This window comes from Crotalus tigris, unplaced genomic scaffold, assembly GCF_016545835.1.
Source record: "Crotalus tigris isolate CLP2741 ecotype Arizona unplaced genomic scaffold, ASM1654583v1 scf7180000023829.5930981, whole genome shotgun sequence".
NCBI lineage: Eukaryota > Metazoa > Chordata > Lepidosauria > Squamata > Viperidae > Crotalus > Crotalus tigris.
The window spans coordinates 3,017,359-3,161,537 of record NW_024100213.1 but is presented as its reverse complement, the minus strand read 5'-3'; the positions used below and the strand labels follow the sequence as shown (position 1 = coordinate 3,161,537).

Genomic DNA, 144,179 nt, shown 5'->3' with positions numbered 1-144,179 from the left:
AATCATCTTAAGAAACACCACTAGCATTATAGAAGACTGGAAATAAATGTGCAACTTCTAAAATACCTCCTGGAAAATACTCTTTTAAAAAAGAATTCTAAAGTTCAAAACTAAGCCATAATAATTCCTGCTCCCAAACCAAACACACACATGGCTTTGAAAATACTTTAAGCTGTAATTAATGCCTCAAGCAATTAAGAGAACTTGCTTAAGCTCTGTTAGAGAAATATCAGATGATGATATTAAAAAGAATATTGAATCCTAAGGCTATGCAGCACTTTGGATTCAAAAACTAAAAGGGCTTTTGAACTCCAGAAATGCAAACACTGCATCTAATAGGGCCTAATTCTTTTAAATACACTTACCAGGAAAAAAAAAAAACACCTGCTGGAAGCCTGATTTTATTGTTCCATTTCACTGGTGTTAATTATAGCCTAGAGAAATCTTTTAATAATCCAATCCTATGTAAGCTCACCCAGAATAACGTTCCATTGAGTTTACTCCCACTCCCAGGTAAGTGGGTATAGAATTGAAGCCTAAATTAGTAATGCACTTGTCAGAATATAGCCCTGATTTAAACACGACATGGCAGATAAGCAAATTCTGTAAGTGGGATAATTATAGGTCTCCTCAACTCTTCTCAAAAGGGGGCAGGAGTGGCACTTTCCTGAGTTTGCTATTTCAGTTCCTGGTAGTACTTCCATGGATTATACTCTGATTATACTTCAGAGCACTATTTCAAATGCTAGCCTAGATTAGATAGATAAATAAATAGATAGATAGATAGATAGATAGATAGATAGATAGATAGATAGATAGATAGATAGACAGACAATACATATATACCTCTTGGATATATATATATATAGAATTAAATTGGGAGACTAAGATGACCATTTCGAGCTCATTTGCTCTCTTCAGTTAGCCACACCCTTTATGGGATTCAAACCTGGGCAGTTTACATGCTAGGCAGTTACTTAACCACCAAGCCATAGGCTTTCCTCCGCTCTTTGCCAGCCAAGTCAAGAGAGTATATACAGGAAGTTTTTCAGACAGACCTGTCTGATTGACTACACCTTGGCATTTTGACTGCTATACTGCAGTTCTACTTTTTACAATTTCTTTTGCCTTGTAGCCCCCAACTAGGGGCGATAAGCAGGCTCAAGTCGCAACTGCGAAACATTTACAAATCCAGATTTCCTTTACTGACAAAGAGTTAAAGAATTAAATTGGGAGCCATTTTGAGCTCATTTGCTCTCTTCAGTTAGCCACACCCTTTATGGGATTTGAACCTGGGCAGTTTACAAGGCAAAAGAAATTGTAAAAGAAATTTAGATTTGTAAATGTTTCGCAGTTGTGATTTGAGCCTGCTTATCGCCCCTAGTTGGGGGCTACAAGGCAAAAGAAATTGTAAACAGTAGAACTGCAGTATAGCAGTCAAAATGCCAAGGTGTAATCAATCAGGTCTGTCTGAAAAACTTCCTGTATACACACACACACACACACACACACACACACACACACACACACACACCTCTTGGATGTAGAGATATATAGATGATATAGATATATACACACTCTTGGATACATCTCTCTCTCCCTCTTTCCCCCCTCTCTCTAAATAGGGTTTAATTTTAACTACTCCTTTTTATAATACATGCAATTAATATGACCAAACAATCACAGAACCTTGCAGATCTGTTCCTTTTTATTTCCTAATTTTTTAGGGTTTTCCTTACTGCAATTGGTCTACATATTGAATGATCTCTTCGCAAGGAAACAAAGCATATTTTTAATGAAGGAAATTAAAGCATTTTTCCTTGTTCCAAGTGATAAATGAAGTTGAAGTTAAAATATTAGATAAATTGAAGTAGGCAGATTGATAGATGGATATTCTGATGGATTTCTTTTATTTATTTATTACTGGCACAACAAACTCCACAGAATACAATAATGCTTCTTGGCAAGACCCTTTAGAATTAAGTTCTAAGGCAGGGGTGTCAAACTCGCAATGTTACGTGACATGTTGTGACGTATCCAGTGGTGGGATTCAAATATGTGAACAACCGGTTCACTGTGTGGATGCCACTTCTGGAGGTCCATTCTAGGCCTGGGCAACAAAAAATTAGCTACCAGTTCTGCCAAAGTGGTGCGAACCGGCTGAATCCCACTACTGGACGTATCATGACTTTTTTTTGCCATTGCCGGCAATGGGGTGGGTGCGGTTTCGTTATGATGCATCCGGCCCGTGGGCTGGTAGTTTGACACCCCTGTTCTAAGGTGTCTCAGAGTACATGTTCATCCCAAAAATGTGTTGTTAGAACCAGAACCGTGTTCTTAGTTATTTTAATGCAGGTAGATATACCAGGTTTTTCTTCAAATTTTCTTAGGGCCATTAAATCAGAGGAGGGGGTGATATAGTAATTACTTATCCTGAGATTTACTGGTAATTTCTAATTTAGCTTCACCTACCCCTGAAGCATTCTAAATACATTTTTTCCCTTCTGAATGCTGCAAAAAATTAGAAAACTACAACTAATGTTTGCTTTGACTTCACATGATGAGGATTTGAGAGTAAGCCAGGACAGGTTCCCTGAAAGAGAAGTCCAAGTGTTGATGGGCTGGTGAAGAATTCTGAAGCCCCCTTTTCATAACTGGAAACAAAAGTTACTTTTCAAGTGTTGGTGTGTTAGGATAGGCATAGCTCAGAGGCATTGAGAGGGATCTGAAAGAGGCTGTTCTCCTTAAATCAATGGGGTGTGGCAGTTCTTTTCCTGTCATTCACGTGAATCTGCTCTCATGTCACGGAATGTTTAATCAGCTTTTGGCTGGGCAAATTAATGAAATGGAATAAAGCACAGGAACAAAATACAAAATTAATGTCAGCAAGCAACTTCTGCTAATTAAATTGTCTAAGTCTGGGCAACTGACTATTTTACTGATTAAGTAGTTACAGAGCCTTTGATATAAACATATTAATAATGTGCAAAATGTTTTGAATTCATAGCAAATTGGAGACGTGCTTTTTTTTAAAAAAGACAACAGAATCTGAAAAATAATAAAGCAGGGGTGTCAAACTGCCAGCCCACGGGCCAGTTTCATCATATCGAAACCACGCCCACCCTATTGCCGGCAATGCAAAAAGAGTCACGATACGTTGTGACACGTCATGTGAGGTAGCGAGTTTGACACCTGTGTAATAAAGTGAAGAATGGCAGGACCTGAAATCATACCTTTATCACTGACCGTTACTAGATGATTCACCAGAAGCAGGGGTCATATATAATGCCCACATATCACAAGCACTCTTATTAATGGACAGTTTAATTCTGTCATTAACCAATCAGGTAAGGAACTCATTCAGGAATTTATCTGCATAGCATTTACTAAGCTATCTTGTGATCCACACTTGCCTGATGAAGGCTGCTCTCTGAGCATACCTATGCATCTGAAATAACTTCCACTGACTTATTTCACATAATATATATGATTGAGTTAAGTCTTGCAGTGGCTGCTGAAACAAAGTATTGTTTTCTGTGATAAATAATATTTGTTTGTTCATTTGTTTCAGTCAAGGCATAGATTGAAGTTTGCAATAATAAAACTTGCAATTTTGGATAGCACTACAGTAGTGATTACCAATTGCAGGTATGAAATTGAGTGAAATTCTAATAGCAAGAAGCTTTCCTACGCACTTTCAGTGAAGGTAAAAGACGTAACACTGCACCTTCTGCAAAGTTCTTATAGATCGACAACACAGTATCCTCTAAACGATTATGTTCTTGGGATTAGTAAAGGCATTAAAATATAATAAACTGACTTTGCAAAGCTAAGAAATACTATACTTTTAATAAACGTCAAAGACATTTAGGGAAGATGTATTGTATGCGTGTGTCTTGATGATCATCATGATCATTATCATCATGGTAATACTATCTTTTCAATTGTGTCCTCAGTGATTTTATGGACCATTTCTGTCCATATTTTGCAGTCTTGTACAGCTTCTTTCCATTGTTGTATGCTCTGGATGGAGTCAGCTTTGATGGTGTCTGGCCACTGTATTTTTTGGTGGCCTCATATTTTTTTGCTGCTGCTGACCATTCTGAGCATAAATGCCTTTTCAAATATGTTTGAACATATGACATAGTCAAAATAAGTAAGGCAGAATTTTGTGATTTTGCCTTCCGGTAATCACCCCAGTACTTGCTTGTTTCTCACCTTTGCTGCTCAAGGAATGAACAGGAATCTTCTTCAACACCATAGTTCGAACAAATCTATTTTCCTCCTGTCTAGTTTTTCTCATGGTCCAACTTTTACAATCATAGGTAGCTATGGGAAACATAATAGTGTGGATGAATCTTCATTTACTTGCTAGGCTGATTTTCTTGCTTTTCTATGTTTGATTCATGGTGATCATTGTTGTGACACTTTATTTCTTTTGGACTGCACTCACTGTTTTGATCAATCCATGATCCTAGGAAAGTGAGTCCTTACATGCATTTGATCTCTTCATCATCAACTGCTATTTTGTATTTCCATTTTTCTCAGTGGTCCTGAGCTTAGTCTTGCTAATGTTCAGGAAGAGGCCAAATTTCTTGCTTTCTTCTTTAATCATTTTGATCAGATGTTTCAGGTCTTCCTGAGAGTTATGTCATCAACGTATCAAAGATTCTGGATGTTCCCTTCCAATCTTTACTCTAATTTTTTTATTCTTTAGGTTTCAGCTTCCTCATGATCACTTCAGCATACAGGTTGAATAAGAAAGGTGAAACAATGCAACCCTGATACAATCCTTTCTCTATCTTGAATCAATCAGTGTCTCCATATGGTGTTCCCACAATGGCATCCTGATTTGTGTATAGCGACTGCACCAACTTCAATAGATGTGTTGGCACCCTTAGATCTTTGAGGGCTCTTTACAGCTTGTTACAACTGATACAATCAAACACTTTCTTGTAGTCAATAGAGCAGAGGTAGATGTTCTTTTATATTCTTTAGATTTTTCTATGATCTAGCATAGATCTGCAATATGGTCACAAATGCAATGACCTCTTCTGAAGCCAGTTTGAACATCTGGCAAATCCTTTCAATGGTTGGTAACAGACCTTGTAGGCATCTTGCTATTGTGAGGGATGAGAGCAATTGTGCAGTAATCCTTTTTGCCAATGGAATTAACACTGAGCCAGCAGTGCGCTGCAGCTGCCAAAAAGGCCAACACAGTGCTAGGCTGCATTAACAGAGGGATAGAATCAAGATCACGTGAAGTATTAATACCACTCTTCAATGCCTTGGTAAGGCCACACTTGGAATACTGCATCCAGTTTTGGTCACCATGATGTAAAAAAGATGTTGAGACTCTAGAAAGAGTACAGAGAAGAGCAACAAAGATGATTAAGGGACTGGAGGCTAAAACATATAAGGAACGGTTGCTAGAATTGGGTATGTCTAGTTTAATGAAGAGAAGGACAAGGGGGGACATGATAGCAGTATTCCTATATCTCAGGGGCTGCCATAAAGAAGAGGGAATTAAGCTATTTTCCAAAGCACCTGAAGGCAGGACAAGAAGCAATGGGTGGAAACTAATTAAGGAGAGAAGCAACCTAGAACTAAGGAGAAACTTCCTGACAGTGAGAACAATTAATCAGTGGAACAGCCTGCCTCCAGAAGCAGTAAATGCTCTTGGGCAAGTCATTCTCTTTTACTCTTAGAAAGCAGGCAAGAGCAAACTACTTCCAAAATCTTGTCAAGAAATCTACAGGAACTTTGTAGCCAGTTATCAAGAGTCAAAAACTGACTCAAAGGGGGGGGGGGGAAATCCACTTTCTGTGGATGAGTAAAAAGAACAGTTTTTGATCATATACTTCTTTAACTCTTACCTCTGACTGATGTTACTTTTTATCTATCTATTTGTTCCTGGCTGAAACAACAATAAAGTGGTCCAAGTAGAAGATTCAGCAGACATTTTTGTGGTAATCAAAAGAAAATGAGTATTTTTCTAAATATATATTGGAGGGGGGATAAAAGGGGGGAAATGCAGCTGTTTGGAGGTGTTCCCCTTCCCCCAGTTAGGGTGTGTATAGCATAGGCTCATAGGAATAGATTAGAGAATATCTTTACTGACCAATTTAGGGTATATAACAAACAAGGCTCTGTTCCTAAGTGTTTACTCTCCATTTAAGTTGAGCCATTTGTTGCCAGGGGTTTATTTTACCATAGAAATCCTAGCATTGCAAAACAGATGTAGGCTTGTTCCTAGAGGGGAAAAAGTTTTTTTTTTTTAAAGTCATTATGATTGCACCTCCCTAAGGCATCAGATCCTGCAGCCCTCTGCAGAAAGGAGTCCTTTCAAGGCAGCATTTTCCCACAGACATCCATCCTTGATTATTTTATAGCTTTCAACTTTGTCAATGAAGGATGAAGCAAAAACAAATGGGCACATCAAAAAGCAAGAAACAAAGAACAGAGATCTTTGTCTTATTGTTGTTCAACAAGAAAATAAAATAAACAACAAATCTTGAGCAATGGAACAGGAACTGATTAATCTCTGACATTATTCTCTTCCCCACCTATATCTTAGAACCAGAATAGATATTGTTCCCTGCTTTCCAAATTCCGCACCTTCTTTAAGTAATGTTTACAGTTGACCTAATTAAATGTATTTCTCTATTATGTAGCATCAGCATAGGATTAGATTTCTATCCCTCCTTTTCTCTTGAGGTTCAAGATTGCATCTGTAGCACTATTGCCTCTTACTTTCTCCCATCATACTGGCAGGCCTAAACTCATCCAATAAGCTTCTCTGGTTGAAGACCTAGATCTGCACGTAGTCTCATAGTCTGATGTCAATAAGGTATGTTATGGCAGCAAAGTTGAGCAAAGGATTTTGAAACACACACACACACACACACACACACACACACACACACACAATCTTCTGACCATTAAGTAGACCATGTGTCTCAAAAACTTGGTGCTCTCACTATTTTTTAGCTGGAATTCTTGTAGAATTGTCTACCTTGGCATGAACACGCATGCTTAGAAGAATGGGAAAAAAGCAGCCATGTCAAGCTTTTCAGAAATATGGCTCACTTGGGATTCTGTGTAGAGAGCTTTAAGGGGCACTTCAGTTGCCCTGCTGATTGAGCCTTAATGTAATCCAATTACATCTTCCCTTCCCTTCCTGTATAAATACACATACAAAGTCTTGTATATAGTATCATAAAATTGTGGCAGTTCTCTTCTGCTGATTATTCTGGGCTTCTTCTTGTTCTGGAGAGAAGAAGACATCCTTCTGTTGCTCAGCCAAAGGATGGAGGAGGCACTTTTACTCTGAAGACTTGCCTGAATCAAGAGCTATTGTCTGTTCCTGCAAAGCTGATTATTTCATTGTGAATTTGCCTGTCTGCAATGGGGAAAATCACCCAAGACTACATAGTTATTCTCTCACCTTTTAGTCTTGTGTAGTGTTGTTGGATAGGAACTTTCTGAGGATGGAGAGGCAATGTATAAATACCCTATGGCTCAGCCCCATACTTTGTTTCTGGTGTATGGTGCTTATCCTGTTCCTATTATCCTTATGGTACAAATCGTGATATGTCTCTGTTTGAATATTTATAAATTTTTTTTGTAACTATAAAGGCTAGCTTGCACACTCTTACAATCTGATCATGCAGGTTCATCAGAAATGGCATGTGTGAACCACCCATAATTATGGTACTTTGCATAACTATTTTTAAGCAACCATAAATAATAGAAATACGATTTAAATCAAGATTTGCTTTGACGATGCTTTCAAATGTAAAGCTGTAATTGTAAGTGAGTTGTTTATATACAGAGCTAAAGCTGTAACTGTAAATTAGTTATTTGTATTTCCACTTATTTGGAAAAAAGCAGTATTCCAAAGCAAGGCCCCTTTGGCATTGCAGCCTTGTTCCGTGGACTTAGGCTGATATTTAAGTTGACTTTTGAGATCTTCTCTGTTCTCTTATTAAAACAGAGGCTTTCTTTTAGCCTGTCTTAGTTGGCTTGATCAAATGAAGGTTTCCTATTAAATAGTGCTTCCATCATCTAATTTCAAGGGACATATTGTAGGGAGGGGTGAGGGGAGAAGGTCAGTGGTTCCCAGCAGTGGTTGGACACAGGAGCTAACAAGGCTCTCTGTTGATATAACAAAAGCAGACTACATAAATCTTCCTTCCTCCTTTTTACCCATTAGGTTTAAGTCACAGTCTTAGGAAAATACCGCCTTTTCTAATGGAGCTATTCAATCAGAAACAATGCTACTAATGTGTCTCTGGAGAAGGCAAGACAGACACATTCCACATAAGAAGCAATTAGTTAAGAGACTCTATCATCCTTCTGTCTCATTTGAACATAAAATCAATGATAGAGCCTGATATCATAGTTGGGTATAATGGGAAAAATTGGCAGATGATTTCAAAGATGTCCTACATCCCTGTGAGCAACCAGTTAAGATTTGCCACTATAGATAAACCAATCAGCAATCAAATCATAAACAGCAATAACAATAGCACTTAGACTTATATACCACTTCATTGTGCTTTACAGCCCTCTCTAAGTAGTTTACAGAGTCAGTATATTGCCCTCAGCAATCTGGGTCCTCACTTTACCAACCTGGGAAAGATGGAAGGCTGACTCATCCATAAGCCGGTGAGAATCAAACTGCTGGCAGTGAACAGAATTAGCCAACAATACTGCATTCTAACTACTGCGCCACCATGGCTTAAATAAAAATGTAGACTGAAGGATGAGGCACTAAGATACAATGAGTTGCATTTAGCTGAGTCTCAAAATGTTCATATGGACTGACTTTTCCCATCCCCCTATGCTGAAGATGACTTGAGAATTGTGGGCAATGAAATTTACCACATCTGAAGGGAAGGCTGGCATGGGACATAACCTCACTAATTCAAAAAGAACTCAAGAGACATATGGTTTAAAAATGCCATAAAAACACACAGCCAGATACAGAAATACTAATGCATCAGGGAAATGTAAAATAAGAATATTTTAATCATCCATCATCAGTCAATAGATCACAAATTGCTCCAGCCTTTGACCTGTTTAAAAAGCCAATATTTCTAAAGGTTTCTAAAGAATAGGAAGGTCAAGACCAATTGACCTGCAATGTTTTCATTCAATACTTCTCTTCATTTGGATATCAATAAAGTAACTCTCACAATAGGCCCTATTACTTTACAAGTGCAAAGAAGTTTATTAAGAATATAATGGAAACTGGAATGAAATATTCTGTATTTTGCCTGTTTAAGGAAATGATAGAATTAAGATTCTTTGGTGTATTTATATCCATCCATGTGTGACTTCCCCATGGATACATTTTTTGCCTCAGAAACATTATGCAGAACAAGGTAAATAGTCAATGAATTTGCACCAGCTACTCACATTGCAATCTCAAATCATAGTTTTGTCAGCCAATATCATCTATCTATCTATCTATCTATCTATCTATCTATCTATCTATCTATCTATCTATCTATCTATCTATCTATCATCTGTCTGTCTGTCTATCTATCTATCATCATTATCTATATCGTCATCGTCATCATTGTCATCATCATCATCATCATCAATCATCTTTATATGCCACCCATCTCACAGAAACAAGATTCTAAGTATAAAATAACAAAGTACAAAATAACCATAAAAACAATAATTGCAAAAATTCTAATTGCTCTAAATAAATACTCTAAAATTAAAACATACATATTATTATAGTAAAAAGCTAAAAGGGTAGAGAAAGCATAGATACCATACATAATGTAGCCACCTCATTAAATCCACATTTTTGTAAGACCTCCAAGTCTGTTGACATAACTACATTTTAAGGGACTTCAAAGAGGGTTCCAGTCTCACTCAAAACAGGCAATGTGGCAAAAAACCCTCCCATCTCCCAGACAGGACCCAAAGCATACCTCTTCTACCTGATGAATGGATGGAAGTAATTGGGAAGAGGTGGGCCAAGGTTTTATAGGCCAAAACAAGATCCTTGAATTGAATCCAGAAGTAAACTGGCAGTCAATGTAACTTGCAAAGTAAAGTAAAGGCACATATTCTAGGGATACACAAAATTGCCCCCATCTCCGCATTTTGCATCAATTAATGCAAAAGCTTCCAGATAGTCTTCAAGGATAGCCCCATGTACAGCACATTGCAGTAGGAGGTGACCAGAGCACGAATGACCATAAATAGTACCTCCTGATCCAAGAGCAGGTGCAACCGACACACAACTCAAAGGCCTTTGTAGCCACAATTGCCACCTGCTTTTTGAGCAGGAGTTGTGAGTCCAGGAGGACCCTCAAATTGCAAACTAGGTCTGAATGGGGCTATGTAGCCTCAGTGTACCAAGGATGATATAGTCCCAGAAGGCCTCAAAATCCAGAGCCACTTACCAAGGCAGAGTGTTCTCCACCGAGATCCCCACAGCCTTCAGGAACTGGCACAGGACATCAACAACATTGCTTAATTTGCAAGGAACAGAGATATAATTGGATATTACCTTATGGCAATGGATGAGCTTTTCTCTGTGGTTTGTTCTCCAAGCTTGTTTTAATATAATTTCTGAACATTTCATTACCAAACTAGGTAACATCATCGCAGGATTTTCTTGTCCTATTCTCCTTAGCTCATAGATGTCTTGTGTGCCAGTGTGGTCAGTTGGTCGTGTGACTGGTTGTTTGTTAGGAGCTACATTTGAATTCTGAGCAGCTGATTGGTTCTCTTGTTGACTGGCACATCAAATGGTCTGGTTTCTTACATATTGATATGTTGGATCTAGATCAATATGCTGGTTAATTGGTCCTTTGGTGGCATACCAGGCCTCAATAAATTCACATATATGGCGGGTGTTGGCATGCCCAATAATTTTTAATTATTTAAGTAACAAGCATATTGATCTAGATCCAACATATCAGTATGTAAGAAACCAGACCATTCGAAGTGCCAGTCAACAAGAGAACCAGTCAGCTGCTCAGAATTCAAATATAGCTCTTAACAAATAACCAGTTGCACGACCAACTGACCACACTGGCACACAAAACAGCTAAGGAGAATAGGTCAAGAAAGTCCTACTGCTGATGTTACCTAGTTTGGTAATGAAACATTCAGAAATTATATTAAAACAAGCTAGAATAGTGGTTCTCAACCTTTTTAATGCCGCGACCCCCAACCGGTTGTAAGTCGAGGACTACTCAACCAGTTGTAAGTCGAGGACTACTCAACTGGTGCAGCACCATTTGCAGAATGGGACTTTTGGCGGGCTCAGCAGGGCAGAGACAACCTGGACAATTCCTATCGGCTTTTGAAAGCCAATAGAATTAAACTCTATTCAAGAGAGTCTATTCTATTGGCTTTCAAAAGCCAATAAAATAAAAGGGAGTAGCACAGCTAAGAAAAAGGGGGAAAAAATGGCGGACTGCATTGTTTGGCGATCCCCATGAAATGGTCGTTCGACCCCAAATGGGGTCCCGACCCACAGGTTGAGAACCACTGAGCTAGAAGAACAAACCATAGCCAAAAATCTAAAACTCCGAGTTACAAATATTTTCTATTATTACAGATGGATGAGCTCATCCAGTGGCTTCATATATATGTTGAATAGGAGTACTATAGTGAATTCTGAACCCTGGGGCACTTTATAAAATTGAGGCCAAAGGTGGGACCTCTCACCTACCCATGAATGGTATTGACTCCAGAGAAAGGAGGAGAATGAGCACAGTAATGTGTTGCCCATCCCTAATCCTCAGAGAGGATATCATGGTTGATAGTATTGAAGGCTGCTAAGAAGTCAAGCAGAGCAAGGATGCACAGCCCCCCAGAAGGGTGATCAATGCTGTTTTTGTCCTATATCTGGGCCTGAATCCTGACTGAAAGGGATCCTGATTGATATTCAACTAAATTTATCTGATAAATATTTGGGAGGAATCTTAGATCGGTGGTAAAATACTGAAAGGCAAAGATGTACATCAATAGTCTTCCTGAGCTTTACCTCAATCTCCCTAAATATCTTTGGAGATTCTCAGTCATCCAGGTCATGGTTGTTCCAAAGGTGCTTTTTCAAAAGGCAACTGGACCTTGTTTTTCCTTGAAGATGATTCGCTTCTCATCCAAGAAGCTTCTTCAGTTCTGCAATGCTTAGAAATTAATCTTTCAGTGCGACAGAAGGAACCTTCAATTTTCTCAAAATTGAAGTTTAATAACTGCACAGGCAGTGATCACTGGCTTAGATGAGGCCAGTAAGAGACAGCTGTTCAGTTATGGTCCAGCCCAGTCCTGGAAGGCAGTATTTCCCTGGATGCAATGGGAGAGTGGGAGAGGGTAATTGCCCATTCCTGCCAAAAGGAAGATGACGGTATTTCATTGCCTTTTACATTCTGCACATATTTTTTCAGATAAGTAAACCCGAATATCTTGGGTATAAATAAATTAACCACACAGAAATAATGAAATAAAAAATAATGAAAGAAAGAAACTGAGATAGTAAAAATGAAAGCATAATCTTCTTTTGAATATGATTTCCACAATAAAGAAGCATATGGAACGTGCATCAGTATTTTGCTCTTACTTTCTAAATCAGGGGTTCTTAATTTTTTTTTTTTACCATCACTCCTTTAGTGTAATCTTAATGTATATATCTCTCCTAATAATCCAAATACCTAAATGATCACAACGAACAATGAAAACAATATTGTATAATGAAACATCAGGAAAGGTGGGTTTATTGTGGCAAGGTTGTTACACTATTGTAACAATGTACTGATGTATGCAGCTCCCCATTCTAGAGGCTGGGGCAAATATATGTTGGTTTATAAAATAGTCTCTAGCTTTGAGATTCCAGCTTGCATAGCCTAGCATGAGCATGCTTTTAGGAAAGCTAAGTTAAAATATATCAGAACTGATAGCAAGAAATCTACCTGGAGAACAGGTGCAATAAGTCAAATAGGCTACTTTTTGAATCCTTCCTAAAAAGGATTAATATCCAAGGATGTTGACCTGATGTCAACAACCCCAGCATATGGAAGGTTGTGACTGTAAGAATAAGTAGCAGAGAATATGAATTAATAAATAACAGAAATGAATGAAGTTATAATGCCTGCAAAATAGGAGAAAGAGTAAGGATGTCCTAGATATGGGTGCAGATCTAATATTTTGTCCTACTATATCTTGCTTATTTTCTGTGCTGTGCATGATGCTGTCTGCTCCGAACAGGAAGAACATGTTATGTATGTGCAATAAAGAAGACTCACAAAGTGCAATTTTAGAAAAGAGTGTTGTTGCCGTTGGACAGACTAATACTGCCACCTTCTGGGTTTTCACAATGAAATGATCCAATTAGACTTTTATATTAGTAATAAGTTTATACAATTGTGTATAATGTATAAGTTGCTTCATACTTGCAGTGAAAAGTAATAATTACTTTTGTACTGATTGTTTTCATACTGGGATTTTATTTTGCTCTTGTAATAATTAGTTCTATTTAATCTTAATTTCCCATTCTCTTAGGAGATGAGATAAAATTCAATACTGAAACATGTTTCTTAAAAAAAAAAAAAATCCCCATCTGAATTTTCCTGAATGAGTGTTCATCACAATGGAAAAGAGTTATTACTTATCCAAATCACCCTAATATGTAACTACCAGTAGTTCTAAAGAAAGCATTTCTTTTCATCCTCCAAAATCAATCTGGTGGAATGGTTGGGTCTACCAGATTGCTTTTTTTCTACTCCATTGCCACAGTACAGAGGTCATCTGGATGTCTACAGCCCAGATCTAGTGAAATACATTCTGGTAGATTTGAATCTTCTCCCTCTCTCTTACTTTAATATCTCTCAAATGGGAGTCTTCTTTCAAAACTTGTTTCATTGTTTCGGTATTTGCTTTGCATGGAGAAGATCCAGTTTCAACTGATTTCTTCATTTGAAAGCATCATGATGATGTGTGGATAGGGAAGACTTCTGAAACCAGAAATAGGAAATAATTAACTGGTTGGTAAACAGGTTGATTTGACTTAATATAATTTATGAGTAGTTGCTTTCCCCACCCAATTCCAAGCCAGAAAGTGAGTTCAGGAGATCAGACCATTTTACCAGTTTTGACTCTTGCTTGTGTTTCAAAGAAAGAACTTAGTGGAAACCATATCTTGATTCTGTCATGATCTGAGTGGGAGCTGGGGGCAAGATGGCCAAAGACAAAGTATTCATTTAGCTCTATGATTTCACTTTCACTTGTGATGCCATGAACTCAGGAAGGCCAATGAATGAGATCTAAATCTCTTTGCATGGGGCAAAAGCTGGGTAATGGAATGTCTGAAAGCAAAACCACCAAGCTCAGAGAGTTCCAAGGACTCAGCAGTACAATCTAGGGCCTCAGATGCTCTCTTGTAATGGGAAGGCAGGCTGCTTATATGAAAAGAAGAGAGGTTGTTTTGCCCATGGGAATGTCCAAAGTATTTCTTCCAAATCACCTGGTAAGCATTTGCAACTCTCATCTATAGCACAGATCATACGTTATTTTTAAAGTGGGCTTGTTTTTCATCTACTGCAATTTTCTGACTGGCTATTACCATATACCCAAAGGACAATGGGTCATCTCTAGGAATGATTGTGGCTTGTCTGTGGGCAAGTACACCTTGTTTGTAGGTGTTACTCTTTTGCCAAATGAAGGAAAAATATCTCCTAGGTTTTTTTTATTGGTTGGTTTTATCTTTTTGAAAAAAAAAACCCATGATTTTTCTATTACAGCATGTTTTTCTTTGAGGGCGTTTAGTTGTGGAAAGGGCCTGGGTTTTTTGTCTTCAAAGTTTAAAAATATTTGGGTTGGTAGTGTTTGTTTGTTTTAGATACTTGGTAAAATTCACTTAATACATTCTTTAAATTCCACATAAAATGTGTTTTAAGCCTTCTTTTCAAGAGTTTTTCCATCTGCTGTTAAAACTCTATTTCATCATTTCTATGTGTTTAGTCTAAACTGTTGTGAGTCATATTTTCCCAGAGAACAAATGTTCCTTTTAAAGATCTCTTATGAAATACAAGCGACTGCATTTATAGCTTTTGGGACCTCAAGGCAGCATAATGGGGTGGGGTGAGATGGTGGAGATGTTTCCGCTTATTATTCTATAAAAGATCTAAGAGGTAGCTTGGAGTAAGAGTTAGTAATTCCAAGGTCACCCAGAGATTTATTAATGGCAATGAGTAGCCCATTCCTTTGTACAAAATCTCTCATCCCATTTCTCTGAAATTTTGAAAGGGCCCCAACAAAAGAAGTTATTACCGTTGCAAATTTCATCACAATGTTTCCACAGATGGAATTTATACTGTTCAGAAGCTTTTAAGTGTATCTTGAAAAATTCCTGCGATAAATTTTATGAAATTTGAGGTATTTTCCCTTTATAAATCTAAAGCCAGTTTGTGAATTATATCAGATTTTGCTAAAGAAACAAAAAACATGGATATCCGCTTGCGTTTTTCCTCTTCTAGGAGTGCAGAGTAGGGAGACCTATTTTCTGATTCCTTCTTGGGATCCTAGAGTCAAGTTAAATCAGATCACTTTTCAAGTCAACCTAATCTGGATAAGATTGTTTCTAGAGCTTCAGGTGCTATTCAGAATCAAAAAGGATATATTCCTTGATACATTTATCGATGGAATGAAACTCATTCCCAGTGTAATCTGGAAACCACGTGTGAAACGTACATAATAAAAAAGTGTTGTTGGTTTGGGACAACTGTATCGAATATGTTACGGATGGCTATCCTGCTAGAATTTATTTTAGATCTCTGTAATGCTTGCTTTAGAAAGAATATGGTAACAATAAGAAAGATAAAAACCTCTATTTGACCTCCTCAAATTAAGTTCAGTTTGTGGATGATGATACAGACATACCAATGTTTTCTTCCAAGCAACACAATGGAGGTGGTTTGGCATTAATTTCTCCTTGAATGAGGAAAAACTAGATTTTCCTCAGAATCCATCCAAGTATTATCAAGGCTGATCTACTTGGCTTTTCTACAAAATTAACCCAGGTCAATAGGTGATGCCACCAGCCTGACAATGATATCTCCCCAATCCCGTCCATGACTTTCCACTGCCAAGAAAGCAGCTATTATTGCTCTTTGCAAGTCTCTACTCCTGGATTAGTCTTGCTGGTCTATGTTTCCACATATTGTTCCTTTCATGAGATAAAACTGATCCATCGTTTACTTGGGAAGCTGTTTTGAAACTCTGTTTTTAAGCATATTTTGTTAACATTCTCCTCCAACCATGAAAATGTTGGGAGAATGAAATGTAGGTCTACTGGTACCCAATAAAGTCCAACTCATTCCAGCATTTTTAAATCCCCAGAGCTGCTGGGGGTGACAGAGACTTCCAAATCAAGCTGATTGTCCAGGTTTTCTGGACTTTGGGTAGCCTAAGTCCGACTACCTGCTTCCATTCAAAAGTCTCTTAAATTTGGGATGCTGAGATATACCAACATTTGACAGCTTGTAATAACTTTTATTCAAAATAGAAATGATGAACCACCTCCCCCCCTTTTTTATGCAGCAAAGCTAGTTTTTCATGTGAAATGTTGCAAAGTCATTTATTTGTCTTTCAGGCTAAGTGGGTCTCCTTCAGCCAAATTCTTTCGCCTTTGTGTCTCTCTGCCCTTTTTTTTTTTCCCCCAATATGCAGGAAGGCTAGAACATTGTGCTTAGAGCCTGGAATTCACTAGCCACCCTTTTATGGTCTCTCAGTTAAGTATTTATGAACAATAGTTTGATTTTTGTTAATTAATCCAAGCTGTACAAAGGGTTTAAAATGTTATTTTCCCTGCATAATGTTATTATTGTGATCACTGACTGGTCTCTTCACCATTTGATCTTAAAACAATTGGGATGGGGGCAATTCTCCAAATATACACCTAAAGGGATATTGTGTTGCTTTAATGATCTTGCCTTTGGGTTAATGGTCCCTTGATATTTCTAAAATCCCTATTGTTAGTCAACTTGGTCTCCCCTGTCAGTCAGCATGGGGCCAAGAGGCAAACAGTACTTGGCAATCTTTTGAATATTTTCCTTCTGCATTTTTTTTTTTTTTTGCTTTTTATCAAAGCCTAAAGTAACTGGATGGGAATGGAGAAACAAGCACTTAGCTCTTTCCTTGTGAGCTATTTTCCTTAACAGACTTTCTGGCCTCTAAGGGGCTTTTCATCCCTTTGAATACTAAAGTAAATGTTGGGTCATTTGTGCAAACAGAAAGAGACAGAGAAAAACAGAAGAGTTTTCACTTGCAAAATAGATATTCCCAGAGGAAATTTTTTCTCAGTTTTTGCTATTTCTCTGGGAAACTCCCAATGAAAGAGGAAAATGAATAATGCTTTACTGAGTTCCTTGAATGAGGTACATGACTGCTACCATTGCTTCCCACCAGCGTGGAGCCCAGGAGCGATGAGGCTTGTAACCTGACCACCTGGGAAAGGTATCAGGTTGAAGAAGGGTAGAAGAGGATCTGCCCAGGGATCTTATCTTTGGAAAGGTAGGGGGAAGCATGAAAAACAAAAAAGGATGAGCAAATGTCACATTGATGCCCTTGTGTTCAAGCTGGCACCAGGAATGGATATTCTTTAAATCTAGTGAGTTCTGTTGTCTTAAAATCCTGAACTGCTGTTATCCTTGAATCAGCAGAAAACTGTACCTGTGCAAAATCTGTTGTCCTGTTCCCCATCTCTGTGTCCTTTGATCCTAGTCTATTTAGGCTACCTGGTTTTCCTCCAAGGTAATCGGCATCAACATTCACTGCTGGAAGGAGGGGAAAAGAACAACTTCAACACTGATGCAGCTAAGGGTGGCTTATGCCTGCCTTATCATAGGTAGTATATGGAGACATGGCAGAAAAAAAATGCTACCAAGGAATACTTGTGCCATGATTAAGTAATGGGAAAGACCCTGGGAAATCTAGAAATATTTAGGCAGAGAAGCACCCCATGACGTGCTCTGATTAGTGAGTTAGTTAAACATAGGCTAGATGGCATGACAATGTAACTGATTGAAAACTGATCATCAAGGGTTCTTCATGAAACAGGAGGAATCCAGTTGAGCCCTTGAGTCTCTACTTTTCACTTTTTTTTTATTAATGGATGAAGAATAAAATATTGATGTGATAGTCTGGGCTTAAAATATGAGTGTGGTTCGAACTCTGGAACCCAGCAGTCATAAAAAATAAATAACTGGATTAAGTCTTAATTCATTGGGGAAAGTATTAATCATGTTGACCTGAAAACCATTAATTGTTAAATTAATAGCATATTGATGTAAGATATTATTCGGATCATCACTTTCAGCTTTCTAGTGCATAACATATGAAAATATTAGGGTCTGTGCCAGACCCCATTTTTTCCCCGTTTCTCAATAATTTTTCTCTTTAAATCTTGGTAACAACTAATCTATTTAGTAATACAAGAAGAGACTGGGTAAGACTCAAATAGGAAGAAAGTAGAATTCTTGAAAAGTACTTGCCAAAATTCTGGTTATAAAACATTGATTTAGATGGTTGGAAATAGTTGATAAGCCAGAAATGACTGAAGAATTCTAACTTTCAGACTGGGTCCTCAGGAACATGATGTTTTAACATTTTGAATGATTACCATGTTCTGGGAGAGTGATTTTTGAGTGTTTTCTGGATGCCTAAGGTTCTCTTTGATTACTTGTCAGAAAACATTTAAACTGTTAACATGGCCCTGCCCTCCACTTTGTTCTATTTAATGCTAGTCAAAACTAGATAGTTTAATTAATGCTTAATTAATTAGTGTTTAAACATTTTGCCCTTTCTCAATCTGGATTTACATATTGCATTAAGATACCAATGTGGTTTGAAAACCATAGCTTGTGGCATGGTCCAGACCATTATGGCTTGTTTATTAAACTGTAATGAAAGTAAAGCATGGTTTGGTATTATGTATTATCTAAGCCATTTTTGTTTGCAACAATGTTTATTTCTTACAATGATGTAAAATGTCTTACAAACTACTACAACATGTTAAAAAAACATCGTTAAATCAAAATATGGCCTAGTATGACATCTGAACCCAAAGGAGTATTTTTTTGAATGAATATTCTTATGGTTATCTTGTTTTCTTGCATAGCTTTTTATGCAACTATTAGAATATGTGGCTTGAAAATGGAGAGCAAACCCCCAATTAGATGCAAAATCTTGGTCACAAACAGTTGAATACTTAAGAACTGTTCACCACAGATAGAAATGTAGTATTTAGATCAACAGGAGAAATCTTATCTAAAGATTTATGTTAAATTAACGGGAAGGAAGATAAACCCATTTTTGTTACTGGCAATTGCCAGTCAGTACAAATCTGCAACATGGTTTTGTTCACTTGGAGTTGTAATAGATCAGGACCTATGCCCTAGAAATTAAAACCTTTGTTGGGTATAATTATTGCTGTTTTCATCCTCTCTTTTCTTCTTTCACTTATACTTTTCAGCAATTTTGCTGAGTTACTACTTTACACAAATGAATAATTAGTTCCTACCTGGTGTTTTCCTAACAAATGCAGAGTCAGGTCAGGAGGTTCTCTATTACAAAAACTAAGAATGTAAGTATGAGGATGGAGAAGAAAATAAGTTAACTCTTATTTCTTATAATAGCTTGAGTAACTGAACAGTTGCACAGAGTGAAAAAAAAAAACCCTAACAGGACTTCTCTCCATTAATTTAATTTCATTTTCCTAAAGTCATCAGGTATTTGATTGGATCATGAGATGTAGGTAAATGAAATCTTAGGTTTACCAGGGCAAAATTTGTATATGGAAACAAAGGACATCTGTTTTATTTGCTGGAAAAGACATAGAACAACACCATTTTGTAAATGCTAAACAAACCTGTGTAATTCAGCAGTAACTCTGAGGAACATTTTTCTACAGATGTTTTTAGTGACTGGCAATCTCAGTCAGTGACTCTATGAAGACCAGACCACTGCATGCCAATCAAAGGCCTTGTAACCTTTCAGAACCAGGGTGCTATGAGGTTCTCCTAGAGTCTAGACTCATAGCTCCTGGTGGAGGAGCAAGTGGCAACCGTGGTCAGAATGGTTTTTGCATAGCTCCATTTTGGGAACCAATTTCACCCATTTCTGGATTGGGAGATTATCACTCAAATAGAAATTGCCTCTTGTTGGATTTCTGTGATCAAGTTCAAATGGGGGTGTCCTTAAAGACCTTTCAGAAGCTGCAATTTGTCCAGAGTATAGCAGTGGGAGTAGTAATGGTTGCATTACGATACGCCCATTTAACTACATTGCAAGCTACAATGGCTTCCAGCAGACTTTCAGATGAATTCAAGGTGCTAGTTATCAACTATATAAAATGCTAAAATGACACAGCAAGATTATTTGCAGTACTGCCTATCACCCACAGATAGGTCTCTCTGAAGTTGTCACTGCCCCCTCCCCCCAGCCATATAAGCCTTTTGTAAAGCCATGGAGCCATGATGGTAGATCTATATTGCCATTCTTCAAAATTTTATGGTGGGAAATGATTTGATTCATGGGAATTATTTATAATATAATCCCATGGTGATTAGAATTTAGCCTACTCCATCCCCTTAGGTCACTTTCTGACTGGGATGAAGATATATGCTAACTGATATGCTAACTCTGCCTGTTTCCAAACAGTCCCTCCTGCAGATTATATGACACTATGGAAGAAGGCTTGCAAAAGTGACGAATTCCAATCCATGCTTTCCAGTCATTGGAAAATAGGAATTACGCTGCAGTGAATACTATTGTCTGAATGGCTGGATTTAGCTTTTCTAAGTTTTGATCAGATGATCTACCTCTTGCTTTTTTGAAGAGTGGAAAGATGTCTGGCCACATATCTGGCTTATACTGATTGGTTGGCAAACCTTTGCTGTCTGCTGTTAGTCCAACGGAAGCAATACTGGAGGTTTCTTGCATATAGACATGCCAATCCTCATAGTGTCTCAAGTTTCCCCCAAAAATAAAAAATGAAAAATAAAAAAAAAAAATCCAGAAATGTCAGAATAGTCTGAAGCAATCATAATTGGATAAATTGGAATCAGAAGTGATTGGAGAATGAAAGGCTGGTTGTTTGAAAGCCCTTTTTGCATCAATTGATTGCAAATATTTGGACTTCACCTTCCTGATTACCTGCCTTCTGAGACAGTTCTATACTTATACTGGTATTAATCTCCTGCTATCTTCAAACTGAGTAATGAAAAAAAAAGAATAAATCTACAATCCCAAGTTTTTCTGTTCGTGATCTTTCCCGTGTCCTGCCCAAGACTGTGGAAAATTTGCTAAGCCCACTCCAAGTAACTCTTTTCTTGAATCCCAGGATTCCAGAGTTATGGAAAACATTTTCCCCACTTCAAGACTTGGCAGACGTAGAAAAATGGAATTTATCAACTGAAAATGTTTTTCAAGGGAATTTCCGCTCATCTTATTTTGAGTATGTAGGGCCTAGCTTACCAAGAAATATTTCATCTTCCATTGCTTCTTGAATCTTGAAGTAGCATTTGCATTTAGGGGGGGGGGGAAACCACCCAAAGAACTGGCAATTTCAAGGCAATCCATTTCCACCTAAGTAGAAGATGTACTTTTTTTTAAAGGTCACTGTGTTCCTTTCTCTGCCCCGAAGTGATGTGCGCCTAACCCAGCCCAGGCTATTTCGTTACTGAAAATGTCTATGTCCCACACCCACAATGCCTTCCCCAAATCAGAAAAATGTGGAAGCTGTCCAATGGCCTGCATTGCTTATATGATGGAAGCACCAAGAAAGATACAGGGGGAAAAAAGTACTGAGGACTTTGGGGGATCTTTGGATTTATTGAAGCATTAAGCAGCAACTTGAATGAGCAGCCATCATGACCAGAGCTTTCATATTCTCTCTCTGCAACCCAGATATTTGAGCATTCAACAACTTTGAGTGCTGAGTAATAAAATGCTACAGCATAAGATGCCTCTTACAAATGTTACATTAGTTCCTGGTAAATAGACTGAAACGTCAAAAGCACAGTTAATGGACGTCTATGGAGATTCTCAATCATCAAGGTCGTGGTTGTCCCAAAGGTGCTTTTCAAAAGGCAACTTGATTTTCTTCTTCTTTCCTTGAAAATGTTTCACTTCTCATCCAAGAAGCTTCCTCAGTTTCTCCAGAACTGAAGAAGTTTCTTGAATAAGAAGCAAAGCATTTTCAAAGAAAAAAAAAACTAAGAAAGTCCAGTTGCCTTCTGAAAAATACCTTTGGGTCACAGTGGGTGAGTTATATGCATCATGAGTGCATCTGCATAATGCAAATAGAATTTTTGATTCCCTTTAAATTTGGGGAAGAATTGCTTCCTTTTGTCCAAATCATGTTCAGCCTGTCTGGAGGTTTGCAAAAGTTTTCTCCTTCAGAAATAGAAAGGGCTTCAGAGGCCACATGTACTCTTGGGACTGAGTTTGCTTAGCTCTGTAGTCAAGGCTTGGTGCCCTATCTCCCAACAGGGTGGAAATTAAGTTGCAATTCTTTCTGCAAAATGCAGTACAATGCGGTTTCTAAGATCAGCAGAAAGGAGGCAACATATGTAGGCTATACTTAGTTCATTCCACTGCTCATTCTGCTGGAGCCAACATAGGAACTGTGATTTGTAATGATTAACAAACACACTTTATGAAGAAAAAAGCATCTAGCTTAGAAAAACAAAGCAGGAATGAGCTTAGCATTTCAATTTGAGATCAGCAGAAAATCCTTGCTTATAGGCTATACCAGGGGTGGGCAACCTTGGCTCTTTTATGACTTGTGGACTTCAACTTCCAGAATTCCTGAACCAGCATGGCTCAGCTTGGAAACCTCTCCCTTCCCCTCAGCATGGCTGGCTTAGGAATTCTGGGAGTTGGAGTCCACAAATCATAAAAGAGCCAAGGTTGCCTACCCCTGGGCTATACCAAGGGTGTCAAACTGCCGGCCTGCGGGCCGGATGCGTCATACCGAAACCGTGCCCACTCCAGCTCCGGCAATGGGGAAAAAGTCGCGATAATGTCCTGACACGTCACACGACATGGTGAGTTTGACACCTCTGGGCTATACTGATAAGTGGGGGAAAAAATTCCAGAAGGGAACAATGGCAAACAACTAGATTGCATACCCATAAAACTCTATATGGATGTGTCCAGGAAAACTACACTCAAAAAGAGTGTCTTATTAAATTTTCTTTAGTAAGTCAATCAGCACAGTTGACAAAAGGCAGAATGACATAATTGGCCAGCAGTCATTTTCAGAACATTTCTCCATCCATGTATGTATAGCTACCGGTAATTTCTAAATTTTTTAAGGAACAGACAGGGTAACTTAGCTCTTTTGTAGCCTCCTAAAATACTTCTTTCATTGATCCAGTGCTGAAAGACCTGAATAGATGGGATTACTTTAAAAAGTCTCTCTTATATAATCCCATCTATATCCTGTCCAGGATTTAATATTTCTCTTTATTTTCTCTTCCCCAACTCCATTTCCGTCAATAAATCAATCTAGATTCCTGATCACTCTTCCTCCTTAGTTATTCCCTTTTACAAATCAAGATTAATGAAATCAGAAGCTCTCAGATGTCCTCCTGTAGCCTCTGAATAGCTTTGGGGAACAAGTTTCCCTGTTAGTATTATGTTCCATGTTCAGGGGACTGAGAGGGTGCTGAGAAAGGGATCCTGCCAATGAGAAGTTGCAGGTTGGATCATCTGAAAAACTCTAATGCAAGTTGATTTCTGTCTGACTATAAGAAGAAAATGTTCTTCTCTTGGTATTAGAATTTAACCAAAGGAACAGAGTGGGATAATGGGGCACATTCTTGACATCAAAAGCAGGCATTATAAATAGATATGCCTTGGCTAGCAACAAGGCTCCTTTGGAACAAGGACCAATGAAAACATTTCAATCTGCTGGATGCTTGAACAAGTATCACACCATATTATTAATGTGAAACAAGTTTTGCCCTGATCCTATCTCAACGTTTGGGATAAGTAACCACATCTGCCCATGTGTCCATTCACAGATGCAAATCCAAGGCAGGAAGAAAAAAGTTATAGGAACTGAAAGCGATTTTTGTGGGCAAAGATCCCACCAACATTGATTATCATTTTTTAATTTTATCTCAAGGGTGGGTTCTACTTGGCTAAGCTGCATCAATAATAGCTTCTTCTGAGACCTTTAATTGCTGTTTGTTTTAATGATCAGAAGTAAATTAAGCTTAGGAGATGCTGGAATAGGATGTGCTACCAAACCATCTCTAGGTGGCTATACTCCCTGCTCCTTAAGAAAATTATAAAAAAATGGCAAAATGAATCTTGGCATAGACTAAAAACTCCAGAGAAAAAGATGTACAAATGTTGGTCAAAGGGTTTTGTCTGTTGGGTTCTTAGCAAATTAAGACACATTGATAGGTATATATCCCCCCCCCCCGTAATCCTTTTAATATTTATTCAGTAATTCAAATCAGCCAGGGATAGATAGATGTACCAGATAGGTAGGCATTTTAAAAATAATTCCTTGCTAATGATTCTTGCAAATTCTTGAAATGCTTATGTGAACATCTGTAGATTTTTATTTTTTTTTATCCCAGTGATGTGAAAAGACCTGCAATGATAGACAGGACTGGAATTTGTGCACATTGTGTACATTTCCATGTCATATTTGTCCATTTCTCTGATAGGTGTACTCTGTGGTTATTATACTTCATGATGGAAATATAATATAGCATTTTTATGATACCTTGTGCAGTTTATATAACACTCTGTAACTCATCCCTTTTTTCACTTGTAACTTTCTATTTAAGACAACCTCTAATCTGTGCTTCCCTCTTGTGGATAGAAGTGATGTAGCAGTCATTGTGCCCCCCCCCATTTTTTTAAAAAAATATCAGTCTTATGGTACCATAGAGCAGTGTTTCTCAACCTTGACAATTTTAAGGCATGTGGACTTCAACTCCCAGAATTCCACAGTCAGCAATGCTGGCTGTGAAATTCTGGGAGTTGAAGTCCACATGTTTTAAAATTGTCAAGGTTGAGAAACACTGCCGTAGAGTTTATGCCTTCCAGATTACTTAAATTTTAAGGTTCCTCAAGTCTCTTTGTTATTATGACAGACTGCTTCACTGATTTTTTTAAAAAAATATTTATCATAAAAGAGACTGTTGAGTGTAGTGATTAAGGCATAGGTGTCAAACTTGCCACGTCATGTGACGTGTCGCAACGTATCACAATGTTTTTTTGCATTGCCGGAGCTGGGGTGGACTTGGTCTCTATATGATGCAATCAGCCCATGGGCCTGCAGTTTGACACCCCTGGATTAAGGTGTCAGGTTAGGAACTAGGAGATGTGCATTCTTTCAAAATATTCTCAAAAATATTGAGAATATTCTCTTTCAGCCCAACCCACCTCACAGGATTATTGTTGTGAAGAAAATAGGAGACTGGGACATTATGTATGCCATTTTGAGTGGTACAAAATAAATATGAGAAGTAAACTAATCATAATAGTGGAATACTGAGATGTATTCAGAATCAATTCAATCATTGGCATCCTTCGGTCTTGAGAGACTATGGTATCATGCTCTGGAAAAAGGTCCTAAGGCAGCATCTGGTGTGGCTAAAAAGGCCAATTCGAGAATGGCAGTCCTTTCCACACTGAGGGTAGATACAATCCCCTGTCCAGCCCCCAGATTTCGATGGTTCTGGGACTGCCTCTCTGCCTCAGCCTGCCGCACAAGTGTCTCTTCAAATTGGAGAAGGCCATGCTGTGTCTTTAGCTTCCAGGCTGAACGATCAGAGGTCAAGGATTCCCAGCTGTTTATGTCCAGCTGTTTATATCCCGAGGCCTTTAGGTCCCTCTTGCAGATATCCTTATATCGCAGCTCAGGGGCTCTTTCCCTGCACTAGTTCTCCATACAGGAGATCTTTCGGAATCAATTGTATTCATGAGAAGAAGAGGAGGAAAGGATCAAACTACAACTCTTAGCTGAGTAATACATTGTGCATCTTTATCTTCCCCACCAGGAACATCCAAAATAATCCAAGAATTACACTTGAGCTACATTGACAAGAGTGGCAGCTTGACGGATAACCTTGAATCTCCTTTATTCCAATACTAATAGGACAATGTACTGTAATTTGTTAAGAATCAACAGTCAAATACCCAAGTAGGAAAAACAAGGCCAATTTTTGGAAAGGGTTCAGAAATGGTTTGCCCTTGCCTCCTTCCTAGGGCTAAGAGAAACGGACCGGCCCAAGGTCACCTAGCTGGTTTTGTGCCTAAGGTAACACTAGAACTCCTGGTCTCCTGGTTTCTAGCCTGGTGCCTTAATCACTACATCAGGCTGGCTCTGAAGTGGTATATTTACATTCTAGCGAATTAATCAATATTCCATCTTGCAAAATGTGACTCCACCAAAGAGGACAATAGAATAGGACAAATGTTTTCGTGATCTGGTTCGGAATAATTTTGATTCATAATGTTCTGGTGCCATCATGGTGTAGATTTGACTTTGACCTAATAATACTCCCAACTCTATCTTCTCTCCTGTGAAAAAGTGGATGTTATTGACTCTTAGTGGGAAAGTGAAGTAAAACAGTGGGGAACCCTGATGAATTAAGGATAAAGCTGATGCTCAGCTATGCCATGAGGTGCCCTATATTCTCCACAACTTGTGTAATAATAGGTCTTTGATCCATCTCCATCTCTGTATAAGTCTTATGTCCATTTTGGTAGTTCCAAAGAAAGATTCTCCATTGGTTTGCTTAATAGCAGGCTGGCCAATTTTAATCCAGCTTATATTGAACACACAGACTTGTTTTAGGCCATGCACACAGACTTAACTGAATGCATAACTTTATTAAATAAATGCTTTGTCATAAGAAAAGACAAAGATCAAAGAGTAACATAAATTATAAGTTGAATAAATAGTATACAGCAATCTTCACCTTTTAATAAAATGTGAGATTCTTTTTTTTTAAGTACAAAATGCTAAACAGAGCATTACACTCCTCATCCATTGTCAGATTTTTTTTTTTCACAAACTGCATTTTCCCCCCAACTGGTAAGAGTATGAATATTCTTGTTTACTGCAAAGGAAAACAAAAACAAATAGCCACAGAACTACTGTATGTATGTAAAGCTATTAAAAGCTACTGTAAAATGTGTAGTGACTAAATGATGTAATGAAAAACAAAAACCACAAAACCAGGCAAGAATCTCGGAATCTTGTGTTTTCACTGTGCTACCATGGGGTGTAATCATTGCATTGGAAGGGCTTAAAGGGGGCAAGGTTGGAAGTGGATGGACTCAAGCTTTTGTTTATCGGCCGAGAGGCTCCTAACAAGAAGGGGAATTGGGGTGATCGGCTAACTGCATAAATTATCTAGCCTCTATTAAAAGTGAAAGAAGGAAGGAAGGAAGGAGAGAGGGATGAAGTGAAGAAATAGTGCAGTCTTCCTCTTTGAACTAGTGGTTTCAAAACACAACTGTCCACCACAGCACTGACAAAGGATCTCTGGCTGCAAATAAGTTTGGGCTATTCTAGAAGCTGCCTGCCTTTGAATATTATCAGCTGCAGTGTGACTCTCTAGAGAAGTCTTCTCTGACTTGGTGATTTCCAGATGCATTGGGACCCTAACGCCTGACCATAGTGGCTTAGGGTTTGTTGAGTGTTTGACACATCTGGAGATTCTTCAGGTTGGAGAAGGCTGTTAGAGTCCAGGTCTGCTCCTAATTCCAATTGGCTGATGATGCTCTTGGACTTCAGAATTTACTACCTTTGGTGCCTCCAAAGCCTCCTTCACACTTCAATTCTTTGTACTTCTGAAGGGAGCTTTCCCCACTGCTTTGTCTTTTATCATTTTTCTTACCTCCTCTGATTTGCTCCTCTGATGGGAGGAGGGTCATTTATTGGGGGGGAAAATCAGGGGAGCCTTCTCCCTTTGGTCAAGGATGAAGATGAGATTCAAAGCAGCTGGGTTGTTGGCCAAAGTGACTTGCTTCCCTTTTCCTCCACCCTAGGTCATGGTTGATCAAATTATTTTGGAGCTTGGGCAAGAAACCTAGAAAGACCTCTCCTTTGCAGGAAAAAAAGAAAGAAAGAAAGAAAGAAAGAAAGAAAGAAAGAAAGAAAGAAAGATGTTCTTTACCCAGAACCAACTACCTGAAGCAATTTCATCTTCTTCCAAATGGCTGGATTTGAAAGTAAAGAAGACTAGTAGGTGGAGAAAGAATAAAAATTAATTCTAAAGATAGCTGCCCTCATAAGAAGGAACCCACCTCCCACTTTGCTTTATTCACCTTTCCTAGAAACAATCAAAGCTTGCAGGGATGGCTTACAAAAGGAGCTTCCTTGCATTTCTAATGAGATTTTAAGTACTGGGGCAAGAAATTCAGTGAAATGGCTTTCTGCAGGTTGAAGTCTGCAACGGTGACCCTATCCTCCAGGCTATTTAAGTCAAAATTAAATAATACAGATATAAGAGAGGTTCTACTATAGCTAATGTACATAGGTTTCTCTTTCTTGTCTCAACCAGCAAAATAATGAGATGATGGGACTATGAGTTTCTGAGACAGTGGTGGCAGCACCATTGCGTCAGGACTGGCAAGGGAACAACTATAAGGGGAAATTATTCTGTTGCGTCACCTCCCTTGATTGTAGAATTTGTCTTATGTATCTCAAGGATAGGAAGGCCAGCAACCTTCCTCAAGCTTATTTACTAAGGAAGAAAGGCTGGAAAGGAAGAAAGACATTCTGTGCAGGATAGTATTTTCAAGGGTCAGGAAACAACAGATACATATCAAGGAAGGATGGTGGGGGAGGAGGAAAAGGAAATAACGTGGCTTGAATTGAAACTAATCCAAGGAGGGAAGGAAGAAGGGTTTGAGTTACATTCTTTCGTCTTATGTAATTTAGGATGAATTTGTGTCTCAGACTGACACGTACTTAACAATAATCTTTCTTTCTAACTTAATGATTATTTCTCTTTCTAGGAACCTTAGGAAATTCAGTCGTATAGTAGGACTCTGAACACACTTAGAAAGCTATAGTTGTCAGAATACTTTGGGAAGAGCTAAGCAAAAAAAAAAAAAAAAATAGTAACAGAAATCCAGCATGACCTGTAAAATTGCCTCACTTTTTTTATGTGCCTGGTACATCTTCTTCTACTTTATGGACCAGCAAATGGCACCTATGTACCTCACCTTCTCTTCTTTAGCTTTATGGGAGGAGGCATTGATTTTAGAATCCTCAGGCTTCCTCTGTCTCTTAAAACCATCCTGTGGGCCCAGAGACACATGCTTTTGTTAAGATTCCCTACCCTATAGACAATAAAGAGGCTCCAACCCATCCTTAGGCAGGGTCAGATTCATTCAAAAGGGGACCAAACTCAACCTCCACCATCAAACATCACAAGCTAGCAGATATGACATACATGAGCAGGACCATTCTGTTCTCTAGTCCAGTCTAGTTATAACGGAAGGAAGGCAAAGAGGTTTTTCTCCACGAGTTTCCCCTGGAAATGGCAGGTCCAGAGTAAAGACAGGAATAACCATGGCAGCAATTGGTCATTTGAAGGAATTCTAAGACAAATTACTCATTCACAATATTAGGTCATCCCAGCTTGAAACACTGACCATTTTTCCAAAGAGACCCCTGACTGCCATTTGGCTATCGTTGGAGAAGAAATTCTCTCACCAGGGTTTGAGAAGGCTGTGGTTTAGCAATGATTGATGGGGATTGGATTTAACTCTTCCCAACTCCTCATAGAAGATCTGACAGAAAATCTAAAATTATGTGCCAATCTTTTTGCTTGGGCTTAAGTTATCACAGGTGCTGGCGAAAAAGTGCCTCAAGTTGCCAACAGCCCTGATTCGCTTCCTTTCACCATCACATTGATATGCACTCTTTTCATGCATCATGTACTTGGGACAGAGAAGTCCATTCATTCAATTTCTGGATTTATTATGTAGATCAACCTTCTCCTACTTGATGCCACTGATGCCATCCTAACAGTAGAGCTTTTCCCTGGGGATATTAAATATCACTGTCCCAAAACTGTCATTAATTAGCATTAGTGGTCTCTAGCATCTTATCTATCATAGAATTTGAAAGGAAGGTTTAGGCTTTTGACTAATTATAGAGCCAGCAGAATATTTCAGGGCTTTCTTAGAAGGGAAGAGGACATAAACAATTCAACCAGTTACCAGCCTAGTGAGATAGTAAACTTAGGAATATTATCCTCTTCCTAAAGCAAGATGGGAAAGTACTTGGATCCAGCTGTCACAGTAACAAATATTTCAGCCAAAAGTACAGTTCAACCATTTGTTTGTATGAAAACTCATGGTACTCTGATACTCAACTCTTAGAAAAATAACTATGAAATCACTGCTGCCAAAGCCCAGGGAAGGCGACAGATGGAGCACTTAGAAGTGATAATTTCTGGAAATCTGAATAATAACAAATAATTGGATCAGATATCAAAACGTGGGGCAAATGGATAGAGCTGAATTTTTCTTTCATGGTTGATAGTAGCCAACAACTAATCAGACTTCAAACATGTATACCTACTGAAGAAATAAATGTTGTATCCATCCTTATAAGGAGAGGATTTTACTCATCTACCTTCTGCTTTCATAGTGAGGCCAAATATCCCAATTTGCTTACCAATTCCCATATCCATGCTAATGCAAGATATTCATTAGCTTTCCAACATAGTTTTGGAACCTAGTTGAATATTAGTGGTGAAGGGAGGGGAGCCGAGAGCAAAACCCACCAAAGTCATTTGGATGCAATAGCCAATCCTGTCAGGAAGATTTCTTATTTCTTTTCATCTGCGTTAGTTGTGAGTATTGTGCATCATGGGTATCCTTCTGGTCCTGTCAGACTGTCCTTTCCAGATGCTGGACAGTCGTAAGCTTGCTGTGCCTGCTCTCAGGAAGCCAGCTCCTTTCTCCAGGTTTCTGATCAGTACTTGGCTTGGAAGTGCTTGCAGCCAGTCCCAGTGAAGTCCTCAAGTCCTTTGGAGTTCTCTCTCAGAAGGGAAACATATTAAGGACTGTCTTATATTGGGCTAGATCATGATGGCCCAATATTTCTTGCTGGCTGCTGAGTCAAGGATTCATCCCCCAGTCAGAGTGGGAGCTGTTCCTTCTTGTAGTTGCCTTGCCTTTCATCCATTGTTATGGGCATTGGAAAACAACCACCACCACCACCTTGTTATGGCAGCGTCCATGGAGACGTAACAAAGAATTAAAGCAACAATTATCATTACAAAGAAATTAAACAGCTTTAGTGGTCTGCCCAAGCCTGCATGCAAAAGCTGTTGAATCAATGGTCTCTGCGAGTAGTTGTATGGGTTTGGTTTCTCTTCCTTTCCTGACAGGGTCCCTAGGTCTTTAACAGTGGGGCAGTGTCAAAAATTAAATAGATACAGCTTCTCCCCAGGACAAATAATGCATTAGTGTAGATCAAATCTTCACTGTTGAATTTCTGCTTACTAAGCAGCTGTTAGAGATGCCAAAGCTCTGTCAGGGGAGAGGGGCAGCCAGTCACTCAAGTATGCTTTGAAATAGTAGAGGCCTCTGCCTACAGAGACTTCTCTAAATGTTGTAGATATGGGGAAATGGTAAAACATTTCCCTTATTACAGATCATGTTTATATTTCTAGTATGTGTAACTTTATAAATCATCAACCAGCTTTTTGGAATTTTCATTGTAAAGGACATTCGGGATATCATAGTGAAGAATCAGGTGTCCTTCCAGAGTTAAAAAACAAAAAAAGGCAAAGGGATCTTACTGTTTTAGCCTGTCAGAATGTGGAAATCCACAGGTGCGTTTATAGAAGCAACAAACATTTCAGGCTTTAAGTGCCTGCAAGATGTCTGGCAAACCATGTTTCAACTTGGGCACTTTTCCTGCAAATATACAACGCTGAACACCTTTGACTTATGCAAGTAGCCCTGAACAAGTTGCTAGGCCTTCATGCACAATGAAAATCAAAGGGCTTTGCTTGTAAGGAAATGGGATTGTTCAATCGAGAACAAAGAGTAAACATCTGTATTTACATAGGAAAGGGCTGTACAAGACACTTTAAATAATCAGGTTGAACCCTTTTGCTGTCCTGGGAAAGAAACCCACCAGGAACAATAAGTTTTTAATTCTTAATTTTGCTTCATCCCACTATAGGATCCTGTTGTCATCTGACCTTTTGCTTTTTAATAAAAGGGAAGTCATAGAGGGCAAGGGCACTGACAAGCTTTAGTCCTTGTTAGGGAAAAGTAGAGAGAGGTTCCAGAAATGAACATATATTTTTTTTTTTAAAAAAAGGAAGGAAGAAAGAAAAACATGCCCAAGTAGATAATAGATAATGAGAGGCCTGCTTGTCCTAAGAGTTGTTTGGTTAAACTAAGTACTTTTTAAACTGGAAAAGCTTTAAAACTGCAATATCAAAGAAGGGAGAAAAGGAAATAGTATTCAAGTGCCTCTGAGAGCTTCCTAGGTCAGTGTTTCTCTGGGTGGCAGGCTAGAGTCAAGGGCAAGCATGGTGGCATATGAGCTTCTTGATGGCCCTGTCCCATGGAGATGGTCTTCATGGTCTTCCTTCCTTCCTTCCTCCCTTCCTTCCTTCCTTCCTTCCTTCCTTCCTTCCTTCCTTCCACCTTAATGGGTTGCCTTTTCTCCTTCAGTCTCTTTCATTGCCACTCCTAGAAGCCGATGACATTCTGTAGATTCCGAGGTCCACAGTTTCTTAAATGAGATGAAAGGAATCAGTTTCTTGGGACATCGTGAGGTGTGGGTGGGTGATGGGTGGGGAAGGGCTCTGGCAGAGAGAGGCAGCCGGGATCTTCATTCTGTGTTTCCGCTGTCAAAGTTGTGACACTGCAGGTCTCCAGCTACGTAATCAGTTCCTGGCAGCTTCAATCCATACTTGTCCACACACCAGCACAGCCCACGCTTTCGGCCCCGAGATGGTTTGCACTAGAGAGGGGAAGGGAAAGGATCAACAGTGAGAAGGAGGGTAGCTGGGCTGCCATTTCTAACACCTGATTCATCTTGCATGGAATTAATCTGAACTTTCAACATCATCAAGCTGTCAGGAGAGGAGGACAGAAATATAAATCCAACTGGATACTTAGCTCAGCAGGGCTGATCTTACAGAATATTCCCTCACTGTCAGAAATTCAATTATTTGGGGTGCAGGGGAAGGCTACACAGTGCACTCCTGAGGTGGTGACTGGCCTACCCTCTAACACAGGGGAAAAAAAAATCCTATCTGGAATGATGTCATATACGACATTTGCAGTGATTCTGGATCTAAACTGTATCCTCCCCCCCTAGTTTTTTGGGGCTTCTATAGCCTTCCCACAACTGGACAAATTTAATTTCTGTCTCAGCTGTGGCCTGGGATTCAAAACTCCAAAATAGTGGTAGGACAAGAGGTTTCCCATTGCCAGAAACCCACTTCTGATGTCTGGACCGACAATGAAAAAATGGTGCAAATTTATCCCTGCTCCTTATCTGCAAAGCATACATTTTTTTTATTTTGAATCCAGCAGGAAATAATACCTGTTTCCTTTTATAGAAACCTTTCCTGTCACAGTTGGGCAGATGAACAGCTCGAGGGATCATTCGCTGACTAGATTTGAGTTCCTGTAACGAGGCCTCCATTTGCCGACGGCAAGGGCCCTGAAGAAAGAGAAGCAACCAGAGAAAGGTTGGTTAAGGAATACTAAGACAATCAAGGGTAAAATGGATGAACACAGAGCTTCTGACTTGGAGTCAGATTATCGAGAGCAGGGTCTTCAAACTTGGTCTTTTTATGACTTCTGGACTTCAACTCCCAGGATTCCAGTGTGCCTGGCTGAGGGATTCTGGGAGTTGAAGTCCACAAGTCATAAAAGGGCCAAGTTTGAAGACCCCTGAACTATAGTATACTCCTAGGGACACGAATTTTGACAATGGCTCAATTTATCTGAGTGTGAGGGCTAATATTGTTATTTATTTAAACATATTGGCCACCCAATGTCAGTGGACTCCGGGCCACTTTTTACAAAGCTAACTAACAAACAGATCAGCTAAAAATATAAAATCAGACAGACAACCTAGACTAAAACAACCCAATAAACAACAAAATGAATAAAACAAAACAGAGGGCATTAAAGAAATAATAAATCTCAGGCTTAGGACAAAGTCAGATTTTTAAAGCTTTCCAGAATCCCACGAAAGAGGATGCCATCTTTATCTGGGAGGCTAGACCAGGGGAATTCTGTTTGGGGGCTACAACAGACAGGACAGGCTTCCTAAGTTCCATAACATGGCAATAATTAGTGGAGGCGACTTGCAGTGCACTCATTGTGCTGGAACACACTGATGATTTCAATAAGTGGTCTCTTGGGTATCCAAGCTTTATGCCATACAAGGTTTTATAAGTAATAATCAGCACCCAGAATTACACTCAGAAACTAACTGGCAGCTGCTGTAGCTGGCAGAGCAGTAGTGACACAGGGACATATTCAGTACTGCCTGTTAATGCTTAAAGTGCCACTGCATTTTGAACCAGCTGTAACTTCCCAGTGATTTTTAAAGGGAGCCCCATTTTAAGCACATTGCACTAATCCAATGAGAGGTGACCAAGGCATAGGTAACTGTCTGAAGGGCCTCCTGATCAAGTAAAGAGCACAACTGGTGCACAAGATGAACTGTGCAAAGGCCCTCTTGACCACAACAGCCCACCTGCTCTTTTGCCTTCTCCAAATTTCTTGAAAGATGATGATTGTTCCTTTGGCATATAAAAGCAGTGAGAGACTCCCTCTTACGTGATTATTGCAAACATAATCAATAAACCTCCCTGGTTTAAGTTATGAAAACCTGAGGATCCAAACAAATTTCTCTGAATTAAAGTCCAAATTGAGTTCACATTTTAGCAGGAACAAATTACAGAAACTTTCTGATAGTGCCTATCCAGATCATAGAAAGGTTACTGGAGAAAGCAAGAGAGAAAGCAAGCTCTTTGATCGATTTGGGTCTGTAAAACAGAATTTTTTTGATTCTGAAATTTGGCAGGTCTGATAGCCTCATAGAAATTTGAAACTGGATTGTTGGTTTAGAAAACATGTGTAGTGCCATTTAGAACCCTGGTTGGTTTCTCAGCTTAAGCCAAATGAAACAATGCAAGCAAATTGACAAAAATGAAAAAACAAAACAAAACACCCCTGTCTTTTTGGTAAAAACACCAGGAGAAAATGGAATCATGGCTGATTCACGTGCAGCTTGTTGACAAGGACCACACCCATGTCCTTCTCAGATGTAATAGTTCCAAGCCATGAGTTTCCTGTCTTGTATATGCATCCTGTACTTTTTCTCTCTAAATATAATAACTTACATTTGTCCTTGTTAACAGACAACATGCTCTTCTCAGCCCAGTCTTCCTATCTGATCAAATTAGACTGAAATCTTGTTCTGACATTCTGTCAGAATATTGCCTCTGATATATTAGTCAGACCTCCCAATGTTGTCATCCAGAAAGTTGATAAGCAGCTCACCAATCCTATTACTTATTTATTTATTTTATCCAGCCTGTATTATTTTTATAAATAACTCAAGGTATCAAACACACAATACTCCTTCCTCCTCCTATTTTCCCCACAATAACCACCCTGTGAGGTGGGTTGGGCTAGGAGAAAATGACTGTCCCAAAGTCACCCAGTTGCCTTTTATATCTAAGGCCGGACAAGAATTCACAGTCTCCTGATTTCTAGCCTGGAGTCTTAACCATTAGACCAAACTGGCACTTATCCAGATTATTAATAAAATTTTTGAACAATACTGCCCTCAAAACAGTTCTGGTTACAGTTTTCCCACTCCATGTTGAGCCTTTAAGGCTGTCTCGCTGGATGTCCACCAGCTCTAATGTCTGCCTCATACCATTCCAAGCTCTTCTGGGTAATGGCCTCCACTCAAAGTAAAGGGAGCCAGAACACGAGAGGGAGAAAAGCAAGACTGAAAGATATAGAGAAAGGAAGGTATCTGTCTTAGAGGTCTAGGAAGGCTGCTCTTACCAATTCGAATTCTGGTCTTAGCTCTGGAGCAGCAACTCGAGGGTGTGCAGTGTTTTCTGCCCCACCCACAATCTTCGATAAGGTCAACTTCTTCTTGCGGTCTTTCTTCAATGCCTCTACCTTTAGCTCAGAGAAGCGCCCAAGCCCCTTATTTCTGTACATTTTGGATGAATAGGTCTCCTCAGCCATCTCAGAAGTGGTTGGTTCTTCATGCTCCCGGGATTCCCTTTCTAGATGGGAAAAAGAAAGAAGGAACATATTAAATCTGTGTTTAGACTTGTCACCATGTTCATCAATGTATTGGGTCCCAAATGGTGATCACATGATTTTGGAATACTGCAGCTGTCATAAATATGCTAACTGCCAAGCGCCCTAATTTTGATCATGTGACTGTGGTGATGCTGTAACAATTATAAGTGCAATGGTCATAAATCATTTTTTTTCAGAACTGCTGTAACTTCAAACAGTGGCCTGAATGAATGAACTGGACCTCATTTAAATCCATAGATGAAGTCTCACAGACAGAGATTTATGCACCCACTGCAGCTTTGATAACATATTTTTGTGGAGATTCTTTTCCTCCTATCCATGCATTGTGAGCTACTGAAATTCATTCATTTCTATAATGTAGCTGGTGAACTAATTGAAGCTGGGCAAAGGCTATTCTGCTTGATCTATCAGTAGCTGTGACCTTGGAAGACACCCCAGGATTGTACCACCCCATCAAGAGATCAGCCCTGGAGATCTGCCCATCATATTTTGGCTTCAATGGACATTTCCCAGCTGAATTTACTATTAGCAAGAGCAATGGTCATTTTTATCAACATTGTCTAGAAGTTATATTCTGACAAAGGATTAAAAAAAATTGGATCATCAGATATTTTTAGGTCAATAATTATTTTTTAGATCTCTCAAGACAAGTCTGAACTGCAGGCGAATAGCAAACTTTTAACATGGATCACATCTGAAAAAAGATATCCTCTCAAGTGTGTATTAGATAAAAATATTAGAGAGAGAGAGAGAGAGAGAGAGAGAGAGAGAGAGAGAGAGAGGGTGTGTGCAGAAATTCATGTTAGGAAAAGTCTATGGAAAACTGCATTAATTTACATTTGTTTGTGTGTGTGTGTGTGTGAGAGAGAGAGAGAGAGAAAGAGAGAGAGAAAGAAAGAAATAAAAAGAGAGAAAGAGAAAGAGAAAGAGAGAAAGAGAAAGAGAGGGAAGAAGGAGGGAGAAAGGGAGGGAAAGTTATATAATAAATCTGTGACAAATTAACTTGACAGAATCACCTGCCCCTGTTCTGACTTTGGCTTACTGACTGGTCCAAGAAGTTTCCAAGCAGACAAATTGCTGATATCTGCCTCTTGCTAATCCTTAGTATTTGATCACTAAAAATACATTGCCACTTAAAAGGAATTTTCCTGAGCTTCATAGTCTACCTGGCAGTTGTTTCTTGTCCAAGTATTTGTTCTATATATTTTTTTCCTGGAAAGCAATTCCTGTTAGTGGTTTCCCACCTTGCTTTTGTGGCAGTGAATTCCAGAGGAAAAAATACATCCTACCTCTTACATTTTGTACCTGATCCCTGCCAATATGATCTCTTCAATAGACAGTCATTTTCAGAGCTCCAGAGTGGTTTATATATAGGAGCAACTTGGTGACAGCTATACTTAGCTAACTATGACCTTTAATATGGCCCTTAAAACAAAAGAGGGTTATTTTTGGTTCCCAATTTAAATTAATCTTAACTCCCAGAGTCTAGGGAATCCTGTACTGACCAATTCTACTATTAGAGTAGGGGAGAGAGGCAAGGGGGGCACAAGCTGGTAACAGGGAAGAAGAGTAGAAACGTGGCTTTCTGTATCTATATATCTAAAGAGACAAAGAGTTTCCTGAACACTCTCTACTCTCCACTTTGCACTAAACATGTTGCTCATTTCCAAAAGAGCTTTCCTTCCATGCCCACATGACCAATGGGCATTTGATTTTTGGATCAGCCTTTCTCAGGCTGGTGCCTTCCAGATACGTGAGGATGCAACCTCCTTAATTCTGAGATGATTGGCTAATCTGAATTTCTCTTCAGGATGAGAGAATTTTCAAAAGTGCGACCTGGGAAGCTTGCTAAGGTATCCAAGATGCGGAACCTGAAAATCTTTATGCTCTTGGTTTCAACAAGATTATCTAAGTAGCTGTAGGGTGATCCGAATCAGTTACACATTTCTTACTGTACTCTTGAGAATCTACTGTGTAATTCTAGGATACTGCTAGGGAAAATCCTAACAGGGAACAAGCCAGTTTTCAGCAGTCCAGGCTTAGCTATGGCCTGCCTTGAAGAAAGGTAAGTTGTCCAGCATTCTTCTGGTAACAGCTAGCATTATAATACATTGTCCATTAAATAGCCTTTAGAGACATCGCTTAATTCAAAATACTGTATACTGATGGGCTAGAGGCCAGGAAAATATTTTACTAGTACAGAAGACACTTCATTGACTACTAATCACAAAAAAATGTTCCTTGATCATATTTGTTGTTATTGCAGTCTGGTATTTGTGTCATTTTCCCCTTCTTGTCTAATGCTGTGCTTTTATCAGAAGCAGCTTTATATGGACATTTAGTAGGTACTTTTATAGGCACAGAGATAAAGTGGCGAAAGAATACATTGCCTGCTCTTCCTACACAATAGGACTAGGTTGTTGGTAAAGGCATTAAAAGGAGCAAAAATAGCAACAACGCTTCCTAACCTCACCTAATTTAAAAAAAAACAAACAAATTTGACTATAGCCATCAAGGATAACATGCAGTTTTTGTCTGAGTTTTTAAGATTATATCCCACCTCTTCTCCAGGAACTCAAGGAATCCTGAATGCAGATCTCCCTTCATTTTATCTTCACTACAACTCTGTGAGGTAGAGGTGGGAAGTAACCCAAAATCACCTCTAAAATTCCATGATGGAGAGCACATTCGATCCTTGATCATAGGCTTATGTTTTGACAGCTATGCCACTAAAGTGCAGTACATATGGGTGCAACTCGTTTTTGTTGTTGCTGCTTCCAATGTCAATGTTGCCTCCTAGTCCCTGCAGTTTTCTAGGCAAGTTTTCGTAAGTGCCTGCTTTCTAGGGCTGAGAGAGAGAGAGTGACTGGCTCAAGGCCATCCAGCTGGCTTTATGCCTAAACTGAGACTAGAACTCACCGTCTCCTGGTTTTTAGTCTGGTGCCTTAAGCACCTAAAATTAATTTGGTTCCTGAAGCACCACCACAGCTTCATGCTCCAAATATACCTGCAGCTTTCCAGATTTTATTTTAGAGACAGAACTGAACCCAATTCGAGTTTAATCAACTCTGAGCATGCATCGACAGTTTCTTTGCTGGCTTAAAATGAGTGTTTCTTTTTCAGCTCAGCCACCATTTTTTGAGATAAATCAAATGCTTAATGGAATCTCTCTCTCTCTCTCTCTCTCTCTCTCTCTCTCTCTTGCATGAGATTACAGTGAGAAAGGGAGAAGCAGTAGATTTTGTGCAAAATTTCTTTCCCACGATAGTTCCTTATCCTGAATCCTGAAGAGGGCACCATAGGCATGCATAACAACCTGAGAAATATAATCTGGTTATAAATAAACTAGGTTATAAATTACTGGAAAATAAACTAGGTTATAAATTACTGAAAATATAAACAGTTTAAACCTGGAATCTGTCTGCAAGTCACAGCGGGGAAGCATTGGCCAACTACTAATTCCTTTGGGGCCCTGGCATGGTAATACCAGCAGTCTCCGGAAAGGAAAAAAAAAACAAGGTCTACTTTGGGAGGCATGATAGAGGGGTAATAATGCTCTGAATGGTCTCTAATTCATTGGGTGGGTTTTAGTTTTTCTTCTTTAAGACTAGTTCATAAGATCCTTGGCAGAGATCCTGGCTTTAAAACCTGGAAGATTTCAGAAGTCACAAAAAGGAAGGAGCTTGTGTGGGGAGAGAATGTGTGCTCCAGCATGTTGGAAACAAGGAAAGTCTTCCTGAGCATGCCTTTTGCATAAATATCTAAATGCTTTTTTGAAAGCTGAATAGCAGTCGATGAAAGCAATTGCTTTTACTTCAGTTAGACCTCAGCCTCTGTTTATAAAAAGATATCCTGCCTCTGCACATGGACGTTCCATTTAGCCAGTATGGTTTGATCACTGACAGATGTGGCCATCAGGGAAAGTCATGCAGGATACTGCAGCTACATCTTCCGTGAAAACAGTTTGAGGAGTAATGGTGGTTTGAGCTCTGCTAGTTTCTGTATATTTGTACTCTCTCGGCCTTATTCTACCTTATTCAGCAGTATAGGTAGACCTGGCCAGGTCCCTCTCCCAACTGGTTCAAAATTCTTGTTTTGAGGGGTAAAATAAAGCACCCACTTTCCCTCTTTCCTATCTTTAAACTACTTAGAGAGCAGGCTGGATATGCACAAGTATAATTTGCACGGTGTCCAGATTAGTTATTTAAAAACTTCTCCATACAATCGTGTCTTCTCCATACAAGCTAATTGTTTAAGTTAAAAAAAAAAAAACAACGTAGTAAGGAGGTTTGCTTAGGATGAGTAAAAAGATGAATCCCTGTAAACAGACTGGAAAGGAGGACAAGATTAAACGCTTCCCAATCACCTTTGCTTACTCTCCACCACTGCAAATGGTTTGAAAAAAGAAACAGACTTATGGCCTTCCCAAGAAATTCTGGAAGTTCTAATGAGTTTTATACCAACTTAAACACTGCATAGATTCATCGCAGCCAAGATGAATGTGAAGTAATCCAGTTGGTTTAAGATATCACATGGCTACAGTATTTATTTTGCTGAGATGGACATAGAATTAGTCCAGCGGATAACTAGTGGGAGTTCCATTTTTTTTCCTGGGCAAAATAGCATCATTTAACAGGAGTTCCAGCATTTTTGTTATAAAGAAAATAGGCTTTGGAGAAGACTGGAGATTGGAACCCCTTATTAAGTTGAGGTGTAATTACAAGAATGTCTAAGCCTCGGTGGATCAAACCTAAACTTTAACATTTTAGTCCAAAGGGGTATTTGGGGGGTGAGAGAAAGGATCAATTTAATCATAACCCCACAATAGAAACACACAAAACTAATTTGCATAACATTGGTCTATGCTGATTTATACCAACAAATGAAAGCATAGGGAGAAAAATAACCTAGTGATTTGTTTGCTCGCTTAGCCCATTGGCCAATTGCTAACTGCTAATACAGTAGGCTACTGAAAAACTCCCAAGCTTCATTTTCATACCAGAGAGACAGGATAGGTCTTATGAGCATACAAGTCCTCTTCAAACAGCATACTGTCTTAATGGACATGTATACTTACTAAGAAGACATTAATGGATAATTTAAAAAAAAAAAAACAGGCTGTAAGGGCAGAGGCCACAGTGGTGGGATTCAAATATGTGAACCACCGGTTCTCTGTGTGGATGCCGCTTCTGGAAGTCCGTTTTGGGCAACAAAAAATTAGCTACCAGTTCTGCCGAACTGGTGAGAATTGGCTGAATCCCACCACTGAATGGCCATCTTTGTTTCCAGTGATAATATTCAGAAATATGCTATTGATTAATCCAGTGGTAGTACTGTATATAGGGTGGAGGTTTTTTTCCCCTACTTTCAAGTCAGTCTCTGACTCTTGGACAAGTCCCTGCAGTTTTCTTGGCAAGATTTTGAAAGTGTTTTGCCACTGTCTGCTTCCTAGGGCTGAGAGAAAGTGACTGGCCCAAGATCACCCAGTTGGCCTTGTGTCTAACACATGACTAGAGTTCACGGTATCCTGGTACCTTAACAACTACACCAAACTAGCTCTCATTATATAATAATCACACATAAAGATATAATTGAGTGGGTTTAATTACATGGGACAGATCGGAAGGGCCGGCCAGTGACAAAAATTGGGAAGAAATAGTATAAGGAAGAGACCTAGCATAATATTACGAAGAGGGAGCTGGAGGGATACTTAAGTGAGAGTCACGCGATATGCTAAATCTGGGTTAGCAATACACCAATGCTTTGTTCACGTAATATCCACTGCCCAAACAAACAAACCATATTGTGGCATCAAGTAACTGTCTAGTTCACTTACTTTATTAAAGCAGGGTTAAGTTTCCATTTGGAAGTGGGGAGATAGAGGATGGAAGAAATCTCTGTTAAATAAAGTGTTTTGTGTTTTATAGATTCTGAAATCATTGCAAACATAGGGTAGCCAGGATCTTACCCTGCAACATTAGATTGGAAGTCATCTACGTTATTAGTTTTGTTGCTGGGAAGGTGCATATCCATGCCTGTGTGTTAGTAATCCCCAAATTAAATTTCAAGTCTGATCTTTCTTTAACAACTTGTCAGGGGATGCGAAAGGGAGACCCAGAGAGACAATCACTCAAAGAGGCTATATTTTGGGCTGATCTCTCTGAAAAACTCTAGTCAAGCAACAAACAAAAATCTGGCCAGGTGGCAGCCTTAAGCAGCAAACTGGTTAGACTGGTTGAACTGTAGCCAGAGATCAATGCTTGGTGGTCTCCTCAACCTTAGAATTCCTTTCTGCCTGTTCCAGTGAGAACGAGGAAGGGGTTGAAAAGCTCCCAGGTGTTAAGGGTGCCTGGAACTGACAGGGTGGAATGTTAGTTGGAATTCTGAAGGGCAGGGGTCTCTCCTGCTCTCCTCCCCCTACCCAGAAACTTGGGTTCATCCAAAGATTATGTGTCCTCTGACTAGAACGAAGAGGAACAGGCTTCATTGGCTAAAACAAATGGAGGTATTACCGATTCTACCTTGTATCATTACCTGCCATTGTAGCTGGGCTGTAAAAAAAATTGTAGTGAGAATTTTCTGTATCTCTTTGCTGCCCCCTGATGGCTTTCTGGAGTTTTGCATGCCAGATCTTATTCTTGATATTTAAGGAGAGTTGAACTTTGCACTAGGACTAGGCTTACTTAGAGCTGTGGTGGTGCAGTGGTTAGAATGCAGCACTATAGGCTAACTCACTGCTCACTGCCAGGAGTTCGATCCTGAGTGACTCAAGGTTGACTCAGCCTTCCATCCTTCTGAGGTTGGTAAAAATGAGGACCCAGATTGTTGGGAGCAATATACTGACTTTGTAAACCGCTTAGAGAGAGTTGTAAAGCACTATGAAGTGGTATATAAGTCTAAGTGCTATTGCTATTGATACAATTAGAATTCTGTATCCAAGCCAAACACACATTAATGCAGCTAAAAATTTTAAGTGTCCTCCTCCTACCCCTACTGTAAGAACATGACAGAGAAGGATGTCTGACATTTTCATTGTGGAGATATTTAGAGACGGGATAAGGAATTTGTCCCACTAGATACCAAAGAAAGGGACCCATTACACAACAAAGCAATGGCTCCAAACAATAATCCTCATTCTTAAAAATCTGGAAACATCCCTATTAATGATAACATAAGATAAATCAAGGAACCTTGTTGTTGCAGATCTTGTGCAAACCAACCACATGTGTAATTCTGGGAATCTGAATATAGATAAAATGGAACATGACAATCCATCACTTCTTTTATTTTAGGATCAATATTTGGAATGAATACTCTTGAGCAGTCAATGTGCTTATATATTCAAAAGCATGTTAAAATTTGTTTTTAAGTTATCATGCCAGGGGCAAGTTGACTGATAATGCTAGAAGATGAGGTATTTGCAAGTTTCAGAGAATTATAAAACCAGAGGCCATAGTAAAATATTACCCCTCTTTTGTCTGAAAACAAACATGGAAACTGAACATGGATTTTAAACTGTATATACTATTAACATTCTTAATTGGATTCAGATCTTAGTAGGGATTATTCATGGATGCTTGACACTGTTTTAGAGTAGACACAAGAAGTAAAAGAGATAATATAAACATTTGGATTACATATTCAGGTATATCTTCTACAAAATAGTTGGGGTTTTGGCTTTGATCAGCCTTTTTCAGTGAAAATGATGTACCGGTACTAATTTAAGATGTCTTTGATTCTCCTTAAAATACTAATCCTCTAGTAGGTATTGTTGAGCCAATAACTATGAGATAGAAAAAGCATAGCTAAATGCTTTGCTTATTTCTCATGGTCTGTGGCCAGCCTACAAATAGCATCATCTACCAGTTGGATGAATTTTAAGCTTTGTTTCATCTTTTACTTTCAAAGGGCAAATACTTTAGCTTATGAAGTCAGCACTTCCACCATTTTTTAAAATCAGCTTTCCGAGCGGATGGCCAAAGACTATATTGGTTGGGAATAACAACTGCTGTAGTCCAAGACATCTGGAGAAGAAAATCTAATTCAAAATGATTTTCAGGATCAGGAATTTGGAACAAAAGTTCTAGAAAATGCATTTGGCAAAGAGAAGGAAAAAGAAACATAGTAACAAAATATTTTCCAGTGTGAAGAAATACAAAGATGATCTTGGAGAAAATAAGCTGCGCCCATTGATAGAATACAAGCTTTAGCCTGGGAAAACAGGAATGCATGAGAAAGAAACTCAAGATTGGCCTGCCTTGAGTTTCTTTGGTATAAGAGGGAAGAAAGGGAAAACACAATTTAGGCTTTCAAAATTCTTTTATTATAGTTTATATCAATAAAGTGGAGTTTTCCTATTTCTTATGATTCTGTTTCCTAACCTGACCTACCTAAAAATGCTGATACAAATGGCAATTACTTTGAGGGTATGACAGATACTGGGTTAAGAACGATAATCCTTTTTGCCTGCTACCACTGGAATTATTTTTTTTTTAAATTATAACCTTGAAATCAATGCATGTCAATGATTGATAATAAGCATGTTATCACATACATGATCATACTTTAAGCAAAGAGTACATTTTTTGGTTCACACTTTCCTGAAATATTTTATTTGGCTTGCTCATATGTTATTTCTAGGTATCGTTTTCCGTTTTCCATCTCATGCTTAACAGAAGCAGTGGATTGGAAGATTGATGTGGTCCAGCAGTTTAATTATTCATAAATGTTGTGTCTTGTTGGTAAACTTGCAGCCCCCTCTACCTTTTTTGTTTAATACATTCTTGACAAACTCTAAAGATATGGCCTTCAGCCCTAGAAATTCAAGATCCTACAACCTGGGAGACAAGGTGGTGAGTGAATCAGACTTAGGCTTCAGAGTGAGCATAAAGCCTTTTTTACCTTTTATGTAATGTGTGATACCTTATCATATGCAGGTTAAAAAAAAACTGTGTATGTTTTGTGTGTCCCCCCTCGTTCCACCACCACCACCCCAGCCAGCTGTAACTCTAGATATTTTGTGCCAAAATAAATTAATTGCTTGTGATACATTCAGACTTGCTGACCTCTGTAATCTCGCACTGTGCAGCCCCGATAACAATCACAAACTCAGCAATGTGCAAATAAATTTTACATTTTTCACCAAATTGGGAGCAGCTGCTCATGGAGATTGCATCAGGACACGAGTGCCTACTCCCCCAGCAGGCGGCTTCAACTCTACCATGATTACAAAATCAAAACAGAAGCAGACCCCTTTGCTTCTCCCCAATGCATATAGATTCTTATAACATCTTTCTAGGCTTGAAACAGAGATGCCAGAGTAAAGGAGCCCTGCTAGAGATGTCTCTCTCTTTCTCTCTCAGTGACTCCAGAAATGAAGGGTAGGTAGACATATTCGTTCACAATCTGCTCTGAGTTATGGTAACAAGAGAGGGATCTTTTTCCTTCTAAGATTCTCATTTGGGCTCCTAACCATGTGAGTGGTGAGTGAAAGCTGTTATCAGGTGACAGCTGTTGGTGCCCAGCTATCAAAGGGGATGGGGGAAGAGGGAGGTGGGGGGAAGGATTAATCACAGTTTAGTTTCTAGAGATAAAGTATCTCTGCAAGAAACTGTATCCTTTGCTAATGCATTTTAGGTTTTCCTTTCTTGCCAGAACGGCCACAGACTGGGAAAGTCCAGGGTACCAAGACAGAGATGCGATCTTTAAAAAAAATTGTCTTGCCACACGTCAGACACAAGGGACGGAAGGTGAAATACCTGAATTCTGCTTCTGTTTTGCCATGAACATGCTATGGATCCAAAGCAGCCATTGCCACTACCGTGGCCTTGAGTGGTGGGGTGGGACCCCCGTAGTGATTTAAACAAGGTCAGGTTTGATTAATAGTGAGGGTCTACTTGGGAATTTTGGAGTTGTATAGTAGATCAATCAATCAAACCACTTTTCTGTTGTCCTCAACAACAACAACAACAACAACAAAACAGGGAGTTGCCCGTGAAATCATCAGGTACTGTACTCGGTTTAAAGGGTACTTTATCATGACCTAATCAAATAAGGCAGAAACCATTAGAAAGCAACAGATAGGCTGGAAACTTTTTCCTCTATAATTATTTTGTAGCTACTTTTTAGAATATGAATTAATGGCTGAAAAGAGGGAAATACATACGTTGTCTATGATGCAACAATTAGGGGCCTATAGCCTTCTGCTAAGAATAAAAAAAAATGCAACTGATTCAAGGGTTGAATTTGTGCAGTTCACACACAAAGGGCTTTTTTTCTCATAGAATGCCCAGAATGGAATTCCGGCACCTTTTTTGGATGGAACCTTGTAGGGTAGGCAAGGCGGGTTGTATGACGTGTGTGAGTTCCGACACCTTTTTTTTTTTTTTTTTTTTAGAAAAAAAGCACTACACACACATATAAAATTTCCGTCATGGACTGAAGTCATACAGATTCCACTAGTCTGCAAAGCATTCAGAATTTTGGATTCTGTACTGTTAGGGCGTAAGTGAACCTTCTCTGTATATTCCTCTTTCCCTCCCTCCCTCCCTCCCTCCCCACAGTATAAACAGGGTGTACCCAAAGTCCATTCATTATATAAATAATATTAAATATTTAAATTTGTTGCCCTTTCCTTCTAAATACTGGCTTTCTTGTTTTGCACATGATTTTTGAACATTACTAAGTACAGTAACATTTCCTTTGAAGTAGTTTTCTGAAAAGAAATATTAATAAAATATATTAAGATTGTCCTATGGAGTATAGAGTATGACCTATATATATGTGTGTATGTGTTTTTGTGTATTTGTGTATACACACAAAATAAATAAATAAAACATATTATGATTAGCCTACAGGGTCTGATTTTTATTACATTCTATTTACACACATACATACACTCAGCCTCTTCCTAATTTGTTTGTTTATATTTGAATACTGAGGGCTGCTAATAAAATATACATTGACTCTTTCTGGTCTCTCTCTCTCTCTCTCTCTCTCTCTCTCTCTTTGTGTGTGTGTGTGTGTGTGTGTGTGTACATATATTGTATAAGGTTCTTCCAGGACCTTTGCCAAAGGTGGCCAGTTCTTAACTAAGCCACACAGCTGCTGTCTTTTGAAGAATGAATTAACCCATAGGAATTAAGAGAAGAGACTAACACAAAAGAAGGCATTGACATAACTACTTTTCGTAAGTGGACGTTTCCTTTTGCAATGTCTGTAACCAGAATCTAAAGTGGGGAGAGTTATCATATCCCTTTCCAGAGAATGCCCATGAGGCAAAGTTTCTGGAATCCTTGCAATGAAATGTCCCATGGGAGCATCAGCCTAACAGGAAAGGTACTTAAAGCTTCCTTTATTGATATCTTGCCAGCCATTTCTTGACAATGTCCAACTCATAATAAACTGTTGAGCAGTTTATTCCATCAAAAAACAGTTCTTAAAGTTAAGAAATATATCTGAATGCTTACCCAAACTTTTTCCTTGTTTTCAAATGGTCATAATTAGAAACAGAACTTTTTCTTTAGACCCAAAGAAAATACAATAAAAGCCACGCATAAGCATCAGACTAAGACTAGAATGAGACTGAAGGAACATATAGGTCTCAACCCTTCATGTCTGCTGCTTTATTACAAGGTGATCTGAAAGAATAAACACCGATGCAGTAAAATTAATTAATCCATTTACCTTTGTGCACCAAGCTTTCTTAAAGAGGTGCACATGTTTTACCCCTTGATTCTTTCCAATTTTGACAAATCATATTTTTCAAATCTAAAAGTAAAGATGGTATTGTAAAACAACAAGGATCCAGCTCACCTAACTTCCTTTAATTTGAGCAAGAAGATAGCCTTTTTTATATATATATATATACACTGGTGGCTTTTGCTTTTCACCTCCAAAGGGGTTAAGAAATTTTTGACTCTCTAGAGGTGGCTGAAATGCAGCTCCCAACAACATCTTTAACATTGACCATTTTGGCTAAGATATGTGGGAGATTCTTAGTTCAGCAGCATCGCCAGGACTGTTCATCTCTGTCTAACACTTCAACAACATGGCTTGGATTGTCATTACTTTGGGAGCTGTCTGCCCAGTTAGATTTTACCTGTCCAGTACTATGTTGCCTGGAAGTCATGTTCCAGCCCCCCCCCCCTCAAGATTTTCTCAGGTTTTCTCAGTTATCAGTTCCTGCACTGGAATTGCTTGATGAGGTCACACTGGCCCTCTCCCTCTTGTTCTTCCAAAAGAACATTAAAACAGTTTTCAACCAAAAAACTTCCCTTGGAGGGATTGACTGGGAGCAGCTGCCAATTGAGGATTGTTCTTTAGCGTTATGGTAATTTTAGATTTGCATTTTATTGTCGTGATTGTAAGCAGCCTAGAATTGATAATGAACAGATCAGGCTACCAGTTTATGCAATAAATAGTCTCATGATAAAATGGTACGCCTCTCTTAAAGCACGTTGATAAAAAAAAATACACTGTATTTCTGCTAATTCACTCTAGATTAGGCGTGCCATTTCCTAATGGCCAAAAATAACTTGCATGAGAGGTTAACCTTCAACAGGTGCAGAGCTTCCTGCCTTGGGACAGACCCCCCCCATCCAGGAAAAGATGCAGCTATTGACGGCATGGTGATGGTAAGGTTATCAGCTGTAACCCACTTGCAAGGACTGAAACGCAGCCAAAGAAACCCCATTCTACATTTCACGGACTGGTCTGGGCTGTCCTAAGCACCCAAAGCACTTCTGACATTTTGCAGGCACCCATTTTTGTTTCCAATGGTCTGCTTGGATGATGCTGAGTCACTCCTGCATGATGGTGGCCAATTTTGTTTTTTCTTTTTTTAAAATTGGCAGGGCTTCTGAACTGACAACAGGTGTGTGTGACAGATAGAAATTCTGGAATTGGAGCTTCTCTTTCTCCACGCTGTTTGCTTTGGAGGGGAATTATTAGTATTGTGCCTCTTTTGAGGAGTGCTTATTTTGGTTTTCACAGACTATTTTTAACCAAGGTTAGGGAACTGTTAATGTTTCCATTGCAAAGGGTTCCAAATGCATTGCAGAACAGAACAAGGTGATCCTTCGGCATCTGTTCTGAGGAGGAGAAGGCAAGGCATATGGGTTCTCCTGTTCCTTGGTCTTTGGATCATGGAATTTGATCAGACAGGAAAACCAAGGAGAAGCAGCAGCAGCCCTATTGGCTTCATAGAGGATGTGCCTGAAGAGAAAACTCTAATACAGAAGCTCTTACTATTATGTAAAGTGACATCTTAAACTGTTTTATAGGTGATGGGCCCTCCCAAATCATTTCTTTTCAGCAAGTGACTTAACAGTGAAATCCACTCCCCCCCCCCACTCCTCAGGCTGTGTTCAAATCCTGATGATTTTATAAGCAGATCCCTGAGATTTCTTTCAACATGGATTTCTGGGATGAAAGTCCTGGCATCTCCTAGTGAATTCTCATCCAGAGATCTGCTTATGTTTTTCTAGGTGGCTGGATGGAGTCACTGAAGCAGCAGGCGTGAACTTAAATGGATTCCAGAAGATGGCAGAGGACAGGAAGACCTGGAGGAACGTTGTCCATGGGGTCGTGATGGGTCGGACATGACTTTGCAGTCAACAACAACAACAACATGTTTTTCTATTTCAGATCAGCCAGGGTCAGCTTGCTCCTACCACCCAACTGGGCAATTTATTTTAGACTCTTGCTATGGCTGCACCCAAAGTACATTATTTCAAAGGGGAAAGGTGCTAGAGTCCTAAATATGGTAACCATTTTGGTTGCTTCTCTAAAATCTCTCTGCTTAAGGCAGCTCCTGATTCATCTGTTTCATTGATAACCCAACCCCTTTTCCTCCCTTGCAAAGGCAGACCCACTGTCTCCACCAGCAACCATGCAGCTCAAACAAATGACACAGACAGACAGATGGGATCTCAACATAACAAAGTCTCAATCACACCCTATTTCTGAGCTCCCTCAACCCCCCCCCCTTTTTTTTTGAAGTGGCTTCTCAGCACTCAGCAGGATGGGCCCCCAGGGCAACTGCTTGGAGAACATACACCTGGTGACTTTGGGAAACCCATTTACAATGTATTTATCCTGTTTGTTTATACAGTGTCTTTCTGTCCCGGTGTTTTGGCTGAAAGAGGGATTTCAACAAGATCCCTGAAAGGCAAGATCTGCAGGGTGGAGGAGTTGAGTGATAAATAGGTGGGTCCTTGAAACAGTAAGCTCCTTAAAAAGCAGGGTTTGGTCTCAAAAGAAAGATCATTATTTTCTTGGTCCAGCCAAGGCATTGTCTTGATGGGAGGGGGCTTGGTTCCATGAGAACTAGATAAATTTATAAGCCCTCAATGCCCCAAACTGCCAAGCTTAACAGTATTATTTGATTAATCAGCACAATTAAATCTATCACTAACTCAGCCCTTTTTCATTTCAAATATTGGCTGGAGTTCCAGAGCCATCTGGTCACTCTGCCAGTGAGACATGAAATCCTCCAATCTCTGGAGGTGTGTGACAAGAAATCCCCCTTGGGCATGTTGTGTACATGACACTTAACAGTCATTTGTACTGCTAAGGAATTACTGTTTCTTTTAGATAACAGTGTAGTTACTGGTTCTCTTTGCTCCTTTCAAATTCATCCACTAAATGGTAGATGGATTTAGTGGGTGAGGGCAGAGAGAGAGAGAGAGACTTCTATGTATACTTTTATCTCTGGTCTCTATGATGTACAAAGACCTGCAAATGGAAGGATGTGTTGTTCAACAATGGCCAAGTAAATCAGAACCAGAATATGGTTCACCTTGTCTTTTTTTTTTTGAAGGGGGGCTGCCTTTAAGTCAGCAGGTTTCTTGAAAGTGATGTGCTTTGCTTTCTTCCCAGAAATGAGAGACAGTGATTATTATCCAAAGGAAGACTAGAACTCAGTGTCCCAGTGTTTTGTCCAATGCCTTTATCCCAGGCTGGCTCTCCACCTTATCTTTTCATATATACAATTGTTATGCTATGATGGCCCATCTCATCCTCTGAGAATTCAGCTGATAAACACTGCACGAGTATCCTGCGTTTATTACAAACTTCTCAACCATCTTGAAAAGGATAACTTTTGAAGAAAGGATTCTAGATCTAAAAGATGGATTGGCTTGACCCAATCAGATATGAATTTGGACTGAAATAGGACTGTCACCTGAGAGTATAGGTGTGAGAGGAAGACACTGCAGAATGCATTCTTTAACATTTAACAATAGTTTTATTATAATCCATTTTAAACGCATGATGATCAGCAGCCCTGGATATTAGGAACGAGCAGAGGCTTTTAAAAGCCTTTGCCTTGTGGTCGTAGTTAGAAAAATCTGAAGAGAGAAGAATATCTGGATTATTATGAGTATGTTTTGAAAGTTTGCTGCACAATAAATGGTTTTTCTTAGAATTTGTTTTATTCCCAAAGCAAAAAATTATTCTTCCCAAATCCCTCTGGCTTGACTGATAAAATGGGCTGAGCCAATTAAAAATGCATAACTCTCCGGAATATTTGCTTTCAAATGTTTCATATACAGATGCTGTAATGTAAGGAAATCCTCTAACAAGTGGATTGCATTGCATTAAGGGCAAAGATTTGGCAGCCACAATTATTCTTTTACAGATTAAAGAAAACAAAAGTTTAATCAGAATAACGCTGGAAGGGACCTTGGAGGTCTTCTAGTCCAACTTCCTGCTCAAGCAGGAGACTCTATACCATTCTAGACAAGTGGCTGTCCAGTCTCTTCTTAAAATCCTCCAGTGATGAAGCGCCTACAACTTCTGAAGGCAAGCCGTTCCACTGGTTGATTGTTCTCACTGTTAGAAAGTTTCTCCTTAATTCCAGGTTGCTTCTCTCCTTGGTCAGTTTCCATCCATTGCTTCTTGTCCTGCTTTCAGGTGCTTTGGAGAATAGCTTGACTCCCTCTTCTTTGTGGCAGCCCCTGAAATATTGGAATACTGCTATCATGTCACCCCTAGTCCTTTTCTCTAGACTAGCCATACCCAGTTCCTGCAACCGTTCTTCATATGTTTTAATCTCCAGTCTTTCTTTCTTTCTTTCTTTCTTTCTTTCTTTCTTTCTTTCTTTCTTTCTTTCTTTCTTTCTTTCTTTCTTTCTTTCTTTCTTTCTTTCTTTCTTTCACCTTCCAAGAACCCTACTTTATTCAGCAGCTGCCTTTCTTTTCACAGTAGAGGATATTTTTTGAGAAGAGCTATCCAGCATAGACAAGCCTCATAGATCGGTTTATTGTTTAGGAATGGTAAATATGGGAAAGGTAGTATTCCTACAAGGATGGCATTTAGCCTAGGGATTCCTGTTGTAAACACATAGCATAAGAACTTTGATTTTTGATTCTTTCCCTGTCCATTTATAAGCTGCTAGAAAGGATTTGATGAGAAATTTGGCTGTCCAAAGCTACGTCAACTGAAGTGGAAATCAGATGTAACTTAAAATTAGTCACCAGATTATTCTCCCCTAGATCTGAGGGTAGCAGGTCTTAGACATACATACCTAGATTAATTTACTCATGGTTAATTCAACCATCCCTTATTCAGTCAACCCACTGAACCATAAACTAAAAGTACAGGTTGCGCTTTGTGCAAGAGCGGTCAAGAGCTACAGTACACATGTCACGACAGAAGGCTGCAAAGCAGATATGCACCTAACGTAGATGTGGGTGGAGACATGACTTTCTTCATCTTAAAAGTGGAATGTGCCTGTTTTAGACCATTACTATACAGTAATGGGCTCAGATGGGATGGGCTACTTTGTTATTTAGCCCATCACATGGCACAGTATTCTTCATTTTATTTATTTTATTTCCATCTGTGCTTCCTCCTTCAGTCACTGCTGCTTCAAGTGGCTGTCTCAGTTAACCTCATGGTAAGGCTGACTCTATGCTGGAGGATGTTCTTAGCTGTAATGCTTGATTCTGTTTTCATTAATTTGCATCTTATAAGGGGCTAATCCTTTTCCCTGACACCAATGGTAACTTTACCTTTCCTAGGATGGCAGGACACTGCCTATTTATGTCAGTTGCCATTTGTTACATGCTGTCTTCTCCTTAAACTTCCTCCATCACTTATAATAGAGGCATTGATTGCCTAAGGGGAAAAAATGGCTGCCTCTTTAACAGTAGTTTGGTATGCAAAAGTCAGCAGCTGAAAGTTTTCAAAGTATGGGGCTATATATTATCAAGTGTTAATTGCTGTAGATAAGACTGCTGTTAAACAGGCAGGGAGTGTAAGTTTACATCTTACAGTATGTTCAGTTGTAAAATGATTTGTTTAAGCTGGGCTAACTCTAGAGTGAAAGCTCAGCTGATTGAGATCTATTGAACAAATCACACTCAAGTAAATCACAGGTTAACTGGTTGTGTGACCACAGCTGCAGTCTCCTGTTGCAGGGCTGATGATTCTTTGTCTTTCAACTGTATAACACCCTATTCATCTAGTTGGGGCTACTACACAACTGCAATCTGCTGCTGGAGATTCACCTAGCTCAGTGGTTCTCAACCTTTTTAATGCTGCGACCCCCAACCGGTCGTAAGTTGAGGACTACTCAACCAGTCGTAAGTCGAGGACTACTCAACTGGTGCAGCACTGTTTGCAGAATGGGACTTTTGGTGGGCTCAGCAGGGCAGAGACAGCCTGGACAATTCCTATTGGCGTTTGAAAGCCAATAGAATTAGACTCTATTCAAGAGAGTCTATTCTATTGGCTTTCAAAAGCCAATAGAACAAAAGGGAGTAGCACAGCTAAGGAAAAGGGGGAAAAAATGGCAGACTGCATTGTTTGGCGACCCCAGTGAAATGGTCGTTCGACCCCAAATGGGGTCCCGACCCACAGGTTGAGAACCACTGACCTAGCTGGTCCATTAATGTTAAAAAGTCTCTAGTCTACATATGGTAGTTTCTGCCTTTTCATGACCTGGTCATGAAAGTAATATAACTGGTACTAATCTATAAACCTGTGATAATCCCTAAGCTATTAACTTCAGTTGGAAAAATAACACAAATATAGCCCAAGAATATTCGGAGTGCTAAGAATTCTAGACCTGCCTAGATCCCAAGAGAGCAGCTCTCTGGCCAAGGTAAAGATCTATCTTACAGACAGGGATGGAGAATATATGGGGAAGAAGCAAGCCTTATCACTTTTCAGTGATGAAAATAATGGTATTGTAAGGGGATAGCTAGTAGAGCCGATTGCCATTCTGCAGTAGTTTTAAAGTTTTCTTAACCAGAAGAAATGTTCACGGTATGAATACAGTACCTGAATGTGATAGATTTTCTTTAATAGATGTCCTTCATGGAAATTTTATGCACTACAGATCTAAATCTCTGTAACTATTCCATAGCTCAACTCCCAGGTGAGAAAGTACAAGGAATGATATGGATGGAAAGATGCTAGGAATTTTTTCTAGAGGTAAGCATTTCTAGTTAGGAAATATCCAGTCTCTATGAAAAGAATATATAGGAATGAATTTAAAAGTTTTGAATGTTAAAAGAAGCAATCTTTTTTCTGCCCCCAAAAGACAACACCCTGATGTTTAAGACTGATTGCTAAGTGTAAGTAGGCAATCGGGGTCACATCTTGCAATAGAATTACCAATAATGTTGGCAAGTTTTAGTGTTATTTGCTGATCATTGAACTGCAAAAAATAAAATAAAATTAAAAAAAAAATCTGCAGCAATTTTCCCAAACAATGATGCCAAGATGAAGACATGTAGACATATTATCATTGTCTATGGAGGATCACCATATATTGAACTTTGCTCCCCCTTTGCCAATACCTATCCTGTCTCCATTCCTGGTCAATGCCAATCATCTGTCTTCTCTCTGTAACAATGGATACCAAAGTCCAACAGATGTTAATGTATTTTGCAGCTGTTCCCAGAGGGTGTTGGAATGAAACAGAAAATTCTCCTTTAACACTGATGCAGCCAAGGATGGCTTAAGCCTGTCTCACTCATGGGCTGAGGATGATCTGAAGGCAATGTTGTGGGGATGCAGCAGAAGAAAAAAAGAAAAGATGTTGCTGTGTCTGTGTCATGGTTAAGTAAAGCTGTGAAAGAGTGAGCTATAATTCACTCAGTTGTTCGAATTAAGCCCAGATAGCTACTGAGCAGCAGGCTAGTAGAGGAGTCTGACACAATAGAATGGATTTTACTTCTGCAAAGTGCAGGGAGTGAAAAGGGATGTTTGAAGTCTCCTCTGCAATTTTTTTTAAGGTCAGCAAGTTGAAAATTATCGTAGACAGAAGCAGGTTGCAAAGAACCCTTTGATTTGCTAATGGCTGAGGTTAATTGAAACTGAACTTCCCACAAATTTGGAGATGCACAGAATTCTCTATCCTAGTTCTAATGGCTGTACAGGGCAGGCTGCTGTTGGCTTTATTCTGAGCAAATTGCTTCCAGAATCTCAGTTACTTAACTGAGGCAGTTATTTAACAGACAAAATTCTCATCCTTTGGGGCCTTTAACGTTTCTGAGCATTTAATAAAGAGGGCACCGTGTTGTTGCCGTCCACTCTCCATTAACCTCCATTGTACATTGTGTCAGAACTGTGCAATGCTACAGTGCAGAAAAGCAAAGAATACTGTCCTTTGTCTCATCAGCCATTAAACTGTAACAACACAATAGGCTTTTATAAAAACAGAATGGTGATGTGGGAAGTTGAAGAGCCTCAGTAATATCCATTCCTTCTTGGAAATGCAAACTAGGAAGATAATGCTCAAGTTAAATGGAAGCAAAGTGATTTCAAGCAGGCACAGGACCTCAGGAAATTCAGGGAAATGCTATGGTCTTGAGACACCTCCAGTAAAATTTCCATCTAGGTAGCCTTTCCTCCCTTATGAAAAAAAGTCCCTGGCTTGGCATCCAAATGTAATCATAAACAGCATGGGGTTGATTAGCTAATTAGGTTTGCATGCCATGCTTTTGAAAGAATGATCACTTTGGCATAGAGGCATAATCATGGACCAGTCTTCTCACTAACAGGTTATGCTGGTTTGTTGAATAACTAACTATGGACTTGATTTGCACAACATGCTCAGCTTTAAGCAAGGAAATCACACTTTGGTTTAGGACAATCTACAAACCCAGTTCTTGAACCCAGTAGCACACAGGATCTAGAAGTGTAGCTGTTTTTGTGTCTTTCACAATAACATGATTTGCAGGCATTTGTGGATGATAAGATTTGTCTCCAGTGTATCACTCAGAACCTTAAAGTTTACTGTGGGAACATTATGCTCTGATAGCCACAGTTTTCTCTCTTGCTCATGAATGAAACAGCCTGAAGATACATTTGCTTGTGCAGGCCCCACCACCTTATTTTATATTTAATTATTCCTTATAATCCTATTTACCTTGTACTTTCTGCAGTTTGGAGTACTTTCTGTACAGTCTGGAGTCAAGCAGTGCATAAGTGAAAAAATTGAACAAGGATATGAGTAAATAAATACTAAGCCCATACTATCCCAGCACAACATTAAAAGTGTATAAAATCTGTGATATTTAGTCTCTCGTATTCTTGGAAGCAAGCTTAGATGTTCTGTGCTGGATATGACCTGAGATGTACTTTGGCAGTATCAGAAGAGGGGGGTGGATGGGCGTTCTCTCCCCTTGGGTCACCAGCAGGAATCTATCACAGCTATTTCTGCCCTCTCCATTAGCACTGGGCCTTTTCTAGTTCTTTGCATACCTTTCGCCTCCTTCCCTCTATCCATTTTTTTAAAGCAACTTCTCTAGGCTTGTAACAATGTAGGTGTGGAAAGAATGATGGCTTATTTTTTTAAAAAAACCCATCTATTTTATTCAAGGGGAAAGGGGCATATGGTGCAATTCAGCTTTAATAGTGTTCTGACACAACTTATTTGGGGGAGAAAAAGAGTGTACTTACGTACTTCAGTGTTATTATGTTCAGAAATGGTATCTGAATGTTGAACTGGGCTCTTCACGATTATTGGTCAATTTCAGGAATCGAAAAAGGAATTAAAATACCTGTAGAAGATTGGTTTGCCCAGAAGCTAGTCACTTTCACTAATTCTAGCTAATACAGTACATGTCCAAAGATGGGAGGATCTGCCTCTCTGAATTTATTTTTACTCTGATGTCCTGGCCAAGTCTTCAAGCACCCCTTGATAAAGTCCTGAACGACAGACCAGCTAAGCTAAAGGAGAACAGCAATCTCCTTACTCATACTGACAGGTATGCTAATAAATCAAGACAAGGCAGCAGGAACTAATTCAGTATAGCTAGGACTAGGACTGGGAACAACCTTAGTATATTTTTTGATAGCACTGTTTTGTTGAAGAATGAGTGGACAGCACTTGGATTAGGTAATGGGGAAAGGTCCTCAGAAGAGAAAGCTGATTTTAGTGAAAGTAACCTGGAGCTTAAGAAATGATTCACTCCAACCTTTCCTATCCCCCTGCTGCTGAACTAGCAGTTATTTAGCAGGTATAGGTCTTCATCTTCTACCAGTTCAGGATGTTGGGCAGGTACTAAAGGTATATTTATGCAGCTGCATAACAGCCACATGGAGCATTGATGTAAATCACTTGCTAGTGGACACACTGCTCACCAGTGAAGTAAGCTCAAAACATTTCTTAGCATCTCCAGGAAAAATTCAGAATGAGTCCTTCTGCCATAGGTCCTGGAAAGGCCCTGATTGTCAGTAGAAAGTGGAGAACACTATGCTCAAGGGACTCACTGATTCATTGCTCAATGCAAGTGCTAGGTTTTCTTCATCAATGAACAAGTATTTACTGGGAACCATTGCAATGTGAAGGTCTCCACCCAGTCTGTGCTTGGAAATTTTTTCTGCATTGAACTAATGAAAGCCCAGTGGAGATGGGGCTGTCATTCTCCCACCCAAGGAAATGCAGTCACGTTTCCTAGCTCTTCGGTTATCACTGCACTGCTGCTGTTTCTCTGTGAAATGATCAAATAACATGAAATAATCTGCTGCAGTGACTTATGTTATTTGCAGAAACCTGTTCCTGTACTAGAAATTCGGGTGATACTTTTTCCCTCTCCATTTCCCCACAAAAGAAAAGAAACTCAACTTTCCTGCTCAGACCTGATGGATTAAACTTCTCAATTCCCCACTCATGTATGTATGTATGTATGTATGTATGTATATATATATATATATATATATATGTATGTATGTATGTATGTATGTATGTATGTATGTATGTATGTATGTAGTAGCAGATTAAACAAAAGGGGAAAAAAAAGAATGGAGTTTTTCCAGTTTCTTGGGAAGCCACGGGCCTGTTGCTACCAGCCTTGGTGATTATTGTACATGGATCTGAAGCTTGTGTGGTAAGAAAGAAAAGCATCCAGGTGGAATTGTTGGTTGCATCCCAGACAGCACATACTCAACCTTGCAGAAGGCATGCATTTGCTGCTCCCATGACCCTTGCCCCAACCCTCACCCTGCTAACTCTCAGGTCACCCCAACCTTCCTACCCCCTTTCTGACTCTGCACCTGCCCCCATGTTTCAGTCCCAGATGCTCCTTTGCTGCTGTTCTGCCTCTGTGATTGCCAGCCCAAGTAAACTCATTTGAACAGAGGCTGCAAGGGGAAACTATGTCTGAAGCAAAAGAAAATAGGAGATCTACAGCCTAGCAGGACAACCTTCCTGCTTCTTTGGCAAATGTGATACAACAAAACCACAACATTTTGAATGATAGTTTATAAGGTAAACCTTCTTCTAGACCAGGGATCCCCAACTCCCAGTGCATGGACTGGACTGGTCAGCAGCATGCCAGCAAGCGGGCTGCACAAACAAGCAAAGCTCCATCCTGGGGATGCTGGCAGTATTGAAAACCACACCCCTTCTGGTCCATGGAAAAACCTTTCTCCATAGCACCAGTCCCTGGTGCCCAATAGGTTGGGGACCTCTGTTATAGCAATAGTTTGGCTTCAATCTCACAAATCTACTCAAGAGTTTCTCTGCTTCTTCAGAAGGGGGGAGTGAACATGGAACAGAAAATTTGGGGTCCATGTTTTGAGACATCTCTCCAGTAAATAGTGTTGGAGGTCCAAATAAGCAGTCCTCCATTTTTCTGCAGTGTTTGATGAACTGCACCAAGTTGCTGCATCCCGTGGATCTAATAATGTCAGTGAAGTTTCTAATGATCTCCTCACATATTTCATATTCTGTCCAAATGGAAATCATGCACCGAAACAGCTTTTGCTTTGGCAATAAACAGGTTGCCCCAAGTTGTCGTCACTCCACTCAGTCTAAGTGAGCATCATGCCACTCAGGCAACAAACGCATGTAGCTAAAGATATAAATAGGTGACAGGGGTCAGTAACCACTAGGCTCCTCACCTGGACAAGCCATGCAGTAATGGTGGTTTGCAAGTAACATGGCTTCCCTGCAACTTGTTCAACAAAGCGTGGTTATTACAAATATGGCTTGATCCAATGTGTTAGCTATTTGAACCAAGACATTGCCCTATTGAGCCCAGAATGGTGGTTACTCATGGATAGGAAGTAGCAATCAAAGAAAGCTGAGCAGGAGACTTTTCATCTCAGAGATCTGATTAAACAGAACAGGCTCTTTTGCTTTTAATAGAAGGCTAACAGAGAACACTTCAGCCACTGTAATGTAATTGAGATATCTTGGAAATCCCTCCTTTTTGCAATATGGAAGGGGCAAAACCCCCAGTTTCTTCGGCATTCAGCCACCTTTACAACTTACATGCACTACGTATGTACACAAAAATAATCTGTTCTGCTGCAAACATATAGCTCTCTCTCCCATCTTTACTGAGCAAGTTAAACATGCAGAGTATGATAATAACTCACCGTTGCTCTTACTGTTCAGAAAGTAAACATAGGCTGGGACTACTCAGAAGTTAAGTTAGAGAACAACTGGTGTGGTGTCACGAGGTCAAAGCAAGCAGCAGAAAAAAAAAGAAAAGAAAATCCAGGACCATCAATTACAGGTAGTCCTCAACTTATAACTATTTGTTTAGTGACCGTTCAAAATTATAATGAGGTTGCAAAAGAGACCGATGGCCATTTTTCACACATATGACTTGTTGCAGCGTTCCCCATGGTCACATGATCAAAATTTGGATGCTTGGTGATTGGCATGTATTTGTGAGAATTGCATTGTCCCGGAGTTATGTGATCACCATTTATAACCTCCTGACAATGAGGAAGCCAGATTCATTTCACAACCGTGTTTCTAGCATAACAAGTGCAGAGGTTCACTTAACAAAAAAAAAAAGTTGTAATGTGGGGCAAAACTCACTTAATGACTGTTTTGCTCAGCCATGGAAATTTTGGGCTCACCTGTGGTCGTAAGTCAAGGACTATCTTGTCTAACCCAGAGGGTACTATATTTTATTTTTTCCACTGAGCTGCAATTGCAGCATGTAGCCACTAGGGGCTGCTTCTGTAACAACTGCAAGTGTGGACAAAGCCTGTCTCTCTCAGGTGGGTTAAAGGGTGTGAATGATTTTGAACAAGAGCTAAATGCTTAAAAAACCTCGTGCGGAATCCTTCCAAATGCAGTTAGGGAATCAAAAGTCCCCACCCAAAACCTCCCAGGGTATGAGAACTACTAGAGGAAAAGATTTTTAAACACAGCACCTTCCTTTTTATCTATTTTTCCATATGCAGGAGAAGTATAAAAACCATCACGGAGGAGAGCACACTCACATACTGTATACAATATGGTCCTATCCCAGGAATACAAATCCATGTGTGATGTTTGCAGTTAAAGGAGCATAAGGAAATGAATAGAACTGACACCATATAGTGCAGGGGGTCTTCAAACTTGGCCCTTTTATGACTTGTGGACTTCAACTCTCAGAATTCCTCAGCCAGGCACGCTGGCTGAGGAATTCTGGGAGTTGAAGTCCACAGGTCATAAAAGGGCCAAGTTTGAAGACCCCTGATACACTGCATATGAAATAGTGGGGAGAAAAAAAAAACCCAACCTTGCTGACTTTTATGGGCAGGGAGAGCTTAATTAGCAACTGTACTGGAGAAATTAAGATGTAGGGGTCATAATGTTGGAAGGTACCTTAGAGATTATCTAGTCCTACCCCCTAGCTCAATGCAGAATCCACTAGAGCATCTTTCATACATTATCACTCAGGCTTGGTCTGAAGACCCCCAGCAAAAACAAATTCATCACTTCATGTGACAATCTGTTTCACCAGCTCATAGCTTGAACCCTGTTTGTAATCCTGTCCCCTGGGGCAAAGGGTGTAAGTCCACTTCTCTGTGAAGACCCTTTAGATATTTGGACATAGGAGGCTTACTGCTATTAGTTTTCCTGGAGTGGATGTTCTTCTACAGCAGGGGTCCTCAACCTTGGCAACTTTAAGACTTGGGGACTTCAACTCCTAGAATTCCTCAGCCAGCCACCCCTGTTCCACAGTATATTGCTGCATCCCCTGGATCTAATGTCAGTGAAGTTTCTAATGATCTCCTCACAAATTTCATATTCTGTCGAAATGGAAATCATGCACTGAAACCGTTTTGCTTTGGCAATAAACAGGTGTTCATTGTTATTTTAAAAAGTGCTTGACTCTCGTTTAGACAGAGCCTTGACTTTTACCCTTTCATCGTGATCCAATATTGATCAATTCTGATGAATAACTATAGCCAGGACTCACTCCTTGAAGTCTTCTCCAACCTTGGCACACAATTTGAGTTCAGAGTCAAATTTTATTTCTTCCCTTTCACCAGTTGCTTAGAAACATGCCTACAAAAAAATATACTTCACAGTTCTCACATTTTGCTGTTCTGATGCTAAGAGGTTCCCCTCCCATCTCTTGCCCTCAAAAACAATCCTGCTTTAAAAAAAAATAGCAGACATAAATATCTGATTACATCTGAACCATCCATTCCCATTAAGCTTCTGTATTTGAGTAAAGAAGTCCTTGGTGGTCCGCCTTTAACATTATTGGATTAAAGTTTAACTGAGAAGCAAACAAAGGTATTTTGAAATTAATTTAGAAGATCTGGGATAAAGAACAAGGTGACTGGCAAGCTAATGGAACAGTAAAGTATTTTTAAGGGAAGAGCTATTTAGAAATTTGCAGCTCCATTAAAATATTTCAAAACCCTTGAAATATGTCAGGTATCTCAAGAAGATACCTGGTATTGATAGGTATCTAAATCTGAGAGGCAAAGATATAAATTGGTCTATCCCAATTTTCCCCCATTTTAATAATGGAAGCTACCAAGGACAATCTGATGAGGATCTAACTCAGGGGAAACAATTCTTCAAAATTTGGCCCTAGATGTTAATGGAGCAGTCATTTGTGCCACATCTGTTCCATTTGTCAGTAATTTCCTAAACCATAACACAACTGATAGACACTTCAGATGCTTCATTTATGTGAAAAAGAAAGAAAAAACAAGTGATTCAGATGCATTGGCTGAAGACATATGTGTTATGCCATGGTTTGTTAATTACTGAATAAGCTACAATGGGCTGGGATCATTACAAGACAGTAAGCCATAACCCTGGTTCATAACTCCCCTGTGCATCCCTGGCTGGCTGCGAACATTTCTTAAGCCCCACCACCCCCTGAATTAAGTGGTGTAGTATAATATATAAACCCTTGGACTTGTTTCAGTCAAGGCTGACAATGATTTTGCCCCCCCCCCAAGGAAACAATATGGAAAAGCTCTTTCAACAGCCACAGGCAAGTGAGGGAGGTGCCAAAGTTTTGCTTAATCACTCTTTGGTCTTCCCAAGGCATGCATCAGCTTGTGGCCAGTGGGCTGACACCCATTGCTTTGGAGCACCTGCTGCTCAGCTGGGATCAGAAAATGTGTGTGTGTTTGGGGGGGGGGTGTTGTGTGTTATGTGTGGGAGTGTGGGGGTAACAGAGGGTGAGAAAGCGGCAGATAGACAAAAATGTAAGGGTGTATTCAGATTCAGTCCAAACTCAAAACGCTGCAGGTTTGGGCAGTCTGTAAGGGGCACTGTTGTAACTCTTAAACAGAGGAGAGCGAATTGCTCAACTGTTGCTGTTGCTATCCCTATAGGTAACAATTTTACTTGTGTTCCTGGTCAGCATTCTTGCACACACACACACACACACACACACACACACACACACACACGTGTGTGTGTGTGTGTGTGTGTGTGTGTGTGTGTGTGTGTGTGCACTCGCAATCTGAAGGAGCACAAGTGAGGGTATTTTACTTAGCTGGAGCACAAGCAGTTCTTTGCATAGTTTCCTGAGTTTCAAGCAGAAAATCAAAATTAAATCTTCTCCTCGCCTCTCTTCCACCCCCTCCCCCGCCCCCTAGCACAAGACTACAGCAGTTTGACCAAAATTTCTGGCCTTAACTTCTTCCCCTCCCCCTAAAAAAGCAGCAATTGAAGTTTGGCAAATTTGTTGATTTTTTTTTTTTTAAGAAACTTTTGCTCTGCCAAATGAAATGACAACTAAACGGAACCAATGCTTTCAAAGAAGAGATGTGTGTGTGTATGTGTGTGTGTGTGAGAGAGAGAGAGGAGGTGGGGGAGGAATACAATGAATGGAACAAGATTTATTGAGGGTTAGGAAGAGGCTTGTAGCTGCTGTTCTTCACTGGTTAGATGCAACTAGCATTTGGTGGATGCTGGATTTTGCAGAAGGGGGCAACTGATAAAAGAGTGGCTTTTGTTTGGGGGGTGGGGGGCAGAGAAAAAAAGAATGAAGCTCTCTGGAATTTTGGTATGGAGACAGGAAGAAGAGGAAGGAGGTGCTAATAAGCCAGGAAAAAGTAGGGTCAGGATTGGATTTGAGGGTTTCTTCCTAGGCAAGAATGCTGACCAAGATTTCCTTTCAAAACTCTCTCCCCCCACTCCTCTCCCAACTCTTTTTCATTCTGTTGCACCTGTTTCATTTTGATGCCACCCTGCCTTCCCCCGAAACAACCTACAGATGGAGTCAGAGGGAAGCTCACTCTGAGGATGGGAAGGGGCTACAGATTCAGGTATGAAAAGTCAACTCAAATGGGACTCAACCGGATATTGGTATTGCCACATTGATGCAAAGGGTGCTATATTGATTCACAAAGGCCTGAGAAGATAGACTGCTGCTAAGCCTGGCACTATTGGGGAAGGGTCATGGTGATGGAGATCCAGGGGGTAAGTACCAAAGGTGGTTATTTATAAAATGGGGGACTTAATCTTAAGCCTCCCCTTTCTTTCAGATTGGAATATGCATTTATTTCAGAATGGGGGAAGCTGGCACTCCTTTCTTAGGGATGTCCTGCTCATTTTTCTGGGTGCCTCAGATTATCTGCCCCCAAAGTCCTGTCAACCCCAACAGGTGGGTGAAGGTGTTTGGGTTGAGCTACAGAGAGAACAGAGCAGAGATTGAAGGAGGAGGCTGTGGTACTTGAAATGCAGTCCAAATGTAGTGAGGGAAATTAATCAGAGAGAAAGAAACCAGGGTCTAGTCGGAGTAACAGAAGTTATGCAAGATGAGAATGCCCTGAAAGACTCAGCTGGGGAAAAAAAAAAAAACACGGGAAGATAGCTCTGGAGAAAGAGAAGGAGCCCTACAGAAGAAAAGTGGGAAGGGAGGAGAAGGCATCAGATCGGAGCATAATCGGATTAGAAAAATGACCTGCTGATGCCTAAACCTGCTTGAAGGAAGTAAAGAAAGATGTTCAGAGGATGCTCAGTACATGGCAGGCAACAAATAGACAAGGAAGCCCTCTCCTCCCCACCCTGCCACCCCTCCACCCTGCTAGCAGAAGTAAAGAAAAGAAGCTGAGCCAAGGCCCAGGGCAGGACTCACCATTCTTAGCTTGCTCTCTGTAACTCTTTTCATTGAGGCAGACCCCTCTGCCATGGAGCAGGGCGTGCAAGGGCTTCTCCTCGCCTTGGCGCGGCAGGCAGCGCAAGCCTTGGGCGCATCGCTCTGTGTACACCCCACAGGACTGCCCTTCAGCCAAAGCGCACGTCATGCAGCATCCACAACCGGGCTCCTTCACCAGCTCGCAGCCCACAGGGCTGGGAGGGCACATGGAGAGGGCTTTTTCGTCACAAGGTTCACAGTGCACAAAGGAACCCAAGCCTTGCGAAAGCCCCAGGCACAGAGACACGAGCAGCGCCTGCATCAGGAACATCTTCAGGGCTCTGTGTCAGGCGCACCGCTGCAGGAGTTACGAAAGGAAAAACAAAGTTCTTTTTGGAGACAAACCCCCCCTCAAAATAAGTCTCTTCTCCTTTAAGGTTCCCCCCCAAAAAGAGCTTAATCAGAATGTTTTAAAAAGAACACCTAGATTGTTATAAAAGAAACGCTATATCACAGGTTGTCTGCAGCTGACAGTTGCAAGAACTACAGATGCAACAGGTTGGTAATTCAAAAAAGGAAAAAAAAAAAGTCACCGGAAAAGGGTGTTTTTAAAAAATTTTTTTTAAAGAGCAAGAATAGCTTTGGCGAGGCTGCACAAAGAAGTATAAAATAATCCACACGCCCCACTAAAAAGCAAAGTCTGCAAGAGGCTGGGGAGGAAGCAAAGAATTGAACAAGCTTCTTTTCGACTGTCCTGATACGATCTGCAGCAAATTAAAAAATGTCTGGAGTAGCACTAAAGCAGGTAAAGCTGGGCTTTGTCAAGAAGAGATTTAGCTTGGGACTGGCTGTAATTTTTTTTTTTAAAAAACCTTCCTTTTCCTAGATTGGGTTAAAAACAACAAAGAGGTTTTCTGTTGAAGGGTTTTTACAAAGTCTCTTTGACAAAGAGAGCAAAGGAGGAAAAGAGGAAAAAGAAAAGAATTCCACTTTGTAGATCTCCCAACACTTTCCCCCTGGAGAAGTTTCTAAAGAGACTGAATAGTGCCGAGCAGGCATGTCTTTTAAATAGACTGCCCCTGGCTGCCTGCCAGACCCTTGCTGCAATCTGAGATCCCAATGACACCTCAGCCTGAATTGGTGCCAGGAACCAGGGCAAGCTCAGTGCACACTCCAAGTGTGTGTGTGTTTGTGTGTGTGTAGGGAGGGGAGGGAGTGGGGTGGGGTGACTGTGCAGCTTTTGACTTCTAGCCTTCCAACGCACACCACCCAAAGGCATCCAATTGCCACCTTTATGCTGTGCAAGAAGAAATCGTGTGTGTGTGTGTGTGTGTGTGTGTGTGTGTGTGTGTGTGTTTCCCCCCCCCCCCTCTTCAAACTGCAGGACTTTTTTTTTCTTCTTCAAAACATTCAGAAGTTCAGGCTCAACTGGTGTCATCTTAATTCTCAGTGCCCAAATTGTAAAGCTGTGTACCCACACTTTGGAGCCAATTTCATTCAAGTCATTGGGATTTTATTCCACATAAACTTGCGTGGGAATGGAGCAGCATATTAGATTGCCAACTTTTTTTTTGTTGTTGTTAATCACAAATTTGCTTCTATAATAGCCCTAATGTGCAGGAGTTTGATAGTATTTGTGTCTATGCCATGAGATCAGCCCTGTTTCTTAAGTCAAGATGTGGTGAAAAGCATAGATGCAAACCAATCATAATTGCGTGTGGTTAGCTACCAATGTTCACTATGAAAGCGTAACCTTTGATCCACCTACCGTTACCTTGCCATCACTATATCTCCATGCTGCCCCAAAATACTCCCAAGGGCAGCATGGGTTTCCTTGTGCAGATTCTTGTTGTCAGGCAGGGGATGCATTGCAGCTGGGCTGTAAACTAAAGGTCTCCTTGCAGGATCAAGTTTACACCTACTCTGGAATGATCACTGGCTTTGTGGGTTTTCATGTGATGGGTGTGGCTATATATGGCAGGATAGGGCCTTGCAAAACTAAGACCTGCGTGGTGGATTTCACCAGTGTACAATCTGTCCTGTAAGCCCGAGCCCCTGAGGCTTTTGTTGCCACTCTGTGTTAGGGTGTATGAGATAGATGGAGATAGATACATGATACCCTCCACCCCCTTCACCATAACTGATTTAAATTGAATGCAGGAACTGGGGCAGAGAAAGGGGGGGGGGAAGGAAGGAAGAATCCATGGAAATGAACCCCATGGGGAGAGGAATCAGTTACAGTGTATAACAAGGGGATTTTGACTTGGTAGGGCATGTATTACAAAAGTTGTTTTTTTCCCCCCTTCTTCCACCTTTCGCCTTGCAAAACATTCCAAAGCATCCCACTACTTGGAAAAGTTTTGCTCTTTGGTTCTAAATGTTAAGATGACCTTTAGGCAGTGGTGGGATTCAAATATGTGAACAACCAATTCTCTGTGTGGATGCCACTTCCGGAAGTCCATCCTGGGCAACAAAAAATTAGCTACCGGTTCTGCCGAAGTGGTGCAAACTGGTTGAATCCCACCACTGCCTTCTTACTCATAGACAGGGTGAGGAGTATTAGTTTGCATTTCCAGAACCCTAAAATTCAGCAACTGTTTAGAAAAAGTACACCCCACTTTCTCTCTTTTCAGCCTTTTCCTCTCTAAGCACAGTATAGCCCAACTCTGCTGTAGTTTTGCCTTTTGCCGAATATCTGGAAGGTGGCGATGAATCATTTAAAGGAAAATGTGTGTGTGTGTGTGATTGAGAGTCTTTTTTGTTTGTTTGTTCGTTTGTTTGTTTGAGATCACAAGCAGACCTCTCCTCTCTTCCTCCTCAATTTAGATGCCAGCCCTTCTTCTTGCAGCCTGGACAGACCTGTGCCTGCATTACCTTATTTCTGCCACTAGAATGCACCCTTATCTATGATAAGTCCTTGAGCCTCTCTGCAAAATGTATTTTAATGCTTTTCTGCTAACCTGATTACACTGGAAGCTTTTCTCTCTCTCTCTCTCTCTCTCTCTCTCTCTCTCTCTCTCTCTCTCCCCCCCACTTAGATGTGATTACACCCCTCAGAAATTAATGAAGCAATGGGGGGGGGACAGGGGAGAGCAAGTTGCCCAAATAGCGGTCAGTTTCTTTCTCTATGTGGAATTTGGCAAATCTCCAGAAACTAATGGAATACTAGCCCCTTTGATGATTCATGAGGTGTGGCTCCATTTTCTCTGATAGAGGCTCTGTCTTCTAATGCCATGTGACAGGCAGAAACTCAACTGATGCAAGCATATTCAACGTTGCAATTCCAAGTGGGAGAAAAGTGGAAGACAAGTATCTCTGGTTTCTGATAGCGAGTTTGCTGATCTTCAATGGTGGGTACATATCCATCCCTTGCTTACAATTTCGTGTCTTACCCCTTGGGCACCTTCCACCACTGATGGGCATTTGACAAGTATCTTCTTATTACAAAGAGTTTTGTCTCCAAGTCCCTCCTAGCAAAATCCAGGAAGAAATTTATATTTCAAGCATTTATGGCCTGATAAGTGTGATTTTTCCCCCACAGCTAGAAAAAAGTCTTCTGAATAAACAAAGGTCTGGGTCTATCTTACACTTATCTTACCTATCTTACTTGCCAAGTGACCAGGAAGATGATCTTGGTCTAACTTATCAGCAGAAATCTACTGCTGATGGTTTTCTCAGCACAAAGATGAGCATTTTCAAATTATCCTTGGGGCAGAGAAAGTGTAGCCTTCTCCTGCATCAGCTGATCCTGCTTTCAGCCTGGTTTTGATGTTCAGTGGTAGATTGGACATGATTCTGTGGTCAGTGGTGGGATTCAAATATGTGAACAACTGGTTCTGTGTGTGGATGTCGCTTCCGGAAGTCCATTCTAGGCCTGGGCAACAAAAAATTAGCTACCAGTTCTGCTGAAGTGGAGTGAACTGGCTGAATCCTACCACTGTCTGTGGTTGATAATACTATTTGATCTGCTTTAGATGGGGTTTCTTTAAGCAGACATTGGAAATACATAGCTGGTCTTCATTTCCCATAGTCTTTATCTACTGTCAACTATGTCCTGGATGACTGAGAATCTCCATAGACATCTTTATCTACTGAATGTATTTGGTGGCAAAGATGGATGTTAGGAATGCCATTACACTTGGAAAGCCACATGGCAGCTTGGAGGGCAGGGGAGTGCTCTTGACTCTGATTTTGGCTCTGTTCAGAAATTTTTGAATGGCATCCATGAATCTAAATATATTATCAACTTTGGTAGGAGTATTTTCCAATCAATGTCAAATCTTCCCGTGTTCTGCCTGTTGGGGTAATTTCCAGGATAAATTCCTATGTCCTGCATTGGTTTAATACCTCTGCATGTGTTGGTTTCTAACCACTGTCAAGTCAGGCCACATTTCCAGAAGTCAAGAGATGAGATGGGATGGTTTTGAAGAAGTTTCAGAACCCAGGATTCTCCCCTCCTCCAATTCCCCATCCCCCAGGGTACTGTTAAAGTGTAGCAAATTCAACCTGGTCTCTATCTTTTTAAAGCTACGGTAGAAATACAACACAATTATTTATGTAGTGGTCTTAAAGGGAGGAAAGTGCAAAACGTGCAATCCATTAACCAACACCTTTTTGCAATATTAGGTCCCTCAAAATGAAGGGGCCAGGATTTTCAGGATTCTCCTGAAGTTCTGGAGCAGTGGTTCTCAACCTTTTTAACGCCGTGACCCCCAACCGGTCGTAAGACAAGGACTACTCAACTGGTGCAGCACTGTTTGCAGAATGGGACTTTTGGCGAGCTCAGCAGGGCAGAGACAGCCTGGACAATTCCTATTGGCTTTTGAAAGCCAATAGAATTAGACTCTATTCAAGAGTGGTCACACACTCGACCTTGTGTTTCTCTCGGGGCAATGGAGACATGATCTGGAATTAAGGGGAATAGAGATCTCGCCCTTGTCATGGACAGATCATTTCCTATTGAGGCTGGACTTCAGAGCATCACTCCCCCATCGCAGGGAGAGGGAGCCGACTAGGTGGTTCCGCCCCAGGCGCCTAATGGACCCAGATCGGTTCCAGGAGGAGCTTGGGGAAATACCTGACTCCCTTGTCCACAACTTGTCCGGGTCCCTGGTTGCGGCCTGGAATGAGGCGGCATCCGGGGCCCTGGATCGAATTGCGCCTTTGTGACCTCTCTGTGGTGGTGGTCCCTGGAGGGCGCCTTGGTTTACTGAGGAGCTCCGGGAGATGAAGTGCCACAAGAGACGTCTAGAGCAACGTTGGAGGGCCAGTAACTCTGAATCTGACCGATCACTATTAAGAGCCTATCTTAGGACTTATTTAGTGGCAATAAGGGCGGCAAAGCGTGTTCACTTTTCCGCACTTATTGCGTCCGCAGAATCTCACCCGGCCGCCTTGTTTAGGGTGACCCGATCCCTTCTTAAAGTGGAGGAGGCGGAGGAACCCTTGCAGGGGAGAGCTGAGGAGTTTGTTCAGTTTCTTTCGGACAAAATCGCTCAGATTCAGAGAGACCTGGACTCCGACTGGGCAGTGAAAGCCAAGTTGCCGGGGGCTGGTCTTAGTCATGTTATCTGGAGCGAGTTTGAGCCTGTGACCCCTGATGAAGTGGACAAGGCCGTGAGGGCAATGAATGCCGCCACCTGTTTATTGGACCCGTGCCCCTCCTGGCTGGTTTCTGCCAGTAAGGAGGTGACACGAGGCTGGCTCCAGGCGATAATCAACGCCTCCTTGATGGAGGGGTCTTTCCTGCAACCTTTAAAGGAAGCGGTGGTGAGGGCCCTCCTCAAGAAGCCTTCCCTGGACCCAACTTTCGTCCTGTCTCCAACCTCCCCTTTGTGGGGAAGGTTGTAGAGAAGGTGGTGGCATCCCAACTCTTGCGATCCTTGGATGAAACTAATTATCTGGACTCTTTTCAATCTGGTTTCAGGCCCGGCTACAGCACTGAGACTGCTTTGGTCGCACTGACCGATGACCTCTGGTGAGCCCGGGATAGGGGTCATTCCTCTATCCTGGTGCTTCTTGACCTCTCAGCGGCTTTCGATACCATCGACCATGGTATCCTTCTGCGTCGTCTCGGAGAGGTGGGGGTGGGCGGCACCGTATTGCGGTGGTTCTCCTCCTACCTCTCTGACAGGTCGCAGTCGGTGTTGGCGGGTGGACAGAGATCGACTCCTAGGTGCCTCGATCATGGGGTGCCTCAGGGCTCGGTCCTGTACCCCCTCCTTTTTAACATCTACATGAAACTGCTGGGTGAGATCATTCGGCGAACGGGGTGAGGTATCATCAGTACGCGGATGATACCCAATTATATATCTCCACCCCGTGTCCTTTCAGTGAAGCAGTCGACGTGATGTGCCGGTGCCTGGAAGATGTGAGGGTCTGGATGGGGGTGAACAGGTTTAGACTCAACCCTGACAAGACCGAGTGGCTCTGGGCTCTGGGTCTTACCTCCCAAAGGTCAACTGGATGGTCCATCATTAGTCCCGGGGGGGGGGCAAATTTACCTCCCTCAGTGCAGGCACGCAACTTGGGTGTCCTCCTGGACTCACAGTTAAATTTGGAACAACATCTATCAGCTGTGGCCAGGGGGACCTTTGCCCAGGTTCGCCTGGTGCACCAGTTGCGGCCTTATTTGGACCCGGAGGCTTTACTCACAGTCACTCATGCCCTTGTCACCTCAAGACTGGATTACTGTAACGCGCTCTACATGGGGCTACCCTTGAAGAGCGTTCGGAGGCTGCAGTTGGTTCAGAATGCAGCCGCAAGAGCGATTGTGTGTGCACCAAGGTACGCCCACGTATCACCTATCCTCCGCGAGCTGCACTGGCTTCCTGTGGGTCTCCGGATGCAATTCAAGATGTTGGTTATCACCTTTAAAGCCCTCCATGGCATAGGGCCAGGTTACTTACAGGACTGCATACTGCCGCACAGCTCCCAGAGACCGGTGAGGTCCCATAGATTGGGCCTCCTTCAGGTCCCGTCAGCCAGACAATGTCGGCTGGCGGGCCCTCGGGGAAGGGCCTTTTCTGTGGTGGCTCCGACCTGGTGGAATCAACTTCCCCCCAAGGTTCGAACTACTCCCACCCTGCCGGCCTTTAAGAAAGCCGTTAAAACTCTCCTGTTCTGGCAGGCCTGGGGCTGATGTCCCCGGGGGGGGGGGCGGGATATGATCGGACATGCTGTATGATTGTATTATTTTATTGTTGATGATTGTTTTAATTTTGTACGCCGCCCTGAGTCCTTTGGGATTGGGCGGCATATAAATAAAATTAAATAAATAAATAAATAAATAAATAGAATAAAAGGGAGTAGCACAGCTAAGGAAAAGGGGAAAAAAATGGCGGACTGCATTGTTTGGCGCCCCCTGTGAAATGGTCGTTCGACCCCAAATGGGGTCCCGACCCACAAGTTGAGAACCACTGTTCTGGAGGATAGGTTGGGATCTTATTCCTCCAAATAAAACTAACTATGAGTTCTGATTCGTACACTTCTTTTGGCATATGGCTCAGTCCTTTGTGTTGTTAAAACTTAGGAAGTTGCTAGCGATCCTCATTTGGAGAAAGGCTTTCAGAATTTACTTCTGAATGTATAGGATTGCACTATTAGGAAATCATTAACTGCATTATATTGACACGCTTTCAGGATAACCTTTTTACTGATTGGAGATAAAAGAACTTTCTTGAGGGAAGCCCCATCATACATTTTAACTGGGGGGGGGGAGGGGAAAATTCCATTTCTCAGAATTCAAGCAGATGCACTAATACAATTGATTTTAATCCAAGAAATAAAAAGTTTTTTTTTCATAACGTGATCCTAAAATTGAAACTGTTCCATATCAAAAGCTTTTTTGGCATCTAAGAAAATTACAGTCAGCATTTCAAGATTTCTAAACTGAATTGTTAAAATATGCACTGTTTCAAGAGTGAAGTTGTTCTAACTTTTTAAACAAAAGATTTAAATATTTATTTTCCCTGAAAAGTATCCTGTAGAATTAATAATCAAGAAACCCATTAAAATAGTTTTACATTTTTATCTCAGGTTGTTCTTACTTTAAGAGTTTATACAGGTTATGTAGGTGTAAATCCTATGCACCAATGCTTATGTCTCAATTAATTTACAGGACTTAAGAAATACAGAAGTGAAAGCTGGACTGTCTGGTGAAGAACTTATGTCCTGATCTGTTTCTAATTGGAAACTGGGAAAGAAGTTTCAGCATTTATTTTTCTTCACCACTCACTGGGACCAGATACTTGCTCTCTGAAATAAAGAACTGAATTTACTGTAGTGTTCTGTGTATTGCATGATCCATCAAGGTCTCTAGATACATTGTCCATTATTCTTGCTTCTGAATACATGATTGGATTCAATGCACCACCTGTTTTGTAGGATCACAAACAAAAGTTTTAGCTTTGCAAATTCAGATGAAGAGATATTGCATTTATTTTCTAAAAAGTTTGACTTGATATGTATTCTGGTTTCCTGTTACATCAGACTTATCCAGGGTCATGAAGAAAGATAGATGACTCAAGGATAAGAACTGACTTTTTCTGAAGGGTTTTTTTTTTAAAGGATACCTTTATAAGTAGAAATAAAGAAACAATATTTTTTTAAAAAAACACAAGCGAAATAAAATTTTACACACCTAAGAAAGACTGATCATGCTTTTTTTTTTTTTTTTAAAAAAGAGCAAGGATACTGTTTCTTAGCAACTTACATATCCCTCTTCTGAAATGTTAGAAGACAATGCCAACAAGTGAGAATAAAATGAGACAATGATAGGAGAAAATGAATAAGATTTTATTGGCTAACCAAATGCAATTAGGTAATGAAAGTGGAAAGGAATCAGGCATTTATATATTTGTTTTCTGTCAGTGTGGTCCTAAATCTCACTTTTCAAGGTCAAAGACAAAACATCAGCCTCAGAAATTAAAATCCAATCTAATCCTCTTCCTGGGAGAAATCTCACATTAAGCATTCAAAATTCCCTGCAACCTTGTTGTTTGTTTCCAACATCAAAAAACGCCTGCAGTATATTGGAAAAGGCCTAAAGGGGAACATGGTGAGAATTGGCCATTACTGGATTGTGCCACAGTCTCCAGTTTATTAAAATGTAGCCTAGTTTTCAATTACTTTAAATGTATTTACTCTCATTATTTGTACTAGGAAGGGTTTTTCTTAACAACCATCCCAAAATATCACAAAGCATAACAATGCTACCCCTCCTGACTTTCACTTACAGTATTTATTCTTGGTTGGCAAGGCCACCCAAGGGTTAATGTTGCTGGCATGGGAACTGTTCAGTGAATGAATTTGTATGACTGCTGTATGAATACAAAATTGACTTAAGATGTTTTAGAAACTGTCCATCTGCCTTATGACCAAAGAGATCAATGAAAGGACTGCATTGAATGTACCAAATCAATCAATACATTCAAAACGAGATACATTAAAAGACATCTCATCTTTAAAGGGAACTAGGAAAAACTAACCATTTTTTTCAAAAAATAAAGAATACAATAGCTTCCTCTCTATCTCACACATTATACCATGTCATGCCACACACACAAACACACACACAAACACACACACAGAGTCTTCTAAAACTGTATTCTGACAGTGATTTATAGGAAGCACCCTCAACTTTGATATGAGCATTACATCCTGCAACTGTCCCACCAAAATGAGCATATTTCTTTTGGGGGGGCTGGGGGAGAGAGTGATTATGGATCCTTCAATTTAAAGCTGGAAGCACTCTAAAAACTTGTCAATCTGGTTTGACTAGAAGCTATAATGGAACAGGTACAGACTCAGGCACCTGTCTCAGAAATGGATATATATACTGTTAGCAATGAATGCTCTTCAGTGTTGCCTCCAGGTTTTTAGAAAAAAAAAATGTCTATAATGTGGGGAGGTGAAAATTCTGCCAATAGCAGCATATTAGAGCTGATGGAGGAATTGCAATTCCTAGATACAGTTCTGAGGGACTCTGGTGTTACTGGAATGGAAAGGGATATATTTTTCCTGTTCATTTGTATTCAGTTCTCAGAGACTGTTTGAGCAAATCCCTGCAGGTATTTTAGCAAGGTTTTTCTGGGCTGAGAAAGAGTGGCTGGCCCAAACTACTACAGTAGTTCAAGGTCAACCAGCTGGCTTTGTGCCTAAGGTAGGATTAGAACTCACAGTCTCCCAGTTTCTAACCTAATGCCTTAACCCAAGGGTGGGATTCAGCCGTTTGCACTGGTTCGGCAGAACCGATACCTAATTATTTTTATTGAGTTCAGTGAATTAGTTATGATAAATCTGTGTTTTCCAGAACGTGTCTGGTTTTCATTCAACTTCCTTCCAGGTGTGGAAAAAAAAAAACTCCCCAAAAATCCAAGAGAGGAATGGCAGAAAACAAACGGTACCTTCGATCACATCCCTCAGGCAAAAACTAGGTGTGCTTCTCAGAGATAATATCAGGAATGGAAGCTTCATCTCTCTAGTTTCCTGATTGGTGCATACGGGAAAGGGGGCAAGGCCACCAAGTATTAGCTGGGGTTGTGGCTCTGGAACTTTTTCCTGTCTAGCTCTATATGAGTGCAAATAATAACGAGCAGGAAAGCTCTTAAAGGGCTCTGTTCTGAGAACCGATTGTTAAATTATTTGAATCCCACCACTGCCTTAACCACTAAACTGAACTGGCTGTCCATTGAAAAGGTAGTCTGGTCTAGAAGCCCTTAAAACCTATTTTGAATTGTTCAGCTGTATATAGCATTACACAAACTGAAATAGGCAACGGTCTATAGCTGCAACAGCTAGTCTGGGCAGAAGATTGTAACTGTGTGAGAGAAAACAGGTCCCCTTGTTCTCCCAGCCATCCAGTATAAAACCTCTTAGAATCTTGATTTGCAAGGATCAGAACTGCATGTGGAGCTGATGGGATTGCAGTGGTTTCCCACTTTGCCTGCCAGTGTGTGAGATGAGAGCTGAGTAACTATTGGAGGACATGGGCCTCCAATATCCCACTTATTCCTGCCATGTCCTCGATAGGAGTTGTAGTTCTCTACATTCATTCCTAGTGTCAACGCTGCTAACATCGGATGTTCTTGCTTTTGACAACAGATGGAAATGTAGCCATCTTTTCTCTTTCGCTTTTAGAGTTAGTTGTTGCTGGGAGGGGGGATGTGGATGAGAGTCCCGTTAGCATAACAATAATAATTCAGCTGCGGAAATCAAGGTTATTGCACCCAGAGTTGATAAAAATTTGGCTGGCTGCTTCAAGCTAATTGGGGAATGTGATTTATGACAGTTAATTGGAGGAGGGAATTGTGCTTTGCTACTTTGTGCCTAGGGGAGGGGAATTCAGTTTTTTTCTTTAACTATGTAGTGCTGATATTTTGTTTCTTGAATAAAAGATTCTTTAAGGTAAACAATGCCTCGAAGTTCTTTTGAAGAGTTTCATCTGTCGAAACCATGACACCTAGATTTTATCAGGCATTAATCAAACTTTGGAAGTTTCTATTTATCTGGAACTCCAAATCCTGGAATTAGTATATAAATGGAATCTGCTGGAGTGATTAACATAACCTTTGTTTATTTTGGGATGGGAAGATATTTTCTGATAGTAAGAGACTTAAAAATCTTCTTTAAATATGTGAGGAAAAATGAATCCATGAATTAGATAACTTAATCCTTGCCCAGACATACATTATCTTTCAAATATTCAGAATTTGGACATACAGTAATTTTTAAAGTCTCTCTTGCTACAATGTTTTTTTTCAATGCCCGAAACAAAGCAAGAATGTGTTGCATGATACAAGGGCTCCCTTTTCAATAAAGCAGCATGACTAGGACTTTTGTCTGTTTGTTGCAATCATCATGGTCAGGGCTAGGGGGCATCTGGATTCACATCTGCTGCAACTGGAAATCAGTTCACATCCTGCCTCACATAATCATCTCCTCCTCCTCCTCCTCCTCCTCCTCCTCCTCCTCCTCCTCCTCCTCCTCCTCCTCCTCCTCCGCTGTAGACTCTAAGCAAGTACAACAAAAAGGGTGTTGACAGCAACAGTGTTTGGGCTGCTTAAAGGTCCCTTAGGAAATACTGACTACTGGTGAAAGTCCCCAGGATGTGGATCAATGAGTTCATTTCTCAGGTAGCTGGCCCACAGGATGTTGACATTCCCTAAGAATGACATTGTTATAATAAAACACCATTTAATTTTACCCATGATTTTACCCCTCAGAAACTTTCCCTGACAAAGAGAAACATGATAAGCAGATCTTACATGGATTTTGTGGCCACACTTTTCCATCTTCTGTTCCAAGGTGATGAATCTTAAAGTGGGGCCTGCAGACAATGGTTTCAATCTTCCCATGTTCACAGACCTTAGCCCATTCTCTCCTCAGCTCCACCTCTCTCGCACACTAAAAGCTAATTCATATGGATGGAGCGATAACTCAAAACTGTTTCCTTCGGAGCACTCTAATGATAATGATAATAATTAGATAACCTAGATGACAATTAAAAAAACAACAACTGGGTTATGATTTTTTTTCTTATTATCTCCTATCTCTGTTTCTCTACCCCTTTAGAAGCCTGTTTCTCAAAGTTTCTGCAATCACTAAATAAACATTTGGAAAATGTGAAGACCACCCAGTTTTAAACAAATGCTCCTCTCCCTAAGTTTCTATCTTTAAATGCATGTGAGTTCACATTTTTTGGCAAATAAGATAATGACTATGGTTGCATCTGTGTATGGCTTCCTCTCCCTACAATTTTAAAAGGCCTTTTAAAACTAATTTTTGTACAACATTTTTAAATCCCAAATTAAGTGTTTATTTACCACTTGAATCATTTTATGTACCCCATGTGATAAGAACAAGCTCTCTTAGCACAAACTTGATGATGAAGATGTTTGTCAGTAGAAATCTCTGAGTATCAAGGGCAAGTAGTCTTTCAACCTAATTAAAAAAATTTTTTTTAGATACTTGTCATTGTATTTCTTATCCACTTATTTCTTTTGGAGTTGCTTGAGCAAGATCCCAGTGCTACTTAGCACAGGACATGTAGAGTTACTGTTAATAAGTGCACTTGAGTCAATTCACTGCAACCAGTTTTCTGAACGTTATTTTTTCCATTGCTACCTGCATTATCATTAGAGTGCTCGAAGGAAACAGTTTTGAGTTTCCGCTCCATCCATATGAATTAGCATTTAGTGTGAGAGGGAGGTGGAACTGAGGAGAGAATGGGCTAAGCTAAGGCCTGTGAACATGGGAAAATTGAAACCATTATCTGCAGGCCACACCTTGAGATTCATCACCTTGGAACAGAAGATGGAAAAGTGTGGCCACAAAATCCACGTAAGATCTGCTTATCACGTTCCTCTTTGCCAGGGAAAGTTTCTGAGGGTAAAATCACGGGTAAAATTAAATGGTGTATATCGTTTGCTTTATTCCACAAAAAATAATTTGTCGGCCCAATTCTATGCAGCCAAATATTGTCTTTATCGTATATATAATGGTGAAAGATTGCTGGTTCTCTTTGGGGCCTCCCACGTGGCCCACACCAAGTGCCAAAGCCATCCTTCACTAAATATTCTTCCTCCGGTGCTAATTTTGTTGGCCCCTTATTACTTACTGCTAGGTTGAGAGGGAGTAATGTTTTCTTTTTGAGCTAGTATAGAAGTTTAGTGTTCTGTCTGATCTGAAAGGTTGTGGGGCTTGCATGAATGCCCGAGAGACAGCAAATGAATTTGAAAGAGATGGAGTAATAATAGAGATGTCCTGCAAACTTCTCTTTTATCCTGCATCTTTGTAGATACGGCACTTACTGTAGATCTCCAGTTTATGACTTCCCCAACCAATTCCTCACTGCTCTCCAGTGCTCTAGAGAGAAGTCAAGCCTACAGGCAGAGCACAGGGTTCTCTCAATGCAAAAGAAGTGGCCTTTGCTATTGACTATGGTTCCTCTCTGAAAATGCAGGCAGCATATCTAAGGACTATACAACTGATAGGTGGCTGTTTTCAGACAGGAGCTAAATATGAACCCTCCTGCATCTGAATCCTGCTTTCAAGAAAAAGAGTCTGCAAGACTTTCAGCAGATACCTCAATCTTTTATAAACCAGTGCCATTCTGCTGATAAACTTTGGATACTTTTCCATGTTATCATAAATGTCCAGAGTTTCTTGATAGTGACATGGGTGGCATATAAATTTAATAAATAAAATAGATAAAAGGAAATCATTCATTCTATTTTAATGTACTTAAATACATAAAAGGCGACATGGGAGGCATTTAAGTTTAATAAATTAATAAATACTTCTCTCCTTTTTGGATCAACCAACAGCTGTGTAGCATAAAGTTAAATTAAAAACTAAAAAGGTCAAAATAAACTATGAGTATTAAAGAACACATTAAAAAAACCACTGGCATCATGCAGTAAAAACACTAAGGGGCATCAAAAAACACAAAATCTACTGGCAAAATAAAGCAATGTAGAAATGTGAAAGCCTTCCAAACATTTTTTTTTAAAATTTCATAATTTCATGAAATTTCATAAAGATCTTGGTGATGAAAAGGCCAGATGTAGAGGTTGGGCAAGAGTTGTTTAGGAGTAGCAAGGCACAGTGAAGAGCCACAATTGAAAAGAAGTTGTCTTCACCATATATGGCACTTACAAAAAAAAAGAGAAAAGATAAAATAAGGGTTTTAAGTTCCAGGAAGGTAAACATGGGAATAAGTGTTTCTTCGGGTCACCTTTAGATCAAATCAGGCTTTTAACGTTAAAGTCAATTCATGGGATTGAGTCTAGAAACGGATTGGTAATCAGTGCAAATGTCAACATCTTGACACAGTGGTTGTATTACAATCCGTGTGATCCAGGAAAACATGGGGCTGTGAATCACAGCTTGCCACACAACAGCTCTTTCTCTTTTGACTATAATACCAGGAAATACATTGTATTTAACCATGTGGGCTGAGTTTTGCTTCATGGATCACATACTTCAATGTGATGAAGTGCTTAGCATGACATATTAAGACTGAAAAAAATTAAGTTTGTCTTTGCACTAAGCCATAATTTTTTTTTATTTATACACTTAACAATTTATATAGCCACCTATCTAGCCAGTGGAATTCTGGGTGGCATACAGAGATAAAAACATAGTGCCAGTTAGAAAAAAACCCGAGAAAAACAAATATTTTACTTTAGAGGGAGGTTATATAGAAAACAAAATTGCCAACTTCCCTGCTAGAAGGAAGTTATACCTATAATAACAGGTAAATTATACTTACAAGATATGTAGGCCTGGCCAGTTACAAAGATTAAAATCTCAGCGTGACACTGTTCAGGTACTCAGTCACGTAAAACATGAAGGTGTTTATCTGCCAAGACACAACATACTAAATTTGGTTTGTTCTAATCTTGACTAGTGTATATTTTAACATACTGGGTGGATTCAGCCTGTTAGTTTATTGTTAGACCTAGCATGGAACCAGAACATTCTGTAACTAGGTTATGTTTATTGTGCCAACAGACTTGACCTTGTTCAGGCCAACCATCCCATCTCTTAGTCAATTAATTCACTTATATTGTATCAATGGATCATCTTAGGTGATTAGATCAGCCATACAGGTTAATAGCCTTCCCAGCTGTTAGAAAGGAGGCTGGGAAACTATTATTTCCCTCCAGCTTCCTATTCTCTCCATACCCTTTCCCACCTACCAGGGAAAAAAATGTAAACAATCCATAGTAACTGGATAAGAGAGCTACAGCTACAGGCATGATTAATGGGACTGAATACATGCCCAGATTTATTAGATTTTATTTTTGGTTGGCTCAAAGGTCTGTACATGACAAATCCTCCCATTTTCCTTCATACCAACAAGCCTCTGAGGTGGGTTGGGCTGAGAGAAAGTCACTGGCCCAAAACCACCCAACTGGCTTTCACACCTTTTGGAGAACTAGAACTCTTGGATTCCTGATTTCTAGCTCAGCACCTTCATTGCTAGCCTAAACTGACTGGCTGTTTCTTCCCCACTGTTGTTGCTTTTTACTGCCCACAAAGACATATGTAGGGCCTCTCCAGGATTTTATCTTGGTTGTGGACCTTCAAAGGGACTATATATTTGCCAATAAGTCATTTGCACAGCACAGAAGGAATTAATTTAATTCCAAACAAACCCACGTGTGTTTGGGCTAAGTCTATTTAATTCTGGGTTAATTAGCTTGCCCTTTTTAGAATTGCAAGAAATGCTTAAAGAACTGTGTCTCCCATTTCCTCCCCCAACCTATTTAAGTGTGTTGTGTGAACAGGACCATAGAGTGCGGAAATATTCCTCTTTCTCCTCTTCATCTCACTTTTTTATTGGAAACTGCTCTCTTTGCCATCCGAAACAGAAATGCAGCTTGCTTTTCAACTGCAAAGTAGGGAGGGGAAAGGAACAGAGGGGTTGTCTCCATCTGCTGAAGCCACAGAAATCGGCCTCCTGCTTATCATTTATTCTCCAAAAGGTGAGAGAACACAAACTGGGGTTGAAACTGGCTGGGAAAAAGGGAAAGGACCAGCACCTGAAGAGCAGACAACAGCTGCATCTCATAAAAGCAAGCGAAAACTGCTGTCAGCAAATAGCAAAGGATATTGATTTTTTTTTTTTAAAAAAGGAAGTATAAATCCAGCGTGGTCTTCTCAAAAGACAAAGACAGATGCTTTAACCTCATGAGTTCTCCAGGCGCTGTGTAAATAATTTCTTTTACCATGCAATGAAAGTTAGGGGACTTAGTAAGGCCATTGCTGGGAAGCTGGTTGAGCTTCCTTCCAGGTCTAAAAGAAGGTGTGAAAAGAAACTAGCAAAAATAGAGAAAGTAGGTGAATGGGTCTTTTAAGGCACCTCTAGGGAATGAATGGAGCATTCCTGGATAGATTCATTATTATTTAGTTCTGTCCATGTGCACTGCAGTTTACAAAAACAAATCTGGCTTTGTTATATACTTTTTTTTAAAAAAGGTATTTATTTATATTTGCCTTCCCAGATTGCAGCACCTAGCTGCCCTTGGGTAATTTAGGAAGTTAAGTAATTGTCAATCTTGGTAAATATTTGAAAGAGGATTCACCTGGGAATCTCAGTTGAAAACATCCTATTAGAAAGCAACAGCAAGCCACTTCCCTATTATGCAAAGCAACTGCATGGATGCATCTAGGTAAGTCACCAGGAAGAGGGTGCGATGGCTCTGTGGTTAAAGCTGACTGGAGTACTGCATGACAGGGTGTGCTCTTGTTATTTCCCCAGCTCCTGCCCACCGAGCAATTTGAAAGCATACAAATGCAAATAGATAAATAGGTACCACTTCAGTGGGAAGATAACAACATTCTATACACCTTGGTGTATAGTCATGCTGGCCATAATGCCAGTGTCTTCAGACAACACTGGCTCCCTTGTCTAAGAAGCGGAGTGCACCCTGGAGTTGGACATGACTGGACAGGGGAAACCTTTACCTTTAAGTCACCAGAGGAGTCAAGCTCAGCTTGAAAGCAACTTCTTTTCATTTTACTATTTTTTTGGTATGCTATGCTTTTTGATTTATCTCCACAGGGCCCATCATAATCTGTTTGAGCACTCCAAAATTGCAGTAAATAAGCAAATGCTCCCGTTCCACTCTTGATTACATTTCAGAAGTGGAGGGGGGCAAGAAAAATGAATGGAGGAAAAAGAGAAACCTGAGCGATGAGTACATCTTTCCTTGACTTTGGGGCTTTGTTTCATTTGACAATGAGAACTAAATCACCAGAAAAGAAAGATCTCTTCAGGTCAGTCTGTTCTTCAGGAAGCTGAACAGGTCATCATTATCTCTTTTATGAGATGGTGTGTGGAAAGAAGAAACATTGGAGTGTTTCGTAGCTGAATGCTTGGATTCGTCTACTCACACATTGTTTCCTTACTGAAAGTTGACCGAAATAAAGTATAGGAAATATATTTCCTATACTGCCTTCCATAACAAGGTCCCAGCATTGAGAGGAGAGCCAAAAATCTTTCCAGGCATTCAAAAATGAATGTAAGGAAAGAGGTAGCCCTACTCCCCTTCCCCCCATTTCTCATATTACTTCCTCCAAAGGTTACAGTGCCCCACAGTTATAGCCTGTGTATGAGAAGCAACATCTGCTGTGAATATGCCCTCTTCTATATACTTAAGAAATGTGCAGAGATACTAATCTTGTCTCTGTGTGATTGGAGGTCTTACACAGATCTGTCCAAGCTGCAAAGCTGAATGGCTGCCCAAATCATATTGATGCCTGAGACAAAGGACAAGAGGCACATCAGCTGACTCAATATACAATAGTCAAACTATTGTTTTATTTTCAATACTTGGAAAGGTTGGAAACTTCAACTGCTAGGAACTTCAAGGTAGCTTTGCTGTTGTAGGACTCATTCAAAAATCAACCTTTTGCTGTCTGACTGTTCCCAATGGCAGGACCAGCCCATGTCAGCCTTTCAAGGGTATTCAAGCTCTGCAAGAAGACTAGAACTAAGCTTTATTGAAATAGGCTATATTAACAGAAACTTGCAAGTCTGATCCTGTCCCCCACCCAACCCCCTACTTTTATTCCCCATTGAATCAGAGAGAAGTCAGACTGAGTCTCTTTCCAATATTACCTTCTTTTCAAGGACTCAAGGAATTCTTCTGCTCTTTTTGTTTTTACTTCGGTTGCAGTATCCCCATGATCAGATGATCAAAATATGGGCACTTGGCAAGTGGTATCTGTTTATGACAGTTGCACTGTCCTGAGGTCATATGATCACCATTTGAAACCTTCCCAGCTGGCTTTCAACAAGCAAAGTCGTTTGTTTAATGACACATGATTCATTTAACAACCGCAATAATTTGCTTAACAACTGTGGCAAAGGGTCATAAAATGCAACAAAACTCACTTAACAACTGCCTAACTTAGCAACAGACATTTTGGACTCATTTTGATTGTAAGTTGAGAACTACTTTTATTTGGAATACTGTTTACGTTTCCTAAGTGCTCTCATAATTATGGTCTGTTGCTTGATTATTACTCATCACACTTGTCACAGATCTGGACTGCCATGAGAAATATATATATATATGTTTTCTGAGGTTTTCGCGGGTGTTTGTATGTAGGTCTTTGGTTGTTTGGGTTTTCTCCCGCGTAAAATTGGAAATGTCTTGGCGACGTTTCGACGAAGTCCCATGGGGGCATGGCTGTGCTCTGATTAGCTGGAGGGTTGGCTGTGCTCTGATTGGCTGGGGGGTTGGCTGTGCTCATGGAGGGTGTCAGTTTGCTTCATGTATGGATTGGAGGGGTTTAAAGTGGCTAATGATGCAGCTGTGGTCTGGCTTCTGGTTTGTGGTCGTGCCTCATCATCGGTGTGGCTTTGGGTTTGCTTTTTGCGTGGATGTGTGGTGGTGACATCCTGTGTGATTTTTGTGAGTGTGGGTCTGGTATCATTTTTTGTGTTAGGGAGTCCCACACAGCATGCCCACACAGCATGAACAAGCGAGATGATACCTCCCGCCTACCAGCCATTTGGAAACCCACCCTTATTGACAAACGACTCCCTAACACAAAAAATGATACCAGACCCACACTCACAAAAACCACACAGGATGTCACCACCACACATCCACGCAAAAAGCAAACCCAAAGCCACACCGATGATGAGGCAGGACCACAAACCAGAAGCCAGACCACAGCTGCATCATTAGCCACTTTAAACCCCTCCAATCCATACATGAAGCAAACTGACACCCTCCATGAAGATGAGGCACGACCACGAACGCGAAGCCAAAAAATAGCAAGGCAGCCCAAAATCTTAAACCCCCTGCAACTCAGACTAACCTGAGCACAACCAAACAGAACACTCCCCCAGCCAATCAGAGCACAGCCAACCCCCCAGCCAATCAGAGCACAGCCAACCCCCCAGCTAATCAGAGCACAGCCATGCCCCTAACCAATCAGAACACACCTCCACCCAATCAGAACACAGCCAAGCTCCCACCCAGCCAGTTCATACCCCCACTGGCAGTTAAAAGGAAGAAACAGCTAAGACCACACATTGCTCCTCGAAGCACGAAGCTGAAAGCACCAGCCTGAAGATGACGAATGGGACTTCATTGAAACGTCGCCAAGACACTTCCAATTTTACGCAGGAGAAAACCCGAACAACCAAAGACCTACATATATATATATATCTGCCCAACCTATCAAAAACAGTACCATAAAAAACAGTACCATAAAAAACAGATTAAAAACACAAGTTAAGATAAGCAAGAAAATGGTAAGTGAGCACCTATCCAGCCTAGGAGAGTTCAAATCACCAGGACCAGATGGAGTACACCCCAAGGTTCTCAAGGAACTGGCAGATGTGATCTCAGAACCACTGAACTATATCTTTCAAAGATCCTGGAGCACTGGGGAACTACCAGAGGACTGGAAAAGAGCTGATGTAGTTCCCATCTTCAAAAAAGGGGAAAAAAATGGATCCAGGAAATTACAGACCTATCAGCCTAACTTACCTGGGAAGATTCTGGAAAAGATAATCAAGCAATGAATCAGTGAACACCTAGAGGCAAACAATATCATAACCAAAAGCCAACATGGGTTTGTCAAAAACAGATCATGCCAGACAAATCTTATCGCATTCTTTGACCAAGTGACAAAATTAGTGGACCAGAGGAATGCTGTGGATATAATTTACTTAAACTTCAGTAAGACATTTGATAAAGTAGATCCCAATCTACTACTTGATAAGATAGAAAAATGTGGATTAGACAGCATCACCACCAGATGGATTTGTAGCTGGCTGACTGGTCATACTCAGCATGTAGTCCTCAATGGAACTGCATCTACATGGAAGGAATTGAGTAGTGGGGTGCCCCAGGATTCTGTCCTGGGCCCAGTGCTTTTGAACATCTTCATCAACAATTTGGATGAGGGGATAGATGGGGAACTCATGAAATTTGCAGGCGACACCAAGCTGGCAGAAAGAGCCAACACTCCAGAAGACAGGCTTAAGATACAGAAGGATCTTGACAGACTTGAACATTGGGCACTATCTAACAAAATTAAATTCAATGGTGAAAAAAATAAGGTTCTACATTTAGGCAAGAAAAACCCAGTGCACAGGTATAGTATAAGAGGTACCTTGTTCAATAGTAGTAACTGTGAGAGGGATCTTGGAGTCCTAGTGGACAATCACTTAAATATGAGCCAGCAGTGTGCTGCAGCTGCCAAAAAAGCCAACACAGTGCTAGGCTGCATTAACAGAGGGATAGAATAAAGATCACGTGAAGTGTTAATATCACTTTACAATGCCTTGTTAAGGCCACACTTGGAATACTGCATCCAGTTCTGGTCACCATGACATAAAAAAGATGTTGAGAGTCTAGAAAGAGTACAGAGAAGAGCAACAAAGATGATTAGGGGACTGACTGGAGGTTAAAACATACAAGGAATGGTTCTGGAATTGGATATGTCTAGTTTAATGAAGAGGGGACATGATAGCAGTGTTCCAATATATCACGGGTTGCCACAAAGAAAAGAAAAGCACCTGAAGGCAAGACAAGAAGCAATGGATGGAAACTGACCAAAGAGAGAAGCAACCTAGAACTAAAGAGAAACTTCCTGACAGTTAGAACAATTAATCAGTGGAACAACCTGCCTCTAGAAGCTGTGAATGCTTCAACACTGGAAGTCTTTAAGAAGAGATTGAACAGCCATTTGTCTGAAATGGTATAGGGTTTCCTGCCTGAGCAGGGGATTGGACTAGATGACCTCTAAGAATCGAACTTGCAATCTCCTGATTGTGAGGTGGGAGCTCCATCTCTAGGCCACCATGCTACTTTCAATCTAAAACTTCCATGGAACTTGCATTTGAATCAATTAATTAAAAGATGCCTCTTTTTCCAATCAGTTGGTTTAGAGACTTTGGTCTTATGTCAGCCCTTTTGCACACAACTCTCTTCCACCAAAGCATTATCTGTATGGCTGGGTATTCTGGGATGTGTAGTTCCAAATACCGTTTTAGGAGGCATCACTTTAAGGAAGGTTGATCACAACTTTACACAATTAGCCTGGACTGAGTTGGCAATGGAGCAATAAGCAGCTACAAGGAGCATAGGAAACATTAACTTGTAAAACATTTTGAGACATACTGATGGCATAGCTGAGATGTGCAATCTGATACTTTGCATGTTTACTTAGAAGTAAATCCCAATATTTGACAACACATTGTCTCAGTTAAGTGTGCAAAGAATCACAGCTACAGGGTGCTTCCAGATGGTGCTATCCATCAAAAGATGTTGTGAAGTTTTCCTGCCTTCCCCTTGTAACATATTTTTCTCATGGAAAATGATGAGAAGATATGGTAGGCTTCCAAATAGAAAACCATATTACCTGAATCATACACGCATTCATAGAAAGCTGCCATTGAAGTAGGATGACAGCACCCTAAATAAATAAATAAATTGGTGCCTGGAAATAACCTGAAAGGAAATTCAGATTTCCATACCGATCCCCCTAGTGAAAGATCCAGTCACCAAATACATCTTGTATCAAAGGAAATAGCTCATTTATTTAGGAATTGCTTGCTGGATCACGGGTTCAGTGAGGAAATATTGAGAAACAAACAGAGTTGTGTAGGCTAACTTTGCTCCTGGAGTCCTTGTTCATGGTGCCTGGAGCTTCTTATCTTTACATACTGTGCACAACGTGGTAAGAGAGAGCTGCAAGCCTGGTCTCTCTCTGCTTGTCTTCATGAAGGTCAATTAGTGGATGAGTTTCTCCCCCCCAATGCATTTAGTCCCGTGAATTTTAATGCTGACTCCCTTGAAAATGGAACTCAGGAAATAGGCTGATACAGTCTACTAGCCAAAATGCTGCTTGTTTGGTTTGGAATTAGCGTGGGATTTGAACCTAGCCATTGTGGTTTGTAAGCCATAGTTTATAAATTAGCACATAGTACAAACCCAGACAACTGTGGATTATTTAAAAAATCAAGGCTGAACAAACGAGGACTTAGCACAATGTACAGAATAAGACAATATGCACCCTTTTCTATCAAACTGGCATGGCCAGCGTATGTCCCCTATCCCCGTGATGGTAATGTGAGCCAGCAGTTTGAAAGATCCACAAGGTGCTTGCAGATTTACAGAACGTAGAGGACCTGTGTGGTCATATGGTAAGTTCAAAGGTCCCTTATTCTGTTGGGCTTCTGAGGTTTGGGAATGGCTTGGCTTTGTGGAATCATAACAGCCTTCGAGACACTAGGCAGAGAGCCAGATGCCTGTAATGTCAACCTGTCATAAAACTGTTTATAGCTACAATCTTTCTTTACTGTAAACCTGCCATGAAGACTCAGCAATTTGGCAGGGTAACAAGTGTAGAGACAGATGTGAAACATCTGGAGCTGTATGCAAGAGCATAATGTATATGTCTGGTGTTCTGCACTTGTCGAGGAATTTGGAGAGCTGACTTCTGGATGGACACATATACAAGTAAATGGAGAGAGGTGATATGGTGGAAACAGAGAAAAGGCCTGGGTTAAAGTAAATCTGGGCAGAAATGGCATTTAGAGTTTAGGTCTGAGGTGAACAACTATTATTATTATGGATCATCGCATAGTCAGCCAGATGTTCAGACTGGATTTGGCATTTTGTCTACCTATCGAGTCCTTACCAAGAACCTGGGATAGGCAGATGTGGATGTTTGATGGTATTACAGATATTGTCGCAAGATGGAAGCAGTTCCTAGTAAGGCCGCCTTTTGCAATTGACTAATGGCAAATTTTATTATTATTATTATTATTATTATTATTATTGTTGTTGTTGTTGTTGTTGTTGTTGTTGTTGTTGTTGTTTGCAGCCAGCAGAAATGGTGAATTTCAAATGAAATTCTGGGCACAGTTGTGCCACAGAATGGACACATGGCTTGTTATGTGGATAGAAATATAAGGAAAATAATAAGTGTACAAAGGAAAAGAAAAGATATATTAACAACTGGCGGATTTAACAATTCTCTTATACTGCTATAAATGACTAAAACAAGGTAGAGACAGCTTACAGAGCCTCTGGGTTAAATGATAAGGAGGAGGGAAGGTGGAAGGAGGGGTGCTGAAGAATGGAGCAGTTGGCATCATTCCAAAGCCATTGCCCATCTGCCTCTCCCAAAGCTATGACTGTGTGTGTGTGTGTGTGTGTGTGTGCTTTCTGCATTTTTTTCTCTGCAGCCCTGAGTAAGATCCCTAACCCTGTTTTCCAACCTGATCTTTCTTTAGCTAGCTTCTCCCCGCAACACCAAGTTTGGTCCTGTTCTGTTCTGTTTTCAGAGACTTATCCTGCTGACAGACAAAGGGCTGAGCTCCTTTACATAATTTCTTTCCAACATTCAGATTGGAAAGAACTTCTAAAAAGTACCAGGAATAGTAATTTTTATTTAGCACGTACTTTTGTCTAAGTGTTGCACAGTAACAGAAAGCCAATATCTGTAATAAAACAATATAATAGTGTCAGTATAGCACAATTCTTAAAACATACCAGCACAACCTCAGTATAAATCAGTATGGAATAATGATGAAATAATTATTTCATGAAATAATGTGCCCCCATGATATCATGCTGCTACTCTGCCTCCTGCAGCCTTGAAGGTTAAAAAAATTGTTAACACACTGAACTGAACTCTTAATTGCAAAATGATTAGCTACTACTGGTTTATTGGAATATTGAAGGAAAGGCAGATGAAATTGCTGATACCCAGTGGCAGGAAATGAAGAGGGAGTGTCCTAACCAGATATTGCCAATGTTCTCTGAATGTCTTTTGTCCATTCTGCTAATGTGTAACCGTTCTTCTTTTGCAGGTTTATGGTGTCTCTCCGGTCTACAATGTCTCCTGTGGGATGTATGGAGATGGGGAAAAAGAAGATTATATTAAACTACAGTCACCAATCTTTGCTTGCCTACCACTCATTCAATGACTGTTCCAAGTTACAATTGAGGTGCACGAGGAGACTTACAGCGGTTCCTCCAAGTTGTGGCCATCATAGCATCCCCACACACATGATCACAACTAGAACGCTTGGCAACCAGCACACAATTACAACAGTTGCAGCATCCTGCAGCTATATAATCACAATTTGCAGCCTTCCTTGCTGGCTTAGTGACAGAGTTCCCATTCTTAATTATGGTCATTAAGTGAGGACCATCTGTCTTGTGCTTTCACAATAATGCTACCAGCAGACCGCATCATTTTGAAAGTGCAGGCCAGCTACTAAAAATATGCATTGCATTTCCAGTTAAAAAGAGTATAAGTAATGCACTGAAAATTCTAAGAAAGATACAACAAAGGAAAAAGTAATCCAAGAGGGGCAGTGTACTGTTAAATGTATAACAGTCTCTCTGGTTCCAAAACACTGAGCACATATCAAAGACCTGAGGTCGTTGCCCACTACCCACATTACATAGTCCAATATGTAAAAACATTTTCTTAAGATGTTTTAATTCTGAAGTTATAATTTCTTGGGTGAACTAATACAGTAATTGCCAACGCTGAAAGAATCAGATCAGAACAGAATTTGTAGAATCGACGGTAATGTGTAGACTTCTCTAGGCAAAAGCAATCTCTTTCTATATATTTGTATAAGAAATTCCCGCAATTGTGACTTTCCTTTTTTTTTTTTTGTTATTATACGGCAGGGTAATTTTGCTACCAGGAGCAGCAGTTGCAAAGCTTTAGAAAAGTGGATGTGTTGGAACGTGCCTCACAGCAGACTATTTACTGGCTGTACTTAAATCTCAGCTTTTCTCCTGAGGCTCATAGGTCTCCCTCAACCATATATTATCCTTACAACCCTGGAAGATAAGTTAACCCCAGAGATAGTGGCTGCCCCAAAGTCACCAGGTGAGTTTCATATCTGAGGGGAGGAGAAAATTTAAGTATGGTCTTTCCAGCTTTAGTTCAATACTCAAACCACTACATCACACTGGACAATTTTCTGCTGGTGTGCTTTGCATTAACTGCAGGGGAAATAGCTTGCCATGTAATGAAGTTATAATGTCCAGATGCTGAAGAGAATGGAGAGGAAGGGGGGGGCATCAGTATGACAGAAGAGGGAGCCTCCAAGGTGCACTAAAAATGTGTACTTTATTAGGCTCCATAGATTTGGAGCACAGGCTTTTTGTTCAGGATACCATAGTCTTACGATGACTTTGCAATTAAGGGCAGCCTGACAAAGAGTCTTCCTTCAAACCACTCATTTCCAGTGCCCCCCCCCCTTGGGGACTTCCTTTGTTGCAGATGCAAAGCATCTGTAAAACCATCCCTGCAGAAGAGGGAAGTTTGGTTAATGTAAGTTACAGTGCAGGATAAAGCTGCTACTTAAATGAGCAAAAACAAAACACCAGCTCTTTTTTTTTTACATAAGGAAGTCTGGGGAAGGATTGGCAAAAATTGAACCTATAGCGCTGTTAAAGGTATGAAGTTAGGGTGTTTTCTTGCATGTCTGGTTATTTCAAGTAGTAGCCCAGGTGATCTCAATTTCCAAGGGTGCCCATGCTACCAGCATCATGCACTTTTTAATGGCGAATAGTTGAGAGTATGAGGTGAATACTCGTTTTGCTATTAAGTGATATGTCGGGGGGTCCCTACCTTCAAAAGTGTGTAGACTGAAAGCAGGAGAGTGGGCAATACCAAAGGATGATCAAAATCATCTGCCTTTGATAGAACAGTCAGAAAAAAGTTTTTACCCAAGGAAATAGAAAGAAAGCTGAAAAGCTGTGCCAGGAACTTTGAGCACATTTTGCCAACAAATTTCAGCCCTGCATTAGCCATGGCCTTCTGGAAATAAGTCACCTACATTCTGTAGGTCCCTGGTGGAAGGTCTTTTCTTCCATGGTGTCCACCTTATGGAACATTCTCCCTCTTGCCATTAGGTAAGCTCCATCTTGATGATGATTTGGAAGTCCCTCCAGATCTGGTTGTGCCATCAGGGAACCAGACACTTTTTAAAAGATAGCTTTTAAAAGATGTGCTTATTTTCTCTCTGCTTGGGGATTTGGTTTTATTAATCTTGCTTTTAATGTTGATTTTTATATTTTTAAATGCCTGTTTTTACAGATGCATTGCTTTTGTCGGTTATTGTACGCTGTCCAGAGTCACTTTTTAGATGGGCAATTATATAAATTTGATAGACAGGTAGACAGACAGACAACTTTTAAATTGCAGGGAGGGCACCATGGGCTGCCTTGGGCAGGGCTGGGACTAAAGAGTGGGTCATATTATGCATATGGACATTTTTCATTTTCTTCTGGGGATGGGAAATTAGGAAGTTTAGAATTTTGATTATTTTGTAAAGCATTTAGGCTTTGAAGTGAGTCAGTTTGGTGTAGTGGTTAAGGCACCAGGCTAGAAACCAGGAGACTGTAAGTTGTGGTCCTGCCTGATGCCTGAAGCTAGCTAGGAGGCCTTGGGAGGGTCCTCTTTCTCAATTTCAGAAAGCAGGCAATAGCTAACCATTTCTGAAAATGTTGCTAGGAAAACTTTTGTCCAGGCAGTTGCCAGGTGACTTGATAGCACCCCCCCCCACCAACAAAAAAGGAGGGAAAATCCTTCAAGTGGTTGGAAATTGTGTCATGGACTTTCAACAAACATGCTTTAAAGGATTTTTGAGACTTCAGAGGAGGTCTGGAGTTACATGGCTTTGGGTAACTCACTCCTGATTAACATGCATGCATCTGAGGGATTCTGATTTCCCCCAGTTATTTCCAGTCACTTCCAAATCCAGACCACATCTTTGGTGTACCTCATGTTCAATCACAACCTGACATCTATAGGCTTTTAAAATATCTTGAGGATAAATCTTGAGGCGGAAGGTGTGCGGAGATATAAAGCCATTTTCAGGGGCATTCTGTGGAAAAAAAAAGATGTCTCCCACACACCACCATTTCTTTTTTTAATTTGTGGATTACTTATTTACTCCTTAAGTAATCCACTTACCTTTTAATCAAAGAATAAATAGATTTATTTTAAATATAAGCTCAACAGCTGACTATTAGAGTGCCCTTTGGCCAAGTGTAAAGTTTATCCCTTTTCAGTTTTCTTGCATCCTTATGGGCAGTTGTATCTTTATTGTATGATGAGGAATCAGCCACATTTCCATTTATAACAAATGATTTTTTTTAAAAAAGGAGAGAGTAACTAGCCAAAGATGAGAAGTACAATATCAGCACGTTCATACAACTAGCACACCCCAAATGATAGATTCATGCATACTACAGCTGAGTGAACACACAAAAAACCCTCTATAATCTTGTGTCCCAAAAGATTGCCAAAGTTTGCTCTCTCAAGCTTTGTGTCCCTCTGAAAAAGAAATTTCTGTTTGATATTTATTCTCAGGTTACTTGAGAATCTTTTTCAATTTTCCTTGGTGGTGTGATTCTCTAACGCCCATTTTAAAATCAGTCTGCAGCTTCCTTGGCTGTCTCCCTTTTCCAAACTTTGGGTTTTCATGAAGTGGGGGAAGCAAGAGAGGCAGCAGAAGACATGATTATATAATGATTATACAATGAAAAATAGAACAATCACATGTCCCTGTGCCCCTTTTATTGCTAAAATAATGCAGAGATGTTTCATTCTACCCATGGAAGCCTCACCCAAGTTATCTTTTCTTTCTAAAAGAAAATTCAAAATTCTTTTTCATGACATTGAATGGAAATTGAAAGAAAAAAAAGGACACAAATTTTCTGCAGAGCATTAATTCCTGCATTCAGATTGCTGCTGTTTGTTTCATGATGAAATGATGTAATGTGTTCAAAAGAAGACTGGTCTAAGACTGAGGTAACTAAAAAGCAGAATTTCAAAATCCAATCTGGGATGGTTACCGGGACCAGAGGTTTAGTCTTCTGAGCTTTCAGATTCATAGTGGAACCCATTCTCAGAGAACTTTTCTACAGGAATATGTGCTTTGGGCTATTCTATGCTTCATATTTATGTGGTGCCTTCCTATTGGTTGATTGGTGTGTTGGTGGCCAGCAATTGGCTATCCCTTGTCTCATGCAACCATTTTGTTAGAGTCACATACCATGGATGTATTGTATTAAAAGCTTGAGATGTGAGATATGATTCAGCCTTGACAGTTTAACATGAGGTTGGCAAACTCAGGGTGGGGTTAAGGAGAGGGTGAAGAAAGACTTTCTGTGCTGGGGGGGGGGAGGGAAGGAAGAACAATAAAAGATGTTTGTCACAATGGATTAGTAATGAATGAAAATTCATGTGCTGAAATTGGTATCATGCCTTTGTCCCATCTCTCTTCACTCTTAAAGCTTTATGAAACATCATGTTCATAGAGATGGCATAACATTGTGCAAATTAATTAAATATGTTGACTCAGTTGAATACTTCAGTGGTGTGCACTTCATGTTTTGGGTTCACTGTCATATTTGCATTTGGCATTCTTTTTTCTCTCCAAAGGATATCATAGAGATTGATGACACAATACAGTGAGTCCCATCAGAATGAGAAACACATGAGGAAGTTAAGAATGTAGGTGTATTTCTTTTAGCCAGAGCATAGATTAACAAGATTAAGGTGATGGAACCCAGGATAAATTCTTTCTGATGTTGAAAACAATCTACTACATATAGTACGGCAGAATTTAAGAGAAAAGGGACAGGGTTGCCACTAATTGAACAGAAGACATTTTGTCCTACACCTCAAAACCCAGAAATTTCCTTCAGGGCTTCTTTTCCTGGCATAGAGTTAAGATTTTACCAGATAGAACATTATTAAGACCAGACAATGACATGATGTGTTTATTTTAATGAAAATCATGAACTGAAATGGGGTAATCCAGACCAGGACTGCAAGATTAATTCTTTGGCCTGGTCACAGTTCTCCTGAAAACTGGCATATTTCACACTTGTAGTGCTAGGGATGTGCTTCTATCCACCCACATACAAAGTCAAATAAGGATGCTTGGAAAAAAAGGTATAGACTTTGATCATAATTTTCTAAGAGTAGCCACTATCATGAAAGAAACAAACATAGTGAATTCCTGGAACATACTTCTGTTTTTGGGTGGTAATTTTGCATCTGATGAAATGACAAAATGTGTTCACTGTTAATAGATAAGAAATGTTTGTTTGGTTTTATATAAGAGGGGACATATCCTATTGCCAAGCTTCACATTTTCTTTTCTTGGTATATTACATGCAATGATAATACATTCCTCCTCCTCCTCCTCCTCCTCCTCCTCCTCCTCCTCCTCCTCCTCCTCCTCCTCCTCCTCCTCCTCCTCCTCCTCCTCCCTCCTCCCTCCTCCTCCTCCTCCTCCAAAGAATATACTACCTTGCCAAATCTGACTGGCTATGTGGCACTATGACTTCACTATAGTCATTATGTCATCCCGGAATAAGACTATACACTACAGAGAAAAACACAGCTTTTTAAAATGATTCCAAAGCAGAGCATCCTGGATTTAAAAACAGGCATACATAGTAAAATAATATACAGGGAAGACAGTTTTATCTCCCCAAAAATCAGATTTTACCTTGAATTGTGTTTTGAGAATTTAGTATAGAGCTGATAAATATTTGTAACACCCATAGTTTAGTTTCAGCTGTAAAAATATTCAAAGAAAAATGAGGCCTTGCATCCATACTCAACACCTTCATTTTATCTGTGAATTTTACTTGACTTTTGCGGGATGTGATTTAAAAAAAACAACCATAGAGACTTGATACTTGTCTAGAGTTAAATGTTTAAATAATTGCTTACGTTTAGTCAAAAGTTAATGATCATTTTGTTTATTAACTGTATCGCTATTGTTGCTCTGTGACAAAACATACAGTTTATCATTAAAACTATAATGTCATACTATTAAAAATGAAAACAGTGAAAGCCAAAATTTGAGACATGGATGTTTATTTAAAACATCTGAATGGAAAGGAATTCACCTGATGCTAAAAAGTCCATGAATATGACATTGAACAACCTCTTTGAAGTGACTATTCCATAACTGGATTGCCACTACATTCAAAGGAAGGAAAGGGATTTTAAATTTTGGAAGAGAGCATGTTTGCCTCCCCCCACAATCTTTTTCTCCAGGAATGGCCTATTTTTTTCCCCCACCATGAATTTTCCTTGCTCTGTCTTTCCAAATATTTTACTAATGCATGCACCAGGAAACATTGCCACTCTGATGGTTCTACAGAAAAAGTAGCTATATCACATTGTAAAAGATAGCTATCATGCAGGAAGTATGTCGATGAAGATTCTCAGACATCCAGGTAGAGTTGTTTGGAAGTTAAGTTATGGTAACTGGACTTCTTTTTAGTTTGAAATGTTTCGATGCTTATCCAAATAGCTTCTTCAAGCTGGAGCAAGTTGGTTAGGGAGAACTTCACATGTGTCCTCCAGGGCAGTTTCATTTCTCACCTAATCTGAATAGGCTCATTATAGTGAGTAGCAGAGAATTGTTAAGAGTTGTTGCTCCTAAATCCTTTATCCTAGGTGAATCATTAAGTGGTGAACCTGTAAAGTGGTGTTGATCTTCCTGGGGACTGATGCAAGAGCGGCATAAAAAAATGGGGGAACCAGATTCCATCCTTTGATGATGACCTTAACAATATTCTAAAGTAGTACTATAGAGAAGGAGAAAGGATAGACAAATCAAAGTACTGGAAGATGTTAGTAAACCAATCACCCTCTTTAGTACAGGAATCCAAATTAAAGCATCTCTAGTAATTTGCCAGCCAGACTTTGCCTGTGTAAATCCAGCAAAGAGAAGCCAATGACATCTCTGAACAACTGGTTCCAATAATGAATTGGTTTTAATGTCTATGGAGATACTCAGTCATCCAATTCGTAGTTACCCCACAGATGTTTTTTCACGAGGCAACTGGATTTTCTTGTTTTTCTTTGAAGACTTTTCTCTGAAGAAGCTTCTTGGATGAAAAGTGAAATGTCTTCAAAGAAAAACAAGAAAGTCCAGTTGCCTCTTCAGGACATTTTTGAGACAATCAGTCCTAGTGTTAAGAAACATTTTTTAACATTTAATTAGAATGTCCCCTCTTGTGCATTTATTCTCTGAACTTGAATGATAGAGAACATCTTGACATCCTTTTCATTATTTCAAGAGTGCTGTAATAGCTTCCCTGACTTCTCTTCCCAAGGCTAAACATACCTTGATCTATTTGGTGTTCTTATTACTTTCTCTAAGTCTGTCCCAGTTTGTTTAAATCTGTCCTTAAAATATGATGTATGGAATTGGACACAATGTCCTAGATAGACCTGACTAATGCAGAATAAAGTGGACTGATTACATTCTGTGATTTGAAAACTATACTTCTGTTGATGCAGACTCCAAGCAAATTTGTCTTTTTTGCATCCACATCACAATACTAATTGATATTCAGTTTGCAAACAACCAATTTTCCAAGACTGTTTTCACAAATGCTATTGTTAAGAGTTTTGCATTTATTTTTAAAATGTCATTACAGTATGTTTTTCTCAATTTTTTTTTTCTAATTCTAGTAAGATCATTTTGGATTAATTCTGACATTTAATGTAGACCAGTTCTCACCCAATTCGTTTTTCTAAATATTTGATAAGCCTTCCCACCACCTCCTGGATCATTGGAAATCTTGAACAATCCATAATAGTACAGCTGTTGTTTCCAGGGCTATATAGAGAGGAGGGAGGGAAATCCCCTCATCTTGTGCAATATCAACAGCCTCACTCAGAATAGCTATCCTTGCCACAGCACACATAACTATTAAATCACTAGAGGGGAAAGTCATGCATTCATTGAATCCAGATCTCCAGCACATATAATTTGCTACACATCCAATTTGCCCTGTAATTCATCATTTAATTCAGTTGAACTATCATTGCGTGTGTATGTGAATGTGAAGTAAGCTTTGGGTAAGAATGTGGTTTTGATGGAGGGCTTAATAGATGAGGTTGTTCAAAACCATTAGACAAAAGACCTGAGTCAACACAGAGACATGAATACCTTGAGGTACGCTAACAAAAAAAAGGGCCACTTGATTTTCTAGTGACTTGTTTTAGCCTGCTCTTGTATGCTGTGCCCTTTTCACTGATTTTGGAATTGCTTTTAATCACATATTTATTCTGTGAATTTTTAGTAAAGTTATAAACTGGATCTACAGAAAAGTGGGGGAGAAATAGTTGAATGATTAAGCACAGCAAAAATACTGTGGAGGCCATGTAGGTTTGCTTTCTTTTAGGGTAGAATGGGTTAGTTAATGTACTTGTAACCTTGCAGCATAGGGGTTGTAAAACATGCATTATTGCACAATTTGAAGATAGGGAATCCTCTTTTCCTGATCAGACCACTGGTCCATTTTGCTTAGCTTTTCTTTTTCAGGGACTTAGAACAGGTAGAAAATCTCTCCTACTGACTTTTAAAACTAGAGACAGCAATGATGGAGCTTGGGCCCTCCTTCCATGCAACCGGTCCTTTGTCTGTGAGATCCCCCTCTAGAACCGAATGGTATGTTTGGAAGAGCCAAAACATCTCACATAAACATATAATAAAAATGAGCCGTGCAAAACTGCTGTGAACAGCGCTGGAAGGCGAGATGACCTCTATACCTCATTAGCTCTAAATGCTACTGTATATGGTAAGCTCATGTGAAAGCAACTTTTACCTAGACATGGAATTTTGAGGGTTTTTTTTAAATCCACGTTTTACCACAACCTTCCCATTTGAGAGATGAAAATGACAACATTCCTCAAAGCAATAGTAACTTCTCCAGCCCCCACCCCTTCTTAGTGAGTGTCTTAGTTCACAGAGTTCAAGACATCAGCTCACTCCTCAGAGTTAAGGCAGTTTCAGATAAGTTCATTGCCATCTGCCAGGCTCCATAGAGTGGCTTTAAATATTTCTAATGATATGGGGTGCCAGACTCACTGGAGCCAGCTTTTCCAGAAAAATCCTGTTGCATACAGGCTGCATGAACTATATAATTTGCTACTAGCCTTTTTAAATCTGAAGTCAATATCTATAAAGGCAGTAGTGGCGTGGGGAGGGGTGGGGGTGGGGAGAGGAACCCCTTTGGAGTCAGGGTGATATGATCACACTCCCTTTGCAAGGAGCAGCTTTCCAAAGAACGAGAAGAGGGAAAAATAGCACTGATGTTCAGAATGACCCTGGCTTCCGATCTCTGAATCATTTTATGGTAGTTGGATGCCTTTTCAAGTGGGTATATTTATGTGGGTTTCATTTATCCTGCTTTTTTCCTCCTCCTGGATACTTAAACTTTTTTTTTTTTTAAAAGCAGGAAAATAATAAGACAGTTGCAAAACCATTGCTATGTTGGCTCCAAAAGTGTGCTGGATCCACACAGTCCTAGAAGAACCACACAAATTGACTTGAAACCATGACTCTTGGTGGAAATGCATGGCGTTGTTCCAGAGTGTTGTCCTTCTAGATTATAGCACTTGGCATAGCCATCTTAACACAGCTTGGCTCATGTGCCAAAGAAAAGGTTCCTGACTTACACTCAAAGCAAAGCGAAGGTCATAATTTCTGTTTTAAATAGCCGCATAACAGGACAGGGTTTTCTTGTAATTGGGGCAGGAAGGATTTGAATGAAACATGGACTCGGTCTTTCCATTAAAATCTACATTACAGTTCCTTAGATGTGTTCTTCCTTTGCGAGAGAGGCTCCTATTTATCCCTTCTTAGGGTGCTTTGGAATTTTCTTAGTTATTTTCAAGCTTGTTTGGAGATGATGGTGAGCACAACTGTTGCTGGTTTTTTATTAATACATTTTCTCCTCATTCTGAAGCTTCCCTGGCTTTCCACAATTTCTTCTGAAAATGTCCCATAGGGGGAATTTCCTTAAGTTGTCTTTTTTTTTTTTTTAGCATTTTAATGGAAGTGTGGGCAGCCAGTGAGGCTGCAAATCATTAGGGTGATGGATATATAATGAGATATGTCCTCATAATATGTACTCTGTGCTGAAATCTCAACAAAATTCTATTTTTCTTTGGAAAAAAATGTCAAAAGCATTACATTAAATGTAAATACTGGGGGGGGGGGAGAAATCCAGGGTAGTTGTTCTGATAACATTATTTTACATCAGGGGTCTTCAAACCTGGCCCTTTTATGACTTGTAGACTTTAACTCCTGGAATTCCTCAGCCAGCATGCCTGAGTTGAAGTCCACAAGTCATAAAAGGGCCAAGTTTGAAGACCCCTGCTTTACATGCTTTCAGGTATCTGCAGAAGAAGAAGATCTAAGAATCAGGACATTTCTATGTCACTCATGAATATACCACAAATCAAAAAATGAGGCAATGCAAAGTGCAGGCACTGATACAGCTCTGGTTTTGAGCAAATAACAACATAAAATGATTGTGATGAATAAAATTGCTTCAGCTTCACCCATGGAACACTTTTGCAGATTATGTGCACAGTTGGTTTAAAATTTAAAATATTACTTTAAAATGTATTTTTGGGGGCGGTTCCAGTCATGCATAGCTAAGCATTTCCCAAATCAACATTCCAAACTACTGAATTCAATGGATAAATCATCAATATGAATTGACAATAAATTTGATCTGCACACCACTATTTTTCCAAGGTTCCTCTGGCAATGAGAATTGGAATGCTGTCTGCCATATGCCTTTATGAGCTTCGTCAGGCTTTCCTGTTGAAGAGGGGATACCAAATTCAGAGGAATCAGGGCTGATGGATTTTTCAAAATGCTTGAATCTAAATATTATCAACATATATGTATTTGGAGGTTTGTCCTATCCTGCTCATGATCTTTTAAGATCTTGGTGACTCAAGAGACTATCTCCCAGATCTTCAGTGTACATTGCAAGTAACAGTTTAGAAGGAGAGAAGGATGTCTGCCTTTCGGATAAAGACACCAGAGGGAAAAATAACAACAACAACAGCAACAACAGTAGTAGTAGTAGTAGTAGTGGTGGTGGTAGTAGTAGTAGTAGTAGTAGAGTTGGAAGGGACCTTTGAGGTCTTCTAGTCCAACCTCCTGCTCAGGCAGGAAACCCGATACCATTTCAGACAAATGGTTGTCCAGTCTCTTCTTAAAAACTTCCAGTGTTGGAGCATTCACAGCTTCTGGAGGCAGATTGTTCCACTGATTAATTCTTCTGTCAGGAAGTTTCTCCTTAGTTCTAGATTGCTTCTCTCTTAGGTCAGTTTCCACCCGTTGCTTCTTGTCCTGCCTTCAGGTGCTTTGGAGAATAGCTTGACTCCCTCTTCTTTGTGGCAGCCCCTGAGATATTGGAACACTGCTATCATGTCCCCTCCTGCGTCCTTCTCTTCATTAAACTAAACATACCCAATTCCAGCAACCGTTCCTTATATGTTTTAGCTTCCAGTCCTCTAATCCAGTCCCCTAATTAATTTAAGAGTTAAAAAGTTGTGGATTACACTCCAGTTCTCCTGTGCATGTGCTGTTAGATCATTTCCCATTCCAACCTGTAAATGATCTTTAACTAAAATAACATTAGTTCATTTGTTGCTATTATGAGCGAGTATTTTGCATTTTGTATGTATTTTGTACTGGTTAATTATGAGTTTTGTCAACATGGATAGTCCAAATGTACATTTCTATTTATCTCAATATGGTACACAGCAGGCACCTTACATTTGTTCCTTTCTTGCTGAATTACAATCAAGATAACAAAAACATTAAAAAAAAAAAAACAATTTAGGCAGCTTTCTTCAAATTGCAAAGCCATCTAAATCCATTACTGGGGTTTTCTAGAGAAAAAAAAAGTCAAAATCAAAAATAAAGAGCTTTTTCTCCCTTAGTAATGGTATCAATGAAGTCTAAAGACTTCAGTAATGGAATTAGATGGCTGAGAAGGCTAAGTATCCCTTTAAGACTGCTTCACGACACAAAACATGATTCACTGACAAGCTGAAGCAAACTCATTGCTTCATTTCACCTGCTCTGACACCCAACTTCCTCTTTGCATGCAGACTTCAACACCCATTGCACATATCTACACTGACGACAGCGACATACCTAGGGACACAAGCATCATATACCAATTCCTATAGAGGCACATCTACAGGAGACAATCTCTCCCAATGTCATTTGCAACCTTCTCCTCTGAGAGACATTGACCTGCATGTGCACTCACACAGAACATGGAGGCACAATGATTTTGAGCCACTTTCCTGTGAAAAAATGATAATATGTAAGACTTATTGTTTTCTTCCAGGTGGCAGATGAAAAAAAAAAAAACTGGCATCAGGGCCAGAAACTGCCAATTTCTGCAGACTTTTCTCTGAGGGGAAAGTGCATGATGAAGCTTCCCTTTGTAGCTACTAAATGATATATGTGCAGAGGTCTGGCAAACAGAGAGCTGTGTTGCACAGCCAACTTTCCTTATATTTTTACATTGCCACACTGGAGGGCACATGGGCTTTATTTGTAAAGATATCCATTGCCTCTTAAGACAACCACAGGGGATCTTTACTAGAACTGCATTTCAAGGAACTTTATCCTGATTTTTCTCCCATGCTCCAAGTTACAACCTGCAAAAAAAAAAAAAAGCCTTAAATCTATGAAATCATTCCAAGAATTGGAATATATTTTCAGAAAGTAATCAGGAAATGATATTGCATTATAGGATCCTGGCCTCTTTCACATGTAGGCATGTTATTTGCTATTAATTTCTTAAACTGCCCACCCTCTTTTTCCTCCCACCTGGCTGATCTTGCCATATAAATGAAAAAAAGTTGATGGTGAATGGTTCAAATGAAATAAATTCCTCTCAACTGCCATAACTGAGCTGAGGAAGCTCATATTTTCAGTTTCAGGCATCATGCTGCGTGATATAACTCAATATTTAGCTTGAAGCAGCAGCCTTGTAGCTTTAGCTAGGCTAGAGCAACACCAAAATTAGAATAAGCTACCTAAGGGTTATATCCTCTGTCACTCTTGCTGGTGTAGGCTGTGTATGTATTAATAATATTGATCTTGGCAAGAGCAGAGTAGACGCCTTTGTGAAAAAAAAAATGATGTGGCTGGAGCTTTGCACCTGGGACAGGAAGATGTCGTCACACTTAGATAACCTTGTGCTTTCAAAACCCAGCCTGCTGAAAGCCAGCTAAACACATCCTCCGGGCAATTTAAATGTTCCTGGAAAGTTTTCCCAATAACAATCACATCATCCAGATAAACCCAACATGTGGCCCACTGAATATCTGCCAAAATCAAAGCCATTAGTTTTTGAAAAGTGCAAGGGGGTGGGGGAAATAGCAGAGACTGAAAGGCGTCATGCTGAACTTGCAGAATGAGATGAGGAATCTTTGGACAATGCTCTGAATGCTGTTCCACTTTTCCAGAAGCCAGGATATATGTCGGAGGTAAAATAACTGTTTTGCTGTATAGGAGAGCTTACCTGGTCTGTTAGCAGAGGCTGGGATTCTCTGATATGTGCCAGGGCTGTAAGGAAATGGCTCCTGCATTGAGGTTCTGTATGTACTGTATCTGCCCTGCTTTTTCCAGGGCACTGTTTAATATTCTGTGCAAGTCCCCCTCTCTGGAAAACCAGCAGGACTTTATAGATTATTACAATAACTAATTAACATTACCACTGGAGTCTGGTAAAAGTGGTTATCACAGCAATAGCCACTCCCTGTTTTGCATCCCCTCTCAACACCTTCCCAAATGAGAATTTATCATGAATTTGGACTTTTGGTGAAGCTATTAATCTTATTCCCTCTTTCTCACATGTAGGAAAGTATTATCTGAAAAAGGGGCATTTCTTATTATCTTAAATGGGAATGTCATGATGACCCTTAGATGATGCAACCCAAACTCAGGAAGGAGAGCAGTTTGATTGCCTGATCTTGCTTCCTCCTTTAAACATTACTTTTCAAAGGACTCTTCAGATGCTGCCAATCATGCGAGTGACTCATACATGGCCAAAAAAAATCCTGCCCACTATATCCCAGGGCTGGGTGTTTTTTCCCAATCCAAGTTTTATAGTTAGAATCTGAAGCATTGATTGGCTGAGATAAGCACCGCCTCTCCCTATGAGGCAAACAAATGGGCTGTAAGGAAGCAACCTATTGCTAGCATAGCAGAAGGCCTATTTTCTGGTTATAGCTGGAGAAGAACAGGAGTTGAGTTTCTCCTCAATCTCAATCTCTGGTTTGCTTGTTTGTTGGTTTATTTAATAAGACCGATGCCCCACATCTGCAATCTTTTTTAAAACAACCCAGGGCAGATTTTCTGCCTTGTCCTAGGCTAGTTGAAATATGGAGACCATTTTCTTAATGTTAAATGCACCATGTTACAGTTCCTCATCTGGTGTTATTGAAATTAATATCACACGAGAGAGGTAGATATTAAATTGCATCAATTTCACCTTAGGTACAAGTGAGGGACATTGTATTGTTAAGTAACTTTTCTTCCTTCTTTTTATTATATAAATGTGAGATAGAAGAATAATGCAGTTCCCATATTCTTAGATGATCCTAGCTATGGTTCTCCGCGAAACCAAACAAATGCAGCCTGTCTGTTTTATGAATCTCTTTGAGGAACAGGTTTGGTGCTGAACTGAATTCTTTACAAGCTTATCTGTATAGTATATCACAGAATTCCATAACTTCTTCCTACCAGACTCGGAATATGTTTTCCCTGATGTCAAATGTAGACATGGAGAAGGCCTGTGGTGATTACTTAGGGGTAAGAGATACTTTGCACATAATTAGGACCAGAATTGGGAATCAGTACAGAACAATCTTTTTATGGAAATTGATTGGGAACTATAGCATCATTAAATCAAACCCAAGGCAGGAGAGATGATTTCTGTAATACCTTATGGGTTTACAGTTCTTCCTGTTCTCCTCTCTCAATAGCTCAAAGTTAATGTATACCCAATTGGGCATAATTGGGCTTTTAAACACCTGATTACACAAAGCTGAGTAAAGTTAATGGGTGGCCTGTAAGGCATTGGGTTGAGATTATTTAACACCATATGAAAGTAGTGCACAGTTCCCTTGGACATCAGCTACATTTCAACCCCCTGCAAGTTATTAAAAAAAAAAAAACACTGGAAGAGTCCTAACCTTTTAAGCAGTGGTGGGATTCAGCCGGTTCGCACCAGTTCGGCAGAACCGGTAGCTAATCTTTTTGTTGCCAAGGGCCAGAATGGACTTCTGGAAGTGGCATCCCATAGAGAAAATCAGTTGTTCACATATTTGAATCCCACCACTGCTTTTAAGGGGGAGATCACAGACATGAAAGGTTACATAATACAAGACATAACCCGATAAAAATCCTCTCTTGTCATCTTGCCTTTTTGTAGCAATGTTTTGGATGTGTGCACTTTTTTCCACAGTAGATCCCTCCCAAACAATCACACACACACACACACACACACACACACACACACACACACACACACACACGTACACACCCCAAAAGACACAAACACAGATACACACCTGACAGTGCTCTGAAATGACTTACCTGATAAAAATCTCTTTCTGCTGCCAGTTTGTCAGGCTTTCAAACTCTACGGAATGTTGGCAGAACTAAAAATGGATGAAATGTCATTTCTCCCAACAGGCTCCCTCCTTCCCTCCCTCCTTCCCTCCCTTCAACATCGTTTCTAATGTCTGCCAATGCAAGGAAGCTGGTTTCGGAGAAAATTAAGCACTACTCTTTGCCAGTCACTGACAGAGAGAGGAGCCATGATTAAACATGGGCAAGGAAATTTTTGACAGCAGCCTCAAAACTGGTTCCAACGCAGATTGCATGTGGTTGTTTCAGGTTTCAAGGCAAGAGTGGGACATTCTGTTCAGCACACACAAGTTGATCTTCTGAGCTGGTGAGCTCTCTACCTTGAGAGAGTTTCGCATCTTAAAATGTATTTTCTTCTTTCAAGTTTTGTCTTTAGCAAGTTTAACATTCAGCTCTTTCATCTACTGTACTGTGCTCCACAAATTTAACAAGATTTAAATTTAAATGTTTAATTTCTTTCTCAGGATTATTCAGATAATGAATATGTGCTAAAATTAAATTAAAATTCACTAAACTAAGCTTGTGATATGACTTTGCACATTATTATAGGAGACAATGGTGAATGTGTGGCATGATGCCATATACTATTAGAAGAGTATTTGTCAGGAAATTGACCCAAATGCATGATAATAGGATATGCATATTCTTCACAGGTATCATCTCCATTGCCATGAAGATTGTATAATAATTATCTTTTTACATCAAACAAGTCAAACTACTATTCTGTTACTTGTTGGCCCTTCTGGTTAAATTCTTGGAGGATCTACTGTCTAGCATCCAGTAGTTCAATATTGTCTGAAATTCATATTTTCTGCATTGGTTTTGAATTATCCTATATTTTTGTATAAATGTGAGAGAAATACAAACAACTGCCCCAAGAAAAAAGTTAATTTTATAACTGAGAATGAGACACACTCATGAATGGTGAATGATAGGCCTGATGAAATTGATTAGAACAAACTGGATGGAGTCTGAGCTGAGGAAATTGCAACTTTTCTCCTATACTATGGTAATCCTTTCCTTCTTTCACCAATGATCATTACTATAGCAATATTAACGCTAAATGTCTGTTATGACTTTGGATGGGAAGACACTGAAGTTCTTCATGAATACCTTGAAATGCTGTCCTCCAATCCTTGAGTCAGCACAAATCATGTTGGCATGAATTGCACTGCCCCAATAGCTGAGCCCTATTCTCCCTCAGTAACCAGACCAGCAAGTGATGGTGCTCACGATGGTGCTAAGTCTGCATGAAGAACATAACAGAATTATCTGATAGATCCGGATAGGATTATTAAAGTCCACATACCTGGATAGCTATAGGTAGTCCTTGTTTTACAACCATTACTGGGCCTTGATTTTTCATCATAAATCAGGGCAGTTATTAAAGGTGTCACCACATAATCTGACTCAATTTTATGATCACATTTATGGTAGTGATCATAAAAAAATGAAAAATCATGGTTAGGCAAACCATATGTTTGTTAAATGAATCCAGCATATCCAATGGGCTGTCAAGAATTGTGGCCATGTGACTGTGGGATGCTGCCACTGGTCATAAATGTAAGTTGGTTGCCAAGCACCTGAAATTCAGTCACATGATCATAGTGGTGGCACAACAGGCTATAAAGCATTCTTTCTGAGGCTGTTGCAACATTAAACTGTCATTAAGCGGCTGTTAAGTTGTTAAGTGAGGACTACTGTATTGTCAGATAGATGGACCAATCATACAATTTGGAATCATCAGATTTAATTTCAAACAGAGAAATAAATCTGCAGAGAATCCGGCAGAGACCAATTCATCAGAATGGGCTTAAGGTGAGCATCTTAGTGAATGTGAAGCTCTTGGCTACTTAAATTAATTTGCTTTTTACCTTTGGAACCTCAGAATTTCCAGTCTCTACTACTCGTAGCTGGATGGAAGTATAGTTCCTATAATACACAAGATAGCCAATGGTTTAGTTGACTGGATAATCATCAATCAAATGAGTGGAAGTGAGGAGCAGCTGTGGGAAGCTGTTGTGATATGTTTTGGGATTTTTGCCAATCTATGCACTGTGGAGTCCTTGATGTTCTCTGGGCTTGGTTGTTTGTGTGAACTCCACAGTTCAACCCTTACTTACAGATATTCTCTTCTATTGGAATCTAGCCACTATCACACATTCTTTGATTCGTCTTCCTATACAGTCTGGATTGTTGTGATGGTTGGAAATATAAGGCTTCATTTTGTTTCAATGCATTTCTTAGTGACTCAGCATGTGGCTTTGCCAGAAAACATCCGGGGCATGATGAGATGTTACAAATTAGCTCTTTCAAGTATGTGAGTTGTTCACATTCTTCTTTCTTTTAAAAAGCCAGGAGAGAATATCCACAATCCAGTCCAGCAGCCAAGAATCATGGCCTAGGCCTCTCACACCTAAAGAATGTGCCTGCTTCCTTAATCTAGATTAATATTACATGATATGCCCCCTCCAAAGGCTATGATAAATGAGAAGTTTTTACAATATTGCTCCTAATTTGTTTTAGCTTTGATGTAAGGTGTCAGCTGATCATTATCACATTTCAAATATCTGCTCTGAAAGGAAGACACTTAGGATATTATTTAGGGGTAATAACAGCAGGGAAGTTGGAAGACCTTAATTCGTTCACCCTTCATTTTTCTATTTGATTTGTCATTCTTTTTAGCACCATATTAAACTATGATATCAATGGGACATCTCCCAGAGAATATTTAACAGCTAATTATGTTGCACTTGAACATACCAGAATTTGGTTTGGTTGGTTTTACTACATCAGGGGTGTCAAACTGCTGGCCTGCGGGCCGGACACGTCACGTGGAAGCCGTGCCCAACCCTTTGCCGGCAATGGCAAAACTGGCCCGATACATTGCACGATGTCACATGATGTTGCAAGTTTGACATGCCTGTACTACATTTTTAGAAATAATGAAACGGAAATAGAAAAAGAGGAAAGTATATCTATATAAGCATTTCTCACCCTATTGCCCTCCAGATGTGACAGATCTCCAACTTTCCAACTTCCCAATTTAGTCAGTCTTGGCTACGTGACTAGCAATTCTAAAAGTTCTCCTCCGAATACATCTCAGGTCTCAGATTTGAGAAGTTTATGAAACAATGCTTGAGCCATAAAATGAACTGTACACAGTAGACAGAGAGGGTGAACTGGAAAGGAAGGATCAGGGCAATTATAGAATCTCTACTATTGGTTTTTGGATAGCCTGTTTTTAGTCTGTATTAATAGCAATAGCTCTTAGACTTATATACCACTTCACAGTGCTTTACAGCCCTCTCTAAGCAATTTACAGAGTCAGCCTATTGCCCCCAACAATCTTGGTCCTCATTTTACTGACCTCGGAAGGATGGAAGGCTGAGTCAACCTTGAGCCTGTCAGAACTGAACTGCCAAACTGCTGGCAGCCAGCAATGAGCAGAAGTAGCCTGCAATACTGCATATGTTAAACTGCAAGATTCCTTTGCTTGCAAGTATTTCTTGACTTCCAGCCACTCATACAACCTATGATGCTTATTCTTCAGTGGTGAAATCTCTTTGAAATATTTATAAGCCTGTTCAGATATACATCTACAAATGATCTTAATTAATAATGGAATTTGTTTTTCTTTCTGGGCTTGGAATTATGGGTTTTATTGTACAGTCCAAATTGGATGGGATTAAAATCAAACAGCTTACAGCGTAAGACTTCATGCATTCATTTCCTCTTGCGATATTCAAATATAAACAAAGCAACAATTATTTCAGTATGACAATAGAGCCACTGCGTCACCACGGCTCTTTAACCTGAAGAACAAATTTCTAATTCTTTGAATAGCCGTTTCTATTACTCTACATATTTTGCATTTGTAGATTTTTTTTTAAAAAGTAAGCATCTTTTTATTTTAACAAATATATATATATATACCAAGCTCTATTGTCATACTGAAATAATTGTTGCTTTGTTTATATTTGAATATCGCAAGAGGAAATGAATGCATGAAGTCTTATGCTGTAAGCTGTTTGATTTTAATCCCATCCAGTTTGGACCGTACAATAAAACCCATAATTCCAAGCCCAGAAAAAAAAACAAATACCATTATTAATTAAGATCCTTTATAGATGTATATTTGAACGTGCTTATAAATATTTCAAAGAAATTTCACCACTGAAGAATAAGCATCATAGGTTGTATGAGTGGCTGGAAGTCAAGAAATACTTGCAAGCAAAGGAATCTCGCAGTTTAACATATGCAGTGATATTGATAATTGAGAGAAGCCTTGGGTAGGGTAGGATAAGATGGGAGGAGAATGTATAATAGGAAAGAGGAAATGGTAGAAATAGTTGAGCTTGAGAGATTTGCCTATTTATGCTACCGGTAAATATATTTCTTTAATAAGATGATACAGTAGCCTTAAATTTTAAATTACTGTGTGGAAAATATAATAATTAATTATAGCAAGGTAAACTATTCCTCTTAGAAATATGCCAACACTGACATGAGCAAAAAAGCTTATTTCCTTTGGATAAAAGGTAGTTTAAGCGTGTGTGGATGTGGGGATAGGTGTATCTTGGCAGCTAAATTGATCTGTGGGTTAATGCTTTTTTCCCCCTACACAACTGAGTCATCATAAGAACCAGGAGTATCTTTTGTTTGCTCCTCTCCCATTTCTTGCATTCTTGTTTCTGAGCTAGGAAATGAGCAATACTTTTAAAGGAACTCAAGCAGACAGACATCATGGCTCAATGTGCAATTTGCTTTTTTGTTGATCCATGACACTTCTTCAAGAAGTGCCAACAAGTTAGGATTCTCATATCTGAACTACAGATCCCTGGATGACCACTAGACAGAAACAAAGAATTCAGTTGTCCTTATCTCTTTGCTGCTAACCAGCAATTGCTTCAATTTTTGCAGCCTAAATAATGGCCACTGTACATCAGGTGAACTGAACTGCTTTTTGACTGCAGAAATGGCTAGAGTTATAAGGAAAATTCAAGGTACTGATAAAAAAATGACAGAATTAGGTGTTGTGTTTTAAACCTTTGGGTGAAATAAGTCTGTGCATGTTATTCCCCCCCCCCCCCAATTACTTATTTCAGAGACCAAATTTTTGTAATCCCATGTTGTTTCAGATCCAGCCTTACAAGATACATTTGGCTGAAAGGGGACGAGTACGAGCAATGCAGTCAGCTTCCCAGATTTGGATTGATTTGGATTACCTTTCTGCAAACAGTTTATTGCATCTGATGTTAACCTGCCCTTAAAGATGAATGGAACATTTACAACCTCTGGAGGCAGGTTGTTCCATTGTTCTAATTGTCAGGAATCTCAGTAGTATCGTGCTTGATGGAAGTGAATGTCTAGCCTTGGTGGAATTATGTATTTCCTACATACAGTATACAAAACTGTTGCTATTGAAGGTAGATTTGATCACTCTCCCCAGTGATTGGAAAGATTCCATTGTCAAATAAATGAAAGCAAACTACAAACAGTGTTAGAAGATGTCAGCTTGATCTTATTCTCTCTCCAGATTTCCTTGCTATAACACTGGCATGAAAATAGGTTCTGTAGAAACCTTCCTTCCTTCCTTCCTTCCTTCCTTCCTTCCTTCCTTCCTTCCTTCCTTCCTTCCTTCCTTCCTTCCTTCCTTCCTTCCTTCTTCCTTCCTTCCTTCCTTCCTTCCTTCCTTCCTTCCTTCCTCCCTCCCTCCCTCCCTTCCTTCCTTTGACTCAAGAAATTAGCACATAATATTTTCAAATCATGCGGTCAATATTTCTGACTGACTGGGACCATGCACATTTATTTGGATATCCATGACACTTACTTTCACATAAATGCTGCTAAGGATTAAATTATTAAAGTCGATCACAATATTTGGAATGTAGATGAATCCACCCAACTGGCAAAGGCCTGAGATAACTTTCCAGCCATTCCCAAAGCTCCTCCCCTCTCCCATCTTATGGCGTCTGTAGACTTATGGATTTTTACATGGCTCATTAAGAATATGTTAGCTTTTGGAAACCTATTGTGATGATTGGGGGGAATGTTGGCTTTTTAGCAGGAGAATCAAATGGAAAATAAGGATGTACTACAATTTTACAAGTCTCTTGGAAATTTCAGCTAAAAAGATCAAGGGAAGTTGAAATAGCTTTTTTTTCTTATGGAAAAGGCTAAAAACCATTTCAGTGTTGTTTCTTGCTTTAGAAGGGGAACAAAAATAAATTAAAGATGGGCACAGGGTAAAGATCACTGTAAGTACCAGCATGGAAGTTAGGGAACAATAATGTGTTTGATGCATGATAATCTAAAAGTCATTGTCACTTTATAGGTGTGTTGCTTCATGGACCCACACCTGCCATGTAAATCTGTGTAGTGCAAATCCATGCTCCTAGCAGCTTGTTTACAAATACAGAAATCAGGGGTGCCAGACCAAGCACCCCCCCCAATATGGTTTTTCCACCCAATTATTTTTCTTCTTCTAATGGGATAATGATTGAGTAGGGAAAAAAATGCAGGGCTAGCCCCATAGAACCCCTAACTTAAGTATTTGCTTGGAATAGCAGTGGTTTTTATAGGTGTCCATAAAGCACTATCAGAGATCTACTCAAGTTTCTTGCTATATTTTAATGCATGCCAGGGTATTCTTTAGTCAGGCATTGTTGTGCATTTTCCAAGAGTGATGCTCCACCTTCCCCTTTGACATTTAAAGGGACCTTGAGTTGAACTTCTCAAATTGCATTGCACAACTGTTTGGAGCAATGGGATGCCAATAGTCAGTCCTGGACAGATCAGTGCCACTCAGTTAGTAAGGGAATTCACACACTAGTATTGTAGCCCTGTAGCGTCAAATCATGGAGGTACGTATGCAAATTTTCAGTGTATTTTTTTAAAAAAGAGGGATAAGCTAATGGATAATGGTAGCCACCTATGACTCTGTATTCAGACTTTGATTTACAGAGGCAACAGATTCTTGGCAGATGATTGGATGAAAAAAAATATAAGAGGACTATTCTACCTCTCTGCCCAGTTTATTGTTCTTGAAAGCCAATTCCTGGGTTACATGAACCTTTAGATTAGGGCAGTGCTTCTCAAATAGTGGGGCGGGCCCCCCAGGGGGGGCGCGAGGCTCCATAAAGGGGGGCTCGTTTGACCTCGGCAAATACTGTCATATTGGATTTCTAGATCGGATCACGTGACACATGCAAAGGACCCGATTGGATAGACATGATGCTCTATCCTGATTGGCCAAACCCGCCCGTGTGACTTTTAGACCCGGAAATCGGTCCTCTGTACAGAAAAATTTTTTTTAACAGGGATGAGAAGACAGGCGGAGAGAGAAGGAGAGAAGGAGATAAAAGAAAGTCTTCCGAAGGCTAAAACGAGGAAATATGACGAGGGGGGCGCGAAATGTTTTCTTCTTCCTAGGGGGGCATGACAGAAAATAATTGAGAAGCACTGGATTAGGGTGACCAACCTTGGCAACTTTAAGACTTGTGGACTTCAACAAGAATTGTGGAATTCTGAGAGTTGAAGTCCACCAGTCTTAAAATTGCCAAGGTTGGACAGCCCTGCTTTAAATGTAATCCAAAGTTCCTCATGTCACAAAGTTATCTTCTTCCTAAAGACTTTCACCACCCAAACAGAAATAATATGTGGCCTTTTCCTGAGTGGAACTAAGATTATAACAGAGCTTTCCTAATGTCATCCAGATATGCAGTCACTTTGGTTACCAGCATACCAATCATTATGTTGCCCAGCCCGATACCTTCCTGATTCAATATATCTGAAAGGCACCCACTTGGGGAGGGCTGCTGCAATGTATTTATTTCAAGCCTCTGTTTTGTGAACCAGGTACACAACTCTTTAGCAGCCAGCTAGAAAGAATCAAGGGTGTGGAGGAAAAGAAAGAGCAATGCTTGTTCAATAGACAATAAGACAAAATAAAAGAAAAAACAAGGAGGTGGAATGTAAAGAGAGCTGACTGAATAGACTCAAGCTGACATCATGAATTCCTTTGTTCAAATGCTTTGTTCCCAAAGGATACATTAATTACAAAGACTTTACTCCACTGGTGTTATGTCCTAATTAAAATTAGGCTGTGTATGTCATTGTTTCTGGGAGTCTTTGGCCTCAGGGCTGGAGTAAAACTCCAAATGTTTGCAATACAATGGAAAGAAGTGAGGTGGTCAGATTTTGCCAGGCAGGAAAAGGGAAGGAGGGAAAAAGGGATCTTGTAGCCTGCAGAGAGTTTGGAGCTGAGTTTTGGGATATATAAAAATCCTCCCACCAGTATTGTCAGCATAGACAATGGCATGTGGCAACTGATGCTTAACTTAGCCAAACTCCATATTTATTTATTTCAGGAAAGGAGAGTAGAGGGCTCTATTTTTTAATGCTTTCCTGATTTTGGCTCATCAGTTTTTATGTTCTCTGTCCCATTGTTGTCTATAGCACCTGTCTCTGTAATAAATTAAGTGTCCAGCCGCCTTTAATGAACCCCAGGGGAAGGAGCTGGAAAGTTATTGCAGGATGACATGTCCTTTTGACAACAGATATGCCCAGGAAACATGCACTCATTATAATCTGTTAGTTTTATGATAGGAGCTGATCCATGACTCAGCCAGTGGGTTTAAAAATATTTGCATTTAACAAACACAGACACACTTAACGGGTGGGGAAAATGATGATTAATTCTGACATCACAGGAGCAAGTTGTTAAATATGTATTTGGATGAATGGGGAGAGGGGGAGATTAATTTAGATTTTTGTGAATTTTTCTCTGGATACTACCTTAAGAGGAGTTTTGTTAGCTATTGTCGCAATGGAATAAGCAGTCACTTCCCCAGGCTTTAGCAGCTGAACCAGGCAGAAAGAGATTTTGTTCAAAAATGAACAAGAAACTCAGTTCAGGCAGGTGACTGGTTATATGCTTTCCCAAATATCTTCAGTGGTGCCCTTTGCTGCCAATCTCATGTTGTAGTGTGCAATGCCATTTTACAAAATGAGAATCTTTTGATAAATAAATACTGAGTATATGTTTTGACCATAGAGCATCCTCTTTTGCAGAACCCTGCAAACCCCAAACCACATGTTGGGTTTCTGTTTTTGAAAGGTGGAGCTTCTCAGGAGTTTTGGAGTGGGAGGCACAAAGAAGCTGGGAAGAGAAGGGATAAAAGGAACATGTAGTTCAGCTTGATCTCCATGGCTTTGAATGGAAACGATACCTGCAAGTTTGCAACTTTTTTGCCTGTTTCTGTTAATCCTGTAATTCTGAGAAATGTGTGTGCAGCTTGTTCCAATCTTGCCCATAGCGACAAAATGGCTGAAAGCAAGAAGAGATGTTTCCCCCCCTCTTTTGTAACCTTTCTCTCTTTTTACTGGATCCATCCTCAGGGTGGTTTAAACTTTACACTCGCTTCCCTGTTGTTCTGGAGTGTTTGCATGAACTCCATGAACCTCATCACATGTGCTGGTGTTTATGTTGACACAGGCAGCTTTGCAAGTCTTCTGTTTGTCTTGCCACCGCATCTATATGGTTTGGCAGGAGCCCACAGCTTGGTTTCTACTGCTTATAAATCAACCCTCCCCCCTCCCATGCATACACTTCAGCATCAAACTTTTTTTATGTATCCAAGGCTGGGCTTCCTTCTCTACCATGGCTCATATGGGCTTGCATCTGTAGCTTTGCTGGGAGTCTGTTCTGCAGGTAGTTAGCTTAGTTAACTACTTCTCCCAGAATCTGCTAGTTTTGCATCTTCCAATATGCTCCTCCTTATTTCAGTTAGGGAACAATTCTTCATCTCTGCCATACCCCTTTTGTTCTGGGGTCAGGTTGCTGTAGTTTCATGCACAATCCTTTGCTCTTTTTTTAAGGTACATTTGTACCTGGTATGTAATTACCCCCATTGACTCTGTGCAATATTTGGGCATTATCTGAAAGAGCCACAAATCCTTTTAAAAGTCTCTAGCACTTGATTCTTTTTACTGAGCAAAAGCAAAATGTGAATCTTGCATCACTGTCTATGGATGTGAGGAAATATTATTTCCACCCCATGCCATCTGAGGAAGTGGGGTAAAGTCAGTATTGGTAGGATGATAGATGGAGCACTGCATCACAAGTTGTACTGTTTTTGAACATGGGAATGACACAGATGCATGTACAAAAGGGGCAGAGCTTGCAACATCATGCTCCATCTGCCATCATGCTGATTGTGATACCTCCAGAGAATGCTATTTATGGTGATAAGCACTGGCTCACAGAAGCCATTGGGTACTAGCTCTAGTAGCTTTTTTTGTCTTCCTAATGCCTTTCACCTTTATACTTTATGCATACCTGGATTGACTTATACATGGCAAAATGTCCTTTGGTTAAACCAGAGTCTTCAAACTTGGCCCTTTTATGACTTGTAGACTTCAACTCCCAGAGGAATGGGAATTCTGGCTGAGGAATTCTGGGAGTTGAAGTCCACAAGTCATAAAAGGGTCAAGTTTGAAGACCCCTGGGTTAAATCTTTCAAATTACAAACAACATCTCTGTGTCTCTGGAGGAGCTTACTGCTGACCTCAGATTGGTAGACTAGGCTAGGCTAGGCTAGGCTAGGCTAGGCTAGGCTAGGCTAGGCTAGGCTAGGCTAGGCTAGAGTAGAGTAGAGTAGAATAGAGTAGAACCGAACAGAACAGGACAGGACAGGACAGAACAGAATAGAACAGAATAGAATAACAGAGTTGGAAGGAACCTTGGGGGTCTTCTAGTCCAATGCCCTACTCAGTCAAGAAACCCTATACCATTCATACCACAAATTCCACCACTTTTTAACATCACATTGCACATACAAAAGAGGTGGCCCTTTTGTCAGGATGCATTCATTATTGTATCTTCCTTTCCCCTTTTACAGTCACCACTGTCTTTGCCCCCCTTCCCAGTGCTATAAATGCATTTTTTGTGATTGCAGCATTTTTATTGCTTGCATAACAATGGTTGCCATTAAATCTCACTCTCATTTCGTCCTTTCTCTGTGATATAATTTACTGAGAACAGACTAGACACCAGATCTGTTAAACTGAGCATCTTTTGTCTAATGTGCAATGGAATCTTACAGAACCGCTCTCAGCTGAAGACATTTTGTCCATTTGTCAAGTAAATGACAAATTTATGTTAATTTCGTTCAACAAAACTTTCTTTCTCTTTAATATAATTAGAGGTTGCTGCAGAATTAAAACATTTGCCATTGATGACCAGTACAATACAATTCATTACTCTTATCTCTCTTCTTTGGGGCCTATTTTTATACTGGGTGATATGAGTCATTACTTTTGGAATGCATTGTAACAGGTTTGCTCTCTCCTTTTCTTAGGATAATTGGTTTGCAAATTATCAAAATCCTTTGCATTGCCTTCCCCTCCCCTTGTTGGTTTTGCAAACAATTTTTTGACCATATCTTGCTCTCCTGAGCCATGCAGATTACAACTTTGCCACCAATTACTCATGACATTAGCCCTTCCTTTCTCTTCCATTTTCTACTGCATGTATCACAGCTTGTAAACTTCTAGGCAATGAATTTAAAATGAAAACAAATAGCAAATGTTAGCTGCTCAAATAAACTTGCAATATTCTTTATATGAGTTATATGAAGATTTAGACTCTCTCCCCTTCTCTTCCAGATGGTTATTGAATAGCTTTTGAAAATACTCATCTTTAAGCCTGGATATTTTCTCATATAGGTCTGAGAGGATTTTTCAAATGTCTTTGGCTAGATCTAAATTTTTTAAAGGCACAATAACAGAGTCACCACCAGGCAAATCATCCCAGCTCCTCTACCATTTGCAATGTCCCTGACTCTTTTCTTCTATGGGTTTCTCCTACCCAGCATGAAGGCAATTCCTTGAGACTTCAAGAGCATTGAATGATTGATCAGAGGGAGAATTTTGATCCTTCCAGCTGCTTCATGAGTGAACACTCCCTGATTCCATTTTTGAAACTTGTCTGCTTTCATTTCTATTGTTTCCTTCAGCTACTCAGTAGACTCACATTTTCTCTACTCTGCAACAAAATTCATTGCACATGTACTACAGTTATTGGGGCTCATAACTCTATAGATCATTGACATGTTTCTCTCCGTGTGTGAATGTTCCTGAGAACATGTATGTGAGAATTTAATGCAAGCAAGGATAATTATAAAATCTTCCAGTCAGGTTCAGGCCTGGTTGTAGGACAGAAATGGCTTTAGTCACACTGGCAAGAGCAGGATGGGGGTAGTGCAACCATCCTCACTCTCCTTGACCTCTCAGTGACGTTCGATACCATTGGCCATGGTATCCTTTTGTGCGACTATGGGGACTGGGGCTGGGTGGCACTGTCTTGCGCTGGTTCAGCTTCTATCTCCAAAACCGCTTCCAATCAGTGTTAATAGGGAGTAAGAGGTCCAGTTCGTGGAGCCCTAAGAATGGTCCATGTAACACCAGTGCTCTGAAAGCCACATTGGCTCCTGGTTTGCTTCTGGGTGTACTTCAAACTGTTGATAATCACCTTTAAAGCCTTTCATGGTTTGGGTCCAAGCTCTCTGCCCGTGCCAGTAGAAGAGACATGCTATGGACCCCATAAACCCGATTATTTTGGCTGGTGGAATTCAGGAGCGAGACCTTCTCTGCCATGCACCTGCCTTGTGGAACATATTGGCCCCCACCCCCCCAGTGTGAGGTTGAACCTGACCCTCCTTCTGGAAGAGCCTAAAGGCTTGTTTCTGTCAGTTAGCTTGGGGCTGTAATGGGGGGGGGGATTAACAGATTAACAGACAAATAGGATTACAGAATATATAATTAATACTCTATGTACACCCTGATATTCCCTTATGGTCAGTAGGTCCAGAGATGCTGAGGAGTCCATGTTATAGCATTGATATCTCCAAAAGAATGAAGATCAAGTAGAATATCCATGTAAAAATTTGATTATACCTCATTATGTGTGAAGAGGACATGGGAGTAACAAATTGTACAGATGCATTTCTGTAGCTGTCAAGAAACTGCTAAGATGTGACAAACTTTCTCTCTGGAACCAAAGTGATGAAAGATTGCAAAGCAAATATTATAAGAGGAGAGTTTTTCCATCTGAATGTTTGTTTTTACTACATTCTTCATCAAGCAGTTGTATTCCATGCTGATTCCATTCACTAGAAGTTCAAGATCTGAAAGCTTTAGAAAGAAAAAATGCTTTGTGTGTTTTGTTTGACTTTGCCCCCCAGTGATCCTGAAATATTCCCAACAGGGAGAATTACCCATCTTCACAGATTCCATAAAGCTCCCTTCTAAATTTTAGAAGCTCAGGACAAGTGTCTCTGTCTGCTTCCATGTGTGCTTACACATTTATATGGTTATTACTCACATTCATTTTTTTAAAAAAAGAAAAAAAACTTTTCTCATTTTGCTGAAAAAAAAAGCAGAAGCACATTTCATAAAGCCAATGAAGCAGACTACCGACAGATCTGAAGTCAGAGTACTTATAAAACAATTGCAATGAAGAAGTTATAGATGTTTTATAAGAATTGCCAGATGTGGTGAGGATTTTCAATAGAAGGAGAACAGAGAAGTTAATATTTCCTTTTTTTTTTGTTATGGTAGAGAAGTTGCACACTCAGACACTGAAGAATGACTAAATGTAAAATTCTCCTACTGTCAAATTCCTAGGAAGGGTGGGAGACATTTTGCTGCTTTTACCTGCTTTCTCATTTCCTTCAGCTATCCGACTTCATGATGTCTTGAAGCCATTTGACTGTTCTCACAGGGGGTGCCAGAGAAGGATTTGGTAAACCACAAAAAAGCAAACTGGTAAAGGTCAAATAAATCATGAGAATGCAGGATAAAGTTTTGCTTACTTTTTTGGAGGCTATATTTGGAGGGAAATAGGATCTGCTTATGTGAATCTATTAAATGTCTGGGAACTTTTTGATGGCTCTCAAATAAAAACTTGGAGAGGAAAGAAATACCAGTGTTGGAATGAGCCAGCAAGTATACAGTTTAGCATATTAGGAAAAGGAATTTTGACAGAGCTTATGCAGGAAATTCCACCCCTTCTCTAGCTCTCTATATCTTCAGGCCTATTCAGTGTTATTCACAATTGATTTCTGACATTTTTACCTCATATTTCCTTGAGAAGCTTACACCTTCCCATTTTATCACCAGAACAACTTTGGAAGGTAGATCAGACTTGGAGATGGTTCTGGATCTATGGAAATCCAGCAAGCTCCATAGTTAATGGAGGATCTGAATTCAACATTTTCCAGCCTTGCTGTACTATGGAAGGAGACTCCTTGTGTTGTGGAGAAAACGATTTTCTGATTCAGGAAACCTCAGAAGAATATAGGATGGCTGTATCCTTTGGGAGAAATTGAGAAGAATAGGATACCCTTGGGGAAATATAACTGGAGGGCCCTCTTCAAAAATCATATGAATCTGTTCATTATCATCCACACATACAGAACATACAGTAGATTGGGTTTAAATTACAAATTGAATATTAGCAAAAACTTTTTTTCAGTTAGAGCAATTAGATATTGGAACAGGTTACTTAGAGCAGGGGTCCCCAACCTGTGAGCCGTGGCCCACTACTGGGCCGTGGCCTATTTGCACCCGGGCCGCATGAATGGCAGGCTGGAGCGCATGCATTCCCACTTGTATGAGTGGTGCCTCAAAGCTTCTCTCATGTGTGAGTAGAGCTGCGCAGGCACACGCACCAGCCCACCACTCATGGGGCCCAATTCCCCTCCCCCTCCAGCCAGGCCGCCAAGCTGAAAGGCTGGGGACTGCTGACTTAGAGCAGCCCTGATATTCTTTCTATTGCTAGATACATTCAACAGAAGCTGGATGGTCATCTGTTGGGAGTGGTTTAATTTGGATTTATCCACTGAGTAGATTGATGGACTTAGCCTACATAGCTTATGCCATGGTATTTACTGTTTCTATAAATATGGATATTAGTCAGCATAAAGGAAGAGAAGTTGAGAGGCAAAAGTTTGTTTTGCTCTTAAAATCATAAACAGTATTGTTGAGTCCGTGGCGGGAAGCAGACACGAGAAGCAGTTGAAGTTCTCAGTTTTCTTTATTCTGCGTTCAGCTTACAAGTAGATGGCTTCAGCAGCTCTCAAAACCTCCCAACTTCTTATATAGACATTTCCCGGGTAAATGTGATACTTTTCCCGCGCCAGCACCCGCGCATGCGCACAGCACTGGCGACAGCCTGTCTGGTCCCGGGCAGCTTTGCACCTGCCCGGGACTACCTGCAAACGCCCGAGCCGTTTGCAAGGCTCGGGACATAACACCCCTTTCCCCCGGGCTAAAACTACTACCAACATATAATCATTTATTTTATGCAGTGTTCTGCTTCTCAGTGCTCCTATCGTTACCTGGCTTTTGTTTAGCCAGCAATGTTATGTAATCCTCTAAGTATTTAGGAGACTTCTTTGCTCTCTGTGACCTTCTCAGCTCTGGGTTACTAGCATTAGTTCCCTGACTGGAGGGAGATGTGAGCCTGTTCTCCTTATTTTGCCTTGGTGCCTTCCAAGGACTGTGCCCCGCTGCCTGGCCTGCTTGCTCGCCCACCAGGCTTGTCAGGCCAGGGCTTCTGTCACTTTGTGACCTGGTTGACCTGCCTAGCTGTAGACCCTCGGGCCCCTTGAAGTGATAGCCACTGCTGGGCGTCTCTGTTGAACCTCCTAGGTCCATCCAAGACCTGTCAGGAGGCTGTCCATTCCCTGAACCCCGTTCTGTGTCCGGGCTTGTGTGGGTTTCTGTACTTTCCCAAAACTCAGTTGCTCCCTGATTTGGACTAGAGGTGTTGTAGTCGGGACTTGGTTCCTCGACCACCTCCCTGTATGTTTGACCCCCTGTAGGATTTGGGGTAAGGTCAGGCCAACCTTGGGAATTGTGTGCCTGCTCTCTTGCGGGGAATGATTTGTTGGGATGCCCCCGGGTATCCTCCGTGACTGAAGTGCTGTGTGATGTGTGTGGAAAGTGAGTATGCCCCCGGGGTGACTCCCTGGCTGGAGTAGGCATGGATGCCTGGTAATTAGGTAGGCTCATAGAATTCTTGTTCGGAGCTCTCGCGGAACCCTGGGATGGGCCATTTGTAGCTCCATCAGTGGAGGTGGGCAGCAGCTCGTGCCCTTCCCTTTGCTCCAAAGGGTCCCCCTCCCCCCCTGGAAAAGACCCAGGAGTCTCATCTGAAAAGTCCCGCCGAGGGCGGAGTTGGTCGATGTGCCGACGCAGGACACGACCGTTGTCCAGGGCTACCTCGTAGGAGAGAGGACCTGTGACCCCGGAAATAGAAGCGGGGATCCATGTATGACCAGGCCCGTAATTGCGAGCCCAAACCGGGGCACTCACAAGTAGTTGTCTAGGTGCCCTAGGATGTGAGGTAGATGAAGGCAGTCTGTCCGGATGCAACCGGTCAAGTTTAGTAGTAAGTTGATGCCCCCAACGAAGTTCAGCTGGGCTTCTCCCTGTAGAAGTGGATGGTGTGGTGCGATAAGAAAGGAGAAAGTCAGCCAACCTGTGATGCCAGTCCCCGTAGGTGAGTCTTTTCAATGCGTCCTTTGTGATGCGCACCATACGTTCAGCCATTACGTTGGTGGACGGGTGGAAGGGTGCAGACGTGGCATGACGAATCATGTTTGCCTGTAAGAAAGCTTGGAATTCGGAGGAAGTGAATTGAGGGCCGTTGTCGGACACAATAACATCTGGCAGCCCGTGTGCAGCAAAAATCCCCCTCAGTACCTGAATAGTCTTTGCAGTGGTGGTGGATGAGACAGGTACAACCTCAAGCCATTTCGAATGGCTGTCAACAAGGACCAAGAAGAACTGTCCCTGAAAGGGCCCAGCGTAGTCAATGTGCACCCTAGACCATGGGGACTGCGTTTCCTCCCATCTATGCACGGGAGCTTGGGGCATCTCTGGGCGAGATCATTGGCACAGGTGGCATGCATGCACCTTAGCCTCAATATCTTTATCTAAACCAGGCCACCACAAGTGGCTGCGCGCAAGAGCCTTCATACGAACAATGCCAGGATGACCCTCGTGGAGGGATTCTAAGACCCTAGTCCTCCTTGAGGTGGGAATGACAACTCTGTTTCCCCAAAGCGGACAACCCTGAGAAAGGGACAGCTCATTCCTTTTGGACCAGAAACTCTGAAACTCAGGACTAGGGCAGTGCTCAGGCCAACCAGACAAAACCCAGGAACGGACACGTGAAAGTGTGTGATCTGTACCTGTTTCAGCGGCAACATCCCTGGCACTAAGAGGGAGCTCGGGCCAGGCTTGGATTGATAGAATGTTGACAGCTGGCACAGGGTCAGCTTCTACTACTGGCAGAGGCAATCTACTGAGGCCATCAGCATGGCCCATTTCTTTTCCAGGCTTGTGGAGTAAAGAAAAATCATATGCAGACAAAAAATAGACCACCTAAGCATTCTAGGGGAAACGATTTGGGGAGTCTGCTTACGTGTGGTAAACAGTCCCAGCAGAGGCTTATGGTCAGTGAAGACCGTGAAGTGCCTGCCATATAGAAAGTCATGGAATTTTTTAATTCCAGCAGCAACAGCCAAAGCCTCCCTGTCTATCTGAGCGTAGTTGCGCTCAGCAGAAGACAATGTTCTGGAATAATATACAACAGGAACCTGAGTTCCATCAGACCTGAGGTGGCTCAGGACAGCTCCAACCCCGTAAGGGGACGCATCACAAGCGATGCACACAGGAAGAGACTCGTTGAAATGTGCAAGTACACTTTTAGAAGTGAGCAAAGCCTTGACTTTGTTAAAACAACCCTCATGCGTTTGTGACCACTGCCACACTGCTTGCTTGTCTAGTAGCCTGTGAAGAGGCTCAGCTACACTAGCTTTTTGTGGAAGAAAAGAATTGTAGAAATTCAGGAGGCCTAGGAAGGCCTGAAGTTCGGCCTTGGACTTTGGCCTAGGTGCTTCTAAAATAGCAGTCAGTTTGGATTCAGCAGGGTGAATCCCAGCAGCATCAATTTTGAACCCCAGAAATTCAGTAGAAGGCACCCCAATCATGCATTTGTCTTTTTTGAGCTTGAGGCCTGATTTCCTGAATCTTAACAGAACAGCTCTTAGCCTTTCAGCTAGAATGTGTGTGGAGTCTCCTGCAATTAAGACATCATCAAAGTAGGGGCAAACCCCCGGTATGCCCCGCAGTGTGTTTTCCATTACGCTTTGGAAAATCCCAGGAGCGACATTCACTCCAAACTGCAGCCTTTTTACCTTAAAGGCTCCCCTGTGGGTCACAATAGTCTGAGCTATAGCAGCATCATCATCAACAGGCAGCTGTTGATACGCTTGAGCTAGGTCAAGCTTTGCAAAAACGCGCCCCCCCTTGAGGGAGGCCAGAATATGACTGACCACAGGAACAGGATAGGCATGTTGCTGCAATGCCTTATTCAGAGTGCATTTGTAGTCAGCACAAATGCGAATGTCCCCATTTGCCTTTAGAGGCGTGACAATGGGGGTCTCCCAAGGACTGGAATCAACAGGTTCTAGGATTCCCTGTTGAATCAGTTTGTCTAACTCAGTGTCAATTTTACTCTTTAAAGCAAAAGGGACCCTTCTTGCTTTAATTCTAATGGGAGTGACAGTGGGGTCTAGCTTTAAGGACACAGGGGGTCCTTTGAATGTGCCCAGCTGGGGGCTGAAAACATCTGCAAATTCTTTGCAGACTTCCTGTAGGTCGAGTGTTTGTAAACTGTTGAGTCCTGTGACGTGTATCCCCAGGGCCTCAAACCAATCGAGTCCTATGAGACTCGTTCGTTCACCCCCTACTACTAATAAGTCTAGTGGACCTTCAAAACTCTTGTATTGCACGTTAAGGGTGGCCTCCCCCTTAACACACACTCTTGAATTTTGAAAATCTGTTAACACAATGTCAGAAGGCCTTAACTTGGCCTGAGTTCCACTACCGGAACAAATCTTCCTAAATGTATGCAAGGAGATAATTGAAAAGGCAGACCCTGTGTCTAGTTCCATAGATAATGGAACCCCTTGTAGCTTCACCTTGAGTGACAGCTTTTTCTTAATGGGCTTGTGTGTGCCTGTCCTAAGGATGCTTCTTCGCGAAGCGCAAAACCCTACCCTATTCTGGCTGGGGAATCTGGTACCTTTCAGGCACAGTTCTTCCTGAGGTTGTACCTTTCGTCGGCCCAGACACACAGCTGCAATGTGTCCTTGTTTGCCGCATGCCCGGCAGGTAGCGGAGCGGAACTTGCAGTCGGTTCTCCTGTGGCGACCTCCACAGCCGATGCACTTGAGCGGAGCTGAAGAGCTTCCCTTCTGTTTTTCTTCCTTCGTGGGGTGGAGACGGTCGACTTCCTCGTCCGGATCCTCCTCGGAGTTTCTTTGGACGTCTTCCTGGTGCACGGATGCAACCTCTGGACTGTTTCTGATCGGCCGCATGTTCTTGACAGCGCCGCCTGCTGCTTCTTCTGCGGTGACTTCCCTTAAGGCATCTTGGTAGGACAATTCTTCTTTAGCGAAAAGTCTCTGTTGTAGATCTCGATGCCTTAACCCGCACACGAATCGGTCCCTCAGTCGTTCTTCGAGGTCTTTGAACTCGCAGTGCTTGGCGGCCTTCCGTAATGCGGCGATGAATTCTTTGGCCGACTCACCGGGCCGTTGATCCCTCTGCTCGAAGGTGTGGCGCCATGCGATGACGGACATCTTGGGGTGGAAGTGCTCCTTCAGTAGCTTCTTCAGATCTGCGTAGCTTACAGACTCTACTGGAACAGGTGCTGCAAGGTTTTCTGCGATGTCGAAGGCGTCTTGGCCGCAAACACAAAGCAGGGTGGCAGCCTTCAAGCTCTCTTCCCTCACTTGGTTTGCCTTGAAGTAGTTCTCCACCCTGGCTACGTATGACTCCCACCGCTCTGGATGTGAGACGTCGAATTCCGAAAGCCTTCCGATTTTTGCCATCTTCAGGAGACGGGTCTATCAGCCAGCCTATCCCCGAATGCGCACTGGATTGGCGGGTAGCTGCCGAGTCGACGCCGTTCCGCCGCTCAGGACTCACTTGGGTAAGCTTACACTTCTTCCTTTCCAGGCGGTGTAAGGCGATCCCACCTTCGTCGCCAGTGTTGAGTCCGTGGCGGGAAGCAGACACGAGAAGCAGTTGAAGTTCTCAGTTTTCTTTATTCTGCGTTCAGCTTACAAGTAGATGGCTTCAGCAGCTCCCAAAACCTCCCAACTTCTTATATAGACATTTCCCGGGTAAATGCGATACTTTTCCCGCACCAGCACCCGCGCATGCGCACGGCGCTGGCGACAGCCTGTCTGGTCCCGGGCAGCTTTGCACCTGCCCGGGACTGCCTGCAAACGCCCGAGCCGTTTGCAAGGCTCGGGACATAACAAGTATACCCTAAATTTCTAGGTGCTGTAAAATGATGAAATGAAAGAGAACAATGACACAGTCTTGAAATTATAACTGCACTATTTTTTTCTTTTGTATTTTAACATTCTAATGAAATCTATTAGAAAAGAAATTGCTTCTGATCTTTCAGTATGTAAGTTTCAGTTTCATTATATAGTTATGAAGAGTGCAGAGAAGAGCAACAAAGATGATTAGGGGACTGGAGGCTAAAACATATAAAGGACGTTTGCTGGAATTAGGTATGTCTAGTTTAATAAAAAGAAGGACTATGATAGCAGTGTTCCAATATCTCAGGGGTTGCCACAAAGAAGAGGGAGTCAAGCTATTCTCAAAGCACCTGAAGACAGGACAAGAAGCAACGCATGGAAACTAATCAAAGAGAGAAGCAACCTAGAAATAAGGATAAATTTCCTGACAGTTAGAACAATTAATCAGTGTAACAAGCTGCCTCCAGAGGTTTTGAATGCTCCAACACTGGACGTTTTTAAGAAGAGACTGGACAGCCATTTGTCTGAAATGATACAGGGCAGTGGTTCTCAACCTGTGGGTCGGGACCCCATTTGGGGTCGAACAACCATTTCACGGGGGTCGCCAAACAACGCAGTCCACCATTTTTTTCCCCCTTTTCCTTAGCTGTGCTACTCCCTTTTATTCTATTGGCTTTTGAAAGCCAATAGAATAGACTCCCTTGAATAGAGTCTAATTCTATTGGCTTTCAAAAGCTAATAGGAATTGTCCAGGCTGTCTCTGCCCTGCTGAGCCCGCCAAAAGACCCATTCTGCAAACAGTGCTGCACCAGTTGAGTAGTCCTCGACTTACAACCGGTTGAGTAGTCCTCAACTTACGACCGGTTGGGGTCGCGGCATTAAAAAGGTTGAGAACTACTGATATAGGGTATCCTGCCTGAGCAGGGAGTTGGACTAGATGTAAAAGACCTCCAAGGTCCCTTCCAACTCTGTTATTGTATTGTATTGTATTGATATCTCCAGCAAATTTCTTTGGTTGAATAATCTTTAATTCTATCTTTTTTAAAAAAAGAATAATGGAATCATGGAGTTGAAAAGGCCATTGGAGATTTTCTAGTCCACTCTCCCCACCCAGGACAGGAATCCTCAGAATTTCCCAAACAGCTATTCAACCTTTGCTCAGTGATGAAGCACCCACAACTTTTAGAGACAGAGGCTATTCCACTGGTTAATAACTTTTAAGTTAGAAAATTCCTCCTTATTTTGAGTTTGGATTTTCTTTTGGAAAGCGTCCATTGATTTGTTCATGTCCCACTCTTAAGAGCTATGGTGAATAAATTCATCTCTTCTTCTCTGTGACAGCCCTTTAAGTATTAGAAGAATGCTATCGTGTCTTCCCTTAGCTTTCTCTTATTTATGTTAAACGTCTCCATTTCCTTTAGCGGTTCTTTTTAGCTTTTAAGCCCCCTTCCCTCTTTTTTGCATTCATCAGTTTTTCCAGTTCACAAATACCCTTCTTGTATTGCTGTGACCAGAACTAGACATAGTATTCCAGGTGTGGTCAGACCAGCAGAGCACAGAGAGGAACTATCAATTCCCCCGCCATTCCTCTGTTGACAGCTCACAATTGCATTAATTCTTTTGGCAGCAGAGCATCCTGCTAGCTTATGCTTGATCTGTGGTTGACCAGAACACCCAGAACCTTCTCACATGTAGTACTGCTGAGCCAGATACCAGCTATCTGATACTCAAATTTCTGAGCTTCTTCTTTTTTGTACAGAACTCTACATATCTTGCCATTGAACTGCAGTTTATTGGACACGGCCCAATATTTGTCAATCAAGTTCCTTTTGAATCTTGAGCCTCCTTTCTGACACCTCAGAAAACCATCCCTGCTCTTCTTTTTCCTCAGTGTCTCAGTAATTGCCAGGCTCTGCAGACCTGTTGAATGGTCTTGTTTTCCAGTGGTTCATTCTCATCTCACCCTATCTTCTACCTCTAGCCATTTCTCAAGCTAGCCATTTCTCTCTTGCCTCTTCCCATTTCACCACAGAGTTTCAGCATCCAGTTACGGGAGCCCAAATCTTCTGGTATGCATTCCATTTATACTTTTTCTCTTCCAACACTCTTCCAGCTGCCCTAGCAACATATAACATGGGTTAAAGGTATTAGGAAAAGTACAAAAAAAATGTTGAGATTCTAGAAAGGGTGAAGAACAACAAAGATGATTATGGGGCTGGAGGCTAAAACATATGAAGAATGATTGCTGAAATTGGGTATGTCTAGTCTAATGAAGAGAAGGACGAGGGGGGACATGATAGCAGTCATCCAATATTTGAGAGAAGAGGGGGACAACCTATTCTCCAAAGCACCTGAGGGCAGGACAAAAAACAATGGATGGAAGCTTATCAAAGACAGATCCAACTTAGAACTGAGAAGAAATTTCTTGACTGTTAGAACAATTAACCAGTTGAATGGCTTGTCTCCAGACGTTATGGGTGCTCCATCACTAGATATTTTTAAGAAAAGATTGGACAGCCATTTGTCCAGAATTTCATAGGGTCTCCTGCTTGAGCAGGAAGTTGGACTACTAGAAGACCTCCAAGATCCCTTACAATTCTGTTATTCTGTATTCTGTATTTTATTCTATACACTTTATTCCCAAATTGCCCTCTCCCATCATATTATCTTTACAATTTACAGAGGCTTTTAAATGCAATAGAGGAATAGTGGCTAGCATTCTGGAAAGCCTTCAGAAAATGTTAATGCTTTTGTTTATTTTACTTTTTTCTAACCATCAACATTGCCTCACATAGCTTACCATCATAGCCACTTTTCAGCATTTTTTCCCTCTGAGCCACCAAACAAATGCACATAAATACATTGAGGGATTGGGAAGGGAGAAGATTTCCTGAGATTAAGACAATGCTTTATTTCTATTATGGGAAAAAATGCATAAAATGCAGAGATTCTAGAATCCTCAAAGAAGAGATGAGCAGTAGAAAGCCAGGGATTTGGATTGGGCAGAGGAATTTGTGGGCAAGGGGGAAGAACAATTTGAATCTATTTCTAGCTTGAGACTTCTTCCCCAACCACTTAAGTGGCCATGAATCTGCTTATAGTGAAATCTCTTCACTCATGTTGTGTGATTTCTTTAGAAGAAGAAACTATTGAATTCCAGAACTGGTGAGTCTGAAAAGTAGATTTGCTGGATTTTTTTTTTTTGTCTGGGTGATATGAGAGGATTTTTGTTCATGAAAAATTGGTGGCATCTCAGATGGCAGGGCAGGGATTACATTATGCATCTTGCACTCTTTTTCTGGTTAACTGGAAGTTGCCCATGGATCAACTCATAGTGTTTCTTGCATGCTCCTTCACTTTCAAGATCAGGAGAAGAGAAAACTATCACAGGCTAATTTCTCATTGTTTTATGCAGTACAAATGCTCTTGGTACACTGCCTTTAGAAAAATGTACAGCTTTGTATAACTTTGGTTGCATATCAGAAAAAATAAGTAGGAATTATGAATGATGGTAGGAGTACTAGTACGTAACAATGTTTAATGTTTGTATAGAATTTCAGACTGTGCAGAACAGTTATTATACATTATATCTGAAATCTTTATTACAGTCCAGTTAGTCCAATTGATAGAGAAAGGCTGTGTTCCCTGCAACTTTTCTGGTCTTAGAATAATATATTTTTGGGGATATATAGAAACATACAAAAGTAAGAAATAGACAGTGCAGGCAAACTATAAACTGGAAAGAAGGAAGGATAACAAAATCCCAAATTGAAGCTTGGGTCGAGGAGGAGAGAGACATCAAGGAGACAAAATAAGGAAATAAACTTTACCTAGCCAATAGCTAGACAAACCCATTAACCTGAAGTAATGTGGTATTCTGCTTGGGGCAAGTTGAATTATTGTTTTTGTTTAAATTTTATTAAATAACAAAAAAAGAAAAAGTTTAAAAACATTGAACATTGTAAATCAGACTTGACCAACATCTCAGTTCATTCCTATTCATAATTAATTAAACTCTATACAATAACATCACTCTAAACTCAATCTTAACTTATCTCATCATAGTGACCTCCAAATTTTTTCCCCCACCATTTATAAAATTTATTCCATATTTGGTAAAAATCCATAACATCCTGATTTTTGAGTGTTTTAGTTAACCTATCTAATTCTGCACAATGCATAATTTTATAAATTAAAATTTCCTCACTAGGTACAGCTGTATTTTTCCAATTCTGAGCGAATACTATTCTTGCTGCTGTAACCACATGAATAAATAAATACATATCCTCTTTACTAACATTTTCTTCAACAATTCCTAACAAAAATGTCTCAGTCTTATACTGAATATTTTGTATGCTCATTTCTGTTACCCATTTCCAAACCATACGCCAATACCCCTGTGTTTCCTTACATGACCACCACACATGAAAAAAGTGCCCCTTTCTTTTTTACATTTCCAACATAAGGCTGAGTATCCTTTATACATGTTGGCTACTCTTGCTGGAGGGAGATGCCATCTATAAATCATCTTATACGAATTTTCTTTATAGGATGACGCCAATGTAATTTTATTGTTTCGCATCCATACCTGTTGCCATTGATCCAAATTAATATTATGTCCTAAATCTATTGCCCATGTCACCATTGTTTCTTTAACTTGTTCTTCAAATAACCTATGTTCCAATAAATGTTTATAAATATTCTTTATTTGTTTTTTCTTTGGACCAAGCAAAATTTTATCTAGTCCCGTATCTTGTCTATAAATACCCCAATCATGTTTATCTTTTGAATATCTTGCTTGGATCTGGAGATAAGACCACCACTCTACCTCTATTCCTTGTTGTCTTAACTCATGTCTAGATTTTAAAAGACCCTCTTCCGTCAAAATATCTTTGTATCTAATAAACTTATCTTTCCTAAGCAAGTTGGGGTGTATAACTGCCTCCGATGGAGAAAACCAAATCGGGATCTTTGTATAGTATTGTGATTTAACTGTATTCCAACTTTTAATTAACCCTTGCCGCACTTTGTGCTTTAAAAAATATTGATAGTTTCTGCTTTGCTCCTTCCACATATGAGCATGCCATCCCTGTTGAAGATCAAAACCCTCTAGCTGTATACATCTATGATTCTCTAAAGTTATCCAGTCACTAGTCCAAGATAAGGCCACAGCTAGGTAATATAATTCCCAGTCAGGGAAGACTAGACCTCCCCTTTCCTTAGCGTCTTGTAGTGCCTTCAATTTTAGGGGCAAGTTGAATTATTGTTAAAAATAATCAGACAAAGAAAAGTAGAATCATCTGAAAAAGCCAGCTGGCTGCTACACTTTCAGAAAAGAGCTATCCATGTGGCTGTAAGTGTGAAGGAGCAAAAAAGAGAGAGAGAAAGGGTTTCTCTTGATCTAAGAGATGATAATAAATTAACCAAATGTAATTGTAGTTTTAATATTGCTAAAATATTAGCTGTTACCATTATTATTGGGTGCATAGTCAATCAATCAAGTAAGCAAACCAATAATTTAGAATAATCTTTTTTTTCCCAAATGGAGCATAGATAAATTAAAAATCAAAACTTTCACACTGAGTTCTATAAAATTATGCATAGTGTAAAAATACAGTGTGGAAAGGTTTCTTTTCCTCCCTTCTATTCAGTTTCATCCAGTGAAGGTCGGTAGAACTTTTAAAACCACAAAAGAGGACTTCTTCACAATGTCCCTGGATAGATTCTGGAATTGTCCATTATAAAAGACAGCAATGGGAGCAATTGGTTAACTTTCAGACAAGACCAGACAAATTCATGATGGTTATTTGCTATCTCTGATGTCTAAGGATGTGTGTGTGTGTCTTCAAATGTATATTTCTGGGAAGCGTGAGGCTGGTATTGCCTCTTTGTAGGCTTCCTACAAACATCTGATGGGAAATAGACTGCTGGCCTATACTCTGTTTTTCACCTGTTCTATAAAACCAGCACTCTAGAAGTTTGAATGGGAGTCAGAGGCCTTGCAATATATCAAAGCAAGGAGTCTCACAGATTCCAAATACTTTGCACTCCCAATTCTTGTGCATGAGTTTCCATGTGTCACTTGTTCATGGTACACAGAATTGAAAACTTATTAAATGCCTGAGAGCTGGAGGGGCACAAAGGAAAGCTATACATTGCTCAAGATTTCACCTAAATGTCTAATAGAATTTGAATGGAAAGATGCACATATGTTCTAAAGAGAGTGGCTAAAAACTACTATTGAGCCAGTGATGTTAAATAAACCAATCCTGAAACTGGAAAGCATCGTATGAGTTTGGAGATGGGTACAGCTTACAGCTTGGTTTACCACAATCACCTTTATTATGTGTGGAATTTTTACACAGATAAGGTCCCTGTGATGGGATATTTATTTAGTGAGTAAATCCATTTTGTTTGCCACTCCATGCCTCAGGGATATCAGTCCTTGGAGGGGACTGCTGATAGCAAGTGCTGGATGTTGTTAATATGGCAGGAATTTGGATGCCAGGAAAAGGGAAAGAATCTTGCCTCTCCAACATATGACCATCCAGTAGGGAATGAGAGAAGTGACCTGGGACACTTTGGAATGATGCACAGAAAGCAGAATTAAGCTATCCATACATGGAATTTGGTAGCTTCCTTGCTGAGTAATGAATTTTATTAACAGTCATAAACTTTCATGAAAAAGTGCTATCAGACTCTTATTTTTTGCCACCATAGACTGACATGGCTCTCCTCCTATGCTATCCATATCTGTGATTTATATGTCCCTATCCTTCCATAATTATTCCATTTTTCATCTCTGCCCTAGGCTGATTTTTCAAAATTGGCTAAAGAAAATTTATTAGCATTTTGGAATGGGACAAACTGTTGCCCTATTTCTAGGAAGTGTGATGCTTCCTACAAACATCTGATGGGAAACTGATTACTGGCCTAGATAGGCTAAAATCTGCAGACATCTTATGTTTTTCACCTGTTCTGCAAACAGCTGAAACTGTTGGTCTACCAGGGCACAAGTTCATTGATGTCTGCAGCAAGCTATCATAACACTATAGTAATAATACATTCAAAGTGATGCATGTCATGATGTAAATGCCTTGATGATGTTCTTGCTTCCTGACATCTGGCACAAGCACATAAGTCCCAGCACTGGCAGAACGATGCCATCCTATTCATTTTTTTAATTTGTCCCCGCAGCCATGATTCAAGCAGAACCTTATGCAGCGTTTTTTTCTCTATCCATACTTTTGTGTGCTTTTTAACATTCCTGTTGAAGTCTTACAAGACTGTTGTCTTGCCATTTGAAATCTCGTGAGATGCTCATCATTTTTCATGTGTGATTATTTTATTTTCTCCTTTATATAATCGTGGAATCTCACAGTTGTAGGATCTCATTATCTGTAAGGGTTCTGTGGACCATAATGCCTACTGGTGTTACTGTATATTACTACGGTAGTCCATGGCTTAAATTGGGATCCACAAAAACATTCAAAGACATTTAGGATTGAACATTATGGGGAAAAAAAAGAATTATAAATCAAAGGGAACTTGCCAACTTTACACACAAATTAATAACAACAGGGAGAAAATCATGAGAACAACTGTCTTAAGCTTCAGACTTTCTGCCCTCCAAGTCTGCCTTCCACTTGGGAGCTGCATAAATTCTGAAGCAGATCTTTCCTCCATATCTCATGCCAAAGACTGGATAGGTCCATTAAAGATAAATGTTTCGGTTATTTTGACTGGCTCATTCTAAATATCCATTACTGAAAAGCTTCATATCCCATTACAGATTCCCAGAATCATTTTGTCACCCTGCGTCACTGCAGTTTTTTTTTTAAAACATCAACTGTACTAATAGCTGTAGTCTATATTTTGGAACACCAGCTGTTAAATGTTAGTGCTCCTTGCATTGCATTCTCGTTGTCTTATAACCTTATTAACTGAGCAACCAGGTTGATATAGCTGCAGGAAATCAAGCACTGGGAGACCTCTATAACATTCCATAGAGGAATAACATCTCCAGAATCCCATTCTACTCTCTATGACTTCTCCCCCCAGCAGTGCCACCCGACCCTAAGGACCTGGCTGTATCCCCAGACCACAGCAGGGTTGGCAGCTGCTTGGCACTTTGAGAGGTGAATCCAATCCGGCATGGCTTTGATAGGCCTTCTGTCTACGTCTACATTATTTCCCAAACACATAGTGGAGTCCAGAATCTCAAGCTGTTGCAATGCAGTGGAAATGTTGTCCTGTCTGGGAAATGCTGTTGTTAAATGGAGACTAGAATTCAATCATTTCAATGTCCAGAAAATAATTCATTTAAAGAAGATTCTTTCACCACGTTGGACTTGAGATACCCTTCTCTAACCTGTTATTTTCCAGATGTATTGGACTGTGGAAGTTGCAATTTTACACATCTGGAGCACAGGAATCAGAGAAGCTGGTAAACATCTCATAAAGTGGTATGGGCAGCATTTTTAGCCAAGAGCTTCACATAACAGTTCAGAGAACTAAGGTCTACAATGCTGTGGAACACCAGTAGTTTGTGAAACAAAGATTGAGAACTATTGTTCTACAACATTAACATTTACATTTCATATAAACAACAGACTCAATGATTAACTTGGCTTTAGGCAAGTCTATGTTCCACATGTGTGAAATATGAAGCAAGGACATGTCCAGGGTGCATAGCTATGATGCAAACAAATCACTTGGATATGTGTCCAATGCATCATGTTAAGTGGTTTCCGATAATCCACTCTTCTCTAGCCTTTAGACCAGTGGTTCTCAACCTGTGGGTCGGGACCCCATTTGGGGTCGAACAACCATTTCACGGGGGTCACAAACAATGCAGTCCGCCATTTTTTTCCCCTTTTCCTTAGCTGTGCTACTCCCTTTTATTTTATTGGCTTTTGAAAGCCAATAGAATAGACTCTCTTGAATAGAGTCTAATTCTATTGGCTTTCAAAAGCCAATAAGAATTGTCCAGGCTGTCTCTGCCCTGCTGAGCCCGCCAAAAGTCCCATTTTGCAAACGGTGCTGCACCAGTTGAGTAGTCCTCGACTTACAACCAGTTGAGTAGTCCTCGACTTACGACCAGTTGGGGGTCGCGGCATTAAAAAGGTTGAGAACCACTGCTTTAGACTGTTACACAGAAAGATACAAATGTATGCATCCATACACAGACACACACACACAGACTACAGAACTAGTCAAATAATGGAGGCACATGAGCTGAGTACCTTACAAGTCTAACCTAAGATGTTTCTGAAAAGATTAACACCACTTTGAAAATAGGAAATCCTCAAACTAAAAAAGTTACAAACTGAGTAGAGAATCATGCTATACCTGAAGTGATTTGCCCCTGACATTGGAGAAACTAATTTGGAAAGAGCAGAAAGTCTGCAGAGTTGCAAGAACTTTACATGTTTGTCTTGGAACATGTGCTAAAGATATCTCTTAACTTTAGATATCCCTTCCTTCCTCACCCAGTCATAAGTGCAAGGAATGGTTGTAAGTCACTTTTTTCAGTGTCACTGTAACTTCCAATGGTCACAAAATGAATATTTATAAGTCTAGAACTATCTTTATACATTAACTTGGGGATGTTCAAACTGTAAACCCCGAGAAGCAAATTGGAACTTCTGCCTTCAAAGTGGCAGAAATTATAGATTCTGGGGAAAAATAACAGGGAATTGCTACTCTGTCACTTTATGCCCTAGAAAGCCTTCAGAGACATCTATGTGGTAGTTTTTGGACAAGATGAGTCCTGTATACAACTTCTTGGTTAACCGCTGTGTGTTGTACCAAGTGTAGACCTTCCACTTGGTATAATTGACAAATACAGCTTTTTATCATTCAACTAAACCCCATATCAAGCAATTTATATAGAGTTATATAAGTTATATGAAGTACTTCAAGTATTTTTTTTAAGGCTATGTTTTCAAAAAAAAACCCACATGCAGACAAGAATATGAAGATGAAACAAGATGAAACAGCCATGGTAGCAAGATTGAAGAGTGTGCTGCATAGTTGCTTTGATTGCATAGTTGCTTTGATCACATGTAAACCAATTACAAATTCAGTTGATGGACATTAAAATGATTCTCTCTCTCTCTCTCCCACCCCGACTGCCAAATTCAGAATAGAAAATGGTTTATTCAGAATATTTTGGTATATGAATGTTTTATAACTGGGTTTAAGTATTAATATTTAAGTTGGAATGTGAATTAATATCTTTGCATGTAAATATCATATCTGTTGCTTTACCTCATGTGCCAATTCAGCTGATCATTGACTATAATGTTTGAAGGCCCTAAAATAGGATATCAAATTCTCAAAGACCTATGTGTACCTGAAGTGTACATGAACCAAATCTTTATGTAAGTTGTAAACAGGAAAGTGGACAGCTCCTGTCAGGAAAGACCTAACATAATGCTTTATTTATGATTCAGTGAAGGATCATAATTATGAGGGTATAGTGCATAAAAGACATGTAAAATGTCCCAAGCTCTCTAATGTAATCTGGGGAAAAGCAGAAGACTTGAAATGCCTTTGCTAATGAGTCATTACTATTTAAAGTAGACAACTTTAAGCTAAAAGCCCAAATATGTTCACTGGGCATCTAGCAAATTTCTATATTCACTTTGGGCAAAAAAAAAAAAAAAAAAATCTCCTTTTCGTGGCACCCCAAACTATTCTTAAAACCAATTTCCTCAAAACAAAGGTTGGTAGTATTTTTCTCAGAAACAGTTGGGATGAAGCTGCTTAATATATACAATCAGAACTCTCTTCAACAGAATAACAGAGTTGGAAGGGACCTTAGAGAACTTCTTGTCCAACCCCCTGTTCAAGCAGGAGACATTATACCATTCCAGACAAGTGGCTGTTTTGTCTTTTTTTTTATAAAAAAAAAACAACAACAACCCTCCAGTGATGGAGCACTCACAGCTTCTGAAGGCAAAGCATTCCACTAGTTAATTGTTCTCACTGTTTGGAAATTTCTCCTTAGTTATAGGTTGCTTCTCTTTTTGGTTAGTTTTCATCCATTGTTTCTTGTCTTGCCTTCTGGTGCTTTGGAAAATAGGTTGACCTCCCTTGTCTTTGTAGGAGTCGCTCAAATATTGGAACACTGCTATTATGCGACTCCTAGTCCTTCTTTTCACTAGACTAGACCAACTCAATTTCTGCAACCATTCTTCATATGTTTTAACCTCCAGCCCCTTAATCATCTTTTGGTCTCTTTAATCTTCTCAAGTTTGCATGTCCACAAGTGACTAAGTACTACCAGTGCTTTTTTTCTTAAAAAAAAAAAAAAAAAAAAAATGTGCTGGAACTCACAGACGTTATACAATCCGCCTTGCCTACCCTATAAGGTTCCATCCAAAAAAGGTGCCAGAACTCCATTCTGGGCATTCTATGAGAAAAAAAAAAGCCCTGAGTACTACAACCCTTTGCTGACCTTTTCATCTAGTTTCAGATTTCCAGTCAATAGCATCTCACCTATCACATTCTCCCAGTGGATGTACTAGCCAAACAATAGGAAAGCAAAAGAGCCAAGTCTGCTGTTTCATTTAATGTGCTCATAGGGTGAGAGGGACAAGAAGGAGAGAAGATTAAAAAGTAGTGAGAATAAATGTTGCCCACTTTGCTGGAAGAAAGATACAATCCCAACAATATGTGATTGGGAACTCAAACTTGGAGAATATGCAGTAATGGCAAAACAAACATTCACAGAAGTTTAACCAGATTTACATACATACATACAATACATCATGCAGCATTGGCATGTATTATCACAAGCTGGCTTCTAAGGGACCCAAATGTCTACTAAATCAGCAGATGTATAAAGATGTAGTAATTAGAATGCTGACATCCTGAATGGTATTTAATATTGATAGACTACTTCTTCAATGCTTTATTTCCAATAGTCTGTTATATAAACAATAGAATGTCAATCTTCAATTAATACCATGTAAATATAATTGTATTAAACAACATAATACATCAAGGTTTACAGAAATATAATAATAGAAAGGGGGAATCAAGTTTTAACCATTTTCATTTGGCATTCTGAACTGAAAATTCCTTATGTATGTCCCCAATAAACTTGGAATCCAACAGAGAATATAGCATCAATATTTTCTGAGATTTGTTCAGAATAGATTATTATGGGGTTCTTTTTTTTATAACCATATAAGTACTCCCTTCTCTATTCCCACCTGGTACAGTTTTTCATGCAAGGGATAATAGAAATCATCAAATCTGTTGTTATTTTTTTTAAACTACTGTATCTAAAGCCTACTGTATTTCCAACCAACATATAGTAAACAGCTTTGGAACATGAAAAGGATGTCTATAGAGACTAATTTAGACATATCCTTCACCTTTCTGTTGCCTTTTAAATGGTTCTTGCTCAGAGGATTTATATGGAGATGAAGTGATGATATTTGGGAGCCCAATTCTGGGAGCCCAAAGGAAAAACAGATGGTTTAGTGTAGTAGTTATAGCATCAGACTAGAATCTGAGAGACTAAGTTCTAGTCCTCACCTTTGGCATGAAGCCTGCTGGGTAATCTTGGATCAGGCACTTTATTTCAGTCTTAAAAAGGAGGTAATGGCAAGCCACTTCAGAAAAACTTTGCCAAAAAAACCCAGGGCCTTGTCCAGGAAGTCTCTGGGAATTGGACAATGGAAGTGAGGGCAGAGGAGAAGGCAAGTACAAATAAAAGATGTAGTCCTTTTATTGTAGCTCTCAGTGGAGCTATATCTACATGGAGGGAAGCTTTTGGTAGGGTACCTCAAGGGATAGATGGAGAACTCATCAAATTTGCAGACAATATCAAGCTGGGGAAGGAATTGCCAACACTTTAAAAGGTAGAATCAAGATTCAGAAGGATCTTGACAGACTTCAACGTTGGGCCCTATCCAACAAGATGCACTCCAGTGTTTAGATAAGTAAGAGCCTGCACATAGGCAGGAAAATGCATACTACAAAATAAATGGTATCTGGATCAACATTAGTAACCATGAGAGGGATCTAAGTGTTTTGGTGGAACACCTCTTAAGTATGAGTCAGCAGTGTGCTGAAGCTGCCAAAAATGCTAACACAGTTCTAGTTTGCATCAACAGAAGGATAGTGTTATGTCCTGAGCTTGTGAGAGCAGGCTCGGGGCATTGCAACGGTCCTGGGCAGGTGCAAGCTGCCCGGGACCAGACTGGCTGTCGCCAGCACTCGCGCGCATGCACGGGTGCGAGCGCACCAAATGTTGCAGTTTGGCCCGGGAATAGCCTATAAAAGGAGCAAGGAGATTTGGGCGTTGTCGGCGTCTTGTAACCAGTATGCTGAACAGAAATAAAGAGTTCCTGAGAACTACAACTGCTTCTCGTGTCATTGCCATTTTGCGAAGGACTTAACACTGGCGATGAAGGTGGGATTGCCTTACATCGACTGAAGACAGGTGTAAGCTTACCCTAGAGTCCTGAGCAGTAGGAACAGCGTTGACTCGGCAGCTACCCGCCAATCCAGCGAGCATCGGGGGTAGGCTGGCTGATAGACCCTTCCTTTTCTACAAAAATGACAAAAGTTGGAAGACTTTCAGAATTCGACGTAAGAGAAGATAGTTTATAAGCCGCCACCCTGCTGTGCGTTTGCGGTCAAGACGCATTCGAAATTGCTGAAAACATAGCAGCACCTGCATCTCTAGAATCTGTTAACTACATAGATCTTAAAAAACTACTAAAGGAACACTTCCAGCCAAAGTTGTCCATCATCGCGTGGCGCCACACCTTCGAACAGAGGAATCAGCGACCCGGAGAATCAGCCAAAGAATACATTGCTGCGCTAAGAAAAGCCGCTAAACACTGCGAGTTCAAGGATCTAGAAGAATGGCTGAGAGACAGATTTGTATGCGGACTGAGGCATAGAGAATTGCAGCACAGACTTTTCGCTAAAGAAGACTTATCATTCCAAGATGCCTTGAGAGAGGTTACCGCAGAAGAGGCAGCGGGCGGCACCATCAAGAACATGAGGCCGATCAGAAGCACTCCAGAAGCTGTGTCCGTGCACCAGGAAGGAGTCCAAAGGAACCCAGAGGAGGATCCTGACGATGAAGTAGACCGTCTCTACCCCACGAAGGAAGGAAAACAGAAGGAAAGCTCTTCAGCTCTCCCCATGTGCCTCGGTTGTGGAGGTCGCCACAAGAGGACCGACTGTAGATTCTGCTCCGCTATCTGCAGGGCATGCGGAAAACAGGGACACATTGCAGCTGTGTGTCTGGGCCATCAGAAGGTACAACCTCGGGAAGAACTGCGCCTGAAAGGTACCAGGGTCCCCAGTCAAAACAGGGTGGGTTTCTGTGCTTCACGAAGAAACATTTATAGGACAGGCACACACAAGCCCATCAAGAAAAAGCTGTCACTTAAAGTGAAGCTACAAGGGGTTCCATTGGCTATGGAACTGGATACGGGGTCTGCACTTTCAATCATTTCCATGCACACGTTTAGGAAGATTTGTTCTGGCAGCAGATTTCAGGCCAAGCTGAGGCCTTCCGACATTGTGTTAACAGACTTTCAAAACTCCAGAGTGTGTGTTAAGGGGGAGGCCACCCTTAAAGTACAGTATAAGGATTTTGAAGGTCCACTAGATGTAATAGTAGTAGGGGGTGAACGAACGAGTCTCATAGGACTCGATTGGTTTGAGGCCTTGGGAATACACGTTACAGGGCTCAATAGCTTGCAAACAATAGACCTACAAGAAGTCTGCAAAGAATTTGCAGATGTTTTCAGCCCACAGCTGGGCACGTACAAAGGACCCCCTGTGTCACTGAAGTTAGACCCCTCTGTCAACCCTATTAGAATTAAAGCAAGAAGGGTCCCTTTTGCTTTAAAAGGGCAAATTGACACTGAATTGGACAAATTGATTCAGCAAGGAATTTTAGAACCTGTCGACTCCAGTCCGTGGGAGACCCCCATTGTCACCCCTCTTAAGACAAATGGGGACATTCGCATCTGTGCAGATTACAAATGCACTCTGAATAAGGCATTGCAGCAACATGCCTATCCTGTTCCCGTGGTCAGTCATATTCTGGCCTCCCTCAAGGGGGGGCGTGTCTTTGCAAAGCTTGACCTAGCTCAGGCGTATCAACAGCTGCCTGTTGATGATGCTGCTGCTGTAGCACAAACCATTGTGACCCACAGGGGAGCATTCAAGGTAAAGAGGTTACAATTTGGAGTAAATGTGGCTCCTGGAATTTTCCAAAGCATAATGGAAAACACACTACGGGGTATACCAGGGGTTTGCCCCTATTTTGATGATGTCTTAATTGCTGGAGACTCCACACACAACTTAGCTGAGAGATTAAGGGCTGTTCTGCTGAGGTTCAGGAAAACGGGCCTCAAACTTAAGAAGGACAAATGTAAAATTGGGGTGCCTTCTACAGATTTTCTGGGATTCAAAATTGATGCTACCGGGATTCACCCTGCTGAATCCAAATTGAAAGCCATTATGCATGCTCCTAGGCCAAAGTCCAAGGCCGAACTACAGGCCTTTCTGGGCCTTCTGAACTTTTACAACTCCTTCCTTCCAAACAAGGTGAGTGTAGCCGAGCCTCTTCATAGGCTCCTGGACAAACAGGCAGTGTGGCAGTGGTCACAAAAACACGAAGCAAGTTTCAATGAGGTTAAGGCCTTACTCACTTCTAACAGTGTGCTTGCACATTTCAATAAATCCCTTCCTGTGTGCATTGCTTGTGATGCTTCTCCTTATGGGATGGGAGCCGTACTAAGCCACCTCAGAACAGATGGAACTCAGGTTCCTGTTGCATATTACTCCAGAACCTTGTCTTCTGCAGAGCGAAATTATGCTCAAATTGACAGGGAGGCTTTAGCTGTTGTTGCTGGAATCAAAAAGTTCCATGATTTCCTATATGGCAGGCATTTCACGGTCTTCACTGACTATAAGCCTTTGTTGGGGCTGTTTACCACACATAAACAAACTCCCCAAATCATCTCCCCCAGAATGCTGAGATGGTCTATCTTTCTGTCTGCCTATGATTTTTCCTTATTTCACAAACCTGGGAAAGAAATGGGCCATGCTGACGGCCTCAGTAGATTACCCCTGCCAGTAATAGAAGATGACCCTGCACCAACAATCAATATCCTCTCCATTCAGGCCTTGCCTGAGTCCCCTTTAGATGCCAGGGATGTGGCTGCTGAATCAGCCACAGATCTCACACTTTCGTGTGTCCTTTCTTGGGTTTTATCTGGATGGCCAGAGAGCTGTCAGGCACTGAGTTTCAGAGTTTCTGGTCCAAAAGGAACGAGTTATCCACCTTCCAGGGTTGTCTGCTTTGGGGGAGCAGAGTTGTCATTCCTGCCTCAATGAGGACTAGGGTCTTAGGTTCCCTCCATGAGGGTCATCCTGGCATTGTACGTATGAAGGCGCTTGCACGCAGCCATTTGTGGTGGCCTGGATTAGACAGAGACATTGAGGCTAAGATGCATGCATGCCACCTTTGTCAGCGCTCACGCCCTGAAATGCCCCAAGCTCCTATACATAGATGAGAGGAAACACAGTCTCCATGGTCTAGGGTGCACATTGACTACGCTGGGCCTTTTCAGGGTCAATTCTTCTTGGTCCTAGTTGACAGCCATTCAAAATGGCTTGAGGTTGTACCTGTCTCTTCCACTACCACTGCAAAGACTATTCAAGTACTGAGGGGGATTTTTGCTGCACACGGGCTTCCTGATGTCCTCGTTTCTGACAATGGCCCTCAATTCACTTCTTCCGAATTCCAAGCTTTCTTACAGGCCAACATGATTCGTCATGCCACCTCTGTGCCTTTCCACCCGTCCACCAACGGTATGGCTGAACGCATGGTTCGCATCACTGAGGACGCTTTGAAGAAACTTACCTATGGAGACTGGCATCACAGGTTGGCTGACTTCCTCCTTTCTTATCGCACTACATCTTCCACTTCTACCGGGAGGAGCCCAGCTGAACTTCGTTGGGGGCGCAAACTGACTACCAAGCTTGACCGGTTGCACCCGGACAGACTACCTTCCACAATCACACACCCCAGGGCACCTAGACAACTGCTTGTGGGTGCCCCAGTTTGGACTCGTAACTACGGGCCTGGCCATTCATGGGTCCCTGCCACTGTGTCCAGGGTCACAGGTCCTTTGTCCTATGAGGTTTCCCTGGACGACGGTCGTGTCCTGTGATGACACATCAACCAGCTCCGCACTAGATGGGACCTTCCCACTGAGACTCCTGGGTCTTTTCTGGGGGGGAGGGGGACCCCTTTGGGCAAGGGGAAGAGTGCGGGCTGCCGCCTATCATTAACGAAGGAGCTACAGACAGCTCTTTCCGAGATTCCACGAGTGCTCCAAATAGGAATTCATGGAGCCCAACTAGAACTCAGGCACCAGTGCCTACTCCAGCCAGGGAGTCACCCCGAGGGCATAATCACTACTCACCCGCATCACTCAGTACTCCAGTCAGGGAGGATATCCGGGAGCGTCCAAACAACCCACACCCTACAAGAGAGCTGGCACACATTCCGTCTAGTTGGCCCAACACTACCCCTGTCCCTAGAAAGGGGGCAAGCACACAGGGAGGTGGTCGAGGAACCGAATCCCGACTACAACACCTCTGGCATCACTCAGGGGACAACTGAGTTTGGGGACAGCACTGAAACCCCAACAAGCCCAGGTACAGAACGGGAACACGGGGAAAGACAACCTCTTGATAGGTCTAGGACAGACCTAGGAGGTTCTACAGAATTGCCCAACAGTGACAGTCACTTAAGAGGGCCAAAGAGCCTGCAGCCAGGCAGGACAACCAGGTCAAACAGAGGAAGAAGCCTTGGCCTGACGAGCTCGGTGGGCAAGCAAGCAGGCCAGGCATTGGAGCACAGTCCTTGGGAATCACCAGAGCCTAGCAAGGGGGACAAGCATACATCACCCCTCAGTCAAGCGGTACTTGGAAGGTACCCAGAAGTCAGGAGGTCACAGAGAGCTAGAAGATCTCCTAAGTATTTAGAAGATTTTG

The 144,179-nt window shown here is 40.6% G+C and overlaps 1 protein-coding gene and 1 long non-coding RNA gene across 2 annotated transcripts; one reads left to right on the top strand and one right to left on the bottom strand.

Moving 5' to 3' along the window:
* Positions 1 to 26,127: 26,127 nt before the first annotated feature.
* On the bottom strand, positions 26,128 to 66,220 carry IGFBP5 (insulin like growth factor binding protein 5). Its single transcript, XM_039321781.1, has 4 exons — positions 65,172 to 66,220; positions 36,100 to 36,329; positions 33,608 to 33,727; positions 26,128 to 33,019 (listed from the first exon to the last, which is right to left on the bottom strand). The coding sequence occupies exons 1-4, from the start codon at positions 65,500 to 65,502 to the stop codon at positions 32,888 to 32,890; spliced, it is 813 nt and encodes a 270-aa protein (XP_039177715.1). The 5' UTR covers positions 65,503 to 66,220; the 3' UTR covers positions 26,128 to 32,887.
* LOC120298263 lies at positions 65,841 to 73,450 on the top strand. Its single transcript, XR_005554021.1, has 3 exons — positions 65,841 to 65,976; positions 68,414 to 68,521; positions 73,291 to 73,450. It is a non-coding gene; the product is annotated as an uncharacterized LOC120298263 (long non-coding RNA).
* The last annotated feature ends 70,729 nt before the right edge of the window (positions 73,451 to 144,179 follow it).

What these genes read in the sequence shown, in the direction of transcription:
- IGFBP5 (XM_039321781.1), bottom strand. Translation starts at nt 65,502, where the DNA reads ATGTTCCTGATGCAGGCGCTGCTCGTGTCTCTGTGCCTGGGGCTTTCG. An exon ending in TAAGACCAGAATTCGAATTG is followed by an intron (nt 33,728 to 36,099) that starts GTAAGAGCAGCC and finishes CTCTTTCTTCAG; the next exon opens with GGCCCTTGCCGTCGGCAAAT. An exon ending in GTTTCTATAAAAGGAAACAG is followed by an intron (nt 33,020 to 33,607) that starts GTATTATTTCCT and finishes TCCCCTCTCTAG; the next exon opens with TGCAAACCATCTCGGGGCCG.